Source organism: Triturus cristatus, chromosome 2_2, assembly GCF_964204655.1.
Source record: "Triturus cristatus chromosome 2_2, aTriCri1.1, whole genome shotgun sequence".
Taxonomy (NCBI): domain Eukaryota; kingdom Metazoa; phylum Chordata; class Amphibia; order Caudata; family Salamandridae; genus Triturus; species Triturus cristatus.
In genome coordinates this window covers 319,187,359-319,331,537 of record NC_140582.1, presented here as the reverse complement: position 1 = coordinate 319,331,537, position 144,179 = coordinate 319,187,359, and the positions used below count along the sequence as shown (strand labels likewise).

The 144,179-nt window shown below is 45.2% G+C and overlaps 1 protein-coding gene and 1 long non-coding RNA gene across 2 annotated transcripts; one reads left to right on the top strand and one right to left on the bottom strand.

The window, feature by feature from the left end:
* Positions 1-44,054: 44,054 nt before the first annotated feature.
* Positions 44,055-78,067, bottom strand: ETNPPL (ethanolamine-phosphate phospho-lyase). Its single transcript, XM_085641380.1, has 13 exons — positions 77,823-78,067; positions 68,594-68,712; positions 67,666-67,825; positions 63,027-63,101; positions 60,265-60,358; positions 58,733-58,849; positions 56,378-56,460; positions 55,258-55,483; positions 51,849-52,003; positions 49,427-49,516; positions 48,179-48,309; positions 47,307-47,359; positions 44,055-45,340 (listed from the first exon to the last, which is right to left on the bottom strand). Exons 1-13 carry the CDS (start codon positions 77,876-77,878, stop codon positions 45,218-45,220), a joined length of 1,482 nt encoding a protein of 493 aa, XP_085497506.1. The 5' UTR covers positions 77,879-78,067; the 3' UTR covers positions 44,055-45,217.
* A 40,607-nt stretch (positions 78,068-118,674) lies between these two features.
* Positions 118,675-135,750, top strand: LOC146862191 (uncharacterized). Its single transcript, XR_014978108.1, has 2 exons — positions 118,675-118,766; positions 132,676-135,750. It is a non-coding gene; the product is annotated as an uncharacterized LOC146862191 (long non-coding RNA).
* The last annotated feature ends 8,429 nt before the right edge of the window (positions 135,751-144,179 follow it).

Here is a 144,179-nt window from a genome sequence, read left to right as displayed (position 1 = left end):
TACTGGAACGCTGAGGGTAAAAAAATGGGGAAGAAGCAATGTTGAAAGCTTTGTGGTGGACAGGGGAGGGAAAACGCGGCGGAGCCGTCGTGGTTACCGAGGACTGCCCGGTCTGTACCTGTAAATCAGAAAAACTACTTACATGAAAGAAAATCCTCTCAGATGGGTTCGCCTCTCCTCGAGACCGCATATTGCCGAGTGTGTCTCGGGAGGAGGTCTTTATGGGTAAAGCTACCACCTAGTCATGCTGCAAGGACTAGAGCGGAAACAATAGCAAAATGGCCGCCGTGATCGGCTGAGGTGGCGGCCCTCTTGGAAGGGGGCGGGAGTGACGAGCTTTTAACCATGAAAAAGGGGGTCCAAATGGAGGAGAAACAACAATATACTTGTGTCCCCAGTAAAGATACTGGGGACACAAGAAATGAAGCGCTCGTGCTACAAATAAACTATTGAAGAGCTAAAAAAATTATTAATAAGAAAAAATAAATAATAAGAAAAATAAAAACAAACTGTCAGCTTATAAGTTTAACTGTAAATAAATAATAAACCATAATGGGGGGAATAAATACAAAACAATACATACATGTAGTTAAACATGGTCAGCTAATGAGTTTAACTGAAAATAAATAATAAACCATAATGGGGGAATAAATACAATACAATACATACATGTAGACAAACATAGTGTGTGTATTGGTTGAGAGAATTATAATGTGATTTACCAGGTTATAAATTATTGTCAGTGTTAAAAAAGGTCTGTGTGTGTTGTTTCAGGACTGTCTCAAAAATAGGGGTGCTGATGCTTCTGTCACTTGGTAAAATGCCCCCATGGTATGCCATCATTTAGGCCTTGGCTGTCTGTACGAAGTTTGAAAACCCAACGTTGTTCTTTTTCAAGTAGTTTTTTCTCTAAATTGTCTCTACTTTTGATGTGTTCAAGAACCACCCATTTCATGTCATTTGGTGTGTGTTGTTTTTCAATGTAGTGTGACGTCATTTGTGTAGTGGCTCGCTTGCACCTGATATTACTGCGGTGCTCAACAATCCTGGTGCTCACTTTTCGTGTGGTCATATCCACGTAGTGAAGGTTACAGGTGCAGGTGATAAGGTATACCATCCCTGAAGTGTTGCAATTTGTGAAACTTCGCAACTCCCAGGTCATTTGGTTATTGAATGTCACCTTTTTGGTTGCAGTCGTCAGGTGACATACACTGCAGTTGCTGCATGGGTAGTGTCCTTGGGGTAGTCCTTGCAAGGTTCTTTGACCATCTGATTTTTCATTGTCTTTAGGACGTGTGTGGACAAAAAGGTTTCGTAAGTTTTTGCCTTTTCTGTGGCTAAACATGGGTTTTGGTATGTCTAGCGTTGCACTGTTTAGCGTCCGCCAGTGTTTCTTGATGATTTTGGTTACTTTATTTGAGGCAATATTGAAAGTGGTGATGCATATTGGTCTCTTGTCCTGCATCGTAGTTTCTTTTTGTCTGTCTTCTAGAAGTGCCTCCCTTTGTTGTTTGCGGCTCGTTTTTTTGGTGTTGTAATCCAATGTTTAGGGTATTGTCTTGCTTCTAGTTTTTTTGATAGGCCCTTAGCTTGGGTGTGGGAGTCTTCTCTCTCCGTACAGTTACGTCGTAGACACAGAAATTGTCCGAAGGGGAGGTTGTCTTTTAATTGCCTTGAATGGAAACTGTCGTAGGTAAGAAGGCAGTTTCTGGCTGTTGGTTTAAAATGCATTGTAGTCGTCAGGCCCCCTTGTTTGACCAGTATATTAAGGTCTAGGAAGACCAATTCGGACTTACTCATGGTGTAAGTGAATTTCAGGAATGGGTCTTGGAGGTTTAGCCAACTAATGAAATTCATTGCTTCAGTTTCATTGCCTTCCCAGATCACAATTACATCATCGATGTAGCGTTTCCAGAGTTTTAGGTGTCTGATGTGTGGATTGTGATTGCTGAGGATTCTTTTGCTTTCTAGGTGATGGACGAAGAGGCCCGCCACGCTCGGCGCATAAGTGCTCCCCATACTGGTACCGTGCAATTGGCGGAACAGGGTGTCTTCAAACTTAAAGTAATTCTCTGTTAGAGCCAGCCGACAACATTCAAGAACTACGTGCCTAGGTGTGTGGTAAATCCATTGGTTCTCAAAGAGCACTTCTTCCAGTATTTGTAAAGTTTCCTTGTGTGGGAGGCTGGTGTAAAGACTCTCCACATCGAGGCCAATGAGAATATCAGTGGTAGGGTTGAATTGCAGATCTTGTAGGAGGCACAGGACAGCTTTGGTGCCCTGGAGGTACGTACTAGTATTTTGTACTATTGGTCTGAGGAAAGCCTCGGCGAATTTGGAGAGTGGTTCGAGTATTGATCCAATGCCAGATACTATTGGTCTGCCTAGTGGTTTTTCAGTGGATGTATGTATTTTTGGAATGGTGTAAAAGTATGGGATTGTAGGGTTGTTGTTCTCCAAGAAATCAGCTTCCTTTTTCGTGATCCAGTTATTTGCTGTGGATTCTTCTACCAGGCAGGCGATTTCGACGTGTAGGAGTTCCGTCGGATCTTGCTTGATTCTTATGTAGTTCCTTTTGTCCGCCAGTAGTTCTAGGCACACTTTCCGGTATTTAATGATGTTTTGCAGAAATATGGCTCCGCCTTTGTCCGCTGGTTTGATAGTGATTTGTTTGTTCAATGTCAGTTGTCGTATAGCCTCATGTTCGTTTCTGCTGGTGTTATGATAGGTTTTTAAGGACCTTGTGTCTAATTCGGACACTTCCTTCAAGACTGCTTTCTCGAAAGCTAGTAACTCCACGGGGAGACTAGCCGCTGGTGGTGTAAAGTACATTTTTTGTGGAGATCTGTGTCGCTTACAGTATTGTTGGTTGGTGGTTTGTCTTTGAAATAGACTTGGAGTTTTATTCTTCGGATGAACTCATTGAGTTTGCAGCAAAGTCTGAAATTATTCATGTTTGGAGTCGGGACAAAGCTGAGTCCTTTTTCAAGAACAGATATTTGAGTCAGAGTCAGGTTGGTATCTGACAGATTAACCACTAAGCTGTTTAAAAGCTGGTTGTTGGGTTGTCCGGAGGGCCCATGCTCCTGATGTGGCTCCTCGCTGATTCCAGGGGTTGTGCCCATTGCACTTGTTGGTTTCTCCTGGTTTTTCCTCTTCGGGGTCCTTTGCCTCTCCCTAAAAAAGAAGAGTGGTTTTGTTGCTCATTGGGTTGTGCTTGATCCCAGTAGCCTTGTGGTTGTTGCTGTTGATATGCTTGATGGTGGAAGAGGGTGGGCCATAAAAGAAAGGTGGTGGGCCGCCATATGGTGGTGGTCCTTGGTATGTTGGCCAGCCATAGTTAGATACCCCTCGGTTCCTGAAGCGTCCTCCACGTGATCGTCTGTTTCTATTTCTGTTGTTGTGGTTGTAGCCTCCATCAGAGTGGTCTGAGCCAGTGTCAGATCCATCGCTGTCCGTGTTATATCCTGGGTTTCTACCAGATGGGATATGGCCCTCTTTTGGATATGGGTAAACTTCTTCGTGTGAGAAAGATTTCAGATCCTTTTTGAATTTGGTATACTTGGTATCCTTCAGACTTATCTCGAAATCAGTCATGGATTTATTCAATTCTTCTAGATGTTTTTTCAATTCATAAACGCTTTGGAAAGTTCTTAGGCGGATTTCTAAGGTTTGTATTTCCCCTTTCATTACTTCAGATAGTCGTGCAGCTGTCTTGATTATGAGGACCAGCCAGTCACTAGTGCAATGCCACGAGATAAGTGACCAATCTTTTTTGAAGGTTTTGTCCTGCTGAAATATGAAAGGTTCATAGCGTACTATTAAACCTCGTGGGGCTGCATTAGATCTTAAGTACTCGGTCATCATGATGCCATGAACCAAGGTCTTGATTTGTTGTTTTTTTTTTATTTCTGACAGTTCGTCCCAACACTGACTAGATTCATCAGAATCTCTGTGCGATGTCCCTGCTAGTGGGAGCATTGATGCGATTGTCCTCTCCACTTCTTCTTCTGAGAAAGTGAGTCCAGTTATTTCAGTCATGTTCAAGAGTGTCAATGGGGTAAAAAAACTGTATTAAATATAAGTAGACTCCCACAGCTGGGTGCTGTAAATTACAAAAATCAGAAAAAGGGGGGACTAAGAGGGAAAGAAAAGCTAGGTCCACCCTCCTGTATCAATCATGAACCGAAAATATCCGAAGTATCGGAATAAAGAACCTAGCTACAGAGAAAGATTTTTTGCTCAGTTTGGAGTCAGGAAAAAACCAAGTTATGAAAGGAAAAATGTCCTTTCTTGAGTCCCCTCACTCACCAGGGTTTCCCCACGGTGACATGCTTCATTATAGGGGCCATCCCAACCCGCTGCGGGTTGAAGCGTGCTACGACTTGCGACACTACGTAGGAGCACTGTTTTTGAGTGACTATGTGTAGTGTAGTGATGTGCGTGGAGTGGGTGAGTTAAAATATCTAACTAGTGGGTAAAATTACTTTCATTGGGCGCCTAGTTGATATATTAAAAATGGGGTTGGTCTCTAGGGTACCTGTCTGTAGTGGGTCAGGAGTCCCTAGTGGACGTCAACTAGTTTCGAGCTTCCCCAGTGCTCTTCATCAGGACAAACACAGGGTCCAGCCCTGTATGTACCACTCCTAAAGTGACCTAAAGTGAGGAAAGAATATTAGATCGCGCTGCAGTAATTAGGCAAGCATGGTTAATACATACGATATATTAATCAGTAGTATCTGTGAATAAAAAGAGAAGAGTTATCACATATAACCTATTCCTATTGGTGTAGGCGAAATGGTTTGGATAAAATAGTATACATATTCACTCATTCATTGGTGTGCGCGCTTTTGCCATGCTTGGTTAGTAAGACACAAAGAAATACGCACTCTCCTAATTTAGCCATACCTACATGGTGATACAGAAAATGGACAACCCATTGTACCCTTGAGGGCTTGGGTAAAATTAGATATACTGGTAAGAAGATGCCTTCAAGGGATTAATTTAGATACTTAATTGTATAGTTATCAATTGTTCGATCTAGGATAGTTATATACCTATAGAACTGAATTCATTGAGCATTCATGTATTATATCTTATGCATCAGTCATAAAAATGCGAATCAAATCAGCATAAATGAGGAAAACAAAATACATAAAGAATCAATCAAGAAGAAAAACAAAAGAAGCAACGGGTGTGTAAAAAAGCAACAAGTTTATATCAGTCAATAATGTCAAGGGTACTGAAAATAGACAGTTATACAAATATTGGAAGGAAATAGTATAATTGATTGTTCCTTCACGTAAACTAAATCAAACACTTTTTCATAATAATAGTCAATAGTTATGTAGAAAAAAGTGTGACAGTCGACGTTTCGGTCTTTTAAATATCCATTCACAAGACCATCTTCAGGACAAGTCGATTAAAAGTTGACCCCTAGAGATAAAAATATAAATTAAATGTAGCACACACCCGTGCAAAATAGTATCTATTATCTATTAAAGAAAATAAACAAATCAATTCAAATCGTGTAACATCTAAAAAATAATGCATAGAACATACATTCAATTAAATTGATGCATTAGGTCCATGTTGGACCATATCATTACTGAATCATTTCCATAAAACATATAGGTGGTAGTAGACCATATTATACATCCCAGATTACAACAAATATTAACAGTATACTAAATATTTAACTGATTATAAATTGGGAAAACTAAGATTGTCAAATAGTAGCAAGATTGAACCATTGCCAATGTAATTTATCTGAGATAAAGCAGACGTGTATATTGTTCATGGCAACTGAGAATCCTGTCTTCCTACGATTCACTGTAGATGTTTTTAATCTCCATTTCTGAATTTGAGGGTAAATCATACTTTGTAATTAGCCTAATCTCATAGACTGTAGCTACCAACGTAGTTAGTTATCACTGATCCAAATGTCAGTTAAATGCATATTACCTTGTATTAAGGAACTTTGGTGAGTTGAAAAATCACCAATTGTGTAGTACAGGAAACGAAGTGGTGTATAAATCACGCTTTCAGCTGTATATATCTTCAATCAGAGCTTACTCTGAGAAATATATTATAGAGAGGATATAAAAGCGTTTTGAAAATGTGTGTGAACATAATCATGCAACAGCATATAGGGCTCATATTACCTTATTATTTAAAGAATTTTCATCCAAATCAAAAGGTCGGATGGAATTTGATTGTATGGAAGTCGAGTGATATGTAAATCTCACTTGTACAACGCGCGTATTCTCGTTCGAATAATGCTAGGAAAAAGAATATTGGAGCGTTTAAAGTGTATACGCACACATTATCAAGCAGTTAAAAAACCGCGCGTAGTTATCAAGAGCATACCTGGCAATTTTCAGTAGTTATTTTGAAGCTGCAGCCAAATACAGACAATCGGGTGGCTTTAATCACATGGAAGGAGTACTTTTTAGATTTCACTTCAAGAGGTACGTATCCTCACTTGGATAATACTAGGAGAGAGGATATTTAAGCATTTTTAAAGAGTGCCTAACAATTGTCAAGTCGAGTGATTTAGCGCACCTACATAGTTTAAACGTACCTGGCGATTCACCAGCGATTACTCGGGCAGCATGCAGTCAGGTAACAGAGACCATTAATGACTGGACTCCATTTAAACTATTCGTAGTAACGGAAGACGGACTAACCAATGCCTCGAAGTATACCGTCACTGTATTAAGCGGCCATCTTAATGTGACCAAGTATAATGTATTTTTAGATGTCGAGAGGACGCAGACCATTACCGCTATTATCGAAACATCATGAGTAGATGTCGTTTTTAAATACGGACTTATTAATAATGGAAAACGAGAAAATAATTAAATTAGTTGACCTATAGAACACAAAGGTAATTAGTTGGCCATCTTAGTTTGGGATTACAAGTTGGCGGACATGTTGACTGCCGTGAATATATCTATACGGAAACGCATTTAGTCTTGATTGATGAAATTCAGCCAGAGACAGTCTTCGCTATTATTAATAAAGCGTATGTCATCAAATATTTGATTTACCGTGATATTATTGAATCAAAAGGTAGATGTGGAATAGTTCTCTGTACTAAATAACCTATCCAAGCATGTCTATGTTGTTCACACAAAAGCATTAAATCACAATAGTGAAACATGACTTAAACAAGTACATTCTGTAGATCTTCATACATAATCACATTCTTATTTCGTAAACATTAAGAGCGTGTAAATGATAGTAACAGAATAAACAAAGTGTTGACGCAGCAACCTTGATAAACATTTGTATCATAGTTACAATGTACATGGCGTCTACCAATTATTCATATAGCGTACATTTGAAAATGGTAGCACAGTTAGTTATCAGTACAATAGCATCCACTACATAACGTACACTTTGAAAAAATGGCAAAATTAGTTGTTAGTACAATAGAGTGATAATAACCCAACATTTCAAAAAAGGGGGATTAGATGTTGATATCATGTTGATTCAGCACAATTGTTAAAAATATATAGACAGTGATGTCAAGAGAATCTCACAATGTTACAGGCATGCTAGAGTGTGCCATTCAGTTGCTGAGTTAAGTCCATGATAGATCAGATTAGTAAGGCATATTAATTTGCCTTCTCTCATAGTTAAGACCTGATCAACATTATTTTGTCTTTTCGTGGGTTTTATTACATCCAATACCCACCATCTCATGTCTTTTTCAGAGTGACCATATTTTTGATAGTGGTCTACAAGGGGGGCATTCTCTGTCAAGCATCTAATACGGGATTGATGCTGTAAGATTCTTTTCTTCACAGGTTGGACCGTTTTACCTATATAATGCAGATTACACGGGCATTGTATGCAATATATCACATTTCGTGTATTGCAATTGGAAAAGGCTTTGAGTGAAATGGTAATGTTGTTAATAGTGCAAATCTTCGTAGTTTGTGTAGTATTGCATGCTAAACACATATTGCATTTGTAGTGTCCAATAATAGGAGACAATTGTCTCATATTGTCGACAGTGTTTTTTGTTTCCTCTTCATAAGCCCTAACCAATCTGTCTTTTAGATTGGTGCCCCTTTTAAAGGAGAATAAGGGTTTTTCAGTGAGTTCCGGTAAATTCTTCAACAAGTTCCAGTGTTTATTTATGATCTTTTTGATTGCATTTGTAGGTGTACCAAATGTGGAAACACAGACTAATCGTGGCTGTTTTGGACGATCTTTAAAACTAAGTAGTGCCTCTCTGTTATTAAACCATGCACGCTTCATAGATTTCTTGAGGAGTTTAGATGGATAGCCTCTAGCCTTTAGTTTTTCTCTCAATTTATTAGCCTCTATGAAGTAATCTTCTTTAAATGTGCAATTCCTACGTAAACGCAGGAACTGCCCAAAGGGCAAGCCATCTTTCAATGCTTGGGGATGATGACTTTGATAATCTAGAAGTGTATTTCTGGAGGTGGGTTTTGTGTATAGAGAGGTATATAGATGATTGGTAGTGTCATTTTTAATCGTGATATCTAGAAAATTCATCCTAGATTTGTCAAATTCTATGGTGAATTGTAGATGTGGACTTCTCAGATTCAGCCAACGGTGGAACGCTTCAAGTTCTTCTTGCGTTCCACGCCAGACCATAAACACATCATCTATATATCTAAGCCATTTTTTGATGTTTGTAAAAAATGGATTAGACAAATTGAGGATGAGGTCATTTTCAAATGCGGATACATAGATATTAGCAATATCTGGGGCATAAACAGCTCCCATCGCTACTCCTTTCTGTTGTTGGTAAAAAGTATTATGAAAAATGAAAAAATTTTCACATAAAGAGATACGTACACACTCAAGTATGAACTCCGTTGGTACCTGATGAGGTCTAGGTCTTGTCTCGAGAAGTTTATGTAAAATCTGTAAAACTTCTTGTTGTGGAATATTTGTATATAAGCTCTCTATGTCCATAGAGACCAAATATTCAAATGTGAGGTCAAAGTCATAATTCTCAACCGTGTTAATCACAGCCATGGTATCCCTGATGTAAGAGGGTTGGTTAATGGCAAATGGTCTAATGAAATAATCTGCATATTGAGCCAAAGGTTTCAGGATAGAGTTACATCCCGAAACTATCGGACGTCCTGGCGGGTTCAAAGGGTCTTTGTGCACCTTCGGGAGCATATATATCGCGGGTACTGTAGGTGTTTTGTTGATAAGAAAAGCAGCCTCCTTATCAGAAAGCCATCCACCCTCAAGACCTGATTTACTTAATCTTGCTATTTCCTGTGTCAGTCTACTTGTAGGATTAGTTGCAAGTTTCTTATAGTGGGATGTGACAGAAAGTTGTTTAACAACCTCTAGATCATACTTCTCTCTGTCCCAAAGCACTATACCTCCTCCCTTGTCCGCCGGTTTTATAAGAACATTTGGGAGTGATTGTAGGTTCTGTAGGGCTGATTGTTTCTCTTTGGAGAAATTGGATTTGTATTTCATCCTTTTACTGAAGAGATTGTCAATTTCTATAAGTATGGCATTCTCAAAGGTTACAATTTCTTTTCTAATCATTGAGTCAGTAGGATAAAATGTTGATCGATTTCTTAAACCTGTGACTCCAGGGTTAGTTATTATATCATTATTGGCACAGTAGTTCTTAAGTCTTACCGTGCGGAAAAATTTGTAAATTTCAAGTTTTGTCTGAAAAAGATCATTCCTATAAGTAGGGATGAAACTTAAACCCGCTGAAAGGACTGCGGTCTCCTGTTCTGATAGTATATGTGAAGACAGATTAAAGATAGGTATCGTTTGATTGGGATCTACCATTCGTAGTACTGATTGCGGGTCTGGCGGAACGCTGGTGTATATTGATTGCGATACCATCCTCGTTTGGATGGCCATTGTCTCCGAGGTGGACCCGTGCCTCGGCGATCCTGACCTAAAAAACTCTGTCTAGAGGTAGATGGTTGTTGATCGTATTGTCGGTAGGATGTGTCTATTGATTGATCACTTCCAGTATCCGAATTTGTGTCAGAAAAGGTGATTCTTTTTTTAGTAGTCTGAACTGGATTTTGAGGATTATAAAAATCCTTTTGTAAATAGGGGTACGTCTTTTCTTTGTTGTATCTTTTAATATCGTTTTGAAGTTTCTCAGTTTTTTTATGGGCGTTGAATTCTTCAAATTCTTTTATCGTTTGCTGGACTTTATCCAAAAGGAATTTACCATTAGTGATGGCCGAATCTCCTAGTATCTTTTTTTCTAGGGTTTCTATTTCTTTTGTTAAGATCTTAAGTTGCCTAAGAGCTGTTTCTATGCTCAACACCATCCAGGTGCGAGAACACTTATTGGCTGAAAAGCTAAAGCCTATTTTAAATTCCTCATCATCCGTAAAGATTATTGGAATGTTACGAATTTGTAGACCAGATGGAATGATATTAGCATTCAGACAATCCGTTAAGAACTTGGCATGCAGTTCAGTGCGTACCAGTTTCTTTTTGAGACGCTCAAGTTGATTAAGGTCTGATTCATAGGGAAATTGGGCTGTTAGACCTTTATTACCCAAAAGTGAAGGACCTCCTGTAATTTTAAGAATATATTCATCAGAGTATGATAGTGTCTCTGCTTCAGACATAGATAGTAAGTTCCTAACACAAATAAACAAACAAAACCACTTAAAAGTGATCCACAACAGACAACCGTCTGCGCTTAAAACTGATACAGAAAATGGACAACCCAATGTACCCTTGAGGGCTTGGGTAAAATTAGATATACTGGTAAGAAGATGCCTTCAAGGGATTAATTTAGATACTTAATTGTATAGTTATCAATTGTTCGATCTAGGATAGTTATCTACCTATAGAACTGAATTCATTGAGCATTCATGTATTATATCTTATGCATCAGTCATAAAAATGCGAATCAAATCAGCATAAATGAGGAAAACAAAAGACTGACACAGGAAATAGCAAGATTAAGTAAATCAGGTCTTGAGGGTGGATGGCTTTCTGATAAGGAGGCTGCTTTTCAACAAAACATCTACAGTACCCGCGATATATATGCTCCCGAAGGTGCACAAAGACCCTTTGAACCCGCCAGGACGTCCGATAGTTTCGGGATGTAACTCTATCCTGAAACCTTTGGCTCAATATGCAGATTATTTCATTAGACCATTTGCCATTAACCAACCCTCTTACATCAGGGATACCATGGCTGTGATTAACACGGTTGAGAATTATGACTTTGACCCCACATTTGAATATTTGGTCTCTATGGACATAGAGAGCTTATATACAAATATTCCACAACAAGAAGTTTTACAGATTTTACATAAACTTCTCGAGACAAGACCTAGACCTCATCAGGTACCAACGGAGTTCATACTTGAGTGTGTACGTATCTCTTTATGTGAAAATGTTTTCATTTTTCATGATACTTTTTACCAACAACAGAAAGGAGTAGCGATGGGAGCTGTTTATGCCCCAGATATTGCTAATATCTATGTATCCGCATTTGAAAATGACCTCATCCTCAATTTGTCTAATCCATTTTTTACAAACATCAGAAAATGGCTTGGATATATAGATCATGTGTTTATGGTCTGGCGTGGAACGCAAGAAGAACTTGAAGCGTTCCACCGTTGGCTGAATCTGAGAAGTCCACATCTATAATTCACCATAGAATTTGACAAATCTAGGATGAATTTTCTAGATATCACGATTAAAAATGACACTACCAATCATCTATATACCTCTCTATACACAAAACCCACCTCCAGAAATACACTTCTAGATTATCAAAGTCATCATCCCCAAGCATTGAAAGATGGCTTGCCCTTTGGGCAGTTCCTGCGTTTACGTAGGAATTGCACATTTAAAGAAGATTACTTCATAGAGGCTAATACATTGAGAGAAAAACTAAAGGCTAGAGGCTATCCATCTAAACTCCTCAAGAAATCTATGAAGCGTGCATGGTTTAATAACAGAGAGGCACTACTTAGTGTTAAAGATCGTCCAAAAAAGCCACGATTAGTCTGTGTTTCCACATTTGGTACACATACAAATGCAATCAAAAAGATCATAAATAAACACTGGAACTTGTTGAAGAATTTACCGGAACTCACTGAAAAACCCTTATTCTCCTTTAAAAGGGGCACCAATCTAAAAGACAGATTGGTTAGGGCTTATGAAGAGGATACAAAAAACACTGTCGACAATATGAGACAATTGTCTCCTATTATTGGACACTACAAATGCAATATGTGTTTAGCATGCAATACTACACAAACTACGAAGATTTGCACTATTAACAACATTACCATTTCACTCAAAGCCTTTTCCAATTGCAATACACGAAATGTGATATATTGCATACAATGCCCGTGTAATCTGCATTATATAGGTAAAACGGTCCAACCTGTGAAGAAAAGAATCTTACAGCATCAATCCCGTATTAGATGCTTGACAGAGAATGCCCCCCTTGTAGACCACTATCAAAAATATGGTCACTCTGAAAAAGACATGAGATGGTGGGTATTGGATGTAATAAAACCCACGAAAAGACAAAATAATGTTGATCAGGTCTTAACTATGAGAGAAGGCAAATTAATATGCCTTACTAATCTGATCTATCATGGACTTAACTCAGCAACTGAATGGCACACTCTAGCATGCCTGTAACATTGTGAGATTCTCTTGACATCACTGTCTATATATTTTTAACAATTGTGCTGAATCAACATGATATCAACATCTAATCCCCCTTTTTTGAAATGTTGGGTTATTATCACTATTGTACTAACAACTAATTTTGCCAGTTTTTTCAAAGTGTACGTTATGTAGTGGATGCTATTGTACTGATAACTAACTGTGCTACCATTTTCAAGTGTACGCTATATGAATAATTGGTAGACGCCATGTACATTGTAACTATGATACAAATGTTTATCAAGGTTGCTGCGTCAACACTTTGTTTATTCTGTTACTATCATTTACACGCTCTTAATGTTTACGAAATAAGAATGTGATTATGTATGAAGATCTACAGAATGTACTTGTTTAAGTCATGTTTCACTATTGTGATTTAATGCTTTTGTGTGAACAACATAGACATGCTTGGATAGGTTATTTAGTACAGAGAACATTTCCACATCAACCTTTTGATTCAATAATATCACGGTAAATCAAATATTTGATGACATACGCTTTATTAATAATAGCGAAGACTGTCTCTGGCTGAATTTCATCAATCAAGACTAAATGCGTTTCCGTATAGATATATTCACGGCAGTCAACATGTCCGCCAACTTGTAATCCCAAACTAAGATGGCCAACTAATTACCTTTGTGTTCTATAGGTCAACTAATTTAATTATTTTCTCGTTTTCCATTATTAATAAGTCCGTATTTAAAAACGACATCTACTCATGATGTTTCGATAATAGCGGTAATGGTCAGCGTCCTCTCGACATCTAAAAATACATTATACTTTGTCACATTAAGATGGCCGCTTAATACAGTGACGGTATACTTCGAGGCATTGGTTAGTCCGTCTTCCGTTACTACGAATAGTTTAAATGGAGTCCAGTCATTAATGGTCTCTGTTACCTGACTGCATGCTGCCCGAGTAATCGCTGGTGAATCGCCAGGTACGTTTAAACTATGTAGGTGCGCTAAATCACTCGACTTGACAATTGTTAGGCACTCTTTAAAAATGCTTAAATATCCTCTCTCCTAGTATTATCCAAGTGAGGATACGTACCTCTTGAAGTGAAATCTAAAAAGTACTCCTTCCATGTGATTAAAGCCACCCGATTGTCTGTATTTGGCTGCAGCTTCAAAATAACTACTGAAAATTGCCAGGTATGCTCTTGATAACTACGCGCGGTTTTTTAACTGCTTGATAATGTGTGCGTATACACTTTAAACGCTCCAATATTCTTTTTCCTAGCATTATTCGAACGAGAATACGCGCGTTGTACAAGTGAGATTTACATATCACTCGACTTCCATACAATCAAATTCCATCCGACCTTTTGATTTGGATGAAAATTCTTTGAATAATAAGGTAATATGAGCCCTATATGCTGTTGCATGATTATGTTCACACACATTTTCAAAACGCTTTTATATCCTCTCTATAATATATTTCTCAGAGTAAGCTCTGATTGAAGATATATACAGCTGAAAGCGTGATTTATACACCACTTCATTTCCTGTACTACACAATTGGTGATTTTTCAACTCACCAAAGTTCCTTAATATAAGGTAATATGCATTTAACTGACATTTGGATCAGTGATAACTAACTACGTTGGTAGCTACAGTCTATGAGATTAGGCTAATTACAAAGTATGATTTACCCTCAAATTCAGAAATGGAGATTAAAAACATCTACAGTGAATCGTAGGAAGACAGGATTCTCAGTTGCCATGAACAATATACACGTCTGCTTTATCTCAGATAAATTACATTGGCAATGGTTCAATCTTGCTACTATTTGACAATCTTAGTTTTCCCAATTTATAAACAGTTAAATATTTAGTATACTGTTAATATTTGTTGTAATCTGGGATGTATAATATGGTCTACTACCACCTATATGTTTTATGGAAATGATTCAGTAATGATATGGTCCAACATGGACCTAATGCATTAATTTAATTGAATATATGTTCTATGCATTATTTTTTAGATGTTACACGATTTGAATTGATTTGTTTATTTTCTTTAACCCCTTCAGTGCCCATGACAAGCTGGACTCGTCATGGGCCGCGGTTGCGCTGTGCCCATGACGAGTCCAGCTCGTCATAGACCCCGCCCGCTAATGCAACGGCCGGCACAGGGCGGGGAAAGGGGCGGGCACTGAAGGGGTTAATAGATAATAGATACTAATTTGCACGGGTGTGTGCTACATTTAATTTATATTTTTATCTCTAGGGGTCAACTTTTAATTGACTTGTCCTGAAGATGGTCTTGTGAATGGATATTTAAAAGACCGAAACGTCGACTGTCACACTTTTTTCTACATAACTATTGACTATTATTATGAAAAAGTGTTTGATTTAGTTTACGTGAAGGAACAATCAATTATACTATTTCCTTCCAATATTTGTATAACTGTCTATTTTCAGTACCCTTGACATTATTGACTGATATAAACTTGTTGCTTTTTTACACACCCGTTGCTTCTTTTGTTTTTCTTCTTGATTGATTCTTTATGTATTTTGTTTTCCTCATTTATGCTGATTTGATTCGCATTTTTATGACTGATGCATAAGATATAATACATGAATGCTCAATGAATTCAGTTCTATAGGTATATAACTATCCTAGATCGAACAATTGATAACTATACAATTAAGTATCTAAATTAATCCCTTGAAGGCATCTTCTTACCAGTATACCTACATGGTGGCGCCGTGAAATTGTGCCTAGTTGAAACGTTCAAAATATAGAAAAAACAACAACAAAGGATTTTACCCGTGACAATGTGTCATGAAAATGATGGATATATTGGTTAGATAACTGGTTAGGTGCTTTTTAAAGATCATGCGTTCTGGTAAGTAGCAAAATAAACAATTGTTAACACCCCGTGTAGTTTCTTTGCGTGGTATTGTCTAAAAACGCGGAATAAATAGAAGCGCTTTTTTCATGAAACGAGTTCATGGACTTTTACTGACCTAGTACAGAACATACAAACATGTAAAAACATATATATGGTCAAAAGACATACTAATTATGAAGCAAAATTGTGCTTCATGGTCGTCGAGAGGCTGAGAAGTTCGTACTGGAACGCTGAGGGTAAAAAAATGGGGAAGAAGCAATGTTGAAAGCTTCGTGGTGGACAGGGGAGGGAAAACGCGGGGGAGCCGTCATGGTTGCCGCCGACTGCCCGGTCTGTACTTGTAAATCAGAAAAACTACTTACATGAAAGGAAATCCTCTCAGATGGGTTTGCCTCTCCTCGAGACCGCATATTGCAGAGTGTGTCTCGGGGAGGAGGTCTTTATGGGTAAAGTTACCGCCTAGTCATGCTGCAAGGACTAGAGCGGAAACAATAGCAAAATGGCCACAGTGATCGGCTGAGGTGGCGGCCCTCTTGGAAGGGGGCGGGAGTGACGAGCTTTTAACCATGAAAAAGGGGGTCCAAATGGAGGAGAAACAACTAAAAAAACTTAAAGATACTGGGGACACAAGAAATGAAGCGCTCGTGCTAAAAATAAACTATTGAAGAGCTAAAAACATTATTAATAATAAATAATAAGAAAAATAAAAACAAACTGTCCTGATGAAGAGCACTGGAGAAGCTCGAAACTAGTTGACGTCCACTAGGGACTCCTGACCCATTACAGACAGGTACCCTAGAGACCAACCCCATTTTTAATATATCAACTAGGGGCCCAATTAAAGTAATTTTACCCACTAGTTAGATATTTTTAACTCACCCACTCCACGCACATCACTACACTACACAGTCACTCAAAAACAGTGCTCCTACGTAGTGTCGCAAGTCGTAGCATGCTTCAACCCGCAGCGGGTTGGGATGGCCCCTATGATGAAGCTTGTCACCGTGGAAAAACCCTGGTGAGTGAGGGGACTCAAGAAAGGACATTTTTCCTTTCATACCTTGGTTTTTTCCTGACTCCAAACGGAGCGAAAAAACTTTGTCTGTAGCTAGGTTCTTTATTCCGATACTTCGGATATTTTGACCATGTAGGTTAGATCAAGGTGTACACACTGACACTCACACTCTACAATTCCCGTTTTTTGTAGAGCGGTGCTCCCTTCCTGAGCGGTTGCCAGGTAAAGGTGAGGTCTTGTACCCAGCAGTAGCGGGTAAGATTTTTATTTTCAACTTAATCATCTTCTGCGGATCCCTTAATTATGATTTATTTGAATCACAGCGTTGATATTTATTGTGTATACCTGATATCTATTATGTTCTTTTTTTCTACAGGTATCATCACATTGTGATATTGACAGACCTAAGACTTTGTACTGGTCTGATATCCTTTCTTGTTTATTTCACTATATTACAGCAGCAGCATCAATCTTTAAGGTCCTGACGAAAGCCTGGTCTGAATATGGACTCTTAGGGCTGAAACATGTTGACCACTAATCACCACACCATAGCGGTTTAAATCCATACCGCTGGTGCACTGCTTTTTAATCCTGACAGTAGGCATATCTTTATTAAACTGTTGTTCTATGCCTATTAGCCAGTTTTAGATTTCACACATCTCTCACATTTTTCTTCACAATTCTTGATTTGTTTTTGCGCTGCTACCTCACTCATACGTTTTAGCTCATCATATGTGGGTTTAGAAAACCCTCTAGACGCCAACAAAACATACCTGAGCTCCTCCCTCTCAGTGAGGGGGTTGTAGCCCTCAAAGGAACTAGGCATTTCCTTTGGGAGGAGAATCCCTATGATGAAGCATGTCAACTTTGGTGAGTGAGGGATTACGTCCTATAAAGGGATCTGCCTTTAGATGATTTCATAAGTATTAATCAAGGGATTTATGTTTATCTAATTCACTCTGAAATTCCTTTGAGGGAGTGTTACCAATTCACAGTTACTTTTGTTACATGGCTAGTTCCTAACATTACCATGCAGGCTGAGAAGGGGAAAGGGGGTTGAGGGGTTTGGAAGCCCATTTTTGAACTTCACTACAATTGCACACAAGCACACTATGTGCATTATTGGCTGCACCCCACACCGTATAAGGCCCACCTGACCACTGAACGAAATATTGCATACCCTACCCCTCTGGGTGCTTGCTGGGTCAGGTTCACCTTTGTAGCCATACAGAAATCCTCTCAGTGGTATATACACACGTGGCCTGGCCAGATGGTCTTAGGAAATGACTCGATGCACAATCCTGTACCTCGCAGAGCAATCACTGGTAAGTGAACTCATCAATGGGGGGCGTGGCTAGCCAGCCAACATGGCGGACACAAGTCTCTAGCGCTCCGGCCGTTATCCCCCAATTATCCACATAAACTGATCCTGCAGTGGTGTCATCTGTGCTGGCAAGCAGTGGAACGTCGAAGGCCTTGATCGGCGGCACCAGTGGGTGTAATTTGCAGGAGCTGCGACCCCGTGGTGACGGGAGGTGACGGCCCGGGGCTGCCCCTTGGGGCCCACAGGATATCGCGCTACCACGGCGGAGGTGTGTGTCACTGATGTGACCCCATTACAGGTAGCGCATACGTGGGTGTGTGCATGACTCGTGCTGTGGGGGCACTTTGCACCAGTAGTGCCCTGAGGGGGAGACCATGGACACATGGGCGCTGCCCTGCGGGACTGAGAGGTGCGGAGCCTTGGGAGCGACTTGGGCCAGATGAAACTGTAATTGCTGGTCTGAACGGGCGCCATTTTAGGGAGCACGCCATTTCTACAGCTGAAGTGCGAAGTGTGATCCCTGCAAGGCAAGGACTTGGGCCCACAGTGCGTTGTTGGGGAGTCGCCACAGGTGACTGTTGGGACGCTGCGAGTCCCTCTGAGGGGTGCGGATTCCAGGTGAGCCCTTCCTGTTCCAGGTGAGACGGTGCTGCAGATGCGTGAAGCGCGTGGAGAGGGTAGTTGTCATAATCCGCCCCGCATGGTGAAGACCGCCGAGGTACTGCGCTGCCTGAAGAGATTGAGGGGCGATTCAGGACAGCGGCTGTGGGCTGAGTTGTGGAAGTGCCAACATGGCGTGTGGACCCTGGTGGGAGCGGGAAAGTGCACTGGACTCCAGCACTTGCGGTGACGCGGCCCGCACGGGCTATCATCGGCAGGGAGACTGGCACTGACTGCATCTGCTTGTGCCCTTGACGACAGGGTGCCCCGTGCTCTGCCATCCCTGCGCTGATGTAACCAGACGCCCTGCTATAGCTTGACACCGGGATGGCCCACCTCACTGTCGGACTGCAGGGGTGGAGGTGCAACACAGATTCTGCAGCACGGTGTACGGACCCCTGCGCACTGGTGGTCACGCTGAACCCCGCCTAGTTGCATCTTCTGGGTGACCCCCGAGGGTGCAAATCCATCTGGAACTACCACCACTGCCAGTGCACTGTCCTTCTGGTGCCTCCCCGTGAATGCCCAAGGTGCAGCAACTTGCAATGGGCCGGATGCGAGCCATGATGCAGCTGGGACCCTTACGTGCGGGCAGCATGGACCCCGCAAGCATGACGGCTGGAGAGGAGCCGGGTCCAATGTCTACAGTCTTGGCAGCCAAAATTGACTCAGTCCTAGCGGAGGTGGAAAGAATCGTCACTGCACTGGAGCATACCAGGAGCTCCCTGGAAACCTGGATCAATAAGGTCACCTCGGACTTCACGCTTCTCCATGCGGATCACCGCAAACTGGCCGACAAAGTCACACGGCAGCATTACAAGACCTGACAGACCGCGTTCACGCCCTTGAGGATAGAGCAAAAGACGCGGAGGGGCGCTCCCGCCGCAACGATATCCGCGTGGTGGGCCTGCCGGAAGACGAGGAAGATTGGCACCCGAAGCAGTACATGGAGAATTGGCTGTGTGATCTCCTGCCCCAGGGAACACTGTCCACGCAGTTTGCTATCAAAAGGGCCCACCGTGTGCCAGCACAGAAGCCCCAGCCGGGAGCCAGACTCTGACCGCTCATCTTTAAACTGCTTAACTATAGGGACAGAGACGCGGTACTCCGCAAAACGCGCAAGCTGGAGGGCCTCACAGTGAGCGGCATCCAAGTAATGTTCGTCCCTGACTACACCGTTCTGGTGCAGCGGCGTCGGAGTAATTATGCGGCGGTGAAGTGTCAGCTCTGAATCCTGGATCTTCCATACTCGTTGCTGTTCCCTGCTCGGCTGCGAGTGGTCACGAAAGAAGGGACCAATTTTTTTTACTCTCCTGTGGAGACATGGGACTGGCTGGAGGAGTCAGGTCTGTGGAAGGGCGTGAGGCCCTCAGATCCAGATGGTGGTGGCACAGCGGGCAGGAGACCCAGGCATCGAGGACGGCGAGGATCCATGAGAAACACTAAACCAGGGACTGCAGCGCCGAGTCCCGAGAAAATAAGCAGGGAAAGACAAGAGGCACTAGACACAGTCACAGCCCTCGGAACTCCACACCCCAAAGACAGGTCGGACTCCTCCACACGGAACATGGCAGTGGCCAGCGGCTCGTCATCGCCATCGACGGAAATCTCCGAGGACCTTGTCCTACCAGAGATAACCCCACAGACTGCGGATGGTATCATATGACTGAGCGATGGAGTGATGGACTATGATGCAGATAGCCCACGTAAGTAGAACATTGTTTGTCAACATTTGAGATCTTGCTCACCACTCAGTAGCGTGGTGGGTCCACGGGGTCACATACTATACGGCCCTCACCTGGAGATGTTATAGAGCCACTAGGCTAGACTCTGGCTACCTTATGCACCTAGTCAGCTGTGTTACGCCCCCGAGATGGCACTCAGAACTATGCATTACTAGTCTCGTAGGCTAATGAAGGTTATCCTGCAGATGGCTCACTACACACAGAGGACATGAGGGTACGGACATAGCACAATACCACCAGTGCGCATACCCCAGCAGGCAACAGACTGAACTAGTTTGCCACACTTAGTTGTCACAGAGGTTTGGAAAAGCATTCCAGAATGCCCGCCCCAGATGTTATAATGTTTCTAGTTCACGTCTTGTTTTTGTTGCAGCAGCCCGACACTCTTACACCTGTCCTAGACTCACGTGCCCAGTGGCGCGTCCCGTCCCAGAAACCCCCGTCGGTCGATCCCATCAATAATGACACGCACTGACATAATCACATGGAACATACGCGGCATGTACACGCCCGCGCAACGATATTCCATATTCGCATACCTCCAGGAGCACATGGTTAGCATTGCCCTGCTACAGGAAACGCATATGACACAGCCGGAATTAGATAGATTGCCCAGATGCTGGATGGGACAGGTGCACGGCACGGTGTACTCGGCGCACGCGAGGGGCACATTAATCTGGGTTAGGGCAGGCACTCCGTTTGTTTGACCAGACACAGTGATAGACCCTGCAGGCAGATATACCTTAGTGCGGGGGTCCCTCAATGGCCAACAAATATTATTAGGCTCCATATATGACCCTAACATAGACCAGCCCTCGTTCCTCACACAGTTATCCGCAGCACTGACCCCTTAAATTCGGCTCGCCTGGTTGCTGGGCAGGGATTGTAATGCGGTGCTCGATGTACACACGGATAGATCCTTTCCGCTGCTCCGGTCGACGACAGCGGTGTCCAACATGCAAGTACTCATGGACTGGCTCTCACACTGGGCATTACTTTACATGTGGTGCGTCCAGCATCCTCATGAACATATATATTCTTATTACTCTGCAGCATACGACCTACATGTGAGATTGGACAGGGAGGTGGGTTCCCAGTCCCTAACCACGCTGGTAGAGGTGTCGGAGTACTTAGGGCGGACGCACTCCGACCCTAATCCTATGAGACACAGGCTGAATTGGGATCCTGGTTGTCCTCCCATATCTACAGGGCACCTCCAGCCGCCTGCATTGAAAGACCCAGAATTCCGTTCCTCTCTGGGGACGGCCGTTCTCGAGCTCAATGAGGGGACGGCGAGCACCGCGCTGGTGGAATGGGACGCTCACAAAATAGCTGTCAGGGGTCATTGTCTCGGGCCACATGCAACATACGGAAACAATTAACATAGTCGCTTACTTGCCTAGAATCACAATTACTCCAATACGAGCGGGAGGGCGAGGGTGGAGGCAGACAATCAGGCTACCTGGAGGACCTTAGGGCACAGCATGCGGAACTCCTGGAGCGGCTGCGGTGCCATAACTATGCGGCCCATACGGCTCGTACACATGTTAGAGCGGACAGAGCGGGCCGCCTCCTGGCCTGGCTGCTGTGACAGGAGGGTAACCTTTCCCCAATTGGTGCTATACGCACACCAGAGGGGCCCCTAGTATACACACAGAGGGACATACACAGGGTATTGGCAGACCATTATGCACAACTGTATCAATCCAGGGGACGCTGTTCGGGTCCTGCACTAGAGAGGTTTCTGGAACCCATTCAGTTGCCCACGGCCTCGGACACACACCAGGAGGCGCTTAATGGCCCCCTCAAGTTAGAAGAAATCGGAGAGGCGATTGGATCCATGGCGTCTGGGAGAACGCCGGTTCCAGACGGCCTGCCCGCCGAATACTATGAAGCATATCGGGAGTTTCTGCATGCTCTTTACTCCACAGCCTTAGAAGAAAACACACAGCCCCCGTCGATGAGTGAGGCCTTCCTGGTGTCCCTGCTCAAGCCAGATAGAGACCCTGAAAGCCTGGGATTATACAGACCCCTGACGCTCCTTAATGTGGATAATAAAATATTCGCTAAAGTGTTGGCGGGGCGATTAGCACCAGTGGTCCCCAAATTGGTTCTCAGTGACCAAAATGGATTTGTGCCCAAGCGCAGTACCCCACTGAACCTCCGGAGGTTTTTCACAGTGGCGTTCGATAGTACATGGAATGGCCTAGGGCAGGATGTCTCTTTGACTGTCTAGAGTGGAGCTACCTGGCAGCAGTGCTGTTGCGGTATGAACTGGGCTTGGGGTTCCTCCAGATGGTAGACCTATTATATGAAAACCCTACAGTGCGGGTGCGACTGGGGCCTTATATATCCAACGCTATACCAATACGCAGAGGCACCAGACAGGGGTGCCCACTATCACCCCTCCTGTTTGCGCTCGCAATCGAACCCCTAGCCGTGGCACTGCGGGCAACGCTTGGAGATGGGATACCTCTTGGAGACGCGATTCACCAGGTGTTGTTGTATGCGAATGACCTCCTGGTCTTCGTGCGAGATGTAAACAAAATACCAGCCCAGCTGGTGTGCCTATTGTGCGACTTTGCCGACCTCTCGGGCCTCCGAGTAAACGCCCACAAGTCCTGCCTTTATGGGTTTAGGGGGGACACCTGGGATCCAGGTTGCGTTCTGGATGATACGCGAGTGCAGTGGAAAGCTGAGACCTTCGGCTATCTAGGAATTCAGTTATATCGTCAGTCGGCAGACCTTTTTGACGGTAATCTAGTGCGTGCCTTGATAGCCATCAGGTCCCAAGTACTCTTCTGGAAAATGCTTCCCCTAACAGTCACTGGTAGGGTAGCCCTATCTAAAATGGTGATCCTTCCCCGTCTTCTGTACTATTTCGCTAACCTGTCGCTATATGTCCAGGCGTCCTTTTTTACCACGCTCACTAACCTTCTTAGGGACTTCATCTGGGGAAACACGCGTCATAGGGTAGTGTTAGTGAAGCTGTACCTGCCTACCGGTCAGGTGGGCCTCGATGCACCATGTTTTGAGCACTACTATTTGGCTGCCCAATTACAGTGGATAGCCGGCTGGCTCGCAGACAAAGGCTGAGAAGACACTGCGACCACGCTCCCTCCCCTTTTTCTGGACGATATCACCAAACTTTTCCACCCTGCTACCAGGGCCTCTGCGCCGACACACCTCCTCCTGGCAGTGGCGTATAGGTGCTACCGCCGCAGTCTCTACCTCACTAGAACGCTAGTCCCATATGCACCGGCCATCCCACTGGAGGGTTCCCCTAGCGGGTCTGGGGTGCTTGCACCTCTTGAACTTACGGAATGGTGCGAAGCCGACATTCGGACCCTGGGAGATCTGTACCGGGATGGCACACTTATACCATTTGAGTCCCTGGTCGAGGAGGTGGGACTGCCACCGGGGCAATTCCTACGACACCGCTCGCTGATCGTGACGCTAGCCTCTAGATGTGGGGACATGAATGCGGAGCCGAGTCAGCACCTTACCATACAGTACCTTCACGTTATGTGGAGAGGCAGGCTCCTGATTCGGTGGTTTGCGGCATCCCTCCGCACGCACCCAGCGATACGCCTAGACCCACTCCGCCTCAAGTGGGAAACGGATTTGGAGCGCCCACTGGAGGACCGGGAATGGGAAAGGATAATCAAAAGCCCAATATACATACCTAGAAATATGATATTCAGGCAAATACAGCTATTTATAGTTCAGAGAGCATACCTTACGCCTGAGAAGATTAATAGTTATTTCCACTGCTCAGACGCGAGGTGTCCCTGCTGCTGCACCGAGCCAGGGGCTGGCCTGGTACACATGTTATGGAGCGGTCACAAGCTGCACACTTACTGGCAGACAATTGGGGAGATACTACCCACATGTACAGGCCGCGACATACCCTTTGAATGGCCGGTTTACCTGCTACACCACTTCCGTAGTACCCAGGTCACAAAAGTTTCATCTCGTTTCCTTGACTTGTGATTGGTGGTAGCGAAGCGGCTTCTAACTAAGAGGTAGAAGGCGCAAGACCCGCCACATGTACGGGCTTGGAGGTGCTCGCTCCTGGCTTGGGCCGAAGCAGAGGGAATCGCCATTCAGCGGGAGGAAACGTTAGGGCTAAGGAAGGTACCTATAGTGATGCAATGGGAGGGACTGCTCCAGGCCTTACTGCAGACAGAGAGGGACAGTCCTGCGGGGCAACCTGAGAATGAGGGAGGCGTGCACGCAGTCTACAACGGATAGCCCACATGCCAACCTCTGTAATATCATGTACACGTACTTACATCCTCTGACACCTTAGGTAGGCGTCATTGTGGTCAGTGGGTGGAGTTGGTGAACCCGGTCGTGCAGCGGGACGGTACGTTGGGGATGGGGGAGGATACAGGGAAGGGGGAACTGGGTGAGGGACGATCATATAGAAGTCGGTCTATGCTCCTGTTACTGGTTTTGAGTTTTGTTTGTTATTTCCTATGGCACCTGTTCAATTACCCATACTGAATAATCTGAATAGGCTCTGTGCAACACAATAACGGAACCACATCGCTGATACACGGTGTCTTTTACCCTAGCTGGAATGGACTAACTATTGAAGTTCTACTTGTACCTGAGTCAATGAAGTCACCGACATACATGTTAGTTTTATACCTGCCCTACTGTAATGCCTACTTGAGATCGATGGATGGTTCAATATGTGGTGGCCATACATATTGTTATTTGTCTGTCATGAAGATGTAAACCATGAAATTAATAAAAACAGATTTAAACAATAAGTGAACTCATCAATGAAATGTCCTCTCTTGGCTACTACATTGTGGGTTGATCAAAACTGGGGGCTTACCGGATGAAATTCCCTGAGCGTGCCAACATTATGGACAGAGAGGAATTTAACACACAAGATACCTTTACGTATTTCCAGATCCAGGCATTATATAAAGCAAGCAGGCCATCCTTTCCTCTGAAACTTAAATCCTGCAAAGCCCTTACCATAATTAATGCTCTTACCATGAGCATATTCCTAACATTGCCATGCAGACGGAAGCACCGTAAACTGTACCCGAGGCTAGGCTGCATTGAGAAATAGATTTAGGATGAAATATTTTTCACAAACAGTGGCATTATTGCTGTTGCCAGATAGGAATATTGTCCCCCTAATGGAAGGATAAGACTGACTCATTATAAATTACTCCACCATACTCAACATATACCTCTAATGTCTTTTAAAGCTAAACTATCGATGGATGCAAGTTGTATGCAGTGCCTGGACCCCAACGCTGATTTTATATTGTGGGCATATTTACGAGCCCTTTCGCCGCCAGAGCATCACTTTTTGTGGCGCATCGGCTGTGTAAATCACAAAATCATATCTATGAGGCTACACAAAGCCACTATGCGTTGCTTCGAATGGCCTCATAAATATAGAGTAAGGCAAGGCAGCGCAAATCACTGAGTTGCCTTACTCTACGCTCGGGAGGCATTCCATGGGTAGGTTTTCCCACTCAACACCCATTAATTTTGACAGTACTCCAGATTTCTGAGAGCATGTAAACCTGAGGAAGCACCAAAACCTTATGCCTCTCAAGGTGAGGTGTAACGAGAAGAAATATCTTCTCCTCGTTATTTCCTCTTTCCATGTGTGCGGCATTCTGCAACACACAAAGAAAAGAGGAAAACGCTTCTTAGCATTGTTTCTGTGCAGGAAGGTGCCACTTCCTGCTAAAAAACAATCTTGCCGACAACAAGGCCACCACTGCACCATGGTACAAGACTACCTGCATTGGTGCTAGACTGCCAAAACTTTGCCAGCGCAGGGGGAAAGGAAAGGAATGCACAGTATTGCATAAATACAGTGCATTCCTGCCCTTTCACTTTGGTGCCAGCACCGCAGCAAACTGATTTGCTGTGTTACCCTACTCCAAATTCCCATAAGCAAGAGCCTTGATTTCATACACTTGGCATGGTGCTGCCTATGACTGGTTTTAGAAATGGACTTTCTGGTTGACTAGGGTATGCACCTAAGCCAGGCAGAACCCACCACTCTAGTCAGGGTAAGGGAGTAATACACACAAGAAAACCCCTGCTCACTCCCTTGGTAGCTTGGCAGAGTTCAGTCTTATCTCAGAGGCAATGTGTAAAGCTTTTGCGCAACACACACACACACACACACACACTAGTGTCACACTACACACACCACCATAAGAAACTACACACAAGGATATATACAAAATATCCTTTATATTATGCCAAAAACACATTAGACCACAATCACATAATTCACTTGTCATAATATCACAAGTAGTGCACTGAAGTAAATACTCATAAGGGCCACATTTCATCAAAATCATTCTGAAAACATTTATGTATAACCTACCCGTTATGAAGCAACCAGTTATAGGTTGCTCCTGCTATAAAAAAAAACATGGAGGCATGAAACAAACTCTCAGTAGTTAGGGGGTACATCAATCACCAGAATGCAAAGAGCAGTGTTTCTGTGCTGGTATTACGCCTTCTCAAGTACTGTAGTACATGAATGCAGCAATTTAGGAAGAAACGTAGGGCCCAGGGTATGTGTCAGCGGGGGGTGGGGGGTGAGGCACACACATACGACCCTCATTGATGGGAGGACCACCCCAGGTCTGCACACAAATTAATCAGAAAGCAGCTGCCCTCGAATTTGCGGTGCAGCTGCCACGCCATGAAGCTCAGCCCTGCTCCACAATCACCGGGGGCTGAGCAGGTTAGGCGGCTACAAGGACAGCAATCTGTCATGGATATATCGGCGCTTAGCGGGTTGGCAGCGGAGTTCCTCGGCCCTGTTCTTGCCACCCCACTGGGGTTCCAGAGTCACACTGGCCATTTGGGCTGTGTTACCTAGCCATCAGCAGAGACAGCACCTGGTGGCTCCCTCTGTAAGGAGGAGGCCTCACGAGTGGGGTTCTCAGCGGCCAATCAATGACCCTAGAGGAACGTGGCTCCAGCCGGTTCCCGGGCTGCTTTACTTTGCGGTCCCCTTTGGAAAGGGAAGGGGGCCAGGTTTAAATTGGAGACGTCCGCTGGGCTGCAAAAGTGACGCTTCTTACAGCCCGTGTCACAGGACCTCTCCATGCTGGGGAGACTCCGGACACCCGAGCACTCGACACGCGCTCACTTTCCACCCTAACATAAAGCGCTCACCATATGCTGCTTGGCCCAGAAATAGGGCAAGAGAAGCGCTCACCATGCGCTGCTTGGGCTGGTAAACCTACAGGCCAAAAAAACTAAGCGCTCACCCTGCACTTCCTCCTGGGCAACCCAGGTGAAGAACAAACACTGTACTAGTGCAGAACACATGGGGTCCTTGTGGAAATAAAGCCCACAGAGAGCTTGCAGAGTGAAGCACACAGAGCTCTGCAAAAGTAACTTTGATGTCCCTGAGTTTCCCAGAACAGGAGACCAGCACACACAGGCCCTTGGAGATTTCCTTCCCAAGCAGTATACCACAGCAGGGAAAAAAGAGTCAGTCCTTTTCCTCCACCTCAGACAGAAGCAGCAACTGTAGGCCTACCCACCCCTCACTCAGCAAAAGGTAGCTCTCCTCACACAGTCCTTCTGCTTCTCTTCTTGGCACGGTCCTCTTGTTCCTGGAAATAATCTAAAATCCTGGGGTTTTAGGTCCAGTACTTATACTCCATTTTGTCAGTGTTTTCTTTGTGGCAAGGTTCTCTGAACCCAGTCCTGTGCTCCTTGGTGCACCACGGGACAGAGACAGCATTGTGAAAAGAAGACACAGCCTATTCAGGTGCAAGTGAAACTCCTCCTAACACTCGAAATGCAGACCAGGTCTATTCAGCCCAGCTATGAGTCATCCAGGCAAGGCAGGGCACACCTAACCCTCACCAGTGACTTTTTAGAGTGAATGCACATCCCCAGCTCCTGTCACTCCAACACCAGACGCTAAATACACAACCAGTTAGAGGCATATATGATGGTAGATTAAGAAAATGCCCATTTTTATAAAAGTGGCATTTTAAAACACAGAATTTAAAAACCACCTTCACCAAAAGGGGAGTTAATACATTCAGAGTTCAGAGAACTCCATTTCTCAATCTTGTCCGGATGGAAAGTTATGCTTGTAACATGTTACAAAGCAACTCCCATGTTAGCCTATGGGACAGATAGGCCTTTCAATAGTGAAAAACCAAATTGACAGCGTTTCACTATCAGGACATGCCACACATACCAGTGCAAGTCCTACCTTTCACATACACTGCACCCTGCCCATGGGGGAGCTTGGGCCTTCTTTAGGGGTGCCTTATATGTAAGAAAAGGGAAGGTTTGGGCCTGGCAAGTGGGTGCACTTGCCAGGGTAACATGGCAGTTTACAACTGCACACGAAGACACTACAGTGATAGGTCTGAAACACATTTACAGGGCAACTCATGTGGGTGGCCCACTAGTAGCATTTGATTTACAGGCCCTGGCACACACTGTGCACTTTACTAGGGACATACCAGTAAATCAAATATGCCAATCATGGATAACCATTCATTGTCACAATTTATACAGAGAACATATGCACTTTAGCACTGATAAGCAGTGGTAGTGCTCACAATCCTATAGCCAACAAACCAGGGTCAGAAAAATAGGAGGCAAAAGGTTTGGGGGTTAACCTTTTAAAATGGCCAGGTCTAATAACTGGAAACTGTTGTGGAAAAATCTTCAAGCATATGTCTGCCATGACGGAGGTGAACATAATTCCATCACCCATGTCAGCCCTTCTGAGATGCACCATTCAGAGACCATCGAGTGTGAGACAATTCACCTCTATAGCTCTATTAGTGTCAAAAAGAAGGCCCAGACAGAGCCCAGCACCCACAATAAAAGTTTGGCTGACTGACTCAGCTTATTGCAAAAGACAACTTGAGTTTGAACATTTTACACTCCTTTCAGCAACTAGGCCAAAAGCCTTTGCACGTCATTACATACGTACCTGGCTAATGTTGACATACCCGTTTAGGGCCACCATACTGGTTGTAGCCAGGGTAGTGTCCTTTTAAGATGAGAGGGGAATGCTAGAAGTGTGGTGGATATTCAAGAGGTGGGAGTAATGTTCTGGGCACAGAGGCAGAACAGGGTTCCCTTCTACCGCGTTCCCTCTTGTACCCAAAAATATGTATGAAAGTTAATGATGTTTATCTAATGATGTACCTTCTCTCCTCTGTAACGGGAATATTATGAATTTGTAGTCTGCATGTAAAACATCACTTGTATCTGTTGTTGTTTAATGTAACACAATAATGCTATCTGATGTGCTTTCTTGGCATGGTACACTGTTGTTCTGTTGTTTTTGGAAAGCGAGATAAAAGTTTTCATAAAGTAAAAAAATATCTGCATAGCTTTGCGACCTCACAACTTGCTTTGGAATGGTAATACTCCATTCTTAGGTCGAGCCTGGGCAGCACATGCGTTGCTGCGAGGCGTGCAGTATTGGAGTATGGCTTTGAAGCCCCACCCATTCTCCGGCCATATTTGTCATTGTCTTGTGTCATTGCCCTTCGTAAATGCTGGCTCCTGATTCGTTATTAGGCTTGTTACTCCCTCTTTAGTACCACCTTGTCTGCATTTGTAACCTCCCATGGCGACTGGCCCTTTTACTTCTGTTGCGACACAGTATATCTTATTTAGTCTGTAAGCACTCTTTTCTTTAATGGGTTTCTTCTACTGCAGGCACAACGTGCTTTCCTCGCAATTCGCGCTTTCACTTTTTTTTAGTGCTAAGAGTTTTATTGAAAAAAGCGCAGTATCGTTACATTTCTTTTATTAAGCATTTTTGTGACATTAGCACATTAGTACAAACAGATAAGCAATTAATACACCTTAGCACAGGGGAAAGTAAATACATACTATTACAAAGAAGTCCAGCATCAGCAAACAGCGACAAATCATGTATCAGGCAGTGAGGATGAGAATAAGGCAATTAGAGGCTCATATTGTGTCTTCGCATGGACGGTTTCTTGGGGAATGTGAACTTACTAGTACACATACTACCGTTTAGGTTGGCATGGGTGAGGATCCAGTTTCTGGGGCGTTGTGGCCGGGAACCATGTCATCCAGGCTATGAATGTAGGAAACCAGAGGCACCCAAATGTCATGTGGCTTGCTCACAGTCGGCATGAGATATCAGAATTCAGTCAGGCAGTGCGCAGCATCGGCTAGCCAGGACCTAGTTGACGGTGCAGGTTTGCATCCCCAGTGAATCGCCACCCTACGCCTGGCCAGCACCAGCTACATCGCCACGAGGTGACGGCTGGCATCAGGAACCTCCATGACATATCCAAGCAGGCATGTGAGTGGATCTTGTACAATGGGGTCTGAGGTAATGGTGCTAATGGTAGCGCATATCGCTTGCCAGTAAGAAGCCATTTTAGTACATGTCCAAGTGCATGTCCAAGCCAGCTAGATAAATGTGGCGTCAGGTGCCGAGCAACATCGAGTATCTGTAACTAAGCCCACTTTAAGAAGTCATAGTGGTACAATGAAGCCTATGAAGACATTTTAAATGTATCTGTCTTAGCCTATAGTTGGGGGATACTCTGTCAGTCTGATTACAGCAGTAGTGCCACTGCATTGGTGTGGGACTGTCAATCAGGTCCCCCAGCCAAGCGCAGCGCGTGCATTCCCTGTCTATGGGGGAGGCTGCCACAGTCAACGAGTCTGGTGATGAGTTTCCGGTGTGAAGTGGTTGTGTGAATATATTCCAATGCCATGTTAATAGGTCGTGATGCCGGGAAAATACTATTCATGTTTTTGCAGGTCGCACGAATTTGATAATACAATAGGCTATCCAACTGGGTAGGTGTTGATGCTTCGGTGCGCACGGGTGGAGGAAGAAACTGCCACTCTAGCTAGAGGTCTGCGTTAATGCATATACCAAGTGTTTTAGCCCCGCGCGCCATTCCTTTATTATGTAGCGGGGTGAAGGCAGGATTCTCAGCAAGTTGCATTAAGGGTGCACGCGCCTTCACTTTCAAGCAACCCCGGACAATGGCACAGCTTCTTTGAAGTGAAATAGGTCTCTCATTCACAAGAGCTTGAGCTATTGCCATTGTAAATGACAATAGCTTAAACTCTCGTAAATGCAAGACCTATTGCATTGCAAATGCTTGTTATATTAACATGAATATATTTGAATGTCATATTTCAGCTTAAGATGCCTGCTAAAGCCAAAGGGTGTGCATTATCAATCAGGAGGTTGTGGTCACTTGTATTGGTATCTGACCTGACATTGCCAGAAAACACAGAATATAGTTCTGAAACAAGACACTCACATCGGACAGTGCATATTGTTATGTTAAGCAATTTAAGCAACATTCTAAATTGGTTTATGAATGATGCTGGGATAATTTTAATGCTTGTTTTGACAAATTGGCATGTTATCAAACAAAACTTGGAAGTTTAGCAATTAAGTGGGGTAAACATCTAATTTTAGAATATCAGTTTAAATGTGTTAGAAATCATAACAGTTGTGTTTTATGGCTGTGAGGTATGTAAATCCACCATGGCTTTTCCATCACCACCTCAGGATGTATGCCTTTGACTGTGGGTTTCCTCTTCATGTGTTTCCTTTCATGCTTCTCTAAAGCATTAGTGTTGTGGGAAAGCGGATAGTTCCAGCATGTGTGGTCTAGTTTGAGAACCATGTTAAGAATGCCATAGGCTCTAATCCAAGCCACTTTATCTTCCAGATTAAACGTGCATTTCAAACTATATAAAAGGCCATCTGCATGAAAGGCATTAAAACAAAAGCAGAGCTATAATGTAGACTCATTCGCTGTTCAACCTTCTTGACAAAACCACTAACTCTGGCTTTGCCAAATCTTGTTTATTTAAGTTAGACTTTTCTACAATTTTAGATAACTATGGAAAAAACAGATCACAAATGGCACGGGGAGTACGATTATGAAAAAAGAAGAATAATGTTACTTACCCTGTGCGTATGTTTGTGGCATGCGTGGCTTTAGATACACATGCTGTGCGTAGACTGTAAAGCAGCCCTCCCATAAGTGGTGGCTAGACTGTTGCAGAAGATTGAAAAAGAGTACGAAGTACAGCCTGACCAACCGTGGCTTGTTGGCTAGCTAGTGCGTCCATACAGTAATGTTTAGTGAAAGTGTGTAGTGTAGACCAAGTAGCTGCTTTACAAATGGCAGCTATGGCGATGTTTCCCAGTAAGGCCATAGAGGCCCCTTTCTTTCTACTAGAGTGGGCTTTCGGAGGAGCATGCAAAACCCTTTTAGATTTTGCGTAACAGGTTTGGTACATTTAACTATCCATCTGGCTGTGCTGATATTGATAAACGCCTTCCCCTTATGCGGTACAAAAAAAATCAACAAAAAGTTGTTGATTTTTCCCAAAAGCTTTTGTCCTATCCACATAGTACATTAAGGCATGTTTAACGTCTGTGGTATGAAAAACCCTTTGTGCAACTGAGTCAGCTTGAGGAACTAAACCTTCTTATTCTAGACTGATTAAGGTGGAGAAGAGTAACCACCGGAGCGGAGCTCACAAACATGTCTCAGTGAGGTGATAAATGCAAAAAGAACAATTGATGGACCGAATGCAGAACAATGTTATTCATTCACCTCAGTACATAGATCTGGGCCTAAATCCATCGTTTTTTTGCTCACCATGCCCCATTCCAGTTTGGACCCAGCCATATGAAAATCAGTCTTGACCCTGCGCTTAAGGAGCTGTCCGGCCCGAAATGCCAGGCTAAGCCCCCCCTGGACTGGAAACAAGCATCCTAGTACCGGTTTCAGGGTTTCACACCTCATCAGCCAGGATAGCTTGACTCTAGTGGCATGCCGTCCAAACCGTGACTTGTTGATCTGGCTGGAGCAACACATAAAAGGACTGGACCCTTCCCAGACTGTGATAGGCCTTGATGACCTCTGTATTGAGGATGGCCCCTAAACAATAGCGGTCCGTGGAGGGAGTTCCGTGGGGCGGTGAGGCGGGGCAGGGTGGGGAAATGTAAGCACCGGAATATGGATGAACGGAGGTAAGTACACATTTAAATAAATAAAACGAATTTCGTTGCGCGCGCTGCATTGCATTTTGCGAACCATTTGTCAGGCCCCTCACACACCTCCTATGCTGCTGACCTTTTAAGGTGGAATTATATTCCTCCTACATTTACTAGGAACCTTATTAGAGGAGGTGCCAACGTGAAGCCTTCTACTCCTTTAGTGTCAATGAATCGGTTCGAAGCCCTCTCTAGCCTGGCTGATTGTGATTGAAGGTTAAAGCCTCATCAGGGCCGAGGGGGGTCACTAGGTTCATTTAGCCCCAAGAACACCGCTCGTGAGAGGAGTTTGGAAGCCCACGGAGCTGTTCCTGTAATTACAGGACTACCAACTATAATCGGATCTGTTAGTGGCGGGATTGTATCCACCCCCCTCTCTACTCCCTTGGACAACAGTGTTGTAATCCCCAGGACGATAGACCACCCAGTCCAACTAGAACCTATAGGTACCCAAACCAGGTTGGATTTGGATAGGCCTGCAGCGACCCCCCCAGATCTGCACTTGATAGATAATAAAGTCTTACACCTAGTTTCTTGGAATGTGGCGGGTCTGCAAAGAAAGTTGGTATTACCTGAATGGAACGTCTTCATCGATCAATTCGATGTATGTTTATTTCAAGAAACATGGAGTGTTTCCCCATTATATAAATCGGGATATACCACTTTTTCCATACCAGCCCTGAGTAAGGGTAGGGGTAGACCAGCTGGGGGTCTGCATGTATGGATTAAGATTGCCCTGAACTGGAAAGTAACTACTTATGACTCCGGATGTTGTGACATCCAACATATCTCATTTGAGGGGGGAAACAGTAGGATAGATCTATTTAACGTTTACGCAAGAGGTGTCACAGGGGACTTAAACTCAAGTACCATATCTATTTTAGACCAGGCATTGGCTATTTGCCCCCCCTCCTCCAAAATTATAGTGGGAGGGGATTTTAAATGTACTTTCGAACCATTAGAAGGCGACGACCCCTTGGGTATAGAGGAGGTGGACTCTAGATGGGGTATTCCGACCTTGTCTTTGGCCCCAATCAATAAATGGTCATCCAAGGTTATACAGATTAACTCCCTTACTGTGGAACATAACCTTAGAGCTCTCAATGGTAGGACTCCTTCTGACCCTGATGGGGCGATGACCTTTAATAGGTTAAGCAGCCCGTCTAGAATCGATTACATCTTATTAGACGTGACACTATGGTGCGATTCAGTAGATATGGTGGTGACTCCTTCACAGGATAGTGACCACAATCCCTTATGCATGTCGATAAGATGGGGGCAGCGGAATAACACAGGGAGGATATCGCACCCGAGATCTACTAAGGAGGTGATACCTTTTCAGGGAAATCGCAGACTGAAGTGGGAGAAGGTCCAATCGCAGGCTCATAATTTGACAAAGATCAGGGCGTATGTCGAAGACCTGAGTACAGAAATGGTGGTGTTTGATCAGGATCTAGCGTCTGTACAGGGTACGTTTTTTGTACAGGCGTACAATAGCTTAACGGAGAAAGTTGGGGAATTTTTCCTTTTAAAAGGAAATAATAAGGACAAGAGTGGTGGTAGGGTTAACAATATAGCTATAACAAACAATCCCTGGTACACGGCCCATTGTAAAGCTACAAGAAACGAGATTAGAATTGCCTTGCGTCAAAAGAACCAATTCCGGGTTAGTGTAGCCAGGAAAGAATACGCAAGGGCCTTGGAGCAAGCAAAACGTGAATGGGAAGAACAACGCTGGCAAGACCTCAAGACAGCTTCCAAAGGAAAGAATTCTTCGCTGTTTTGGGATCTGATTAACAAAGCCAGGTTGACTAGTTCTCGCCCTTTAGATACCCACATAACAGGTCAGCAATGGCATTCCCATTTTTCCTCAATTTATGGTGGGTCAGAAATGCGTCTTGCCCCTTCTGTTAATGCCCCCAGCGCCCATCCCATGCTCCCGGTCAGGGAACCCTTTTTGCCATCTGAGGTGATGCTAGCTATTAGTCATCTTACCCCAAAGAAAGCAGCAGGCCCAGATGGGATACCTGGAGATCTCCTTATGGAGGCCCCAGAGTTATGGGCCAAACTCATTGCAAAAATAATGAACCTCATCTCCCATGGATACCCTGTCCCAGTTTCGTGGAAGGGAGCGGAGGTAATCACGGTCTTTAAGAAGGGTGCCAGAGACGACCAATCAGTTTGATTGATGTGTTACAGAAGGTGGTTGGCAGGGTAATTATATCTAGGGTCGGCACCTGGATGGAAGAGATGCATGTGTGGTCTCATCTCCAAGCAGGGTTCCGACAAAAGGTGGGCACGATGGACCAGGTCTTTCGCTTTTCCGCGATCTATTGGAAGTCGGTTACTATCAACAAAGGTAGCTTATACCTGGCTTTCATAGATCTTAGGATGGCCTTCGACCTGGTCCCACGTGAGAGGCTGTGGGAGGTTTTGGAGAACATGGGGTTTCCTGGTCCCCTCTTGAGTTTAATTGTGCATCTCCATGAGGGGAACTATGCCAGGATCAGGTGGGGTACCCAAGGGGAATTAACTGAGAAGATCCCCGTGAAGAGGGGTGTACGCCAGGGATGTGTCATGGCTCCAACGCTGTTCTCTCTTTTTGTGAATGGAGTGGTGGATTACTTAAGAGAAGAACCAGCTGATGCTCCATCCCTGGCAGGTGTAAAAATCCCCACACTCCTCTTCGCGGACGACACCATTTTGATTTCTAAGTCGCCGTCTGGCTTACAAAAGCTTTTGAATCGCTTTAGTGCATTTTGCTCTGACAGAGGTCTCACTATCAACACTCTAAAAACTAAGCTCATGGTTCTAGCGCCTTCACCCAGATTTAGAAACAACCTTTTACTTAATGGAGAGCCCTTGGAGCTGGTAGACTCATATAACTATTTGGGCATTAGGGTCAATAATCGCATGAGCTGGAAGGATCACTTGGCTAAAATGATGTTAAATTATAAAAGAACTTCTGGGGCGGTTATGAGAGAATACCGCAAATCTAAGAGCAAGCCCCTTTCACCGCTCCTAACTATTTATGAAGGCCAAGTTCTCCCATCCGCTCTATATGGCTCAGAATTATGGGGGTTTGAAAAAACTGTAGAGCTGGACAGAGCTGAAAATAAGTTTTTGAGAGATGCAGTAGCCCTCCCAGTCTCCACCCCCCTAATACCCTTACGGGCTGACATGGGTAGGCGCCCTCTTAAGGATCTAGTGCGCTTACGCCAGTTACTTTTCTGGGTTCGCATGCGTAGGACAAGGGAGCTTCAGGATTATGCCGCTGCCCTAGATGAATTAATCCAGCTAAATACCAATAATAGGATTAAGTGGCTGAGCAACTTGAAGCAGTTGGTGGTGCTCTTGGGTTTGAGTGACTCTTGGGCAAACCAATCACCCCCGCCCAAGACGGTGATTAAACAGCTCTACTGGGATCTAGTACAGCAGGAGACACTTTCTAGTAGTTCTGTGGGCTCACTGACTGAGCGATTCTTGTCCTTTAAGTGGATCAGGAGCTTTGAACCATTCTTGGACTACATTGAGCTGCCTTTGGATAGAGCTCTTTACTTGAAGGTTAGGCTTGGGATCCTCCCAGTAAACGATTATACCTCGGGGTGGAAAAAGCATGTCGGCAAAATGAATACATGTCCGGGCTGTGCAGCCCCTACAGAGTCAGTGGCACATTTCTTTTTTGCTTGCCCAGCTTACAGGGTTGCCAGGAGGATCTGGTTAAAGCAGTTATGTAAGAATTTGGGCCTTAGATGTCACGTATCGGCCCTGCGGATACTTAGCACTGATACTTCCTCGATTGCTGTGGTTTGTGGAGTCGCTAAATTTTTGGGCAGTGCTTGGCGATCCCGCATGAGGCGTTGCAAAACCTACTCTGGTCCACTTACTAGTTAAGAGTACTTGGTTAGGATTTCCACCATGTTGATATGTGACTGTGTTTACCCTTAAGTGGTGTAGTGATCAATCGTGTTTTTATTTAATCTTATGCTTGGAATTTTACATTGTATTGTGTTGCTATTTTGCTCTTTTATGATGAAATTTCATCGAATAAAGAATATTTGATTTGATATTTCAGCTTAAGATGCCTGCTAAAGCCAAAGGGTGTGCATTATCAATCAGGAGGTTGTGGTCACTTGTATTGGCATCTGACCTGACATTGCCAGAAAACACAGAATATAGTTCTGAAACAAGACACTCACATCGGACAGTGCATATTGTTATGTTAAGCAATTTAAGCAACATTCTAAATTGGTTTATGAATGATGCTGGGATAATTTTAATGCTTGTTTTGACAAATTGGCATGTTATCAAACAAAACTTGGAAGATTAGCAATTAAGTGGGGTAAACATCTAATTTTAGAATATCAGTTTAAATGTGTTAGAAATCATAACAGTTGTGTTTTATGGCTGTGAGGTATGTAAATCCACCATGGCTTTTCCATCACCACCTCAGGATGTATGCCTTTGACTGTGGGTTTCCTCTTCATGTGTTTCCTTTCATGCTTCTCTAAAGCATTAGTGTTGTGGGAAAGCGGATAGTTCCAGCATGTGTGGTCTAGTTTGAGAACCATGTTAAGAATGCCATAGGCTCTAATCCAAGCCACTTTATCTTCCAGATTAAACGTGCATTTCAAACTATATAAAAGGCCATCTGCATGAAAGGCATTAAAACAAAAGCAGAGCTATAATGTAGACTCATTCGCTGTTCAACCTTCTTGACAAAACCACTAACTCTGGCTTTGCCAAATCTTGTTTATTTAAGTTAGACTTTTCTACAATTTTAGATAACTATGGAAAAAACAGATCACAAATGGCACGGGGAGTACGATTATGAAAAAAGAAGAATAATGTTACTTACCCTGTGCGTATGTTTGTGGCATGCGTGGCTTTAGATACACATGCTGTGCGTAGACTGTAAAGCAGCCCTCCCATAAGTGGTGGCTAGACTGTTGCAGAAGATTGAAAAAGAGTACGAAGTACAGCCTGACCAACCGTGGCTTGTTGGCTAGCTAGTGCGTCCATACAGTAATGTTTAGTGAAAGTGTGTAGTGTAGACCAAGTAGCTGCTTTACAAATGGCAGCTATGGCGATGTTTCCCAGTAAGGCCATAGAGGCCCCTTTCTTTCTACTAGAGTGGGCTTTCGGAGGAGCATGCAAAACCCTTTTAGATTTGGCGTAACAGGTTTGGTACATTTAACTATCCATCTGGCTGTGCTGATATTGATAAACGCCTTCCCCTTATGCGGTACAAAAAAAATCAACAAAAAGTTGTTGATTTTTCCCAAAAGCTTTTGTCCTATCCACATAGTACATTAAGGCATGTTTAACGTCTGTGGTATGAAAAACCCTTTGTGCAACTGAGTCAGCTTGAGGAACTAAACCTTCTTATTCTAGACTGATTAAGGTGGAGAAGAGTAACCACCGGAGCGGAGCTCACAAACATGTCTCAGTGAGGTGATAAATGCAAAAAGAACAATTGATGGACCGAATGCAGAACAATGTTATTCATTCACCTCAGTACATAGATCTGGGCCTAAATCCATCGTTTTTTTGCTCACCATGCCCCATTCCAGTTTGGACCCAACCATATGAAAATCAGTCTTGACCCTGCGCTTAAGGAGCTGTACGGACCGAAATGCCAGGCTAAGCCCCCCCTGGACTGGAAACAAGCATCCTAGTACCGGTTTCAGGGTTTCACACCTCATCAGCCAGGATAGCTTGACTCTAGTGGCATGCCGTCCAAACCGTGACTTGTTGATCTGGCTGGAGCAACACATAAAAGGACTGGACCCTTCCCAGACTGTGATAGGCCTTGATGACCTCTGTATTGAGGATGGCCCCTAAACAATAGCGGTCCGTGGAGGGAGTTCCGTGGGGCGGTGAGGCGGGGCAGGGTGGGGAAATGTAAGCACCGGAATATGGATGAACGGAGGTAAGTACACATTTAAATAAATAAAACGAATTTCGTTGCGCGCGCTGCATTGCATTTTGCGATGCAGCGCGCGCAAAGGAATTAGTTTTATTTATTTAAATGTGTACTTACCTCCGTTCATCCATATTCCAGGGTTCACATTTCCCCACCCTGCCCCTCCCCTGCCTCACCGCCCCACGGAACTCCCTCCACTGCCCCTAAATAGGGTTGGATTTTAAGAGGTTGGAGATGGGCCTTTACAGCAGTGATGATAAAACCCAGTTCATGAAGCAGGTTTATAGTGGCTTGGATATGTATGTGACACTGCTGTTGCGTTGCATTCTCTATCAGCCAATCACACAGGTATGGGAATACATGGAAGCTCTGTTTTCACAGGTGAGCGGAAACTCCTGAAAGGCATTTTGTAAAAACTTGAGGAGCAATAGTGACCCCGAAAGGCAGTACATTGAAATTATAGTGTTTGCCACTTACCACAAACCAGAGGTAGAGCAGATGTGCTGGGTGAATTGAGATGTGGAAGCAGGTGTCTTTGAGGTAGAGTGCAGCCATGAAATTATGTTGCTGTAACAGCGGAATGACATCCTGTAGAGTGACCATATGGAAATGTTCTGACAGGATGCACTCGTTGAGGGGTCTCATCCAGAATGTGTCTGAGGGACCCGTTCTTCTTGGGAATGAGGAAGTACAGGGAATACACCTCTGAACCCTGTAGGTGTTGTGACACAGGCTCTATAGCACCTTTAAGAAGGACCGATTGAACCTCTTCCCGAAACAGGCATTGATGCTCTAAGGAGAGAATGTGTCTTCCACGTGATATGTTGGATGGTGTGAAAGTGAGCTCTAGACAGTAACCATGTTAATTGAAGTCTACAACCCACTGGTCTGACGGGACGTTTTGGCAGGTGGGGTAGAACATCTGAAGTCATCCCCCAACAGGTGTTGTTTGGTCAAGGGGAAAAGTTATAAGTCATTGGTTGGTTGAGGCAGCTCTTTCGGGGGAGCCACCTCTGCCTCTACCTTTGCTGCTGTAACAACAGTAGGCACCTCTGAAGTAGGTTTGCTGATCTAGCGTGTGCTTAAAGGACTAGGAAGCTTCAGGAGAGTTGGTTTTGGAGCCCCCACGATATGATGAGAGGTGAAAGGACCCGCAACTGGTGGGTGTTTGTACGGTATCCTTGGCCTTTAACCTCTCCGTGTCTTTCTTCATCTTTTCCAACATCTCATCAACCTGGGTCACAAAGAGCTGTTCCCCATCAAAGGGCAGGTGGAGGAGATGCTGAACGCCCAGCTTGAAGCCGGAGACACAGAGCAAGGTATGTCTGACGAGGAGCAGGCTTGAGTTAATGCCCGAGCAGCTGCGTCAGAAGCATCTAAGGCACATCTAATGGTGCTGTATACGATGAGCTTGCCCTCTGGGACCAAGTCATGCCCTCTCTTACGATGCTCCTCTGGGAGATGTTGGAGGAGTGCCTCCATCTCATCCCATTGGGCCCGTCATAGCTGAAAGCAGGCCGATGGAGTTGGCAATGCACCAATGATTAGTGGACTGCGCTGCAGCGTGCTTGCCAACAGCATCTATGCCCGAGCTTTCATTATCCAGTAGAAGTACGTCGCCTGTACTTTTTGCGATGTCCCGTTTGCAACCAGTATGCACTACCAGCAAATCGGCATGGAGTTGGCCCCTATCGTAGCCATGGTGAAGCCATATACTTCTTATCAACCCAGGGGGCGGTTACTCAAGCCTTTACCGGCTCCTTGAAAATGTCAGGAGCAGGATTGAGAATTCCCTAAAACATGGGCAGGTACGGCATGGAACAGTGGACAGAGAAAAGAATTTCGAAGAGGAAGACCTCTTCAATGGGCTTCCTGTCTATGTCCACCCTATAGTATGATGCAGCCATACTTAGGACCTCATGGTAGGAGGTAGTGTTGTCCAGAGCGGAGGGCCGGACAGGGTAGAGGTCCGAAGCTATATCCCCCAGAGGATCCACATAGTAGGAATCCTATGGGTCTCCTTGTGGGGGCTTGTCATATGGTTTCTCCCACCCCATGTTTTCCCAGGTCAGAATGTGGTGACCCCCGTGGTGTAAAAGAAAGTAGATCTGGTAAAGAACAGGTTGGGATGGTCATTCTAGAGGGGTGGGTGGTAAGGTAAAGGAAACCGGCAGTACAAGCTCAGGAAGAGGAGTGGTGGATTGGTCTTGCTTCATCCACTGCTTGGGTAATGGTGGGAGGTCCAGGGTTTTCTGTAAGCTAAGCTGCCTCTTTGATGGCTGAGTGTCTGACACCAGAGGCTGTCTGAGAATTCGGCCCGTCTGGGGGTAAATTACAGTATGCCTCCGGCAAGCGTCAAGGTCGCCCTGCAGTTTTAGCTTCAGCGCCGGCACCAATTTGGGTTTCGACACAAATGGTTTTGGATCTAAAAGTCCGGTTGGTGCAGAGCCGGGAGTGTGTGGTGCAGAATGGGTCGGTTTCAGGATCTTCTTCGGTGCAGAGTAGGAACTGGTCATGGGATCCGAAGTGGACGGTTGGTGCGGACCATAGTCTGAAGGCAGTTGCGGTCCTGAAGCCTGTCTCTGTGGGTCCGGAGTGACTGAATGACCCTTATGGGGCAGAAGCTCCTAAATACATAAATCCAGTATTTGTAAAGCGTGAACTACTTACCCCTAAAGGTCTCAAGGCGCTGGGGGCCCTCAGGGAGATTAAGGGAGCTACTGCCCAGAGTCACATGGTGCTGAGCTACATCCAGGTATCGAACCGTGAGCCCTGTGCTTTGGAGGCAGCCGCCCTGGCTGCTACGCCGCACCTCTCCCTTTGAGAGCGGTGTTGTGGGGAAAGAGGAGTGGTTGCTGTACTCATGGCCTGTTAAGCAGGCGGGAGGTCTTTGATAGCAAGGTTGGAGCCAGAGCTGACATTGGAAGAGAAAGGATCCGTGTTAGCGGCCAATGATTCCCGATGATGTTCCCACCTCGAGGTCTTGAGTGCCTAAGTTGTCTGGGGTGTCTTCACCACTCTTCTCGAGTTGACTGGAAGGATTGGCAGGCATTTCAGGAGGCCTTGTTATGCTCGGGTGAGAGGCAATGATTGCAGTCCTGGTGGAGGTCGGCCCAAGGGCATTTTGCACAACACAGAGGGCAGTATCCAAACGGTATCCATTGCATCACAAGTGGGGCATGGTGAGAGCTGAACAAGCAGAAGAGAAAATGGCCTCAAAATCGACTGGAAGTTATGTTGTGTTATGTTATAGCAACTTATAAACCGCTTGAATACCCAGCGGCATCTTAGCGTTCCAATTACACAAAGGTCAGAAAATAAGCCTTTACTGGTTAATGAATGACCAGGTTTTTTGAGATTTTTTAAAGTATAAGAGAATGGTTGTGGATTTAAGATTTAACGGCAGATAGTTACATTCTTTGGCCACGGAGGTAACAAACGTTCTGCCACCCCAGGATGATCATTTAAATTTAAGGACTTTCACTTTTTTTTGCTGAAATGCAGTGTAGTCTCCTGCTAGGAAAATATCACTTAAAGCTGTCCTTCAAGTAGCCCGGGTCTAAATCATGAAGTACATTATGGGCAATGCACAAGGCCTTGAAGGTAATTCGCTGGTTGATGGGGAGCCAATGCAACTTTCTTAAGGCCCAAGATGCAGATTGGAACTTAGGAATTCCTAACAGCACGCGTGCTGCAGCATTCTGCAATGTTTGAAGTTTGTTTAAAAATCTCTGTTGGATATTCAGATAGAGACCATTGCAGTAATCTATTCTAGATAGAACTAGGGCCGGTACCACTGTTTTCTGTAGCTCCTAAGGAATATATGAAAAGATTCTTTATTGTCCTTAGGATGTAGCATGCAGAGGAGATGACCGAATTGACTTGATCCCAAAAGGCAAGCCTGTTGTCGACTACAACTCCCAGATTCTTTACCTCCCTAACCAGAGTAGGAAGATTTACCAGGTCTTGAGACAACCACTACAGAGACCAAAAGGAGACGTCATTGCCAAACAAAAGAACTTCGGTCTTTGCTGAATTCAATTTCAGAAAGTTATTGTTCATCCAATCACAAACCGCTCTCATGCAGTTATGAAATCTCTTTCTAGTATTGTTGTCACTGCTAGAAAGTGAGAGAGAGAGAGGTCCGCCCTAGACGAAACAGTAGGTGTCGACCTGATAAGAGAGATGGGAAACGAGATCAAAGACAAAACAATGAAAGGAGAGGCACTGTGAAGGCTGAAAAGAACACTGCAACAGCATCAATACGGAGAATGGGAACGCACGTCCGAACCAGACTGCGAAAAGATCTAACAATGGAGCCGATGGCCATGAACATCACAAGCCAGTGGTGGAGTCACATTACCTTGGGACTCCAGAAGAAGTCTTCGAAGAAAAGCGCCTTATACACATCTGGACCCAACACAGGATGGCAGGAGTATGCACAGCATGTGTATCTACAGCTACACATGCCTCAAACACATATATACATAGTTAAATTCTCTTCATACAGTTACAAAGATGATTATAGTCGCATGCATTGGAAGTGTAAATTTATGTCTATCAATTTAACACAAATAGTGAAACTTGAATGTGTCGTGAAGAACATTTTTTGTACCTAGAACCAAACAGTTGCAAATAATTTTACTGCTCTGTGGTCAACCCGTTTGTCTGCAGAGATCAGCTCTCGCAACATAAAGAGCCATCCCTCGTTACACCACAGAATAAACACATTAAGATAAACAAAATAAACACATGGCGTCATTGTATTCAAGGCACTGTAAATTTATTAGTCAGTCTTCAGATCCAATACATGAAATGTCACATAAATGAAGTGCACTATACTGCTGTAAACAAAGCATTGCAGTTCAGCACACGTACTGCTTTATGAGACTGTACTTGTGATGGAAGTAAAAGTCAAAACCTTAGCTACACCATGTTCACCCTTGTATACAGTTGCAGCAATTGAATAAATAAATCATCTACTGTGCAACACAGAACATAAAGTATGCACCACAAACAGGCTTCAGAAGGGCCATACAAATAAGAAACAAAGTGTGAGAGATAAGAGCCATTCTCTTTGTTTAGCATACGGTGCTCCTGCTAGTAAATTTCTACCTGCTTGGCGACATGGCTCTTTCTTGAGCAACGCATCACCCCTCCATCAGCCTTGGCACTATATTGTCTGCACCTCTTTACTCTTACTCATGCTCCATTTCCCCTGAAGCTACCTGATCCCTCGACCTGGTTGAAATTCTAGTGCAGTAAAATCATCCAGGGTAAATAGAAGATCGTAGTACCTGCACTTTCACGAATGTCATTATTGCGTACCAGCCGCCCGCCACTACCCCTCCCAGGCTTCGATAGTTTCTCATCTGTTGTGGCCCTTTCCTTTCTTTCTCTGTTATAATGTAAGCACGTGGAAGCCCTTAACGTGTAAACCACTGAAAATATATAAATTCACCCACCAAAATATCCCGCAGAACTTTATTAGAATAGTTGTGCTGCTGCCATTTTGAGCAGACAGACAGCCCTTTTCTTTTGTTCTTAAAGAGAGTAGTGGGCAAAAAAGACACAAAGCGGCAGAGCTGTAAATCAGAAAGAAGACAATGTGGGCGAGGTAGACCTATAAAGTTATGTTACGCAATGCGTTATGTTATGCAATATAATTTAAAGCGCAATTAGCGTATACAGTATGCTCCTATGCAGATGGTATTTTGAAATCCCTGTACAATTTGAAGATGTTTTCTAGATTTACTTCATCAACTTTTCCATTAAAACATGGAAATATTTTCTTTTCAATAGCTTCTATTGAAATATCAATTATAGTAAAAAAAATATATCACTTTCTCTCATGCGCACAAGTCATTCATCAACGTTACACTCATTCATCCTCAGGCAATTCTTGTTACGAAGAAGCAGCAGCCGCTGTTTATGTTCTAATCCTTTTGCCAGGCTTTACATAGCTGTTCATGTGGAATCCATGTTTCTGCCTGCAGGCAGCACCATTCGCAAGGGCCACAGTTTCGCCATCGGGGCAAGCTTCTTTTGAAGTCTGCAAGAGGGAATTACAATGAATAACAAGTGTCATGACAGCCGCTAAACAAGAGCATCAACATCTGCCTCAAAACATGATCTTTTCAAAATGGACACGTATGCACACGTGCACGTACTATGGCTATTTTGAGTACTCAGTGCCTTTTCCCATAGATCACTCTTTTGTAGCATTACCAGATTACTGCATGCCATGAGGGACACCATTTTCCAGTTCTGGGCGATTCCATTAACAACATAATGTATTCGGAAAGTTGTAGTCTTGCTTCAGTTTAACTGGACCAATTGGACTAACAACCCTGGCAGCCTAATGCATTGAAGTTTTAGGATTGATTCCTTCCAGCTGACTCAACTGGACTACCCCATCTAACACCCTAATGCCTTCTGGGAGTCTAGTTTTTGGTTCATTTCTATCAAACCAAATGGACTACAAGATCTGAAAACAATGATTTGTAAAAGGAAAGGCCAAGACTAGAACATGGAGACTTCTGATAACTTTGCTCTGTAATGAATCTGTTTGATGTTACATTTTAATTTAGGGCTTAAAAGATGCTTGCTGCACAAGAAATGCAGCACCGAAGCTCTGCAGGTAGGACGTGTCATGATTTAAACATGTGATATGTAGGTTGATACAGCCATGGAACTGATCGGTACTCATAGTACGCCCAAGGACCTTGTCTTGCAGTTTCCACAGCCGGCAGTAAACACAGAAGATGACCGCAAGAGCATAAGTAGTGAATACGTATTAACCTCTTCAATGCCCGTGACGAGCTGGTCTCGTCATGGGCCGCGGTTGCGCTGTGCCCATGACGAGACCAGCTCGTCACAAACCCCGCCCGCTAATGAAACGGCCGGCACAGGGCGGGGAAAGGGGCGGGCACTGAAGGGGTTAAAGAGCTATTCACCACTTATGCTCCTGCGGCCATCTTCTGTGTTTACTGCCGGCCTCTGCGACATCAGGGCACCCAAGTTCGGAAAGGTTCCCAAAAGGCCCTTTAAAAGTCAGCTGTAAGCGCTTTCACAGCTGACTTTTAAAAGGGCGTTTTGGGAAGCTTCCTGTTTGGACAGAGACAGATAGAGGCAGAGACAGAGAGGCAGAGAGACCGAGAGAGGTAAACAGAGGGAGACAGAGACAAGGAGAGAGAGGGAGGGAGACAGAGAGAGGGAGACAGAGAGAGGGAGACGGAGAGAGGGAGATGGAGAGAGGGAGGAAGGCAGAGGGAGGGAGGGAGACAGAGATAGAGGGAGACAGAGATAGAGGGGGGACAGAGAGAGAGGGAGACAGAGAGAGGGAGGGTGACAGAGAGAGAGGGAAACAAAGAGAGAAAGGAAGAGAGAGAAAGGAAGAGAGAGAAAGGAAGAGAGAGAGGGAGACAGAGAGGGAAGGAGACAGAGAGGGAGGGAGACAGGGAGACAGAGAGGGAGGGAGACAGAGAGGGAGAAAGACAGAGGGAGGGAGACAGACAGAGGGAGACAGAGGGATGGAGACAGAGGGATGGAGACAGACAGAGGGATGGAGACAGACAGAGGGAGGGAGAGAGAGAGAGAGGGAGACAGAGGGGTATGGGGGCTCAGTGGACGAATGCGTCCACTGCAGGGGCCTGTGTTCAACCTCATGGGCACCGCTTTTTTGTATGCTCTAGCCCCACCTCCCTCCCCCACTGACCCCGCCCCCACCAGTGCGGCCCTCGGCCACAAACTACACTGTAAATTTGGCCCCGAGAGAAAGCTTTTGAGTACCATGACCTACAATGAATTAAATTAAAATCTGAGGCAGCAATTTAATGACGGAGTCTGCTTTTTATGCGACTCTATTACTTTGAGCTGATTCCTGATAAACGTCTTATAAACAAGAGTTTACTACTGACTACATCATGCAAAACAGTTATACATCGTTTGACTGAACTAATTTAACATCATCTACATTTCAATGTTTACAGGTACATCTTTAGTTATTGGCTTCTCACCTTTCTTTTATGAGCTGATCTTTCAGACTGCAGTCCTGTTGCCTCTTCCAAAACTGAAACAGTCAATATTTATAAATTAGTTATCTGGAAGCTGAACTTTCACCCTCGACTCTTGCAACAGATGTATGTATTATACTTTACACCTACAAATGATGGTGCCAACACCAGTGACATAAACTACATAAGCATTTTTCTTGGAGCTGCAGAGTTTGTGGCAAGAAAAGAGACAAAGAAACATGTGATGTGTAGAAATACAATTTTGGGGACTTTATGCCCGATATCTTCGATCTTTCTGCATTGGGAGTAGAGCATTAGATATGGTCATTAGATATGGTTAAAGGTGAGTGACAAGACTTGCTAAGGGCAAGATACTTATGAGCTATGGGATAGATATGGGCATGGAGTGAGAAACATTGTAGAAAGAATGTTATTGACATTTGGTGTATTTGTATCTGTTTAGGTGAAATTCATTTTATTTAATTACTTCTACATTCGATATATATATATTCACTTCCATATCACTTTTTGTGATGTCATTAGCATTAATGACCTGGGGATGGCGCTTCCTCGGATGCCACTGCAGTTAGCTGTCATAATGCTGTTTGTGATGTCAGTGGGATTTATGGGTCAGACATTGGTAACTCCTGTGATGTCATTTAGGGTGAATGACTTAATAGGCTGTGACAATTCACAATCTCTAACCATTCTTGGCAGCCCTACTATATGGCCACCAAATCTAGCTCAGAACAAAATCTCACACGGATTTCTCCCAGAAAAATGGCAAACAGGTTCTGTGGAATTAAGGAGGAAGGCATGGCACAGCTGCTGAATGTTGAAACATAGTAAAATACAACATAAATCCTGACACACACCTTGAAGAATCTCATCAATTTTGTTGACCACATGGTTGACATCTTCCTTGGTGAAGCACATAGGTGGTTTAAATTTGAGGACGTTTCTGTAGGGTCCATCTGCACTCAAAAGGATTCCCTCCTCTTTTAGCCTGGTTGGAAAGGCAAGAGAATGTTTTTTGCACAGGGAAAAAACGTTTGCTGTACACAATGCAGTTAAACACAGAGATGCCAATAAAAATAGCATGTTCATAAGCAAGAGAAAGTCAGCTTCACTGAACAAGCAATGCCAGAATGTAAGTAAGTGGGTAGCATTGACACAATCAGTGGGACTACGAAGCAAAAGCACTGGCTGGCTTCTGCATTGCGTCAGGGGGGGGGGGAGGTTGGGGGGGGGGGGGGAGAGTGGGGTTGCACATGGAAAACCTGCCAAGCTCCATTTCATTTTCTTTCAAAATAAAATTCGTTTGCATCTCTGCAAATGCCTGAAGGTCAACAGTCTTGGATAGACTTAAATATACTTGTTCTAATACGATTGAACAATGCTATGCACCGTTGCACTTTTGTTGCAAATAAAAACAGTTTTAAAAAATACATATACTTGTTCTAATCACTTTGCACATTGCCCTGTTACCAAAGTGCTTTAGAGAGGATCAGTTTGGTCTCACTTTACTATTACCATCTAAACCAGGAGGAGATGATCTCCTCTGGTGCCACTGCCAAATACCACCTCAACCCATGGCAACATCCTTAGGTGATAACCTCTGCAGAGGGTTTCAAAATATAGCAACCTGATTCACTGGGGCTTCCCAGATTTCAAACCCAAAGCAAGGACTGTTTCTTTGAGAAAGCTGAGCAAAGCTGCGATCATCCTATAGCACGCTGGTCTGCTGGGGAATGAGGGCCCAGTTGTTAATGTATTCCACATCATCTCTGGTCTAACTTCAAAGGAATTGAAATGCTGCTTCGGTGCTGGCCATTTACAATGTTTTAAGTTTTTTATAGCTGAATGTGACAGACCATAACATAAACAATAAATGCTTTCCCCGGTCAATACCCTGCCTGTAAAACATACATCACAGTGGAGCCTTGATACCAGGGAGAGTTGGTCTGAATCAACAGAATGTATAGAAATGGCACCGTACAAGGTTACGATGCAAATTGCCAGGTAGACTAATTGAAGGCGGGAAAACTATATAGGGCTGATGAAATGTCACAGAAAACCCACTGATTATTCCATGGTCCCCTTTCGAAGAGAGAGATACTTACTTGTATATGACATGCTGAGCTTCAGCTGTGGCGGGAGTCCTCTTCTGCCGGTCTTTCACCAGATCCACCCCAACAAACAGGCCAGTGCCTCTGCAGAAGAGAAGATGAGACGTTTACACGAGGGATGGGCTGCAGTCACATGTACACGCAGACAAGATTGCGCATCGAACACATTTTGCTGGGGTGCTTCATCATAGAGTTGTGCTTGGAAAAAGTGGTAAAGGACGTGTACATGGTGGTTCATAACAGGCAATGTACTTGTGTGAGACAGGAGGGCGTATGTCGGTAGGCAACATTTCTGTACCCTAGGTGCACGCAGTAGTCAGAAGTAACAAATTGAAACGCAATGCAAAAAATAGAATATAGTGCAGTGTTCATTGAAAACAAGTAAGAGTATGGATGTATTTTACAGAATTGTTTGCTGATTTTATTGAAATATATATTTTATCTGAATAATTTATTTATGGTTCTATTAGATAGAAATTATTGTTATATATGTATTTGTTACCATATTTTTATCCTGTTCTGTTTAAAGGCCATTGGTCTAAATAAACATATCTTTGATTCATTGATTGAGACTATTCAGGAGTAACAATGCAAATTCAATGCAAAAAAATAGAATTTAGCCAAGACGGCAGTCAGAGTTTGGAATTTTCTAAACCTGTAAGAAGGAACATCTAATGCCTGTGATCCAAGTGTACACCCTAATGAATTAGGCACGAGGAATGCCCCAATCCATGCAGTATTTGCAAAAGGTGTATTGGAGTGGAAGACAAATGAAGAGTAATTATTGACATAATGAAAAGGAAAGGAAGGCAATCTTTTCGTGTTTCTACCTGTAGACCAGGCTTCGCCAACACATAGCTTGTGAGCTACTGGTAGCTCTCCAGCTACCTATGAGTAGCTCTCCTCAGTCTCTTGTGCGCAGATCAGCTTACTGCATTTGAACATTTTGTTTGGTTGAATTAATATATGTATACCAAAATTAAAATGTCTGTATTTGAGACGAAAATTTGTCTTTTCAGAACTTCGAAAATGTATCTAGAGCTGATATTTTAGTTGTAAATCACGTCTGTGGGGAGCCTTATTACTAAGAGTATTGCCTTTGTGTCAGGGGCATTGCAGCAGTGGCTACCTATTACCCATATAAAAGGCATTCTAAGTTTACAAAGCTTTCTTACATTACTGCTGGTAACCCTCCTGATACACTGAGGTGATCACTGCTGGTAATCTGCACACGGTGGTCAGTAAAGTAATCTTGTCTGATGCGGTCAGCCTTACAACACTAATAATAGTAGCTCACGATGATTGCCATTGAACAAAAGTTACTCTTATTATTGAAATGGATGGAGACCCCTGCTGTAGACTAACATAACGTTAAGTATGTGTAGGGCTAAGAACATATGAAGAGGCGCACCTGAACGCACATGCAACACAAAGTGCATGCTATAGGCACAGATCACATGGAAAATATTTTTAAAATCACGGTTAAGCATTGTGGGGCATATTATCAAGAAACGGCGTTAAATCTATGCCGCAGAGAATTACCATAGAAGCCCATGTTCTGGTGTCAACATGGGCTTCTATGGGAATTCTCTGCGGCATATTATCAAGCCCATTATCGCCGCTTTAGCGGAAGTTTTCTGCCGCTAAAGCAGCGATAATTTTAACGCCGTGCTTGATAATATGCGCCTGTATTCATTACATGTTTATCCCCATACCACTGTTATTAGCCAGAGCTTCTGGGGAAAAAACACTGTACCAAAGTGAAGCTAATATGTTCAGTAGCAATAAAAGGTGGGGGTGACACGATACAAAACGTATTAATTTGCGGAGTTATAAACTGGTCAGTAGCTCAGCAGCACAGAGAGGCAGAATAATTGTTGATCAATAGATATTAATAGTTTTATAGACTCAAAATAACATCCAAAGATGTATAGTTGCATTTTCAGATTTTGGATCCAAATTGTTAAGTAGTTTTGATGTAATCACATTGGACCGCAAAATGCCATGGCTATGGGAGGAATTTGACCAGTTTTATTTTATAATAAAACTATACATAATATAACTCCAGCTGGTCAAGACAATGCAGAATTATATCACTTGAACTCTCTTTTGCCTGTAATGATAGTTAAAAAAGTGCTGCTCTGTGAATTTGAAACCTAGAAACTAGCTACTACATTGGCATCTGTACACCTTGGGGTTTGGAAATTCACCTTTTTTTCCCCCCAATGCACCTACGAAAGCCCAAAAATGAAGGAGGAAATGAAGGAGGAATGTAGGATTGCTCAATGTATATCAGAGACATAAACCCCTACTCTGAACCTGCTTCTTTCAGAACGAACACCTTAAAAGTTCAGATTTCTGTATCTTTTTTTTTTACTTGTTTATGTTATAAAAGCAGTTGCTTTCAAGCTCATACCGTATGTCTCCTATGAGTGGGTGCTTTTCCCTTTGATCATTCAGCTGCTCAATAAGATAACCCCCCACTCTGATGGCATTTCCCTGGAGGTCTTCTTTCTCAATTATGTCCAACACCGCCAGTCCGATGGCACAGGACACGGGATTCCCGCCAAACTGAAAATTAAAAAGTAGATACAGATTAGAAAATGTTTTCCAGTATTATGTTTAAAGGACTGCATAAGCTGCATTAAACAGAAAGTATAACTATTCTCTCAATGTGGCTGGTCTTTTGACACGTCTAGTCTAGCGATTTTGGTTGCAAGGCATCTTAATTATTATATTCATCAATTTATTATTATTAGTTATTTAGAGGTTTTGTACAATTGGATAAGTGAGTAAATATGTCAAATATTCTCCACTAGTGACCTCTCATCTGCACAGATTTAGTAGAAAGACAGTTTAAATATTTTTCAGACGTTGCATGAACTGTTTGTGGTTGGGCTCAGATCTCAATTTAGGGTTGAGGGTGTTCCACATTCAAAGGCTTGGGCTACCAAGTGTCTGCTTCCATGATTCATCTTCTTGTTGGTTGGTCAAATAAGTGGTTTCTAATTACAGGTTTCTGATAGGGCATGGGTACTCACAAACATTTTCCCAGGGGCCGCAAAATTTGGTCTATGGTGTGACCGAGGGCTGCACTGATGCCAGCGAGGGGTGTAAAGTAGGGGTGGGGGAAGCAAAGCATGTATATCTAGTGTCTGTCTTTAAAAATGAAGGTGTTCCTAAAGTTAAGGGCCTAGTTAGTTCCTTTCTCTAATTGCAATTAACCTTTAAATAAGTGTTTGCTGTATATTCAACTTTTTTTTCATGTAAGTGCCGAGTCGAGTAAACGAAAGCCTAGTGCTGCTGCCGCCCAGGGGGGTGCATCTTAAGGTCAAGAGGGCTGCACTTTGAGTATCACTGTGATAAGGGCATATTGTGGCGCCGCTTCTGGTAGGTTTGCTAGGGCTTTACCACAGTATCCCCTGTTGACTGTATCACGTACCTTAAATTGCCATGACCATTAAAGATACTACTAGCAAAAAAGATGGTACAGAAAATAGAGAGGGCAGTTTTGATCAAATATGTATAGAAATGATGACTGCAGACTGAAGGCATCAATTTTGCATGTTCAACTGTTTCTCAAGTGACATCAAACAGAACAAAAGGCTGTGTAGGTGAAATAAGAATGGACTTTATTGCTGTTCGATGTCAGAAAGAACACTCCATTTATTGGATTCAAATGAAGGTATCTTCATACGGAAGTTATAAACCTTTACATCTGAAAACTGTGGGTGGGGATGTCAGCTGCATCGGCTCCTCCGCTATGGCGGAAGTGCATTGCCCCCCCTGCAAACAGTGTTAAAAAAAACAAAAATAAATGCAGGTTTATTATCGTTTTATTTTGTTTGCAGGACGGGTCTTGTGGGCGGGGCCTTGGGAGATGATAGGCACCGATGAGGAGTGATGGGCACTGCTATCAATGCGTATGATGGTTTCGACTGCCGTCTCAGGCCGGCCAAATCGTCATGCGCACTGAAGCTCTCTCGAACCTTGCTGCATTGCTGAGTTGGAGACAGCAAATCACAGGCTCTCAGTCTCCCTGGGAGCGCAAATCCTCGGCGCTCAGGCCAATCCTGAAGCTGCTCTCATGCATAAGAGCTGCTTCAGGATTGGCCCCAGGGGAGGCTGGGAGCCTGTGCCTGCAGTGGAGCCATGCGAAGAGAAGAAGACCGGGGATGCGGGGAGCTGCAGGAGGCAGGTAAGTTCTTTCTGTTTTCCCTTTTTTGTTGTTGTTGCGTTGTCTCCCTGCCCCTCTCCACCTATACCGGCCGCTAATGGATGTCAGTCATTTTGTTCAGCACGCCTAAACTAAAAACAATTAAAGAGAATGGCAATGTATGCCACACACTGCACAGCAACAAAAAAAAGGTGAGGTGTTGGGTAAATGAAAAGTAAGGTAAAATAGAATTCGATTTTTGGAGATGCATGGTATTTAAGCACCTAATAGTTTTTTTTCAAACTAGTGTTGATAATAGTTTAGCGTCGTATTCCACAGAATCATTGCACCCTGTTGTCGAAGGTTATACTGGTGTGCTATAGAAATTCATAAGCAATGGCTAGATAAGTGGATTTATACGAGCAGCATTTTACTGTAAGGCCCCAGAAGAAAGGTCGAATATTCCAATTTACTGGAATTCATTACCACCCCTACGTGTTGGAGAAAAACCATGTTGTTCCTCAAACAGTGACCACCCCTTTTTATGTCTTCTTGAACTGCTACAGAAGTATAGGCTGTGAGAGCTGACATGTGATATTAGATGACATAACACAATGTTCACCGAACATTTAGTTACTCGGTTCCAGCAGACAATAGATTTATTTTTCAGCTGCTAAAAAGTTTAGGCTCAAGAACAGTTCAATTCATGCTCACCTCTGTACAACTGCTCTTCCTTCTGTTCAAACACTATAGAATTTGCAGGAAGTTAAATATATGCTTGATGGGCTTGTTTGGAATCCCTGTCATGAAGCAGGCAGATAGCCATGCATAGTCTTACATTAGTGTACTTTTACGAATGCTCGCATGATAGCCAAGTAAGTGTATGATGACCTTTTGTCATGGTTTGATATAATTGTTTAAACATTCACTTTCAGCTAGCTTGAATTGCTGTGCCCTTTTTGACAAAATAGAAGCCAGCCAACTTGATTACAGAACCATCTACATATTTGACCTGAGATTAGTTTTAGAGGGTAATATTGGGCTTAGTGCAGTATAATTTTTTGTTGACGCTTATCAACGACAACATATAAGGCGGAACTAACAGTCAAATAAACCCATTACTAATTTAGTTTAAATATTTTTTGTAACTACAACATTCTCAAAATACAAATGATAGATTATCTTGAATTTTGCGGATGTCATTATCAGTTGACACCTTGTGATTCCATGTATGTACATCTATTTTTACGAATTGTACATTCAGCTTTAGGTATCCACACCTACTGTATGGCCAGCGAGAAGGAAGCATGTCTTGATTTCTTGCATTAAAAACACAATGGTCAAGGGTGCATGCATATTGTGCAAAAAATGTACACCATCATACGACTCAGAAAATCAAAATAATATGTTCAACAAGAAAAGATTAATCAAAACGATTTCTGCTTTGTATGTTTGGTTTTTAAGAAGCACTAGTTGACAATGTAATGGACTGGATTTTAAAAATTTGTACCAGCAACTTTTTGTAGAACGACATATGATGGGAAAAATAACTTTAAAGAGAAATCACTGCACAGCGACTGAAAAAAGCACATCACATTGCCAGAGGCACATGCATGCCAGGGTCCTAAGGTATGCCTTATCGGAAGCGATTTTCAGATGCGTAGCTTACCGTATTGAAATATTCCAGTCCACAGGCCCCGAAGGCTTCGGCAATCTCTCTCGTTGTTACCACACAGGACATGGGATGGCCATTGCCAATTGGCTTCCCCATGGTGACAATGTCGGGCACACAATCTTCTCCTTGAAGCTGGAAGGCCCAGAAATGTTTCCCAACTCGGCCAAAGCCAACTTGGACCTCGTCTGCTATGAAAACGCCTCCTGCTCTATGGACATATCTGAAAGCAAAATATATATTCCAACAACATGCCACCTAAAAAGCCTTATTTCAGCTCTAAAGCAATGGAGACTTACGTTACCAAAGCATTTGCTATACATGGACTAAAATTTTTTAAAGAACATTACTTGAGATAATTATACTACTATTGCATTAATATTTTAATGGAATGGGAATTTCGTTCATATCATTTGCAACCACCATCAGATTGTTAGTTAGGTCACCATGGCTCAGCAGTCATTAAAATCCACGGGTGGCTCCAAATTTTGTCTATAATTTACTTCTCTAGTAACACATTAAGGAGTATATTGTTCCTGGGACCTAAAATTTTAGACCGCTCAGCTGTAATTAAAATCCACGGGTGGCTCCAAAGTTTGTCTATAAATTACTTCTCTAGTAACCCATTAAGGAGTATATTGTTCCTGGGACCTAAAATTTTAGACCGCTCAGCTGTAATTAAAATCCACTGGTGGCTCCAAATTTTGTCTATAATTTACTTCTCTAGTAACCCATTAAGAAGTATATTGTTCCTGGGACCTAAAATTTTATACCACCAGTATTTACAAGTTGGTAGACCAGTCTACTGTGTGCTAAGTATCATTTAGAAAAATATAATCCCATTGGGGGTAGATTTTCTATTAACTTCAATGGGCAATATTTTTGTAAACAAATTTTAGGATGATCTTTACGTCATACATTATGCTAACTAGAGTACTCTGGTACCATCACTTTACTGCTTTTATTCAAACGCATTACCACAGCAAGCCTTCCAAGATAGTTTCACCACATGCACTCCAGCACAATGCTTTTATGCTGCCAACATATTACTACAATCCGTGAAATTATGTCTTAAATATAATTTCATGTATCAGCATAGCACAAACTAAGTACATACTCTGCCACTTTCTGGAAGTAACCTGCTGGTGGAATGATTTGACCTCCGCAACTCTGCATGGATTCCGCGATAAAGGCCGCAATCTATGTAAAAGAAGATGACATCTAAGGACCTAGTCATGCACACAAATCTTGAACATTACGACACGGAAGGCACCATCAAAACCAGCTTTTAGCATTACTCGAGAGGATTCTTTAAGGTTACAAATTGAATAGAAGTCAAGATTGTTTTTAGAGTGATATTGTGGATTTATTTATTTTTATACTTCTTACCTCAGCAATTAAACTTTTCCTACTCTTGTTACAAATAATAATAAGGACATGTAGGGGCATATGTATGAACACATTTTCCCATGGACACAGAATGGGTAAAACCCTTTGATACATCTGGCCCGTAGTCACTAACTCAAGTCCCTTAAAGTGGTATCATTCTGAAGAGTTATTATTAGCCGAGATTTTTTTTGATTAATGTGAGCTAGAGATCTGAAAGTAGCTAGTATGCTTTTTCCAAAGGTTGTGACTTATGGTCAGCTGCTAGACATTTTCTCTTCTGAAGAGAACAAGAAACTCGATTTGAATAAGGAAAGAGTTGGCGATAAAAGCTGATTTTGATGATGCTTTCAACATTACATGTTTAGAACAGCAACTGGCAGCAGACAAAAGATTTCACCCAGACTTTTGTCATAAAAGATGGTCCGCAGGTCTTCTGCAAATTGAATAATTAGGAAAAACCACTGCCAGTTGAACATTAAAAATGGGAAAGTGTGTACAATGGTTATATGACATGAGGAGAGATTGGAGGTTATGACTGACACAGTTGAGTGTCCATCTTACATGCTCGATCCATTGGTCGGTGTTAGGAGATCTATGTCAGCAAGCCCTGGGTGCTATCTTTAAGACTCTGCTATGTAACTGCATGCCTCCCCAGAGGCATCGTGCACCCCTATCTAGGCCTTCAACAGGTCCATGTGAGCTGGCCGTTCAGTCTTCCTCGAAACAATGATGAGTTGTAATGTCTTTATCAATATCAATGTACACTATTTTCGAAGAGGCAGACTATAGTGCAACACACGAGGCTCGCCATAGGAGGTGAAAGTTAAGTCTTTAGCACAACTCGTTCTGCGTTCCTAAGATATGCAAAAGGAGGGAAAAAGAGGAAAAACTGTCCATTAGTAAAAATGTTTGTAGTTGGTTTGGAGAACAACACAGGCTACTGATCCGTTGGACTAAGGGAAAACTGCACAGAGAAACCTCACATAATTTGAACTGCAGGTTCCAGGCATGGTTTGCCGCATAATTTTATTACAAGAAAAAGTTGACTTGTGTCTCTACAAATTACCATTACATTTTACTAAGTAAACCCATGCTAACATTACAAGTTCATGAATTCATTTCAAATGTATGGCCTGCTCTAAAAAACAAAGGAACCGGTTCGCACTGATGCTCAATCGTATGGGTTCATTTGTCCCTCCCCATCTCCTTTTCGAGTCAAAATAATCTACCTTGTACTTGCAGTTCAAATGACATGGGACTCAGTGTGCCACAAAAATGGGAAAAAACAAGTGAGAAACGGGCATTCAGAGGGACAATGCATCAACTTCTGCGGTCATGTCTAAAACAGAAATGGTTATATTGCAGAGTGTTGTAGCTCTGACGTTCTGTCCACTTCTTTTACGTGTGCTTCTTTTTTCGCATTCCAGCAACATATTCGGAATTAGCAACCCTGCCAGGGAAAAATTAATGCTAAAGGCAGAGGTTACCTATCTGCACCTCTCCCAGTCTGGAGGGCCTTATTGGCGCAGGCTGAATCGGTTAATATCTGCCCTTGGTATGAATATAACGCAAACATGAAAAACACTAATAAGGCTGGGGAAAATGGTTCTTTCTACGTTTCTGAAGGAAAATTAGGATCAAAAGTGAGAGTGTTTCTTGTAACCTGACATATAAAATGTTCTTGTGGTCTGGCTGGAAGTGTTTTCAGCAGCAGTGAGACTGGGGTGAAGAACAGCCTGAACTGCGCCTTCACTGGTTTGTTGTTCCCATTGCCCATAAGGGATGAAGCCTGCAGAAGCCCCATAAACAATCCTGGCAATGCACTTTAGGTTCTCTTCAGATTTTCTTCCTAATGAATGCAACTTCCACAATGAGGAGAAAAGTGATGGGGCCTAATCTCTGCACATTAGACTGCATTTCCACTTAACAGTGGGACGACATTAAAACACATTGTCACCTCAGTATGTTGCTGTCATGGAAAAAAGAAGTACACACATAAAAAGAAGTGCACACCACAAGCCCCTTGGAGCAGGTTGCTGTGACCTGACTGCCCTGGAATATATCAGTTTTATCCAGTACAAACCTTGCGATCCTTTCCGTGAGCCTCTTCGATGATGTGTTGCACTTCGTCTGCGTAAGCGGAGGCAGCATCTGGATGGTCCTCCCTGTATTTTCCTCGATAGATGTCTGGTGAAGGAGCCTGCAGAAATCAAGAAGCAATTTGGTGATAATGTACACACCTTTACCCCATGCAAAATGCCATATCATTAAGGGGAGGAGAGTATGACCACTCTGTAAGTACTCTCAGAAAAAAAAAAGAATATATTGTGAAACAAAGTTACATTATCTCCTTCAGGTAAGACTTGAATGCCAGCAGCTTTAATTGGTGTTGCCTTTTGCATTCTACTAACAGTAGGTGGCTGCCACTGTGTGGACACCAAACTAGCAAGTCGTTATCTTTGTGGTTATCTCTTCACGAAAAACATTACAATGCAGATTCTTAGTGCTTAATTTGTGCCTGGGTTTAGAATTGAGAACCAGCGAACACCGCCACAAACTAAGCATGGACCTCTATGTCGATGTCTCACTTGGATAGGGTACTTATTTTGACAGTACACCACATGATTGCATTGTCTATATTTTTGTGCCGAGCACATCAGAAGGATGCTTAAAAATTAAAAGTACTTTTGCAAACTTTTACGAAGCAATTGAGTTCAGGTCTGGGGGTGAGCTGCAATATTCCAAAATGTCACTCTTGTACAAGTGTGATACTAGTAGGTAGCTGTAACACTGACATTTGTCAGCTCTGGCACGGTCAGTGGGTAGTGCCACCTTAGAAAGAAAAAGTGGAATGGTGCACCCACAGGAAAACAAGTTTTCAAGTTCATTTTTCAGAAATCTTCTTCCTTTATTAAATCCAACTTTAAAAATTGTAGATTCAAAAACTAAAGAATCCAGCAAACACGTTTTGTTCAAGTTCAATTGAACTTCATCAGGGCCTTTTCTTATTACTTGTTTTGCATCAATCAATGGTATCCATGTGTAGACAGTTGTGTATAATAATATTTTACCATTCAGTCTAATAAGGCCTTCTGCATCCAATCTAACAAGCTCCTAGTAAGCTTCCAATAAGCATAGGGATCCCCCATCCAATACCAGGATCAGTATCGTGAATGAAAGAACCACATCCGGCCTTCAGTGGGTAGTGCCAACTGCAGTGGCCTTCTGAGAAAATTGGAGCCCCAGCACTTATTTATTCTTTATAAGTTAAATAGGATTGTATTCCCCCTGCAGCATTAGAAACATTAGCTAGTAGTGTGGACCTCTGAGAATGTATTTACCTATCAGGTCAATGAAGCCCTCAAAGCGGCTTTCAATTCCTGCTTAAAAAAATAGATTTATTTTTAAATTATAGAAAACTTGTTTTTAGATATTTTTCAGACTGTTTTGTGCTACACCATTGGACTTTTCTGCAAATGGGACATTTTAAAGTTTTGTGAGGTTGCTGGCATCAAGTAACCAAATGTAAAATTACCCGCAAAAACTTCAAATCTTCACATAGATGAGAGTTCAATTTCTAATGATACCAGACAGCTAGAAAGACATAAAACTCACCACGTGCACATAATCTTTCTTGGCTTCTTTGCCCAACTGGAGAAATTTATAAGGGCTGATATCAATCAAAGAGGTGACATGGCCGTGGTAAGCACTGAAAGTACAAAGAAAAGAAAAGAAAAAATAAAGAACTCATCGCTTAAAGGAAGACCCTGCCATCGTAGGACGCCACTAGAGAGGGGCTTTCAAAGGAAGCAATGATTTCAATATGGCAGTTTATGCAGGCATGAAATGAAAAAGAAATTGAGAGCTATCGGGTATAAAGGCACTCACAACTTGTAGAAAAGATCAACATTTTACTCCTGTCACCTTGGCTGCCATGAAGGAAACCCAACAGAACAGATGTCACATTTCCTAGTTTTTCAACATACGCCACTTCCTATTATAAATTTAAAATCTCTAACTTTTGAAAATCGGGAATTTACAATTACCATCTCAAGAAAAAACTAAACAAAATAGGTCAAAACAGACACAAAAAAGGGTTTTAAAAGCACATACGAAATTGCAAGCAAATTAAACAAACTGAATACATGGAGATATCATTTGCAGCAACAAACTACTCTTATGCCACCGTGCGGAGAAGAGACACCCCAGCATGCAAACTATCACAGTGACATAACTGACAAATGGCGAAATAGGATTGTATTTATGATTGGAAAAGAGTTAAAGAGATCACTTTTGTGTTCTTTATTGGCATTTCTTTGCAACAAATACTCTCTGTTCCAGCACATATTTGCAAGTACATCCTTGTTAGGTTTTTATGCTTGCATTTCCCAGAAATACATGAAAGCCCTTCGCTGGTATTGTACCTAAGTGGAGAAGAACTTGGTGTCCATTTTCTAAATGCATTTCGATTCCAGATTATGTCATTTCTTTGTGTCGTGCGCGCCTCGTGGTTTTACAGTAAAATTGGCACTCACAAAAAACACAACGTTTTCTGTGATTGGATGTTCCAATACTTATTTTCATTTGTGGACTGTGTGGCTTGCATGTGCCGCACGGTAGTCAGACAGGATGATTTTGGCAGGGAGTAACAGGTTTTGAACCCGGGCCAAATTATGGTCAGACTACGTTTATGAGTTGGTTACGTCAGAGAGGACATTCATTTGAAAAATGATGACCACTGAAAGGTGGCAGGTGGCGTGGTGGAAAAGCCACAAGAGTGCATCTGCATTGCTACAAAGTTAGGCTCTCTTTCATAGGTAAATTTTTCTGTGATGAATGTGGTGTCCACTTGTGTTTCCTTCTCCATGCTCTTCAGTTGCAACACAATCTGTGGGGCCAGCCTCACACTGGTTTAAAGCAGGGGTGTCGCTAGACCTATTGGCGCCCATGGCGGTCCGTGCATTTGCAGCCCTGTGACGGCCGCAGGTACGAGCGCCCCCAAAACTCGTGCCGCCTTTGGCGGATTCCCCCCCCCCCCCCCCCCACGCCACTGGTTTAAAGGCAACGTACCGGCTGGCTTAGTGCCGCTTCACTGTAGGTTTTAATATTTCTCTTCAAGGGTAGGGAGCTAACTTTACCTCTTGTGCTGAAGAATCTCCCTTACAGTCACCTTGTAACCAAACAGTGGCCCATCATAGGCCCATTTGCAAGCTCCTGATGACATGGTGCAGAGCTGCACAAAGACGACTCTGCCTTGTAGGAGGAACATCAAAAACGTTTGGGACTTTTCTTGTTGGGTCTCATCTAAAACAGATTTCAACTGACTAGCCGGGTCAGTGCCCCCTATTTCAAAGCATGCTGTCATTTTCTTGCCTTGAATGAAATGTGCCCAGCACTGCCGATAAATTGTTATAATTATTATTTTTGTGTTGGTGTTTTTTTTAACAAATGCAGATTAAGAATAGGGGTGGTTCAGTCACAATTGAGGGACAGAAGCAATACTGTTTAGAATGTGTAGGATTTGTTTGCCCTCAATGAACCGGTGCAGCTGATTTTTTTGTCAGATTTTCTGTGACCTTACAAGCACTGGTATCTGCTTACAGCACATTGTGCTCCAGACATCATTTAACTGGTAGAATTTTGATTACGCCAGAGTAATCAGTCATTTCAGTAATTTGCATTACTCTTTGACACAAAATTACAGATAATTATGTGGTAACTCCTGCTTGCATAATTAAGAGTAATTTGGAGGAAAAGCACTTTTAAGAAGTGCAAGCGGCAGCTGGCTATTTTGTTGTGCTCTATTTTGGAAGTCATGGTGCATTTTGCCCTAAGAAAATAATGCTAGATGCCGATAGCAAGTTGGAGGAAAATCCTACCAAAAGCACATTTAGCAAGTCCGAGAAGCTACTCGCTCTCGCTATTCGTGTTCTGTTGCATTTAGCACAATCTTATTACATTATGCACCTAAGTCAATTTTAGAAGCAACAGGGCATTTTTGCACTAAGAAATAGCGCTAACAGCAGAATTACTCTTCTCGCATAATCTTTAAGCAATTTCATGTGAATGTGCGACATGGAATTACACAAGTTACGCCCACCCCTACTTTTAATGACTAGCAAAGAATAGTCTCATAGCCAAGGATAAGGGACCAAGCCAATAACAAACAGGCAATATGATGTCTGGAAGCAGTTCGGAGGTGGGGCTAAGATTTAATGATGGTTTTATTCCATTTCCAAAGTTCACTGATGTGGGTAATTGCATGATAATTTTAGTTATCTGGCAATTTTACAACAATAAACTTGAGACGGACTGCATAAAACTGACTTTTTTGGTTCATCATTTGGAGAGCCCACCCCTACCCACATACAACTTACTGGTCAAGGGTTATCACATCTTCATGGCCAGTGTATTGCCTAGCCAGGCGTAAGGCGAGATCATTCGCTTCAGAGCTGTAAATATAAAAAGTAAATTGGTGAGAAAATGTGCATTAAATTGCTAGTTCTATGGCAAATACATTTTAGGGTCTGATTCAGAGATTGGTGGCCGAGTACTTTATCACAAATGCATTGGGTAATTAATTTGTAATAATGCAGATGGGATATATTCACGTTTGTGATGGCGTGCCAGCCTTCAAAACTAAATCAGGCCTTTATTCCCCAGGTGTGAGGATTGATCCACGTAATCAGAGTTCATTGCTTAGTCCTCAAAGGCAAATACAAGGCTAAATTCTATTGATTCATCCATATTGAGAATGTCTCCAATTAGTTTAAGGGGTTTGGTTTTAATCCTCGAAAGTGTCACTAGTCACACTGAGAGATGCCCAGCAAGCAAGGCTAAAAGAACGCAGATCTCAGCTCCAAACTGAAACTTCATATTGCATTTTGTACAAGAGAAAGACAAAGACAAACAGAGACAGACAGAAAGGTGGTACTAATTCAAATGTAACAATTAGCGGGCTATGGTGTGTAGCAATGCCTGCCTCTTTGAAATATTTTACAGTGCAATTGGTAACTGGTGAATGTTCAAGGTTTCAAACAAGGATTAGCTGCTGAACTGTTTAAATAACTTAGCTAAATGATGATTTTTTTTTTTCACTGTATTGTATGATTATTTAAAATCTTTTACAAAAACAACAAAAGTGCAAGTTAAAAGCGTAAGATCTGATTAAAACGACATATATATAAAGCAGAAGTACTATACAGTGACTAAAAACAGTCCATTTAGTGGCAGCATGTGCAGAATTTGACATGGGGGGGGTGTCCAAAGTACAAATATCGAAGGTGCTGGGACGTAGTTTATTCAGCTGACTCTTCTCTGGCTGTTCGTATGAGCATTTCAGCAGCCGCATAAAACTTCCCGATTAGTGCCAGCTCCATCGGGACAATGGTGGTGTAGATAGCTAAATGTTTACATAAGCTTTGGCAAGATATCCAGCTTATTTGATAACTTCCTTTCCACTAATGTTAAATGCCAGGGGTATCCGTAAAGCTCGGTACTAAGCGTACTTGACTATACCCATCAGAGGATGGCATAGTAATGCAACCGCCTTAAGTGGTTCACGTACTCTCCTGCCAGTGGTTGCAGTTAAATAGCTCATCCTTGTGATGAGGCCTTCCACCTTTCTGTCCTTTCCCTATCCGAGTTCATCCCTAACCTTAAAAGGCTTCAGGGTTTGCACTTCCTCTGCAAAGGTATGTGGAGGAAGTGTGGTTGCCTTGCTGGGTGTCTAAAACAGGTTTTTATTTATCCCTGGTTCTCATCTATCCACTGCAAGTGTTTAGGAAATGCCATGCTCCTTGATGGCAGGGTAACAGCAATACAGACAAAGTACATATGTCGAGGAAGAGGAAAGAAAATGTGTTCCATGAAGCACGTGATGTAAAGGAGCTACTAAAGAAAATGCCAGATGGAGATTTATGTGAGCACAGTGGACCTTGGGACCCAGTAAGGGAGTGGAGAGGTGACAGCTGAGGTACAAGGTCAGCCATTATAACAATTGCTCGTATGAAATAAAAGGAAAGAGGCACAGTGAGTACAGAGTTCGCAGGAATCTTCTGTAATTAAATGCTAATTGCATATGGAAAAATCATTCCATTTTGCTATCATATTTTCACCGGTTTATGTTGCATGTCTTATACTAAAATGTCCCTGTTCTTTATAATTTGGAACCGTGTGTGAGCAAAGGATTATGACGACTGTAGGAAGCTGGCTCTTTATGTAATATGTCAATAATCTGATATACCGTGTAAAGAGTCCAGGGTTTACCTTACTAGTGGCTTGAGATGCACTTGACTTACAAATATCATATGCAGTGGTAAGGGACATGGCATGACAGGGATGTGTGACATGTCGTGTTTTCACTTTTACCTGCATCAAGACACGCAGCCTGCAATGGCAGCCTTGCATGTGCTTGGTGAGGGTTTTCCCCTTAGGGTGGCACAATTCGTGCTGCAGCCCTTAGGGACCCTCTTTAGTACCTTAGGCCCTAGGTACCAGGGTACCATTTATTAGGGTGAACACTTGTACAGTTTTGGGAAAGAGCTCTGGCACTGGGGACCTGGTTAGCAGGAACCCAGTGCACTTTCAGTCGTAATCACATCATGTACCAGGCAAAAAGTGGGGGCATCCAGGTCAAAAAGGAGCACTTTCCTACAGGGACCAATTGAATTGGTGGAATTTTATGCTATTGCTTGGAGTCATCTAACCAAGTTATGTACCTGAACCATGATAGACGGGGTTAATAATCAGATCTTTGCTTACCCTGCCCCAGCATAAACACTGCAGTAAAATGTGCGACTTCTTAAAGGCAGACACTACTTCTGGGTTTGCTGTTTTTGCTTGATTATATACAGTAATTTGTCATCCTCTGTAAATATCTGGTTCGACATGACAATTAAATTGTTTGTCTTATGCAAAATAAAAAATACATAAAGTCAAAATCTGCCAGTGGTTACTAGCTGCTCTCTTAAAACAATATTAACGCAGTGGTTTAATGGTAAACACAAAAAAACTGGCTTTAAACAAATGTGGCTATGCTTGCACAAGACAGCTTCGCAACCGATCTAAGCTGGAAAATAATATTGCTGAACGCCTCCTACGCCCCAGGCTTTGCAAAAAATGTAATTATCCTAAGAGCACAAACATTGTGTCCACACTCTTCCCCTGGGACCTAAAATGCAATTTTACTTAGAACTATTAACCGTTCAAGGAGGCAATTTTTCCACATACAAAACATTCCAAGAGATCCCATATTTTCTCGTTCAATTTAAAACTTTTGCAAAAACTTTAAATCTTCTCCTCGAAAAATCTTGAATACAATTTATAGAGTGGTGGCCAGCAGCAAACAAAACTGGTGAGGCAATAATTTAACTAACTGACAGGCACTGGTAAAAATAAAAAAAAAATAAAAAAACAGCAGTGCCCTTAGGCTCAATGCCAAAGCTCTCAATAGTGGTCCATTTTAAACAGTGTTAATAATGGGCCACGATTGAGAGCGCTGGATTGGAGGCTAAAGGCACTGCGAGTTTCTCACAGTGCATGTCGGTGAGTTAAATCAAATTAAAATAATAAGATAACGATTTTGCTCCCCACTGCACCTCTTCGTCTTGGCAGTTGGTGGCTCCTCCAGCACAGATAGCAGGCTCCCAAAGCCTCAGCAAACTCCACTCTACCAATCCAGGCACTTCTCTCAGACTGCTGAGGAAACATGAGAGAAGCACCAGGATTGGCTGGAGCCCGCTGGTTCAATGCTCCTTCAGGCACTGGGTGTCTGTGCTTGCTCTCCACCCAGCTGTCTAAGACAGCTCGGGTTTGAGTGTGAAAAGTGTGCTTATCAGGCTGACCGTAGCACGACAGCCGGCCAAAGTGACCCGTGCACTTTAAACAGAAGTGCACACTCTTCCTTCCCTGCTGCTGACACCCCCCTTAGACTCGTCTGCTGCCAGCATGAGAAAGAAAATGTAATAAATTAGTTTTTATTAACATTTTATGTTTCATGTTTCCTGTACCCGCAGTGGAGAGGTTACGTTCCTCTGCCCTCATAGAGGCACCTCGGGTGTTTCTTTAGGTTTTAGTGGTGAGCGGGAAATAGTACATATAGTTTTTATGGTTTAGGTGTGTGTTATAGAAGTGGGTAAAATACTTTTTTAAAGGGATCAGAGTTTAACCTTCATTAAAACAACGGAAAGGTGGTATATTTTATACATACATATATATAAGATAAGATTGTCGCAAGATTGCTATTGATGGGAAAGAATTAGAGTTAGGAGTGGCTTTACTTCATTTGTACATTTAAAAAATGTAAAACTATGGGACCCTACCTACAACAAAAACATGTACCACCAAAAAAGAGAGGAAAAAAAATGAAATACAATCTGTAGTTAAAATCGTCACATCTGTTGGATGGGAATATATAGCCAAAGTAGCCAAACGCTCGTACTTTGAAGAAAAGTTAACAGCCACTCAAAATTAAGCATGCGGGAGCTCCCCAACCAGTTCTGGCTTAATTCTGAATAAATCTGATGCACTGTTAGTGTCAACTCGTTATTGTTTTTACAATATTTACACAGTTTATTTAATAACAGCGTCTACCAGTCTTCAAGCCGTAAGTTTATTTTGGAGAAAAATAATTTTACTGATGTGAATTCTTAGGTTGAAAATTGAAGTACAGAAGGCAAGTGTAGCGTATGCTATATGGAGCGACATATTTCAACTGCTTTCTAACATTATGAAATTGTTTACAAGGATCATAACCCAAGATTGCTGAAAGTGGTACGTGCGGGATTTTACTGACTGTTGGAGCAGATGCCAATGTACTGTGGATTTAAATGCAGTTGTCTGTCCAAGAAGATGTTAAAATCCCTTAATTTCACTCACTCTACGAGAATGCAATCAAACTCTACACAAAAGGCGAGCATCAAAATCATGGTATGAAAAAGAGATTGGCGAGCTGTTGAGGGTGACTTGTGGGGTCTGACAGCCTTAATGAACACAGAAGGGAGTTCTGATACATACCCAGAGTTTACAAAATAGCAGACGGAGAGTTTCTCTGGTAGAGTAGCTGTCAGTCGTTCTGCGTAGCGGACCAGGTTGTCGTGCAGGAACCGAGAGTTTGTATTAAGAAGTTCCATCTGTTTAATGGCGGCCTTGGTCACATCTGGATGGCTGTGTCCCACTGACGTAGAAAGACAAGAAATGACTTAGAGATGTGTAGAAATGGCACATCATACTAATACTACAAAAATCTATTCAGTAAGGAGTACTCTTTACTCGTAGATTTACACCTGGAAAAGAGGTGGTAAAGAAGGGAGCAACAATGAAAGAGATTCCATAGAAGATGAGTAGCCACACTCTGTAGACGCTCTAGAAATAGGCGATCATCCTGTAGAACTAACCGGATGCACACAGTTCCCCCTCGTTGGTTACAATGGGGAAAGGTATGGCACAGCAGCCAGAGCGGCTGACGCCAGAGTGCGGGGATCACGGTTCGAAAACCGGCATCGGCGGCAGCTCAGCTCAGCATTATGTGACTCTGGGCAATAGCTCACTTAATCTCCCCAATGGCCCCCAGCGCCTTCACACCTTAAGGGGTGATATGTTCACGCTTTACAAATATGGATTATTATTGCAATACCAGTGTTGTGCCAGTAGGTGTGCTATGGTGCCAGCAGACCTGAGATGGGCATTAAAGGAATATTGCCTTATTAAACTGTTTTATTTATCTGCTTAACTACGAGAAAAGAGAGTACACATAACAAAAACCCTTCACTTACTTTGAATTCAAAACATGATATTTACATACTTAAAATACATTAAAAAGTGAGATGAGCCCACATTAAAATCTCATCAGAAAGGCTGCGTGAAAAAACTGCATGCATGTTTCCAGCAAGTGGAGCTCAATAGCAAATGGGGCTCTCCGAGCGTCACTCACAAAGCTACTCACCATGGGCAACATTGTTAATACAGTCCAGGTAGCGTTGCCCGTTCTCATCAAACATGTACTGCCCCTGCGCACGTGCGATCTTGATGGGGTCCTTTCCAAAGAACACTTTGCAGGATGGCCTAGAAAGAATTTGGTAAGGAGCGGGTTAGGAAAACACAAATGCATGGTCGGAAGTCCTCCTTGTAGCACAGCCCAGTGTTTATGGATGCAGCAGGGGGCCTTAACCTTGCCAATTCCCTACCCAATATACATTCAGACCAGCCAAATAATCATCTTCCTGGTGTGGGTCGGTGACCCTAAGTACATCCACCCCGCCAGCACTGCCAGGTCATTCTATAACACCAGAACAACACTTTCCAGTGCAGACCTTTCCTTTGACAAACAAGTTCAATTTTTAGCCTTGTTTAGCATTATTTAAATAAATTGGCTTTACAGATCAGACAACAACCATTTCTAACAAGCATTGGCAGAGCAAATAGATCTCACCTTTGAGAGCTATTGGCTTTGGCAATGTTTTGTAGCCATGCTATACAGCAGCGGGTGCTTTGCAGTGGGGCTAAAACAAATTTTAAACAGCGCTGTGACACAGCCAGGCTAATGCTCTTTTTTTTTATTATTCATAAAGTGCATTAACCCTGGATGCATCTTAGTCTTTATTATTATTTTTAGCCATGCTTCACAGCAGCCACGCCGCTATAGAGCATGGCTAAAAATCATTGCAAAAGTCAGCAATGCCGTACAGCATGATAAAAAACAATGGCAGTGCCAATAGTCTCAAATGCGAGACTTAATTGTTTGACTATGCTTGATAGGTCTCAGCGTAACACCCCTGTGATACCTGGCAAATCAGTTAATCTCCCCATGAGTAAAAAAGAAAAAACACACAACATTTGGCAAAAAATCTAATCACACACAGAAAGCAATTGCGCCCATGTCCTAGTTAAAATACATTTGCAAGCAGATGACATCTGTTGTCACAGTAAGAGCAGATAAAATCTGTTGTCACAATAAACATCAATTTCAAAAGAGAAAAGGGTATCTTTGAAGCGTGTGTGGCATAGTAAAAGATAGCTGCAGGAGGCTCAACAAGGGTGGCAGGGAAGAAAAATAAAAGTAGCACCTCAATCGCATCTCAATCAGCGAAAGGACAGCAATCAAGCTGAAGCACTCGGGCCCATGCTCCAACCGAAAGAAGAAGTGAAGCCAGCACATGTGGGCCAATTGAAAGGCAGCAAATAAGAGTGACAATGAAGCCAAATAATGTTAAGCAACGGGTGGGCTGCAATCCGCTTGTTGTATACAATATCCCTCGAAGATGAGAGCGCAAGCAGCGCATTGAGCTGTTGTAGGCAAGACCTAAATAGGGCCACCTAAGACTGTAAACATGATGTCTTCAGGATATGGATTCCTCTGGTAGCTCTAACTCTTCAGGCAACCAGAGGAGCAGAAAAATGCAATGGGTAGAAGTCGAGGGCAAAAATCAACAACAACAAAAAGCAATTGCTTTCGGTATCTTTCAAATCTATTGGCAAATTTAAGCAATGAACAAAAGTAAGGAAATGCCTTCCGTGTTTTTGGAAAATGGCAAACTTGATGTAGTTGTCAAATCGTCACCTTTACAAAACTTCACCGGTGACTCCAATTGCCCTGCCAAAAAAGAAGGTTCCTGCTGAAGTTCCCTTCTCACGCCCCATTCCACACTACTTTTGTAAATGAAATCTAGGACCCCAAGCTGCCTTATTTAGCTTTGGGGAGACTGCAGAAAGAGGGTAAAGTAGGCATAGTGTGCAAACCTGAACCTACAATTACAGGTCCTGTAGTATTTGGGTTGTTTGGCCTTTGTTTCATTCTGGTAGTTTCTTCCATTAAAGAAAATGTTTTAATTCAGTACCAGGAATCGATAATCTACCAAATTGTCCCTGTAACAAAAATTCAAAAGTTGACATGGAAGTTTAACACTTTGTCGTGGATGCTCGTTAGAAGGGAAAACAGCCTTTACCACACACCTTTTTCATGCATGTTCTTTACCACACAGGTAAGTGTAACACATGTATTTATATCTTTGGCACACAGGTATTTGTTTAATAGCATACATTTTATGTTATTAAAAAAAAGCTGTTTAGGTGCGGATAGAGGTAAAGGGAGGTAAGGTTGTTTAGGGGTTGTGATAGAGGTGAAAGGGAGGTAAGGGTGATTTGGGGATAAAGAGGTGGGTAGAGATAATGGGAGATAAGGGTGATTTTAGGGTTTTACGGCAGGTAGACGTAAGGGTAATTTCGGGTTTTTGGGGTGGTAGGGGTAATGGCAAATTTAAGGTCAGGGAAGGTGAGAGGTAAATAATGGAGGTTAGGAGTATAAAAAGGGTGGTTTTTTTTTGGGGGGGGGGGGGGTTTCTCTTTCCCAAAAAAGTAAATAAAATATATATGTGTGTGTGTATACACAAACACCTGCTCATACATGTGTATATACATTTTTATATAAGTGTGTGTGAGTGAACATATACACACACACAAATGTGTGTTAAAGGGACTAGATTTAATGCCACGCGTTGTAAAGGTCAATGCTTACATGCAATGGTAAAGACACGTATGGTAGTGGCATGTGTGGTATTGTAGTACAACCAGGGCTTTAAGTTGGATGAAAAAACTGGGGGGGGGGGGGGGGTGTCTCTCAAAGGGGCGTGGTCAGTGTAATTAAGGGCGTGGCTTAAAAACACGTAAACTAAAAATCTGTGTTTAGCACAGTGTGCCGCCGACTTGTATTTTGCTGTTCCTGTCATTGCGTCCAGATATATGATACAAGTCACGTCATACCTACAAGTCGGGGCTATTGGCTTTGTCAATGGTTGCTAGTGGCATAAGATAAATAAGCAGCAACTATGGCTTGTATATAATATTGAAAAAACTTCTACTTAAAGCCCTGGTAACACCACGACAATGTTGCTGCTCCTGAGTTTAAAAAAGAGAAGGGAAATCCAGACAGAAAATGACTCCCTTTAAAGGATTTCCCTTCCTCTACAACGCTCACTGTTACTGTCCAATGTAATGGCACTTTACACAGAGACCTCAGGGGGATGAAAGGATAACCTGGCCCTCTCACAACCGGTGACCCGCAGGCCTCATACTGATGTCACTAGCACCCTTTTATCTCACCGAGAAATCAGACCCTTAAAAGATCCCAGCCATCAAGAGACAGGAAAGCTCTTAGCTCAAAAACAACCGCATACAGTTACATGAGAAATATTAAACGGGCACTAAGGTTATCTTTCCACTTAGTGACAACCTGGCTGGCTCCGCGTTTGTTTGTTCTCTGAAGCCTCCAACCTGCTCAGGCCGGTTCCAGAACTGGACAGTCGGCCCGGAAAAGCCCCTGGCTCTTTTTTTGGAATCTGCTCCGTCATTAATGTGGTAAACAAGCCGAGCCCTCGGCTGCGAGGCGCGCTCTTTCCCTGGACACGGCTTCAGGTGGCAGGCGTGGGTGCTGAACGAGGCCCGTTCTGAAAATAACACCGAGTTCAGGGAGGGCGAACAGCTAAACCCTGCCGCAAGGGGTCACGCCAACTCGGTTCACCCCGCAGTTCACAGCCGAAGGCCATTAAGTAGTTTTGTTTGAATGCACTTGTGCATTGATACAGGGTGCTAAACTTCAATTTAGCAACCACTTTGCGACTGCCCGCGACCCACGCAAGGGTCCACCCTAAAAGGGCGTCCTTTAGTGCCATTTGGGCACTAACCCACCCCCTCTAATGCCTGGACTCAGGGAGGAGTCCCCCTTACCTTAGGCGCATCACTTCCAGTGCGCCGAGGAGGTGGGGAGGGTATTTATGCCTTCCCTGGCCATCCTGGTGTCCTCTTTGCGCCGGACACGCCATCTCCCACCCTACAGCTTACCCGGCGTGGGGCTGGCAGGCAAAGTACATAGAGCGTTGTAATGTTTTCTTTGGTCGTTGCAGGTGGAGTTACAGGGCGATCTGGAAGCATATGGGTACAGAAGGGTACCTCTGCAAGAGCACAATAGGGGTGCCAGAGCCAAATCCCAGGAACCTCATGGGAGGTTCCTGGAAGAATTACGTCAGCGCCCCGTTAGTCCTTCTGGCGGTTGTGGGCCTGAACAACTGGGGGCTTGCCTTGCTACGCTCCGCCCTGAAAGGGGCGTGAGTAATAAGGGACCAATGTGTCACATGATCCGGAAAGAGGATCACCCCATAAGGTGTAGCACTGATTGGGTTCTCCACAGTGCTTGCCTCATCAGGCGGGCAGGGCAGCATTGGTTGGTTACAGCTGCCTGCCCTTGGATCGCCCATAAGATAACCCGCCATATTGCATACATTTGTATGGAATAAACATGCAGCAATATTTTCCCAAACAAAAGTTGTGTTGCGTATTTATTTATTCATGCATGCTCTGTTGTGTGGGTGGGGTGTGTTGCCAATAATGGCACTATGCTCATAGGAGCCCTGGCAAATCCAAAAGGTCTGCCTTTAGTGTGCGAATGCATTCAGCCACATTGATAGTTCCTCATGTGGTTCAATAGAAGCACTGTGGTGCAGATGGCAGGATACTTCCAGACAGCCAATAGAATGAGGTGAGAGATAACTACTCCAAAGTGCGGAACCAAGACAAGTTGATAAAGTCTCAAGCCAATGGCTTGAACAGGCTGGTCAAAGAAAAGAAATGGTTGAAAGCAGGGAACCCAAGTCTACTGTATTCATGTTGTTCGCAGTAGGTCTGCTGAACTGTCAAAACCCAGACGTGCAATGGCTTTTGAGTTGGAAGGTTCTTGCTGTGTGTTATCCTTCGGTGCTAGCCACCTCTGGCATAGCCTAACAAAGTCTTGAGCGGGTCATGGGAATCTGCACTTTGTTGTGTTCTTTCATAGGTGATACAGTTTAAACAACTTTATATACACTTTACTTTTAACAACTTAATTTCCCAATTGTTTAGCCACTGCGACTTTCATTGGAGCCATGCCTGCTGAAAATGCATCCAGGCCTCAGGTTTTGGGGAGAGCTTTGCCATTCAGCTCAATCAAGAGCATGGTCTGTGTCCCGCACGCTGCTGGCCCGGCAACTCCACCCACGGCTCTGGGAGTGAAGCGCACAGACCCTGATGATTGGTGGGCAGCTTTGGCCTGAGGAGAGTGAAGAGTCATCTCAGCTATCCAGGCATTGGACTACTGCATGCTGTCAAGACTTCGATTACAGCAGCGGTGAGGCCTAAGTACCAGGTGGGGGCGGTACCTACTATGTGAATCCTGACTACACTGGGGGTTGTTGGTTGTTGATTTTCCGGAACCCTTCAGGTATCTTCTTATTTCTTGTGGTTTATTAGTTTTACTAGTGAACAACCTGACTTCAAAAGGGCTACCAAAAAGACGCCCAATGCCTTAATCCACTATTTCTGACCTGCCTGACCTTGAGATGGCGACTATCCATGGACTCCTCTTCAGATTCACTCCCGCCAAGAGGGCTGATGGCGGGGTTGCCCCACAATTCTGCAGACTTTGGAACTGTCCCCTCCATTCTAAAACTGTGTTACCACGCAATACACCATTATCCTTAAAGTTACCTCCATGGTGTGTGCCCTTTACCAAAGCACTCCTTTCTCCCCTTGTTGGGCAGGGATCCAGCATTTATTCCCTGGAGTCTCAGAGACCCCTCTGAGAGAGTCCACAGCGTCAAGGGAGCCACACACAGCGGAGGTGTGGGAATGACACCATTTCCACTGGGGTCACAGCACTCCGGACGTTGGACACTGTTTTCCCTCGTCTCCTGGTTGCGTTTCCTTCACCCCCCAACTTCTTTCCCTCTTTCATTCTTTGTCTACCTCCCCTGATCCTATCCTCTCTCCGCTGAATCTCTCCCCTTGCCTGGTTTTTCCCTTACGTATATGTTTTTAACACATGTAAGTACTCTCCAGCAACTTGTAACTATGCTCTGAAACTGTGTAACTTGTAACTTTGTAACTGGTAACTATGCTCTGAAACAATGCTCGTCCTCATGCAAGTGCTCTGATACCTCCGGGTCTAGCCAGCGCTATATAAAACTTTTTAAATAAAAAAAATTAATAAGCAGTAAAAACACTGCCTGCTGCACCCTTACAACCACGCAAGGCACTGCTGGAGAGTTGAGCTGTCATCAGTGTGAGGTCAGGCAGATGTATCTTCGAGGAGGGAGGTTTCTGGATTATGAAGTGTACAGTAAATATGCAAATGCAATGCAAGACAGAGCTGGACTCAAACTTCAGGGTAGTACTCAACACAGCTGGAATGGCCGTCCAGCGCTGGGGTTAGTTGTGATTAAGGCTGCCAGTTTTCAGTTTCTACTGATTTTCACAGATATATACAGACAGAAAATAATGTTTTCTCTCTGTATTTATCTTTAAAAGCGGAAAAATACAGAAAAGGTGTGCTTCTTGTGAGTGACTCTCGATGCTGTCTTACATGAAGTTCAGACCAACAGCGGGTGCAGTCTTTTGTTATATTTAGCTGCTTGATTAGCTAAAACGCGACAGACATCAAAGTATGAATGCATACCCCTCAGTTAAACAAATGTGGAAATATACTATTCTACGACTCCACTTATTTTCGAAACACTAAATAAATATGGATAAATACAAATAAGATGGCCAAAAAATAAATATGGATAAATACAGAAGTAAATGTTTTTTTAAAAAATACCATAAAACAGGGAGCCCTATGTATGATCTTTTGAAGCTGTACTCTGTTTTCGCTTTACCTTTTACTCATATCATTATATTTTATCAACAAGGGCCAGTCATCAGAGCTCTTTACGAAGGATTAAAAAGTGCGGGTAGGAACAAGGGCACCAGTGTCCGTATGTGACACCAGGAAGACATTATTGCCCTGGACTGCCTAAGGGAGTATCAGAACAGAGTCGTGAAAGCAGCCCCATTGAGAGGGACATACCATTTTCTTATAGGAACATCCATTATTTGTGACTGCAGAAAAATAAGAATAAAGTACAGAGGCAGACCATAAAATATTGGAATGCCGATAAATTACTCACAGAACTGCGTGTAAAACGGTTCTACTTAGCCAATGTATTTGGAAACTGGTTCTCTAAAAGTAGAGGTTGGAGTCAGATTAAACAAAGATACATTCTTGATGGTGAAAGAGCCCCCTAATCCTTGGTCGCCCTAAAACCGTACATTCAACGCCCACTCGGTACAATATTGGATCACTATTAGACCATTTTCCAAGGCTGCGTTTGGCTCCTATCCTAACTATGGGCAGGGCTGACCCTTTAAGCAAGAACAGTTAATGTATGGGAAACCGCAACGTATGCTGGTGTTGGAGAGCAATTATTTAAGTAGAGCGTCGTCACTGACGCACCTGCTGAAACTAAAATTTACAAGTCAACAGGGATGATCTCAGGTGAAGGTGACATCTGAACGAGGTGGACCGAGAGGATATCTTTGCTTGGGTGCAGTAGCTACCACATGAGCAGCAGGTGCAGTGGCACCGGGGCCCTGAGGGGCCCATTTTAACCTGATCGTTGCCGTATTTTACAGCCAACAACATTCAAAGGGGACAAATTCAGTTTTTTGCAACAATGCCCATGGCCACCTTCCCAAGAGAAAAATTCCGACCCTTTGTTGTTTTAAGTGTCTGCAACGGCCAGGGCATGATACTAAAATAGGACTTGGACCGAAATTTTGCCTATTGATTTTTAACATAAATGTGTTTGCTTTATTAGCTAGGGGTATTTGCGCATTTTTTGAACACATTTAAAAAAGCTTTCTATTTACAGGTTCTAGGTAATTTTGCTTAATTTTGTAGGGCATCAAAATACGGTGGTGCCGGTAGAAAACCAAATAGGTGGCAACCCTACCCATGGCATCTTTGCCGCGCTAATGCTCGCATGGCCTAGGGCAGACAATGTTAATATGCTAGATTTAGTGCTAAACAAACAAGCGTACTGTTGTCCAGGTAAAATACGATACGCGTTCTAAATGTCTCTGGGATATTAGTGAGAAGCAAGTAATACCTTCGGTGCATTAGGTAAATGGGGTAGATTTACAAGACCCTCACGACACTTTTGCGTAATTTTATAGGAAAAATGACGCAAAAGTGGCGCAAGGGACTTGTAAATCTGCCCCAAGGTATTTATCGAGCGACTGCGCCCGATAAAAAAAATAGAGCTACGTGGCGTCGCTTCCTGTATTCGTAACGCAGGAGCAGCCCAGCTCAACGCGTCACTTAATCCAGGAAACAATATGAAGAAACAAAGAAGCTCCGGTGTTTTTCTTGGCCGCGCTTCATGTGTTTTTGAGATGCCAGGCCCTGCAGTTCCCTGACAGTAGCGGTAGAGGGCAGTGCAGGGGAGATCCGCGCGCGGGTGTTTGTCAGCAGTTAAATGGAGGAAATGCGGCATGCGGCGCTCGGCGCCGTGCCAATGCCTCCTGTTCCAGAGCAAAGAATTCCCCTCCGCAAAGCGCCAAATATAGAAATATTAGATCAGTAACAGTGCGACCGTAACATGCTCTGACTTATGTCACAAAGCAATGTGACGACTCTGCTCCCCATGGCTGTTTACTGTGTGGAAAACGTTGCTCTCTTTTGCGAGTGTAAGGGGCAGGGAAATAAAAGATGAGCCCCTGGGCCTGGTTTGTGTGACTCTCCAGCCGGCAACGAGCAGTACGCAATGTTCTTAGAAGTGCAAATATTTCGCGGTGCGTGGCACGGTGCCAGATCCAGAAAGTTTGTCTCCAGACTTGCTGGAAAAAAAGGATGGCTTTTATTCAAAACAGGGGCACCTGGACCGGGGAGAGGGTCATTAAACCCTAATCATCGCTATCTTTTACCGTTCAAACAGGTGCCATTCCTTCCTTGCTGGGGCACGTGACACACTGGGTACTATGTTCTTTTCTAAAACGTTATTAAAACTGCCCTAAAATTGTCTGTTGTCTTGCATAGAACACCTGGTAGCTGAATTTCCCTACAACGACAGTAAACGGACTGCCAAGCCGTCTTGTACCGTTTGTTTTCGTAAGTACTGTGTGCTACCTCAACTTTTACCGTAAAACATAATTAATTAGGAACAAAGCGTCACAGTCTTGTCAGAAATATGAACTCAATAAATGGACTCGAGTTACGAATCTGTTAATGAGACGCATAGCGCATAACCCTAAACGCTCCGCATTTCATCTGACTGCGCATTTTCGCTCAATGGACGGCCGTGGTGCCAGAGCGGCCACATGCTACTCACCCAATGTGCTTCTTCCTGAGGGCCAGGTTCTCATTCTTGCTCATGGGCTCACACATGGTGCCACCTGTGACGCTGAGAGCCGCTGATGAAGTTTGCTGATAGTCTGGCAAATGGGGAGAACCTGGTGGAAGATGGTGGGGGATTCCGGGTAGAAGATGGTGGGGGAGCTGGGCTCGGCTCTGTCGGTGGTCTGTCTGTCTCAAAGGACGGTCGCCTCCTCAGCCCTCACCCGCCTCTGCTGGAGTGCCTTTTCACCGCTCTCGCTCTCTCTTTATACACTCCCCACTTTCCTTCCAATGCCCTGTTTCCATAAGCTGCTTGGCAACGCCCCCCCCGCCCCCACCCAGTGCAGAGCCCCCTCCATGGCCGCGCTCTGCCAGCAGACAGGGGGCGGAGACACCCGACACGGACTGCTAGTGTCACTGTCTTTCGACTCGGAGCCCCTCGCGGTCTGTAGTGTCCCCTGGCGTCCCGCCATGACTCTCCTCTTACACAAGGCACGCTCCTGTCTGCTGCTCCGCCCCCTTTGCCGCTCCTTGGCCGAACCCCAAACAGTTAACTTGCCCTGAGACAGCGCTGTACTGTCACCTTTGGACGCGTTATTTGTTGCATAAGTTAACCTCTGTAAAAAGCTCAAATGTTTGCACAGCATCATCTTTACATTGTCTGGCCTGCTCGAGAAGTGACCTAGATTGCCTCCATACTTTTCACGGATGCCTACATGCGAGCTACATAAGGTATCCCACCCGCTGGTGAAAATTCCAGTTCATCATTCGTTAAGAATATTTCTTAAGTAGTTTGTTTTCAAGGGTTGGAAACTATCAGGAGTGAGAGCTAATTTGCATATATGGTGACCACCCGAAGTGATGTCACAAACAAGTTTAACATCAGTCACAGAAGGAAAAGTAACACGCTCAGATGATGAAAATGCAAATTGATGTAAAATGAAACCAAAATGTAAATCAATCAGGGGTTAATAGAGCGCACTACACACCTGTAAGGGTCACAAATCGCTGAGGGAAGGGGTTTTCGGGCAGCTCCGAGGTCATCCGAAGAGCCAGGCCTGAGGTATTTGCTGAAGGTTTGCAGTGTAGGGCTTCGTCTGATGGTGAGGGGGGATTGTGTTCTTGGTCTTGGCTGCGTTGTAGGAGAAGGATCTGCCTCCCGTTCTGGCTCTGTGTATGCAGGGGATTTCGGCCAGCGCTAGGTTTCTCTTGAGGGCATGGAAGGAGATTCTTTCGTTGAGGTATTGGGGTCCGATGTTGTGTAGGGATTTGTAGGCGTGTGTGAGCAGCTTGAAGGTCAATCTTTTTTCGACAGGGAGCCAGTGGAGATCTCAGAGGTGCTGGGTGATGTGGTTGTGTCATGGGATGCTGAGGATGAGTCTGGCTGCTGTGTTCTGAACGGTCTAGTGTTTGTGAAGGAGAGATTTGTTGATTCCTGCTTAGAGGGCACTTCCGTAGTCCATATGAAGGTCTTGCGGAGAATGCGGAGGGTGTTGAAGGATGTGGAGAATACGGCATTGATCCGTCGGTTCATGGTAAGAGAGGATTCTAGTATGATCCCGAGGTTGCGGGCGTGGTCCATGGGGATGGGAGGGTTTCCGAGGGCGGGGGCCACCAGGTGTCGTCCCACGTGGTGGAGGTGTACCGAGGATGAGGACATCCATTTTCTCCCTGTTGAGCTTCAGGCAGCTGCTGCTCATCCAGAATGTGACGTCCTTCATTCCTTCCTGGAAATAGTGCTTGGTGATGCCGGGTCATTAACCCCTTCACCGCGCGGCAAATTCCGCCGCGGTGTGAGGGGGGCAGGGCTGGGCGTGGCGCTCAGGTACCCAGGACGGCTCCCAGCCATCATAAATCACAGTGGGCGTGTGCTCATGATGGGCGGGAGCCGTCCGAACTCCGCCCACAAATTAATTCGCCCGCACAGGCGGGTAATTAGCCACGCGTGAGAGGAGCAGCAACGGTCGGGCGGCTCCCGGCCGTCATGAGCACTCGGCTACCGTGACTCATGACGGCTGGGAGCCGTCCTGAGCATCCATGAGGTTAAAATAACTTCAAGGCTTAGACAATTAGTGAAGTAGGCTGATGCGTCCAGTGCAACTCCTGCGTCAACCGAATTGGCCTCTAGTGTAAGAAGGGTCCGAAGCAGGACGGCTTTGGGAAGCATCTACACCTCCTAGGAGTCCCCCTTCCTATAGCAGAGCTCAGTAGCTTTTAAAGTTCAAGTTATAGTTTTTCACTCTAGATGGGACCTTTAGCATATTGTGAGTGAAAGCTCAACACAAACTCCAAATGTGTGAGTCTCTCATTCACAATGAGTGGGGCACGTCTCTTTGCTGCATGCAGTTTCAGTACGTGGATTTGTAGACATTCAACTACATATAACCGAAAGAGAAAACAGTGGGAAGTCTGATAACATACAAATGTAATCTAAAACTGAAACTCAAACACCCACCAAAAATAGCGTTGATACTAGAATCCAGTTGCAGGATGCAGTTGTAACCAAATGGAATGTTGATATGCAGCTACTAGGTACTCGCATGGTCGGACAGGCCTAAGAGCTATACGGCAGTGACCGATGGTCTGGTCTAACAGGTCACTATGTAGGCCGTTTTTTGTGGGCCTGTTTCATGGTCTTTTGCGCTGCTTATTTTAGGTTTGAGTTCCCTGATAGCACCACAAACACTGTCTGTATCAAGAACAAACGCATGCAGTCTTGAATATCTTGCAAAACACTTATACAGTCTATGTCTACAAGTTCAAAACTGCCCGGAGTTGCAAATATGGACGCTTTTGTAGCTATGTGATTCGCTAAAGGGCCACTTTTATGTTGGTGCTAGGCCTTATTTCCATCCCAGCCCCACCATGGGTACTCAAAGGGATGTTGTGGCATGCCCAGCCTCCCTCTCATAGTATTTGAGGCCTCTGAAGGCTGATTTACATTTTGCAATTTAAAATCATAATTGCAGCAGCCCCCACTATGAAAATGGTGCTAGCTCTGCAATGAGAGTTTTCATTTCATTAATAAATGCAGCCACCTTACAGAAAAAGCATAGCCTCCTTATTTTTACTCCCTTTTGTTTAGGAATCTTAGTTTAAACATTTAGTGGGGTCTGGGGTGAGGAGAGGGACACCACCAACAAATGCAGTGTCTAAATTAGACTCGCTGTTCCTATTTAGGTCAAAGCATTCTGAAAATACTTCTTGTGGACATTCTGAAAGCTTCCTTAGGAATGCATCCCTTCCATTGCTTAACATTTGCTTTGTGATTAGTAATTCACAGTTTGTATTTGTTGGCTTTATTTGTTTGAGGCTGGCCAGCTTGAGCTAGACACAACTGTGGAGCAGGCCCTGTTTACTATATCCTTCCTAGTACTCGCTTTCTGTAAACAGGTCTGTAAATTTTGTTGTTATCTTGCCACATTTGCGGTCTTCAAAGACAGCGATCACAGAGATCAAATGTCAGGCTCTGTCTTCTGAGGAGGCTTGGTGTTTACTTTTCTTTCTCTGATTTCAAAGTGAGAGGATTTATTTGACACTATTGCTGGGGTTGTGGCTTTTTTCTGGCACATAACCAAATTTAGATGTTGGTAAATGAACTGTGAAGATAGTTCAGAATATATCAGAATTAAGAAAACAAAAGTGAAGCACATTTGTTGGTAATTTTGAAGCTTAGTGGAACTATTTTAATATGATCTAAACAAATCAATACAATAGGTGACACTATTTTCACACAATTGTTTCTGCAGCTTAGTTTACCTAAAATTACCCTTGCCACCCCAAAATGCTTACCCACCTAAAACCTGAAAATACCCTTACCACCCCAAAACCCATACCCACCCTGAACCCTAAAATTACCCTTGCTACCCCAAAAATCCATACCCACCCTAAACCCTAAAATTTCCCTTGCCACCCCAAAACCCATTCCCACCGTGAACCCAAAAATTACCCTTGCCACCCCAAAATCCATTCCCCACCCTGAACCCAAAATGTACCCTTGCCACCCCAAAACCCATACCCACCCTGAACCATAAAATTACCCTTGCCACCCCAAAACCCATACCCACACTGAACCCAAAAATTACCCCTGCCACCCCAAAACCCATACCCACCCTGAACCCTAAAATTACCCTTGCCACCCCAAAACCCAGCCCCACCCTAAACCATATGTACATACCTTATACTTACATGTAAGACACATATACCTTTACCATTCATGCCTTCACAATGAAATTCGTTGTAAAGGCATATGTGTTGTAATGGCATGCGTTGTAATGGGGGTGCATTGTAATGGCACTTGCGTTGTAATGGCATGCGTTGGGATAGATCTGTTGTAATGGAAGTTTCCCTTCCAGGCCACTTCATTCTATATTGTGCCACTGCACTCTAAGCAACTGCATCCTATGCCAATGCACTGTACTTTGCACCACTCTATTATACGCCACTGCACTCTACACCACTCAACTCTGTGCCACTCTAATCTACTCTGCTCCACTGCACTCAATGTGACTGCACTCTATGCCACTCCACTTTTTGTCACTATAGGCTACTGCACTGTACACTGTGACACTACATTCTGCTCCACTGCACTCTACACCATTCTGCTCTACTCTGCTCCACTCTACGCCACTGCACCTATGACATTCTACTCAAAACCACTGCACTTTACACCACTGCACTTTACGCCACTCTACATCACTGTAATCTACACCACTCTACTTTTCACGATTGCATTCTACACCACTGCACTCAACGCTATTCTATTCTACTCTGCACCACTCTACTCTTCACCACTGAACTCTGACACTGCTCTCTACGCCACTCTACTCTACACCGCTGATTGCTACGACACTCAACTCTGTACCTCTGCACTCTCCCCACTGAACTCTATGGCGCTCTACTCTGTACCACTGAAATCTAGGCCACTGCACTTTACACCACTCTAAATCACTCTAATCTATGCCACTCTACTCTATACCATTGCACTCTATGCCACTCTATTCTACTCTGCACCACCCTACTCTATGCCACTGAACTCTACAACACTCTACTCTCACCACTGCACTCTCGCAGGTGAACTCTATCCTCTTTACTCTGTAGCACTGCTCTCTACTGCACTACTCTACTCTATGCCACTGCACTCTATGCTAATCTACTGCACTCTACACCACTTTACCCTGTGCCGTTCTACAATGCATCGCTGAACTCTACCCTACTGCACTCTATACCACTGTACTCTACACCACTCTACAGTATGGCACTGCACTTTACACCACTCTACATTATTCTAATCTATACCACTCTATGCCATTGTACTCTATGTCACTGCACTCTACGCCACTCTATTCTACTCTGCACCACTCTACTCTATGTCACTGCTCCCTATACCACTCCTCTCTACACCAGTGAACTCTACGACACTCTACTCTGTACCACTGTACTTTCACCACTGAACTCAATGCCACTCTACCCTGTGCCACTGCACTCTATGTCACTGCACTCTACACTGCACTGTACTACTCTATGCCACTGCAGTATACACAAATCGACTGCACTCTATAGCAATGCACTCTACACCACTTCACCTTACGCCACTCTACAATGTATCACAGAACTATACCACACTAAACTCTATTCCACTGCACTCTACACATCTCTACTGTATACCACTGCACTTTACAACACTCTACTCTACTCTGCGCCATGCTATTCCACTCTATGCCACTCTACTCCACGCCGCCCTACTCTGCATCACTCTACGCCAATGCACTCTATGCCACTTTACTCTACTCTGCACTTTTGCATTCTATGTCACTGCACTCTACACCAAAGCACTTCATGCCACTGCACCACTCTATTCTACACTACTGCACTGTAGGACACTTCGCACTATGCCACTCCACCTAATCAACTGTACACCACTCCACTCTACTCTACTCTACTCTACTCTGCACCACTGCACTCATGGGTACTCTACTCTAATCTGCACCACTCAGCTCTGAGCTGCTTCATTCACCACCGCTACTTTGTACACCGCTGAACTCTACACCACTCTACGCCACTACACTCCGTACAGTGCCACTCTTCGTCACGCTATCCCACTCCAAACTACACAATGCCACAATACTCTAGGCCACTTCACCGTATGCCACTTCACTCTACGTCACTCTACTCTATGTGATTCCAAGCCACTACAATCTACGCCACACTACTCCTCTCTACATCACTCCACTCTGCTGTGCTCCTCTTCACTCTATGCCACTCCACACCACTTCACTTTCCGCCACTCTACACCACTATAATCTACACCAGCCCAATCCACTCTATGCCATTCTCCTCTACTCCACTTTACGACACTCCACCCTATGACACTCCCCCCTACAACACTCTACGACACTCTACTCTACTCCACTCTATGCCACGCTCCACCACTCTATGCCATGCCACACCACTCTACACAATCACTCCACAATATGACAATGTACGGCACTCTTCGACACTCCACTATGACACTTTTACAACACTCTACGGCACTCCACTCTACAGCACTTCACGACATGCCACTCTACAACACACCACTCTACACCACTCCACGCCATTTCACTCTTCTCTACACCACTAACTTCAAGACATGCTGAACTGTAGCCACGCTGGTCTACAACATGGCTAAGACACATTGGTGTAGCCAATAGCTCTTGCATGGGTGAGACCTATTGGCTTTGCCAGTGCTTGTGGTTCCTAGGGTGCATCACTATTCAGTTTGATTCTATTATCTGGTAACGTGACATACTTGAAAGCAAAATGCTGCTAAATATTTTATTGTGTATATAGTGCACTCCCTTGTCCTTCTCTTAATACGAAATACGTACTTGCTGATATTTATTCATTCATGTAACTTGTTTTTATTATCATCTGTTTAATTTCAGTTTCATTAATTTAAAATTAGTAATCAAGCTGGAACGGACTGCAAAAATATCTGCAATAAAAGCACTTGAACGGGCACTTAAAAGTCTGTTAACCATAAAAGGGCAATTCTCACGAAGAATAAATGGGTCTTAATGCTTAAAGTGCTATCATCCAATAACATTATGCAAGTACTGCGGAATTGGTTTGGGTACACCATACTAAAAATGTATATGGCGGTACAGATTGCAGAACATCTGTAGTTATAATTCTTCGGGTCTCTGGGGAAGCAGGAGGGGTGCGGGGGGGGGGGGGGGGCTTAAAGTATCTCTGTCAGATACCTAAAACAAGTAGTTGAAAATATCAAGCTCCAGGACAGGATGGTTGGTCTGGGGCAACGTTACAATGCTTCCGAATTTGAAGGGCTTCAATATTGTATACATGTATTGTTGCAGCTTGATAGATGGAAAAAAACCCTGAAAGACTGGGTTGGATAAATTTTAGTCTTGGTGCAGAAATAGGAAGAGACAAGCATTGGCATAGCCAATAGGTCTTACCTTTGGGACCTTATAAGTGTTTATCAATGCAGCACATTAACCTGTGTGCTGTGCCACCAGGGATTGAAGAGCTATACAATTGATAAACGCTGTGTACCCTTTATAAGTAGTAGCCATCTATACATGGTCTGATTTACTCTTCAGTAAAAGAACTCCAAACCCAACACTGATGATACTGATGTAAAAGGATATTCAGATGGCGGTGAAATTATCAAATAAAGGGTTGCAAGTTACCCAGACTTTGTTTGAAATGCAAGGGCCATACTAATGGTAGACTGTAACCATACAAACAACTAAGTCATAAAATACCTTTACGGTCGCTGGGTAAGTGCGTGTGGGTCCTACATTTTCAGAAACTGCCTTTGATTGACCCTGAAGCATATTTCTATTCCAACCTTTATTTAAAAAAGCAAGGATACAAACTGCTTGTGTTAGAGACAGCGGTACAAAAGGGGGTGGTGATGGACGGAGCATCAGAACCAATCAAACACTCACACCCAGTCAACAGATCTGGGTTTGATCCATCACCGTTCTTTAGCCCACTCTGCCACCCCAGTTCAGACATGGCCATATGCAAATCAGTCTGACCCTGTGCCTCATGGGAACAGTCCAGCCCGAACTGCCAAGCCGTGCCTTCCCTGGACCGGAAACAAGCTTCCTAGGACCGGTTTCTGGCATTTCAGCAGTCTTCAGCCAGGCTTGCTTGAATCCAGTGGCAAAGTGAGCAAGGGACTCACGTCTGAGCATACCCTGCCAACTTATGGCGAACAAAGCGGTACAAAAGGGGGTGGTGATGGACGGAGCCTGGCTGAAGACAGCTGAAATGCCAGAAACCGGTCCTAGGAAGCTTGTTTCCGGTCCAGGGAAGGCATGGCTTGGCAGTTCGGGCTGGACTGTTCCCATGAGGCACAGGGTCAGACTGATTTGCATATGGCCATGTCTGAACTGGAGTGGCAGAGTGGGCTAAACAACGGTGATGGATCAAACCCAGATCTGTTGACTGGGTGTGAGTGTTTCATTGGTTCTGATGCTCCGTCCATCACCACCCCCTTTTGTACCGCTTTGTTCGCCATAAGTTGGCAGGGTATGCTCAGACGTGAGTCCCTTGCTCACTTTGCCACTGGATTCAAGCAAGCCTGGCTGAAGACGGCTGAAATGCCAGAAACCGGTCCCAGGAAGCTTGTTTCCGGTCCAGGGAAGGCATGGCTTGGCAGTTCGGGCTGGACTGTTCCCATGAGGCACAGGGTCAGACTGATTTGCATATGGCCATGTCTGAACTGGGGTGGCAGAGTGGGCTAAAGAACGGTGATGGATCAAACCCAGATCTGTTGACTGGGTGTGAGTGTTTGATTGGTTCTGATGCTCCGTCCATCACCACCCCCTTTTGTACCGCTGTGTTAGAGACTGCAGCATGTAAAAAAAAAAAAAAAAAAAGTTAAGCGTCCCAGATACAAAGGCAGTACACAGTGAAGCACTTGACTTGCTTACCACGGAGGTTTGTGTTAAAAGTCCATAGCTGTGTAATCAAGCAATAAACACAACAAAAGTAACGGAAAATACACAAAAGTCCCACAACATACCTCACGCCCTTCAAACCTGCTCCAACACTTGTTAAAACAAATGGCACTTCTAGTAAATAGCTAGTCATCTGGGGCTAACGTGAAGAATACTTTCAAAGTAGTTGCTGCTGAAGTGTATGCTGAGCATGCTGCCAGTACTGCAGTGCAGTGAGGAGTATGCAGCCGTTTCGTGGCCCATTGCATGCCCACAAAATCATCAAGTTTGTTCACAACAAGACGAAATTCCTTGAAAACCTGTTTCCACTGTCACGTTATCCCTGTCCAGAAAACCATCTCTCAGAGAGTTAGCTCACAGTCTAAGAATTGGGTGGTCTACAGTTTAGAAGGTGCACGCTGCAGTGAGGATATCAGACCACTTGCAAGCAAACTGGATTCGTTCATGAAAGGTGTTGGCACCATAAGAGGGAGGTCATCAACATAAGCCACCGACCACTCTCCACACCTGCCCTTGCACACCTGAGGCTGCACCCAAATCATGTTATTAGGATTAAACTATTTTTAAATGACACAACAGACTTCTTATGCATGAATGTTCGTATGCACGGTACCCGTTACCACCCGATAGAAATGTTTTTTTTTTCTGTGCGTATCGTAAATCTAAAAAGACAAAGCTTTGAAGCTGAATCGTGGGAGTTTCTCACCCCACTGAGATACCTTAGAGAGCTAAATGCTGTGCCTTCTACCACTTCAAAATTGGAAGGAATCCTCCGCTAGCTATACGGCTATAAACCATTGATCGACTATCCGAACATGTATTTATATGTTGAGTTACACTCCCACAATGTGTCATGTTATCACAGCTGGCAATTAATTTGTTATTTTAGCATTGAATATTAATCCAGACTGCCTTGGAGTATTTTTAAATCAGTATAACTCAGATGTACCCTGGCGGGAGCGGCTAATGAGAGCATAAAATATGCAATCAGCGAAAACACTGAAGTGTTGGTTTCATTTTCTACCAGGCTCGGTATTTTATTGTTCTTTCCTCGCCAATGTAGGTATATGCTTGAATGATGGTACTTTCACTTTCAGATACTGGTCTAACAAACTTTTTTTTCACTAAATTGCTTTGTTAATTTAGTTGGAGGTTCATGGTCGGGAACTAGTAATGTACTGCTTGCCTTCAATTCTGTGACACTGCGCTGCACCAGGGACAAGGAGGACAGAGCCGAAGGGCTGCTTTTAAAAGGGCAGGAAGGGCAGCACTTAAATCTTAGGCATGCATTACTCACAGGACTGGAACACTTGCTGGTATCACGCTTTCTGTACCCGGTCCCTCTGCCTCAGCTCCATGCTGATGTGCTCCTTCCAGCAGGGCAGCGATCGGGTTGTGAAGGGTGACGAGCCAGCAAGAAAGTGTCCCAGCGCCGGCTTCTAACTCTGGGTCCGTCGCGCATGTGCATGCACTCGCGCGTGCACTGTTTAAAGTGAAAGCACACCGAAGCCAGAGTTGAAGGAAGCCGGCGTTAACAAGATGGCGGCGGACTGTCCACTGTCCCATGGACACGCGCATGCTGTCTGCTTTGGACAGATGGCGAGAGCAGCCATCTTTGTCCATGCAGGCGCGTGCATGAGACCACGTGGAGAATCGATTCCAAAAGGTCCTCTCTGACGAGACAGCGCATGCGCTGCTTTCGCCAGGCGAGACCTAAAAAAGGGAACTGCAAATTATAATTTTTTTAGAAATGCTGTGTGTAACCAGCAAAATATTTGCAAGAACTGTACTTAAGGCCTTACAAGCTTGGATGGAGTCTAAGCAAATCTTACCCATTAACTAAACAGGCTTTTGTAAACCTCAATCTACATTTAGAGTCCGTTTTGCTTTTCTGCATGTTCTCACAGCACTAATCCACTCTCTAGTGTGCCTTTACAGAATTGGAGAGCGTGTTCTATACTACTAATAGAGTAATGTTAATGTTGAATTTGTGCAATCTTGGTCTCTGTGGAGAGAACAAGGGGGGTGGGGGGTATATCATTACTATAAAACCACACGCGGGCTTCTTAGCCGATTGAAACTACATTGGGCCACATAACTGATACACAATTCTTTTTTTTTCAATGAATAAAAATAAAAAGTCCCTCAAATTGCTTAATTTAAACAATTTGCCCACCTCTTGTAAACTAACATGTACGAAAGAAAACAAGGAAATGAGAAGCATTCTAAATAAAAGACATTTTGAGAGACCTGCTGAAAATGTGGAGGCTGTGTTTTTTACTGGGCTGTTAATGTCAAATGTTATTAATTTGCTTCTCCAAACACCTCCTTGCAAGCCAAACTGCTGATCCAAGTTGTTCCCAATAAAAACAAAGTAATGTTGCCATGCCCAGTTGAGGGAAGCCATTGATAACAAAATAATTTCTCTAGTGGCATTGTGGCATACGGAAACAAGCACTGGCAAATCCAATAGACCTTGCCTATGAGAAGTATTTCCTTTGACAATGTCTTGTATCCATGCTGTACAGCAGCATGCTGCTGTGCAGCTGTAGATGCAACCACCTCATGGAGATCAGACGGGGCAACACCTGCCTTGGCCAGACTCGGTCCTCTGCACCAGTAGGACACCCAATTGACCACAACCTTGTAAGCTGATGGGTCTCCTTCACACCTGCAGCAGGATTCCATGGGCGTTGCATGGGAACACCCACAGCAACACCCATGGAACATCCTTTTCATGCAGAGTAATGCATGAAAGGGGGCAAAATTTACAAGGCCATGAGAAGCCATGCAGGGTGGCTATACGTTGCCTTCTAAATATGGGCCAGCACATTGTGCAACTGCGGTATCAAAAAAAGTGATGTTCCAGTGGCGCAAGGGGTTGGAAGTATGCTCCTCTATATTCACTGGGATATCAAAACGTAATCATCTGTCTTTGAAAGTGGCCATACATACTGCGGTTAAAATGCTCTCTGGGTGCCAATGTTTTGACCACATCACACCTATGTTCATTTCACTGCGATGGCTTGCCGCTAAAATCAAATGCTACTGTGAAACAGCCTGCCAAGTTCCCAGGACGCTATACTCAGACTGTGTACAATAGCTGTCATGCAAATTAAAAACCTCTGGGTGACTCCACTCCCACTGTAGGACAGTAGTACTACATGCATAGACCCCTATTTGAAACAAGCATTTGCAATGCATTAGGTCTCGCATTTTTTAGAGTTAGAGCTATTGGGGTTGTTAATGACAATGTCTTTTACCTAAGTGTTTTGGTTTGGAGTGTAGTGGATGTATGAATAGAGGCACAGCTGCAGCACTGCCTAGAGGACTTATAATGAGGAATTACCAACAGGGCCATAGAAGCAGCTACAGCACTGGCTAGAGGACTAAGATTGAGGAATTACTGATGGCAGCTAGCAGCACTGCCTAGAGAACTTAAAATGAGAAATTACTACCTTATACCATACTTCAAATTAAAACCTCATTCCCACATGTTATATAACCTCGAAGAAAAGTTTCACAACCCATTAACCACCAGGAGAAACCGCCTTTCACACCGCATAACATAAATAAATGAAAATTTCATAACACAAATAAATGAAAGACACGGGCCTCTGCACTGCATGGCATAAAGTAAAAGCCAACTGAAAACACCTTCAGGAGAGGGAAACCTGGCCTATAATGCAACGAACAGGCCCCTGCACCACAGCAGCTGTAACAAACAGTACTCCGTTATTTAAATTTAAAAAAACGGTTCCTACCTTAGAAGTTGAAACAACATAAAAACTATGGGAAATGGAGGCCCCATCATTTCGAGTTAAGCCTGCCGGAACCTTCACAGAAAGCCAGGCCTTACAACTCTGTGCTTCAGCGAGCATCGGGTTGCCCTGAATAGTAAGTCTGTCAAGGTGAGGGAGTACAGTCAAACCCCGACTGGTGGCAGCTATTCCTGGGGGCCCAGGTTTATTTTTGACAGCAAATAAAAAAAACATATCATGCTGCTGCAGCCTGCGCCGAGTCCAGACCCTCCTGCGTAGTGAGAGTCTGTTTATGGTGAACAGTGAATCACCTGACAGGCGCCATCGGCCCCACTCTAGCGGAGGGCGCCAATTCGAGATAGAAAGTCTGCCCATTGTGATCCTCTGCACATTATGCGGCGGGCGGCAACCAAAAGATGTCAGTGGCACTAACCTAGATAGTATACCTACATTACTGGCAAGTGCACGCCGGTTCTATGAGTAACACCACAGCCTCTCATAAACGAAAAGTACATGCACAAGTCAAAAGTGCACTTTTCTGTCCCATTTAGCAGAGAAGAGGGGAGTCACGGCACCAACACAGCCTCCGCAGCAGTAGGAAAAGTCGGCGCCTCATGCGCATGCATACTAAGTAGAAAAAAACAGTAGTGAAAGATCGTGCGCAGTACCGGACTGTGTAAAATAAACGTTATTTTGAGCATTATTGCTTGGCTTTTCTTTTATTAAGGAAGCCGCTTGTAGCATTAACACATTTGTAGATTACACTGTATAAACAAACAAAGGAATAAAAACAGGCATATGTCTACCAGATTGGTATGCTGTAGAAAAATAAAATGAATACGCAGTGCCTATGTCAATGGGCATGGATTGAATTTTCACTTGTTTTGCTATTAAGTGCTATATGAAGATTGATCGCAGAAGAAGAGGGGAACATCGGAAAACAAATGGAAACAGGCAGGAAAAGCAAATAGAAAAATATAAAACGTCACTTTAGAAGCTCTAAACTGCTCAAGTACGTGCCCTGCTTAACAGCGACAGACGCAAAATTCGGAAACAGAAAAAGGAATGAAATTATTATTGAGTATCATCTCTACATGCAAACGTGTGACAGTGACGTAGTTGGGAAAAAAATGTAGTGCTGCGCAAGAGGTCTAAGCTGGCGGGCGCTTGCTTACCTGTGGGAGAGTTCAACAAAACACGTCCTTTCTGCTTGCAGCGGCTAAGAAATAGAAACATCCTTGCAGAGACCCAAGCATGCGACGCCTGACCTTCCGTTGCTTCCTAACCTTCCGTTGCTTTCCCTGTAGGAATGGAAGTGAAAAGACAAGAAGCGCTCCCAATGCCACGAGTTGTGTGTGTGGGGCGTGGGACAGGAAAAGTCAAATTGCCGGCATTGCGACAAAGAAATAAAAGTGAAAGCTCACATGGGGCGCAGAAAATAAACACCAAAATCGCCTGCTATTGCCAAGAGTGTTGTGTGTGGTGCCCACCGTTGCCATTGCACTGGCGAGAGACGGAAAAAAGAGTTCTTAAACACAAGAGCTGAAGAAGGGACGTTTATTTTATTTTTATTTTGAAGGTTTTATATAGCGCGGGCTAGACCCAGAGATATCAGAGCGCTTTAAGCGGACGAAAACTGCAGTTAGGCGGTGCGGATTCCGGAATAAACTGAAGTGACGCATCGCATCCACAGCCAATAATAAGACCGGTAACAAAAACTATGCCAATGTTAAACAAATGGCAAGCGGCAGGAGAAATAACCCGGCAATAGGCGGAGTTTCTCCCAATATACAGATTACTTGATGCCTCGTAGAGGCAGCGCATGCGCTGCCTATGCGAGACCTAAAAACGTACAATGAAACAATGCTCTGACTGCACTCCCAAAATGTCAAAGTCTGTATTCCAATTTGTCCATAGCATTCCCTCCATTCTGTCTTTGAGGTAGTGTTAAACACTTGGACTGTATCATGATGGGCCAAGTGCCTTTTTTTATTGCAAAATGGAGGGGCTTATTGATAAGCTCCTTGCACCTCCGGTGGGTCCTTTTAATGATGCTCCGGTGGCGCAGGAGCCTGCTCCATATTTACCAGGCAGCATTAAGCCACTTTTCTTAGCTAAATGCTGCCTTCTCAATATCGTTCCCTTTAACACCGTTTTCTGCAGTAAGGGGGCATACAATGGATGTTGCTGGGGGTGTTCCCAGCAACATCCATGGCTGTTGTACACTGCCCCGCATTTATGAGAAATAGTAAGTCTGAGGCAGTGCCAAACACTTACACCTCCCCAGTGGAGGCGTACGGGAGGCACGACAAGGAGAAATATCTTTATTTCTCCTCATTTATTCTTATTCTATGTGTGTTGCATTCTGTAGCACACACAGAAAAAGGAAAAAGCCTATTGTGATTGTTTTTGTGCAGTAAGGTTTCCCTTCCTGCACAAAAATCATCACCCCTGCAATGCAGGCACCCTTGCACCATGGTGCAAAGTGTAGTGACCTGCTGGTCACAGATCTAGTGTTCCGAGGTACCAGTTATTCCGAGAAGGCTGGCTTACACCCCACCCCACACACATTCAGCACAGGTGTGACAGGACATGTGACCCTGCCAATAAAAGGGGCCGGGCGCATATGCCCTGGGACAGTTATACCAAGCAACTAACTGTGTCTGTGTAGTCATCATGCATGCATGAGGGCCTATGGCCCTGCATTATTACATGGACGATGAGCGGGCTGAGCCCGCCTGTGCAGCCGCCTTGTCAGAGGTGGTTGAGGGGGAGAGTTCTGCAAGTGTCGAGGGCACCCCATGCAGAAGGCAATGGAACACCTGAGTGCCCGCGGGCAGTGTGAAGAGTCCTGTGGTGAAGGTGAAGGTGCAGGAGTGGGAGCCCATCCACATCGGAAGAGCCTACTGCTGAGCCATCTGGCATGATGTGAGCCCCGTGATAGTAGAGATGCAACGCGTGGCAATGCGAACGAGGCCAGACTGCAAAGACGCCGGCCGCCACCGCAGACAGTGCCACGAGGCAGAGTAAAGCCTGACCAGTTGGCGGGCAGAAGTTGAGCCCTATGTGAGAAGATGGGTTGGTATATGCTGTCCACTAATTAAAGTGGGCACCTTGTACCAGGCCACATGACCCTTATGATGTATGAGGTCAAAGATAACCTTATTGAACACTATCCTAGTGGTAGCAATGGAGAGCAGTCTTCAGGCTTAATCTTGAAGGAATATAAAGCAGATTGTTTTACCAGAAAATCACCTCCTAAATGAAAGGAGAACCACACAGTGTTGAAAAAAAAAATATGTATTTATTAATATAACATTCTCTACGAGACTAGGGCACAAAGCACACAATACTGAATCCAAGAACATTCGCAAATAGCAAAATACACAGCGGGCTCCAGGGGGAGACCAAACCATATACTATCAAAATATGGTATAACAACAATGACTTAACTAGACACCGTGCCTAGAGCACGTAGAATCGCCGGGACCCCAAGGAACCACCCAGAGGAGTGACACAGGGAGCCCACGGAGGACGGGTGCAGTTTAGAAACACAGACACGTGCTCTATACAACTCTATGGGAAAGTCGCAGTTGGAAAATTACAAGTTAAGGACACTTCTAAGAGGACTTCGAGCAACCCTTTGGAACTTAAGAGGTTCTAAGGCCAACCCACCAGTGAGTACCGAAGTACCCGTGTTACCTATCCCAGAGGAGCCGGGTGCATAGGGGTCAAGTGGTGTCGGAAACCTTAGTCGTTTTCAATGTAGAGCTGCAAAGTAGTCCTGCTACCCGGAGGGCGAAGAATGTCCAGTGGAATCCAAGCCTGCATTTGAGGTGAGAAGAACCTGAAAGAAGAGGGGACAGAGTCTGGGTCACTTCAGGTGACCAGGGGCTAGGTAGTCGAATGCTCACCGATGTAGAGTGCTTCAGTAGTGAAGAAGGGTTGCATGACTCTGCAGCCAAGGGGACCAGGAGACGTCAAAGATGACCAGAGTCCCGAGGTGAGCTGTCCCACGAAGGATGTCGAGAGCTGAGGGGTCGGTGTCCGGCTGGAGCACCAACAAGCCATGGCAACTGCAACCCACACGGTCAGAGGAAACAGGTTACGGTGAGGACCAGCAAGGTCCAGGGTACTCTCCAAGCAATGGAGAGTCAGGGGACGTCTAGAGCAACCAGGTAAGCCCAAGAATTAACAAGGTGACCCTCGCCAGGACCCACAGGCCAACGGACCAGGGATCGCGAGGAGACCTCAAGCAAGTTTTCAAAGTACCAGCCCACAGGACACTTGTGGAGTGGAGGCCAGAAATCTTCAGTGCAAATACTGCTCGGGGTCAGGACTACACAGAGTCCAATGCACAAGCTCGGGAATTGTCACTAAGCATATGCAACTGCAAATGTACGCAGTGCACAGGTGTTCGGGTTGCACGGTCCCCACAAGGGATACTGGTCTCAGAATCGCTGAGAGGGCAGATCGACCTCAGGGACCTTTGGGAACCCACCTCCTGTGCTGCTGAAATCTTCGGAGTCCTCAGGAGCTCGGGAGAAGTAAATGGGTCAGATGCGTTTAGGTGCCTGCTTTTGAAGGGGAGTAACTCATTTACTCCATTGGAGATTCTTGAGTCGTCCAGCGTCGTGCAGGCAGTCGAAGTACTTGGTTTCTTCATAGCAGAATCTTGTCCAGGTAAAATCTAAAGTCCTGTAGTCAGGTAACCCACTTTATATCTATGGGAAGGGGTTGGAAAGATTCTGTGACCCTCCTAGGGAAGAGTCAGGACAGAGGGGTGGCTACACCCATGTCCTTTGTCCAGTTTCACGCCAGAGCAGGAGCAAATGGCCCCCAGAACTGGTTTGAGCTGGACTATGCACAGGGACACCAAATGTGCCCCCGGTGCGGACTTTGACACTCTCAGAATGCACCCGCCCAGCCCCAATACACTAAACCCTGTCTAGGAGGTGGTCACACCTCCCTGTGACAGGATGCCTATTGTCATACCTTCCTCTAATCGAGCTTGGCTCTGCAGCAGGAGAGCAGAATCGTGTCTGTGGCTGGCAGCATCCATTTTTTGCTGCCCAGGTCGAGAAAGCTGGTACCGGGTAGACAGGTGACCCACGGATGTCCCTCTAGAAGGGTGGAATCATACCTCCCACACCAGTTACTGGTGTGGAGGTATGATTTCAAGGTGTTTGTCACCAAACATGGCATGTTTCTAAGCAGCCGTTTTAAAGTTAGCATTTACCATGAGGTTATATTGCACTTAACCATACATGTCTGGCTGCATCACAACCCAGAGAATGGTCTCTGAAGGCTGCAGAGGGGCTCTGCTCATGCAGTGGCACCCTCTCACGTAAAACCCAGCACCCTGCCTTCAGGATTGTTAAGGCCTGCCATAGGGGTGAATAATAGGTATTTAAGTGTAGTGATTTAGATAGATATAGTGAACCTATATCTTAAGTAAGTGGTGTAAGCACCAGCTTACACAGTCTGCTGTAGCAGGCTGGTCGTGTCAATTTGGATGGCCTCTCAGGGGTGGCACAATACATGCTGCAGCCCATGGAGGCCTCTGGGTTACCTATGCCCTGGGTACATGGTGGACCATATACTAGGGACTGATAAGGGTACCCCAGAATCTAATCTGGAGTGTACCTAAAGTACATGCATATCAATTTAAGGGAGAAAGCAGATAGGCTGGGGTCCTGGAGAGCAGGATCCCAGTCAGCCTAGGCCAACAATAGTGTGACATCAGCAAAACGTGGGGGTAACCATAAGAAGCAGATACTACTTTCCTACACCCTAAGTGGGAGGATGGGCAGTGAAGAAAGCCTGACAAGGGTAGGACAAGAGCTGAGCAGCGACCCGCTCCCTCCCACCCCCACGAAGAAGAACATTGCCTCATAGTAAAGCTCCGCAGTCTCTGTGGAGCAGCTCCAGCCCTCCCACCACGTGAAGCGTGTGAACCGGGAGAGGCTGCAGCGGTGGGGTAGAGTAATAAGGAGACAACATGCGGCCCGCTGCCGATCGGAAAGGCAACAAAAAGTGGCCAAAAGGGGGAGGAGGTAACAACCTGAGCCACTTTTGGCAGCGTGAAGTGAAGCGAGCCCCATTGGAGTGAGGAGACAACGGGTGGAATGCCGCGTGTGGGCCCGTAAATTTGAAGTGAGCGGAAGGGCCGCTGTGTAGCAAAGGCCCCGTTCATAAGTGGGAAAAGGCAGAAAAGACTTACCGTGGTGGAGAGGAAGTCCTCCTGTGGAGTACTGCAGCCTCGAGATATCCCAGGGGGGAGCCGCCTGGAAGGGGCTCCGCCCATGAGACTGTAGAGCGAGGCTGCTGACCAGCGGGAGGTGTCCGGCCTTATGCGTTCGGTGCGGAGCCGTCGGCAGCCCGTTAGGTGAGAGGCTGCTGCAGGGTGGCGCAGGGGACAGTGAGCGGCCCGCGGCCGCTGATAAAGTGAAAGTGAAAGTAGAAAGGACTCCCTAGGGAGGGGAGCAGCGTACACCCAGGCCGCATGGCCTGGCAGGACCAACGGCAGTAAAGGAAGCGCTTACAAGAGAATTGCCCCCAATACAGAGTGCGAGTTGTGAGGAGGTGGGCTCACCTGTGGGAGTAATGCTGAAAGACCCCTGCAGGGTTCAGGAGCACAGCGAGAAGGACTCATGTCTGTTGTAGTCCACAGCTCTCACTGACGAAACACGAGGAGCCTGGCATTCTCGGCTCAGCGAGGGAAGTGATTACACATGAGGCCTGCAGAATCAGAAAGCCATTGGACCGAGAAAAAAACTAAAATAAAGAAAAAGCTGCAGTGCCACCTAGTGGCCGCTTTGCAGTAACACATGGAGAAATAAAAATGAGTAGAAGGAAACGGCAGCCCTGCAGATAGATACTCCCACCATCAACATAATGGAGAAAACTGCCAAGGCATGGGAAGAGGACTGCAGTGAGACAAAGGTAAAGACAGTGGCACAGGAAGAGTCATTGAAGTTCAATGTTGTGGGGGCAAAGTGTACCTTCTCAAGTTGAATTAGTCAACCCTCAAGACTACGTTATGCTATGGGTGAAGAAAGGACTACTACCTCTGTCAGCAAGTGAGCATGGAAGATATTTTAGGCGAAAAGGCTGCCAGAGCCTGAGAAGAAGAGATGCGGTGATGCCTAGTGGCCACAGGTGGTCACCGCAGCAAGCAAGAACACAGGAAGGCGCGCCACCAGGAGGAAAAGGGTGGTTCAAGACAACAGCCCAAAGCAGCAAGTCTTCGAAGGGGCCGGAGGAAATGTGCAGCATGTGCGCCCAGTGGCGAAAGGACGCAACCGCAAGTGTAAGATCAAGAGAGAGCACAAGGAGAGACGTAGCGTTGAAGATGTACCCCAGACAGGGACGGTACGGACCAGAGTGCGAGAGTCAGTGCCCTGCAAGGAAGAGGGCCCAGGTGGTCACACAGCGTGACTCATCCTGTGAAGCCGGCCCAGGAGGCAGCTGCAACGAGAGTGCCAAGTCGGTGTGGTATTGAGGTGCCGGGAGCGAGCCCTCATGAGAGATGACCTGTCAAAGGTCAGCGGAGGATGACCTGCAGGAGGTCGGCGAAGCAGTGACCCGAGAAAAGGTCCGTCAAGCAGTGAACTGAGAAGAGGTCAGAGTGACAGTAACCAAAGAAGAGGTCTGGGAAGAAAGACCTGGAATAAAAGAAGACCGAGAATGAGTATTGACACGAAGAATGTCGCGATGACTGGTCTGGTCACCGAAGAAAGAGGAGGCATTGTCCTAGGGGTAGGACAGGACTAGGGGGAACCCTGTGAAGTGCACGTCACAAGGGCAGGCCTGGTTAGTGAAGACGAGCAAGAAGATGGGACTAGACTGTGTTGCGAAGCTAAAGAACAAGAAAGGGGAAATTGTGTGGCATGATGCCACCCCGAAGAAACGCTAAGAAGAAATATCAAGAAGAAGAAAGAAGAAGAGAGGAGTGTGTGATCTGACAACACGCACACCAGAAGGCAAAGGTGATGAGTGCAAGAACATCTGGTATGGAGCACAGTACCTGAAGAACATCAGTGGGACTTGGAGAAACCACCTATCCATGAGTCCTCAGAACTGGTGATTTGCAGAGGCAAGCAGGCTAGACCATTCATGACATCCACCTTTGGGGTCGCACGGGAGACTGGATGGTGAGACTGTTCGGGTGTCCCAAAGAAGAGGATCCGACCACTCCACACCAGACAATGGCGACCCAGGAGCAAAGGCTTCAGGGACGACGGTGAGAGCGGGTCCCACCACGAGAGATGAGTCTACAGCCACTTTTCCACAGGTCCCAGAAAGACGAAGATCTTGTGCTGAGTGGCAGGAGTAAACAATTACCCTTCAGATGGAGCTAGGGACTTGAAGGTGAGACTCGTAGCGCTTCCTCCACACACCGAGAGGGTGGCATTGGAGCGACACAGCAAAGTACACCCAGTCCGGTGGAAGCTTGGTGAAGAACGCCGCTGGGACATCCAGTGAGAGGGGGGGGGGGAACACCTGCGAGAGGGGCATCCTGGTGAGAGGTATGTCTTGCAACTACTCCACCATTCCGTAGAGAAGCAATGCTGCCTGTGTGGAGATGCCACGACAACCAGGACTGATTGGAGAAAAGTGACATCTATCAGATCCACCATCACTCTACCTGATCCGTCACCAAGAGAGCTAAGCCTAAAAAAGACACTGGTGTCAACTTCCATGACCAGAGTCGAAAGAGGACCGGACCCGCAGGGCACCAATGAACTGTGCCAAATAGAACTGGTGGTCCTAGCTGCCGTCGTACCATTGTCTTTGCTTTGCAGGCAGCTAAAGAGACTCTGCGGACGTTTCTATTATTTTGTTTTATTCTTTCCCACAGGTTGGACTTTATTATTTTCCAAGTTGTATAAAGATGGGGAGGGATGTAGTGACCTGCTGGTCACTGGTCTAGTGTTCGTGGTACCATCCACTCCCAGAGGGCTGGCTCACACCCCACCCCACACCCACCCAGCACAGGCGTCACAGGACATGTGACCCTGCCAATAAAAGGGGTCGGGCCCATGTGCCCTGGAGCAGTTCTACCATGTAACTAACTGTGTCTGTGTAGTCAGTATACATGCATGAGGGCCTAGGGCCCAGCATTATTACACAAAGGTGCCTGCGTTGGCGCATGGCTGCCCATTGTTCCCCAGCACATGGGAAAAGGACCGGAATGCGCAGTATCTGATAGATATGGCACATTCCTGCCCTTTTCATTTACCATACAGCAGAGCAGCAGGAAGACCTGCGGCGCTGCCCTAAGGCAAAAACTCATAAATGAGGCCCAAAGTATCTAAAGTTCAAATGTATAACTTGGATTTTCTCCAAGTTGTTGCATGAACTTTAAAACTGAAACAGAGAGCCTGCTCACTGTTTCAGACTTGTTCTATTTAAAGTTCATGCATGAACTCTGAGAAATTCTGGGTTATAGCTTTGAACTTTAGATGCCTCACATGCAAAAAAGCGGTGCTCGTAAAGTTAAAATGAAACAAAAATCGAAAATGTCAAGAGCACTCTTTGGCAGGTACTGATGACATGGAGGTCACGTCAAAGCACCCAGGGAAGGGGATCCCTCTGGTGGTAGCACCACAGGCATAGCCTTTTTAGGTCTTGCCTGTGATAGTGCATGCTCTGTCGCTTGTGAGAAGTTTTGTTAATTAAAGGGGACGAGCCTGCCCATTGCTCATCATTCATTGGCTTCATTTTTCCTGGCTCCAAATTTGTCAGTGCATGCAGGTTTCACTTTATCTTCATTTGTTTCTACCTTCCATGGAGCAAGGGCTAAGTACTGATGGCTTGTTTTTCATTAACTTGCTAAAGCTGCTCGCCTTGGGATTCAGGTCATTTTTTTCCTTCCCCTTTAACCATTAGTGCATCATTGCTTCCCTGTTGTTGTTTGACCCTGTCCCCCTTACCCATCGTTGCTTGCCTGTTATTGCATGTTCAGTCAATATTTCATCCCTGCCAGCATTGTTGCATGACAGTTATTTGTGCTTTCCCTGTGCCCTGTCCCCCGTGTCATTGCCTGTCCTTTCGTTGCTTGCCTGTTTTTGCTTACACCGTTCTTGCTCCTTCCCCTTCCCTTCGTAACCCCGCTGTTGCTTGCCCCATGATGCTCACCACCACCCCTTCCCACCTGTTACTGCCACCAACACCTCTCCTGCCATGAAAAAAACTTAGCACAATAGCTCTCACATACACAAAAGCTCTTTGGCTTTTTCAATTGTGTTCTTGAATGCAGCATGGTTCAAAGTAAAACAAATATCATTAAGACGCAGCCAGTGCTGACCACGTCATAGCAGGATTTTTTTTTACTTTCAGCCATGCTGCACTGCTGTACAACATGGGTATAAAAACACATCGCGCAAGCCAATAGAACTCACATGGGCAAAACCTACTGGCTTTACCAATGCTTGTTTCATTTCAGGTCGGGCTGCTGGAGAAGAACTTACCCAGCAGTCAGAGGCTGTTTTACAATGACATCATTCATGTGTGGTGTGGATCTAGTACTGCTGAGCGTCGAGTCCGGTGAAGCTAATGACCAGGTGCTGTTGGGGAAGGCGTCGCTAGAGGTTGTCGGTGTTGAGGATCAGTGTCGAGACCAGTGAAGCTTTCAGCTATGCAGGGAGGAGCGCACTCTGAGCACAACCAAAAGTCCAGGAACTTTGGGATAGTACTTGGGGTCAGGACTCACTCCCACTGAGGACAGAAGAGAGGACCAGGTCAGGTCCAGTTGGGCCTGGTCAGCTGAGAAGCGGGAAAGGGCCTCTTGAAGCTAATTGTATCCCTTTAGCTCACGCGGGAGGTCAGCTTTCTGACCCTTGGATTCACTTCGGGGAACCTAGGTACAAGTGAAGCAGGCCTAGTCTTCTCAAGTCTTTAGACAGGCTTGACATCTTCTTCAGGTCCAGCAGTGTTCTAAAGAGGGTACTGGGGATGCCAAATGTATGCCAAGTACCAGCCTGTGTGTGGGAAAAACCCCTGACCACTCCCTAACCAATAGGTAAAAGTTCCCAGAGGTGACCCTACCCACTTTTGCAGCACATCCTGTGGGTTTTACTGAAAACAAACTCACCGTGCCCCTCCATGCAACCTCTAACCCCCCCCCCCCCCCTACCACCAAAGGCCCTTTGCCCTTGCTCTGGGAGCAGTTCAGGTGTAATTACAGGGGAGCTATCATCTGCCAGGTGACAGCTGAAATACTTACAATAAGGCATTTGGAGGATTTAGGGAGAAAAGTGGCAACTGTCTAAAAGTGTCTTTTTGCCCAATAGTTACACAACATCTACATTTACCATTACATTGCCATTTGTTTAACTATAAAAAAAGATTCAGCACAGGGCGCAATAATGTGATCCAGTGTTTTACTTTAGAAGCAACCAGCCTTGCTACATTGAAAATAATCTTTTGGCATTTTTACTGTATAAATAGCTGGAACACTACACTTTTATATGATCTACTTTGAAATACCATACATCCTGCTTTAGGAGCATTAAGGCCTACCTTAGGGGCGACTTATAAATATTTAAAAGGAAGGTTTAGGCTTGTCAATGGATCATTATGACAGGTCAAATTGACAGTTTAAGGCCTGGACTCGGAGACATGCTTTATAGTGCTACTATATTGGATGGTGCAGCCCATTAGTAGCATTTAATTAACAGGCCATGTGTACATGTATTACCATCAGTGGCATCGTGAACCTCCCCGCTTTATCAGCTAAAGAGGGTGTTGTCACTGCCTCACGGCCTGGGAAGGCAGTCTCTAAAATGTTTATTAGTCGTGTTATTTAATTCTGCATACAAAAGCTCCAAATATTGTGTTACTACCAGATCAGGACTAAGACAAGGGAGGGTTAAGGGCTGCTAAGTGAGCCAAGTTTATTTAAGGGGACAGATTTTTTTTTTTTAATATCAAATTGAAACAGCTGCAAATGAAATGACAGAATGTGAAAAAAGAAGAAGAGAATAGTAAGGAACATTGGAAGTCGCTTCCGGAAAGTATACAAAGGAAAAGGAAGAGAGACAGAGTGAAAGCAATAAAATGTGAAAGGAAGAAATGTAACAGAAAAAGTAAGAGTAAAAAAGATAGGTAATCGAAAGCAGGAAAGGTTAAAAGAACAAATGCAGGAAGGGGATAATGAGGAATAAATACATGTATGGAAGAATGGCTGGAAGACAGAATGAAACAATATAAGAAAGGATGGATGGATGGAGTGATGGATGCAATGACCATTCGATGGATTGAATCATAGAAAAATGTAAATGGGTAAAAGGGTGGATGGATGGAATGGTGAAAGGATGGAAGAAGTGTGCACAGGTGGAAAGGTAAAAAAGCATACAAGAACTGAGGTGGATGGGAGGATGAATGTATAGATGGGTGAATGTAAGGGTGAATGGAGCAATTCTAGTAAAGGTCGAATGTACTTGCATCACTCTGTCTCTGTCATTGGAGGTTCAGTTCTAAGTGGGGTCCATTTTCATATCTGGCTACTCCCTTGATTACCATATACAAAGGACTTATAAGTAAATTAAATGTGTCAATCAGGTGTATGCCAACTTTAAGTGTGTTTTAAGGGAGAGCACTTCACTATACTATGCCTAACGCCAACAAAAACAGTTCAGGTAATAATCTGAGAATACCACACTAAAGTTGGTAATTTCCCACAGGGGCCTTTTTGGTCTACGGTGATTCAGGTATTTACTGCACCCATGGAATCTCTTGGGCTGTTGCAAAATTCAGAATAAGAGGTTTGCGTAATCCAATGAAACCCATTCTGGTCAGGGAGGGCTGGTACATAAGATACAATGTTGGGACAGTTAGGTCTCCATTGCCCCAACTATCAACAGGCAAAACATAACCTTCCTGCTCCCAGGTCCTGTCCTAGCTCTTCTTTCTCCTTTTCCCTCCCCCTTTGTTCCTCCTTTTGCAGGTCTCCCCTCTCCACGGCATTCCCTCTTCTCTGCATGTTGTGGAATTTTAGCGACAGCAGTTTTGATTCTGCATTCTCTTTCTACACAATGGCCAAATACTTAGTCTGCCATCGGATGCATATGGTCCTCTACTGGCTATTAACATTTGGTTATAACCCATGCTCAAAAGCAGTCCGTACTGCTTCCTGAGATATTGCTGTACAACAGGCTTTACCCAAATATTTCTCAAACACATCCTCAAGTCTTAAGCTTCACCCTTTTGCTTACAATATAAAATCTTAGTCCAATTGGTTTTCACCAGGCACATATCCACAATCATAATCAACAGAACATCCTTTGCTGCACTCCACTCTCCTTCATCACAAAGGGCAACCATGGGCCACACAGACTTCTTCACCAATCTTTCTCTCACTTCACCCCCAACCGCTATAACAAACTCACATCCACCAAGTTAAGTCTGTATACTTCAAACATACTCTGGAGTTTCTCCCAGGACCAAGTAGGGCTTTCTCCAATGTTAGAATTATTTTGCTTAATACTCATTAAATTTGAGGAGGTCGAAAGAGCTTGGATAATAACTCTACCCGTGGCGGAAGGGTAGTCCCTCAAGGGAATAAGGGTGAGGGGAAAATCGTCCTGATCATCAGCATCCCTTGAATGAGGAGGAGGGAAAAGGCTCTTAGACAATATTCCTGTGGTCCGTCTCAAATGTCCAAGGTTACCAGTAGGGCTTTGTTTGTTCACAATGGTCTCTTCACCCCAGGACAGATCATACGCGGGTCCTACTCCAATTCTTGGTACTGGAATCAGCCTCTTGTCTGCATCCCTCGACTGGGTGCTTTACTGTTAGTCTTTTGCATCACAGAGCTTGCATGTGCATTACCTCCTTGTGCTCCTGTTGCCGGCAGTTCTGCAGGTGCTACTCTGTTTGCAGGTGCATCAGTCTTTGTACCTTCAGCTCCTACAACCTGCATGAAACACATCTAGGAGATTTTTCTCTCTTGTGTCCTCACTGTCTTTCTATTTTGTCTTGTAGTTCAGTGATCTGGGGGAATCAACATGGTGTAGGAGGTGGAGAATTTAGAGAGCAAGCCCTAATTCTGTCCCTACGGTGACTGATTTGGTAATCTAATTCCTCCTGGGTATTTCTCACACCTTGGACTTAGGATTCATACTTACCCTGGTGTACCTCTTTATGTCACTGTAGGAAGACAGGCCATTGTTCAGCATCTATTTTATTTTTAGGATCCTTCAGTTTCTTCTGTACGTTTGCTAGTCTTTCTATATCTAAATTACTGTATTTTTGGTATGTGGTATGGATAGGAGTACAATTTGGTAGTGGCTGGCTTCATAAAGATTTCCCAGCCCTGATCTCAACTCTTTATTGTTTACTTGGGTAACCAGGAAGGGGTCTGCCGGCCTTGTGCCCGAGACTAATCCCATGGAGGTAGGTTAGGAAAGTTGAAGGAAAAACAGGATAGGTCTCCCTTAGTTAAGTTTCTTCTAAATTATCTTGTGGAGGTTGCAATGCGCACTCACCGATCACCTTGCATTTGACAAACCTTCAGTCAACACCCAGAGGGGCTAGTGAAGGGGTTGTGTGGCTGGATCAGAGAGCCCCTTACTCTCACACGTTCCTCCTTCAAGGATCTGTGCTGCGGGTCCTTGTGCATCTGCCTATCGTCCTGGTTACTGCACTATTTTGAGAGTCCGCTAGCTCTAAGTGATAGATCCATTCTCATACCCTTTTCTGTTTCTCCTTAGACTGCTCCCAATCCTACCTGCCCATCCAACTTGTTTTCCCTTCTCCCTCTCGTCTCTAACCAGGCTGACATTTGTGCACACCCCCTTCTCAATAACACATTTACAACCATAAAACAATACAGTCCATGCAACGAAGCAACTGAACCTGTAGCAAGAGGGAGAAAGGAAAAGAGAGGGCAGGTATTTTCTGTGATGACGACAGTAAGGCACAGCTAGGAAAAAGTGAGGTAATAATAAGTCTTCATGAATATATGGTGACTGCAGTTAGACTTTACCTAAAGTTTGGTTCAGTCATTCGCATGCTTGTTTACTAGTTCTTCGGGTCAAGTGCTGGGTCATGCTCCACCCCAGTCCTTTTCAAGGAACTTCTCCCTTGCTTCTGGCACTTGGGGTCACCATGTAAAGTCTGGTCCAATACTCTCCTTCCTACTGCTTGCAGAAATGGTTTTCTGCTGCCAATGCAAACTACAACGCATTGCGAAACCAAAAACCTAACATGCGTTTAATGCCTAAAATATCCGATGGCACAGCAAATCATAAAGACACAATTGTCATTTCAACCAACCAGAGTTCTTGCTCAAAAGGCCAGTTGGAGTAGATCATGCTAAAATACATGCAAAATTGAACAGTTTATATACACTTTTCTCTCCAATACGTGACAGAAACTCACTGAAAAATGCAAGATGTTGTTGAAGCAGGAATATATAAAGAGATACGTGAAGAGCCCAAAACTTCTGGATTTTCACCTGAAGCTCAGTTGTTGCAGTTTGGAAGTAGGAGTACACTCTGATGCCAGCTACGTTACCAAGACATTGTGGGGCACCGCTTGGGGATCAGGACTCGCTTCATCAGGGCAGCGGAGTATCCATATTGCCAAGATATCAATCAAGCCATGTGATCTCAAAGCCCTAATTCATGTTATTATTCCACATTTTATTAAGCCATTTAATTATACTAGAACGTGAAGCTGTAACCTACAGGTTGCATACCATTCTGTTTAGCTGGTGCATTAACTGACTCACTAATTGTACTCTTTTGGTATATCATAAGTGTGACTTCAGCAAGAACATCTGGAGATATGGTTCAAATAAAGACATTTTTAACTGTGTGTACTTGGTTAGAGACAAATAAAAGGTGCACATTTTATATCAATAATGCAAACATTTAGGAAACGAGAAGTGATGGGGCTTTTATCAATTAGGCCAGATAAATCTGGAAAAGCTAGCAGGGCTACTGCACGCTTAGCCTTAGCAGTCAGCAGTACCACAGAGCTATAGTTGGAATGCAGGGCGTTCACATTACAAACCTTAATCACAAACCCCAACCTTCATGCCATACAGTAAGGGATATTGTATGAAAGAGGGAGCAATGATTTTTGCCTGGAGTATATTGCCAAAGGTCTAATCGACTGCTTCCAGTTAAATGAATGAAAATGTATTGTAGTTTTTTTTTATATTCATTGACGTGAAAACAGCAGATTGGCCTGTAGGTTAAACATGGGATAAACTGACAGACTTAACTGTTTGCAGTAGGTGGTGTTAAAAAAAACTATAGGGGCTCACCTGCAGAATGTGATGAGGGGCCCCTGAATCTTTCATATCTTACAAATATTCATTTGCCATGGGCTGAATGGGGGCCGCCATAAGGGGTTGGGTACCCTTGCAGGGTTGGGCCTGATCTGCGCCTTAGGGGCTGCATGAGCCTGTGTTATGCCCTTGCTTCCAGGTATTTAAATGTGCCAGCTCACTCTACTGAACGTACTGTTCTATAAGTTCATTAAGCTCAGGTTTTCAGGCTACCTGGCAAACCTGCTGACTAGCTACTTGGCAGAACGCACCTTTCATGCTATGGTGCGAGAGGACTGTTCAACAGTATGCCTTATTCTTGCTGGAGTGCCTCAAGGATTAATTCTTGGACCATTTCTCTTCAATCTGTTTAAAAACGATATTCCCTTGGACTTAAAGAAAACAGACCTTGCACAATACACTGGTGATGTTGCCATCATTTCTCAGTCTTTCAGCGAAAAGGAAGTGGCTAAAAACCTTGAAATATCCGGCAGCAGAATCTCTGGATGGTAAAGCGAATAGCAGATAAATCTCCACACAAGTAAAACCATAGCAACATTATTCACCAGAAAGATGATCAAAGACCATCCTCAGATCCTCTTCAATGGAAGGGAGATAAAGTGGGAAAACAGCAGCTCCTACCCAGGGGTGACACTAGACTCCAAACTTAGCTAGAGAAGCCACATTGAGAAAAGCCATCAGAAAGCATCAACCAAATTGGCTGCTTTGTAACAGCTTCTAAGGACCAAGTCAATGCTTATGAGGAGCAAGGTGTGCACAAGCAATGCAAATATTTGACCCACAATGAAATATGCTTCACCGGTTTGGAGCAGTTGCCAGGAGAATTTTCAGAAATCTCAGCACAAACTCTACAGAAAAAGGTGCATTGGATAGCAGCAGGTGCTCTTTGCTTCACAAGAACATCAGACTTCCATAGAGATTTAGGCATTGCGATGCTGGGTAACCATCTCTGCAAACTCAACAAGAAATTCTACAATGGACTTGAGCAACAGACAAATCCACTGATCAAAAAACTTGCTGACATTTCAGCAAACTCTTATGATGGCTACCCACGGCCCATCACAGCACTAAACCTGTGAATCAGTTCACCTGTATCGGTGTGTCACAGAACAACAAGAAAACAAAATTGTGACATAAATTCAAAGTGAATATGGAATAATGACGCTCAAGCCTCAGTATCCAAAAATGAGCATTGCTTTCAGCATTTGTTCACTCACTCTTCGCTATGAAAACAGGTGGACATCCTAATGATACGGGGAGTCATAGAGGTGTGTGCAGTTTTCTTAATATGTGAATGGTATATATATATATATATATATATATATATATATATATATATATATATATATATATATATATATATAAACACAGCCTGTCCTCATGAGACACGCTGGCACAATTCTAGGTCACACGTACTGGGCCCACCTTTGTTACAGAGGCCACACCTTTTTATAAATGGCTCTGTTATGATTCTTCAGCCCTGCACCCTTTAGATACCTGCGACCTTAAAGCACTGAAGCTGACCGCCCTGCACATGCTTATCCTCTGCGTATCATCATGGTAGTTTCACAGTGTGTATGATAGTTATGGAAAATGATAAACTGATGTCAGGCCATTTTTTTTTCTTATCTGCTTTTACAACGTCTTCCCATCCATGAATCTTTATTTGGAAAGGAAGTCTGATTCAGCGTGTTCACTTGAAGGGCTGGGTTGGGGTGAGACCAGGAGAATTTGGGGTACTTGGATTCCCGTTTACCTTTTTAACCTTTTATGTGCAAGTGTCAGCCAATGGCCGATGCCCACACTCCCTCCCAAGTACGTCTGACGGCCATTGGCGGATGCTGGGGGGGGGGGGGGGGGAGTCTGGGAAGGACACTCTGGTGCTCCTACCAGAGGGCTTCATTTTTTAGTTTTTGAGGTCGGCCCCCGGGGTAGAGCTTCACCAGCAGTTCAGCCTTTTTTTTTCTTCCCTGAAATGGCAATCAGTCTGCTGACGTCATCTCCAGTCAAGGTGTAAGTGAAATGAGCCATTCGGCTCATTTCCCATTCACTGAATGGTATCTCAGCCCCAAACACCGATCTGCCTGGGTGATGTATTGTTGGAAAGGGGAGACTCTCGCCTTTCCAACGATACCCTTCTCTAGTGGATCTCGATTTGGGGGTTGTCACAGGAGGGTGATCCCCAATCAGGCATCTACCCATTAGACACTAGACACCAGGGAGTAGTTTTGAAGGGGGGCACCCCCATGGCTTTGGAATGGGCAAGACAGACAGAAACGCTATTCTGCCCCCCCCACCCCCCGTGGGGAGATAGGAGGTTTTTACCAATCTGCCCCCAGAGAGGGCAGAAAGTCGACTGGATGCCAGGGAGTCTTTTTTTTTTTTTTTTTTAAATTGGGTTGGGGGCTCCCACCAGGCATCTGGCTGAGCCCCCATCCCCTAAATAGCCCAAACTTTTTCTCTCACCCCCTGGGGCGCACATAGGAGGTTTTTACCTTCAATGTGCCCCGGAGGAGGCAGAGAGCCAACTAAAAACTGGGGAGTCTTTCTTAATAACAAAAAGGGCTGGGGGCAGCACACCAAGCAACAGGCTGAGCCCCTAACATCTAAATACCTGCAACAGTCTTTCTGCTCCCCCTGCCCCACCTGGGTACAGATGGGAGGTTTTTACCTCAAATCTGCCCCTGGGGGTAGAATGCCCACTAGACGCTAGGGTGCCCTTTTTATAACAAAAGGGATTGGGTCTAACCACCGGGCATCGGACTGACAATCGCCTAAATAACTGCAGCAGTCTTTCTGCCCCTGTGGTGCAGATAGGAGGTTTTTACCGCCAATATGCTCCTGGGGGGCTGAAAGCCCACTAAACCCAGGGATCTTTTTTATTGATTCAAGGGATGGACAGCCTGCCCGAACATTGGCCGAGTCACCACCCCCAAAACCACTTGAACAGTCTTTCTGCACCCTGGGGATAGATAGGCCTTTATTTCCAACCTTGCCCCGCCATCGCCCCAGCCAGGGGCAGAAATCCCACTAGACACCAGGGAAAATATTATATGCCATAACAAAAACAGGAGTCAGGAGGGTATTTACCCAGAATCTGTCCCCAGGGGTCAGAAAAACAGTTGTGCGTGACGCATGGGTAAGCCCTCCACGTCCCCATTTTTTGGGGGGCCTACTTTTCCCCCTGGTGTCTAGTGGCCTTTCTATTACCATGGGGCAGATTTGAGGTAAACATCCTCAATCCACACCTGGGGGGACAGAGAAACTTCTGCACCCAGGTGCACTGGGTGCATCAGTGTGTCTGCTCCTGTGGGTGTGGACTGAAGGTGTTTATCCAAAATCTTCCCCAGGTGGATAGAAAGGTCACTAGACATCAAAGATTTCAGCATGGCATCACATCAAATTAGGGCGACCTACTCTGGCAGCAAGTCAATACTCCTACCCCAAAATGGGCAATAGAGCCTTTCTGCCTCCCTGGTGGTAGCTAAGTGGTCTGTTCTGTTTGGGAAGGTCGCCCCAAATCTGCCACCCAAGGAGGTACAACTCCAACTGAACACCAGGGATTTTACATATGGGTAGAGCAAAGGGGTTTGGGAGGCCCACCCTGTCATTATTCCATATCTGCACCACAAGCAGGCAAACCCCACTTTCTGCCCCTGGACGGGGCAGAGAAGGGGTTAGCCCAAATTTGCACTGCATTTAAAAAGCCCACTGTATACTAGGAGTATTTTTTATAAAAACTTAGGGTGGGGTCACATCCACTCTGACATCAGACCCCACCCCTATAACCTCAACAGTCTTACTGCTCCCCTGGGGGACTAAATCACCCCCATTCCTATAGCAAGAGGGTAAATGTTGATCCTTTTGGATGTTCCAACGTCATCCTACTTCTAAGCTGAATGGCTGCATTAGTCAGGCTCGGGTCAGCTGCGACCTGATGAAACCTACCAAACTAAAACATTTCTGAAAAATAGACAGATGGATCAATCTAGTATATTGTGCCTCTTGTGACTCCTATAACATTTTCTGACCCACAATGTCCTGCAAGCCTCAAACTGGGCCTAAATTCACACTTTTTCCTTCCATTTCTGTTATGTGAATTTACAGAAACCACAGGGATCCACAAAATTCCTGCTACCCAGCATTACCCCACTTGTCCCAATAGAAACGCTATCCCATATGTGTGGTTGGGCCTTGCGCCCGTGTTACAAAAGACCCCAAAACGCAACGTGGGGAAATTGCAGAAGGGGTAGCACTGGTGTTTTCTCCAGTGCATGGAGGCCACCCAGTAGAACCTACCAAACCCAGACATTTCTGAACATTATATACCTGGGGAGGTCCAGGGTGATGTGCCTCCCATTGATCCAATACCATTTTCTTACCCATAATACCCTGCAAACCTCAAACTTTGACTATAATTGCACATTTTCTGTGCATTTCTGTGACATAAACTTCCGGAAATCACAGGGATCCATAAAATTCCTACCACCTACTGTTTCCCCACTTATCTCAATAAAACTGCTACCCCACTTGTTTGGCTAGGTCTAGTACTACCAACAGGCACAAATCAAACCAGTCCTCCCACAGGGTTGGGAGGTAGGACTTCTGTTGCTCCCTGTGGTTTTTGGAGACCCAAAATTCATAGGTCCCACATTGCTGAAAAAAAGGGGTCAGTTTTCAGTGGAAACATATGATGTGTCTACGTTGTGTTGTAGGCACTTTCCCCGTTTTGGGAACTAGGTCTACCCACACTAGTGAGGAACCGGTATTATCAGGAGACATGCGGAAGGAAACACAGTATAGTAGAACATTTCTTATTACCAATTGGATGTCTCTGAATTTGTGCCTTCCAAATGTGAGCCAGTGCGTAAGAAAGACAACATTTTGAAAAAGGCCCCTCCCCGAATCACATGCTAGCATGGGTACCCACAAATTCAGAGAGGTAAAAATAATAGGGGTGGGCAATATATTCCACTTTGCCTTACAATTCTAACAGGAGAGCTGACAAAATTCCACCAACTGTCGAATGGCAGAGATTTTTCTTGCGTGCTGTTCGAAAACAGTAAGTTGGCGAGTGCAAGTGAGAGCTCCCATCAGTGCAATTTTCAGTCACTAGGAGGGTAAACTATGAGATTTTTCATCATGGGCCATCGCAGGCAGTCACAACCATTCGTGATCAGCAAGCTTTCGCTCAAGTAGAAAATCTACAGGAGCGGCATCAAAATCAACTCGAGAACCTGCGCCCTCTGGCATGCCGCGTTGTGCCGTTCACGCTGATTTGTCAGTGCGGAACAAGGTCCCAGCGCTAAATCACAGTGTAAGCAGTGCAATGTGCCTATTTCCACCCATTCACAGAATTCCACACAATCTCGTGGAGTTTATTGGTAACACTGCGAAATTCAACGGAGTGAAACTCTGCGAGTTCCGCCCATGCCTAAAAAATAACCATTGCTCCTAAACTCAGTATCTGGTATAAATTTCAGAATACATAGGTTTCTTTCATACCCATTTTTCACTTTTTATATTTTACCATATGGATTACTTTATACTAGTTACACAATCAAAAACCATTTTAAGGTGCAGTTATTGGCTCTGTGGACGTTGGGTTCTTGGACAACCTATAACTCCCATATATCCTCACAACCAGAAGGGTCTAGCTGACATAATGGTATATCAAGTCAAGTCAATAAAAATGTTATTCGGCCACGTTCTGGCCATAAAAGTATTTTACCATAAAAGTATTTTACCAAAACGAACACATTTATATTTTGGGTTAAAACTACACCACAGATGAAATTAAAAACTCAATTAAAATAGATTCACATTAAAAGAGACATATATTCGAACAGCCCAAATCATTATTGTTAGCACACCCGATTATTTCTTTTACGGATTGCCCCTGATAAAAAGTGTGCCAGTCCATAACATACAAGTGGGGAAGAAAGCATTTGTAAATAGATCAATGCTGGTCTTACTTGTGCAAAATAGCAATCTCTTAAAAGTGGTAGGATGTATTTGACTCGAATAAAAATCACAAAAAAACATAAAGTGCAACAGGTCTTGGTCAGAAAAATTAACACATGCCCATGGTTGCAGGGTACCTAGCTTTGAAAAACCCTGAGGTACAGTTAGGATCCAGTGGATACAATTAAATCTAAATCTCAATAAAAGAAAACGATGATGCAGATTATTAACAAAAGACCAGAAAGGTGGAGTTAAAATTCCAGGACTTATAATCATAAAATATCTACATGTAGGTTTCTTCAGTTCATTTGCTTCCCTATCCAATTGTCTCCTCGTTAGAAATTGTGTTTTTATAATTTTTACAGCTTCAGAATGCAGCTTTCTTGATCGATTAAATAGCTCCGGTTGCCCGAGAGCTGAAAGCTGCTGGGAGACATATTTTAGCCAGGGAATATCTGCAGCTCTGTCTAACATCATGCAGTGCTCCAAAATAGTTTGGCTTATCTCTAGACCAAATGTTTAGCCACCATATCAGGGGTGCTACAGCAATATTATCAGTTATGTAGCCCTGCCTTAATTCCTCATGTACCATAAAAGCTGGAGTGCTAGAAGGAGCAACTAAGAGTTTAAGTAGATGTTTATTTTCAACTCCTTGGAGTTCATTACAATCCTTGTAACCCCATACCACAATACCGTACACTGTGATAGTGACACAATTCTCATTGTAAGTTTTCAGGATTGGTTGTATGGGTTTACTCCCTAATCTTCTAGCAAAATCCAGTGAGGCTCCAGCTGCTCTTTCCAAAGTGTTTTTCTTTAGCGCACGCTGTGCTACCCAAGTGCCGTTTTCATTGAATAACACACCCAAATATGGATATGTTGGAACATTGGTTAGCACTCCTCCTTTACATGGAAGGAATTTTTTCCCTTGTTTTAAATTACCAAGTGACATTATGTGAGATTTAGTCAAATTGACTGCAAGGTCAAGAGCTACCATAAAATCAATAAAAGAATTAACTAAAGAGTTCAAAGCGATCGGGGTCCTGGCAAGTAAAACTGCATCATCTGCATATAAAAGTGCTAGAATTGATTTGGAACCTACTCTAGGGGTGTCTAAACATGAGTTAGATAGCACTGCCCCCAACTTATTTATATATAGTGTAAATAATACTGGTGCAAGAATGCACCCCTGCCTCACTCCTCTTTTTACCTTCCAGGCATTGGTTAGGGAGCCATTCTCGTTATACCTTACAGAGGCGGACACATTTAGATGGGACCAGTACAGGAAACATACTAAATTCTTATCCATCCCTATTTCCAGCAACAGTTGCCATAACTTAGACCTGTTTACCCGGTCAAAAGCAGACGTCAAATCCATAAAAGCCAAAAACATACGTCCTTTTTTCGCTAGGGTATATTTACTAGTAATCATGAGTAGGTTCACACATTGTTCCACTGTACCTCTTGACCTTACGAAAACCAAATTGTAATTCTGACAATACATCCTTTTCTTCCAACCAGGTGCTTAGGCGATCTAAGATTACTTTGCCCATTATTTTCGCTGCAGAGTCCAACAAAGAAATTGGACGATAACAGCCGGGTCGTCCCTAGCACCTTTTTTTTAGATTGGCAAAATCACCGCCGTTGACCATGAGTGGGGTTGGCCTATCCTTATAGCAGCATTGAACACCCCAGTTAAAATTTTCGCCCATGTACCCGAGTCTGACTTATAGAGGTCCACAGGTATTCCATCGGGACCAGGGTCTTTTCGTGCAGACATACCCTCAATTGCTTTCTGGACTTCTTCTACCTCAAACCTTAAAGCGAGTGGTAAGGCACTCAGTACCCATGGAGGACCAGTTTGTTCAGTGACAACCTCTGCATAAATCTGTCCAAAGTGACTAACCCACCGGTAGGCTGGAATTACACACTCTATTCTTATAGTGTTATTATCTTTAAAAAAGGAGCCATTTACTACCCTCTAGAATATTGCACTATCAGCTTGTGCGCTCGCCTGTGTAAGGTCCTCCCATGCCTGATCCCTTAAAGCAGTCTTCCTTAATTTTAAGGCTGAATCATATGCTTTCCTTTGGGTTTTAATCAGGTCGGGATCTCTGTGTAAGCTTTTTAATGCAACTATAAGCTTTGTGGGCATTAAACCACTTAACCTCCTTAGTGCCTGTCATGGTCTTTTTACTGGTTAACATTTTACCAATTGGCTTAGTTAGTTTATCATAGGCCTCTAGTACTTCTGTAGGCTCACTATGTTCATTAAGGCAGTGCTCAATGTTCTCTCTGCCCTCCGTATACAACTCTGCTAAAAAGAATTCGGGGACAATTTTCTCTCATCTTACTTTCCGATCCTGATCCGAGGGTCGAAAATCCCCATCAGCGAAGGTTTTTAACTCCCCACCCTGAAAGACCATAAGACCTTTGGACTCTGCAATAATGGGATTATGGTCACTAAAGCCGGTTCGGACCGCCCTAACTTCCCGCATATATTGGTATAGAGGGGATGATATTACAACATAATCTATAGTAGAACTGCATCCTCTCCCAAAGAAAGATGGTATCACCTCTGCCCAGACTCTAAACAGTATAGATTAATGCTTGCTAATAAACTTTCTAGCCGGGCACCTTGACAAGAGTGTTCAAAATAAGCCATATGTGGTAAATCTTCATAAAACTGTCCGTCTGACAGACATTTTAATTTACAACGATGTATATTAAAATCCCCCATTATTACTATTTCGTATGGAGCATCTCTCTCCTGTGCAAGATCCTCTATAAAGCTTTCAAGAGCAGTTAGGTGTTCACTCTCATGGCCCCTACATAATGAATTGTAAAAGTTTACAATCACCAAAGTAACACTGCCTGGAAATATTAATTTAACTGCTAATAGATTTGGAGAGGGGCTAGGCAGACCCTTAATGGTGCACGATAATTTTTACGAAATTAGGGTAAGCAAGCCGCCTTTTGTTCTTCCTACAGTAGATGGGGACGCAGGTTTGAAAAAGGATGCAAAACCATCCATTACAGAAGAGTCAGACGAGTCCCAGGTTTCCTGAAGTTCAATGATGTGACCCGCCTTTATTACTGCTAGCCATTGTTCATCATCTTTTTTTGCCTTCAGACCTGCAATGTTCCATGTCATAAAGGTACAGACCAGAGGATCTATCACTTTTTCACAGGGAAGTGGGTACAAACTAATCGATTGTGCTTTTAGGATGGGACTTATACAATGCACTATCTCAGAAGGGGTTGGCTGTCAATCACACTATCCAAATCCCTTAATGGTGCAAATCTATTTGTGAGGGGAATCAATTAGTTCCTAGTAGTGCCCACTTCTTGTGCTTGCGAAGTCCTCCCTTGGGGCCGAATAGATCTACTTCCCTCAAACCTAGGGTGTAGTGGGCTTTCTGGATAGAAGAAGGAAAGAGGAAGAGCCCGTATTCCCGAGGACGACTCAATTCTCATCTGCCCCTGTAACATGGCTCTTACGTATGCATGGTGAGTTACATTTACCTCCTGTCTTTCCTTGTGGCTTTCCCTACCCAACCAACTCTTCTGGCCATGATAATATGGGGGGGAAAGGATCGACCATGTGATTGTGATTTGTCCAGTCAGTGTACTACCTTGTGTTTTAAGTCCATTGTTGTCTCTTTGGAGTTCTCCTGTAAGGAAGGAACTCCTACGAGGACAGTCACAAGCGGGGCTGACTCAGGAGGCAGGTGCAGAACTTCAGGTCTTGTTCTCACAAGGCTATTGGATTTAGGAAGTTACGGGCCACTGGGCTCATTCCCATTAATTAGTCGTGTTTCCTCAGGCACTACCCCAGGTAGATCGCGCGAGGCTGAGTCTCGGGAAATTTTTTGGGTCATGCCAACTCCAGGAAGAACAGTCGTTCCTTGCGAGCCTATACTACCTGGGTTCTGCATACTATCACTCCCTAACTGCTGTGACACTTTGTGTGCCCTTTGGATACTATTATTAGATGGCAACCCCCTATTGTGTAAGTGGCTATTGCTATCCTTCACCTCAGCCACTGACGGACGAATCTGTCCACCCGGTACTAAATCTGTGAGGTCCTGGTAGTAGGACGTTCATCGGGCTGAAGCAGTAGTGATTCTAGTTTATCCAGCCTGACAATAATAGGGCTTAGGTGCAACTTTACAATTTCTTCTACGTTTAAAGAGAGGCTACTTACAATTTGTCCCAATCCCACATTATTCACTTTTGTAAATAAGCCATCTTGGCAAGATGTATCAGGAGAAAACCTTTTCACAAATGGCCGTTTTCTCCTACTGATTTTCAATATTTTTTATTTAAACAGTTTATTTGGAAAATCCTTGAGGGATCTACACAAATGACTGCCTACTTAATTCAGAATGTTGTCTACTTTTCAGAAAGCAACAGCTTTCTGGGATCACCCGTGGGTTTCACACCTGTTTCCACCACAAACAGAAGTAGGTTGAATGCACAATAATTTGGAAAAATGGGCTAACTATTCAAAAAAATGTCAAAACTGTGGTAAAAAAAGAAAACAACAAAAAAAAAAACGTTTTTTGACCCAGTTCTGCTTGCTTCTGAAAACTGGGAAGATGGTGCTTTTAGCAAACCTTTACTGATGCCATTTGTAGGAAAAAAACAGACACAAAACAAACACTTTTTTGCAGAGGACTGGATTCCTATTTTTCTCACTCCCCACCCCCCAAAATGTAGCTATATTTGGGCTATTTTCCTGGTTACCCCCAGGGGACTCCACCAAGCCTGGGTACATTTAGAATTCCCATAACGTTGAAAAAAAGGGTAAACATTTGGTGTCTGATTGCCTTATGTGCAAAAAGCGCGAAGTACCCCATATAGTTCAGCACTTGAGTGAAAAATCCTCAGCAGTTAAGAGGTTAACATCGTGCCAAGACATACTTCCAAATGATGCCCCCTGAACCTAAGTCCAGCCGACACTGCCTCGTTCCTGACGGGCATGCAGGTCTTCATTTGAAAGCTTCCGAAATATTTACATGTACACAAACAATCTTATGACTTTTCGTGATACCGGTTATTATTTTTAAACAACACCCTTCGAACTGGCGCGCTTCCCGGTGCGCTTTTCACTTAATTGACCCGTGGGACTCATCTGTTTCTGCGAGGCGGGTAAACGTTCCAAAACACTGTCTCGAGCAGGTGACAGGACAGGGGGGTCGATTCTAGAGCTGGCCTGGTGCGGTTTACAGTGCAATGTAACCCAAAGAAGACCCGGTAACTGTAGAAATAAGGGCAACATTTACAGAAAACCGAAAGCGAGGTCACGTGAAAAGGCCACTCCTCCCCCCCCCCAGCATTTAAAAACAAAAAAAACGAAAGGTTCTGTCACTGTGTCACCAGGGGCGGCTGGTGTATAGGGGCAAAAGGGGCGTCGCCCCCCCTGCCATCCAGAGCCTGAGGGGAGACGTAAGAAATTAATTTAAAAAACCAAGCAGCCAAAAGAAATTTCCACTTGCTGGCTGCTCTATTACTTTTAATGGGGCAGCTGTGATAAACTGCAGACGTCCTGCTGCACATGTGCCTGCCAGGGCGAGGTCATCTTTCGACCTGCAGGCACAAGCTACAGCAGTGACATCATCGTGCCGGTGCCCAGTTAGAATGCCATGGATAAGGCTGCTTATCGGGCGTTTACTAAATGGCCCTGGGAGGAGTTGGAAGAACTCTATTCATTTCAATGGCAGGGGGCGGGGCAGGCTGAGAGGGAGAAGGAATAGTGGGTGGCAACAATTACCAGTCATCACGAGAGGGGCCGGGCTGTAGGAGGGGTGCAGCTCATTCCTTTCCTCACGTGTAGTCGAGTGTGCTTTCACTTTTGAAAAGCGTTATGCAGCTGAAGCTAAGCCATGTCTTGTTGTGTTTGTTACAACGTAGGCTCAAAAGAATACAGGCTGGTAGGTGCCTATTTTTACTTTAAGCTGTAAATATACTTCACTTTTTGTGGATTTTTTTATGTGCGCGCAGTTAAGCAGCCATGCGGTGTTCACACAGGAGAGTTTGTAGTTAAACACAACTCAACGGTATTGGCGCGCATTAAAGGAGCGCCCGGGATACATTACTCAAGGTCAGATTTTTAAGGCTTAGTGATTTGTCCAGAATCACAGGATATACTTGGGCCGAGCGCTGAGACTCACACAGCACTTTGTGTGTTTTTTACCTAGAACCCCTGGCTCGCGAGAGCAGCTCTGCTCGTACAGGATGTTTTGTTTGTGCTTAACATGTTCCTTTATTTTAAGGATTCGAGCAATTGAGCTCCGGGGTTTTCTTTCCTGTAGGCGCAAAAATCGCTCCAATGGAACATTTACTAATCAAACACAAAAAGAGCTTTGAAATGTGAGTACAGTATTTGATTGAATGTAATTTTCGGTTGCCAGGACCTCGATATGTATGTGTGCACGTGAATGAAAGGGTCAGACACCAACAGAAATTTAAATGAGCACCTCCGCCCGTGCAGGATGTTTTGCTTGTCCTGAACATGTTAGTTTATTTTGACAATATGAGTCATTGCGCTCCGGGTTCCACTTTGCTGCAATCAATTATCAAATACAAAAGAGCTTTGGAAAATGAGGCAAAAAATAGTACTATATACATGGTGTATTCAGTACACAATGTTATTGTATCACCATTTGATCTGCATATCATTTTCAACACCCGTTTATACTTTTGAAAAATGTTTAAAAATTGCGAGTACATGTGCCTGTGAACAGCGGTGCCTCAAATGGCGATGGTGACTAAAGGGACAACAACATATTCCCTTTCACATCTCCAAACTCTTTTACCAGGACGTCAGTGGCAGAAACTGAGCCACACACACATTCCTGAAACGCACGTGATTTACTCCACATGTTTCCGAAAGGCTAGAGGAACCACTAACACCAGGCCCAATTCAAGTTTCGGCAGAGTCACTGAGCCAGTCATAGCTTTTCATCCTTCAGTTGTCGATAAAGAATACTGTTGAATTTGGTAATAATAATGACATATTATCAGTGTTTGAACACAGTGAACTCACCAGGCTGTAATACCTTATATTGAATCTACTAAAAATTATTTTCTCAGATGGTGGAATGAGCCATACACTCTTTGGTCTTGACTGCATTATACGTTTGCATTGTACAATAACATTTAGATAGTGCTTCCCACAACAGGCCAGACGTTGAAGCGCTTGCCCACGTGATGTGTATGAAACTCCATGTAGAGTGTGTGTGGTGCTTGGAAAGTGTATTTGGAACACCACTGTGTCTAGTAAGGTTACAACAGTGAAATAGACTTTTTTTTTTTTTTAAACACAAGCTTTGTGACAAGCCAGATGAATGTTGTATTATTAGACACGTTTTTGTGAAATGCATGTGAAATATATCATTCAGTGATGTTGCCTTGCCAATTTAAATGCAGATACAGCAGCAATAGTCAATTCCTACACTTATGGCAGCGCTATAAGAATTCACTTTCCAGGCCAAATGGCATTCAGAGTGACACTTTGCGGATCAGCTTTTGTTCGGCAGCACCATGCGAAAGATGCACATTTTTTATTATTTGTGTAGCTCGATGCATCTTTGAATGTCCCTGTTCATCAAACCACTGCCATTTAAAGGACGGCATTTAGGATCGCGATCTGTTCGCACGTAACGGGGACCAACACAAACATTTATAAGCAGCACCGCTCGTACAGGATGTTTTGTTTGTGCTGAACAGCTTAATTTGGAAAAGTGACATATATCACCCCTAACTGGTCCCAATTCCAGCACCAGGTCACACAGCCGTCTCTCTCCATAGGAAGCTTGATAAAACTGTACAAATGCTTGCATACTCCCATGTAAATAAATCTCGTTTTACTTTTCACAGTGGACTCAGGCTGTCCTGTTCTCGATTTCCTTTGCCAGCAAAACAGTTCCCAGCCCATCTGACTCCTCCTGAGCCCTCAACCCTGCTGTGTGATATCTTTATGGCCTGACAAATGGATTTCATGCAGCCTACATAAACAGGTTTGCTGAAAGTAAGCACTTTCAAATGCAAGCCATTTGTCTGGAAATAAACAAAAAACACAGGGTAACAGATTCCATGGGTTGGCACAGACATGTTGCCTTAGGTTGTACTCCTTTCTAATCTAATCTTTGAGAATGGAGCTCCCAGGAGATCGCACTTGCCTTTGGTGCACTGTGCTCTTGTGAACAGGCCACTGCACTGAGCTAGCACTGAGCAGGTATGTTAAGAATGGTAATACTGAATAAGCAGCTACCTACGTCATTATCATATGAAATCTATTCTTTGATGTCATAACTACACTTTCACAATGGATTAATTAACCGTCTTGATTTCTCAAATTTGCTTGAAAATGCACCATTTGCCCACTCTTTTTAAAAACAATTGCCTGGGGGAGATCCCCCACCAGGCCTCTCTAAAGGCAGTCGGGCATGGTCTCTTCACTTGCTCTCCACATGGCATTCCTGATGAACTTTTACGCCCCACCACTTTCAGATGTCACCAGCCGCCACTGTGTGTCACACAGCTCAATTACGCAGGTGACTTTATACCGTACCCCAGATTAAATATCAGGGGAGCAGAACAGATTTGGCGCTAGGAGAAAACAAAAACTGCACAAATTTAACGATAGGATAAAATGTCAGGCATGGGGGCCTGCCGGCCCAGTTTAAATTCCTGCACTGACTTACCACGTTGTTGCTTACTTACTGCAGTACATGCTTTGCTCGTCCAGTTCTGCCAGGAGTTTGATCCATACATTGCAATCTCTTGCCATAATCACGTGTCTTTGATGTTACTTCTCGCTGCCCCAAATATCTCTTCTCAAGTCCCAGCGAGTGACTTCTACCTCGAAGGATGAACACATTCGGCTCTTGTACCTTTTATTTAAGCTCTTCGGGTATGTAAATGTTCCTTTATGTGATGTAAAGGGTTCTAAAGTTATAGGAAGGGCGACATTGGGCGAAACCTGTAAGTTTTAAACAGACAATGAACCCTACAGTTAAAGAAATGCAAAATGATGTAACTACATGACAATTGTTAGCGTATGTTTATTTAATCTGCTGTGAAAAGCTCTCCCGCCTGGGCGGTTTCAGGCATCCTCCAGAGCCTGTGGCCGCTTTTCACTCCCCTGGGAGGCTAATGTGCGCGCGTCGCACCTGATAAGGAAAGCTTTAATTGGCCATTTTGTAATTAATTATCTTTTGTTCGCATCGCCTCTGCTGGACGGAAGGGCCAATGAAGCGCCGTGGCGGTCTTTCGTTGATGTTTTTTGTTCTCTGCAGGCTGAAATACAAGTGACTGGCCTGGGCTTCCGCGAGATTTCGACCCCTTACAACCCGTACCCTTGATCTCGTGGTTACAGGTGCATATCCCGGCGAGTTTACTCAGCCTGTCATCCTTCCGGGGTTGATCAAATGAGTAGCAATAAATTAGTAACAATAATTGAGCCACCACTCGTTTCTGCTCATCCTGCATAGCCAAAACGATTAGGCCTGCCCCCCCCCTTCTGACCCTTGCCGTCACAAATGTCCCACAAAGTACCAGAAGTGATCTGTAAGTGCGATCTAACGTCTGAAATGCCGCTCTCGACTCCAGCACTTTCCCAAATGATTGATAAAAAGCTACAGTGATTTCCAGGGCCGAGTCGCCGACCTATTTGGGCAATCCGGCAGTGACTGGCGGGCTGCTCCGACAGGTCAGTGTGTGGGGCCGGTTTTATATTCTGCCGGGTCCTGTTCTGACTGACACGTTCCCTGATATGAAAGGTTCCCTGATATTAAAACAAACGTCGCCTGTAGCAAGCTCAAACCCATGCAGTCCGTACCTTGCAAAACATCTATGGAGCGTGTCTTTCCACATATCAAAACTGCCACAATTTGTAAACATGGGCCACGTTTTTTAGATACCGTACACTAAACGGCCTATTCCGTTCCAGTCCAACCCTGCTCATCCCCCTACTTAAATTCACCTGATCCGGATACTTCAACACTTAGCAACTTACGTCGAATCGCCTTCCTTTTCCTTCCCGCCTCCTCGAATTAGAAGTTAATAACCAACTGTCTCTCTCAGAAAGCAGTAAACGTCTCGACCCGACCCGACCCAATCAGTTTTCAGATCTCTTCTGGGAACAGAGTCCACTCTCGTGGCCATCACGGAGGACATGTTCCCTTAGATAAAGCAGGGAGGACATGTTCCCTTAGATAAAGGAGGGAGGACATGTTCCCATAGATAAAGGAGGCAAAGCAGTTCTTTTTCTTTTCGAACTCAGCACCGCTACATTTTTAGCAACCACAAAAACAAGCATTTACAATGCAAATTGGTCTCGCGAGAGTTGGAGGTATTGGCGCTGGATATGAGAATGTGTTTTACTCTTGTTTTTGGATTGGAGTGTAGTATGTATGTGGTGTGGAGTGGAATTATTTGGTTTGGAATTGTTACTTGTGGAATTCTGTGTGGTGGATTTGTGTACTGGAATTATGTGGCATGGTGCATAATGGAAATATGTGGATAGTAATTATCTGGCATTGAGTGTATTTAAATAATGTGGAGTGGGATTGTGTGTCACAGTGTAATTATGTGGAATGGCATTTAATGTGGTGGAGTGGTATGTTGTTGCGTTTAAGTATGTGGTATGCTATTGAATTGTGCGGCATGATGTGGAATTCTGTGGTGTGGATTGGATGCATGTAGTGTGTTGTTGGGTTGAAATATTGAATGGTTGTCAAATTATGTAGTTTGAAATGGAAATGTGTACAGCTGAATTACGTGGTGTGGAAATGTGTGGTGCTGAGTGAAATTATGCTGATTGGAATTATGTGGCATGTGTGGAATGTATTTGTGTGGAATGTGTTACCAAGTGTGAAAATGAAGAAACATAATTACAATCAAAGGCGACCTTTAATTGTGCTCAAATTTACAAAATTTATACTATGCAAAAACTTGTCTAAACATTAAAGCAGAAACCTGCAGAGTCCACCCCCAGCGACATTTGTGTTCATGAATTCTGAGGGGGGCTTGAACAATGTTTGTTCATAGGAAACATTTTTCTAGCAGAATGAAACATGTTGGCCTTAGTTACATACCATTAAGGGGAAAAAGTTCGAACTCCTTAGCCAGCAGACAAGCATAGTACTAGGTGGTAATAATGGACAGCTTCTGGAGTGGGGGGAGGAGAGGAATGAGCAATAAGCTATTGGTTTTGGCAATCGGGTGTGGGTGGGTAACGGGTGGGGTTGGATAACAGTGAGATTAGAAAAAAAAAAGGCTGTCATTTCAAAGATTTTTGGGCCCCGGCAAAACATATTTCAGTTGTTTTGTGTTAAAGTTTAAGTATAATCCAATATTGTTTAGCATCATGCAGGCTTGAAAAATAAGAAAATGAGTAACAAAATGTAAATATTTTCCGAACAGAGGGGCCCAAAACTTACCTTGCTGGGGTACAAAAGTCCTTAAAATGACACGGAGGAAGGGAGGAGGAAACATGAGATAGGAGGCAAAGAACAAAGGGAGAGAGGAAGGGAAGAGAAAGGGAAAGTAGTGAAGGAAAGGCAGGGAGTGCCGAGTGAAGGAAGGGGAGGGCAGGATCCTAGAGATGACAATTTTGAGTAGTCAAACGCAAGGAAGGCACGAAGATGTGGTGTGGGGAACAGCGTCATATGTAGAAGTTTCTCAAATTTTGGAGTAGTGAATGTCTTTGACTTTTGGAACCAGGTTGTGGAATCCGTACATCTGACGCACGCTGTGACGGTTGAGATTACTTTTTCTGGTCTTTGAGATGTGTTATGTTCTGTCTTTCTAACTTTATTCTTGTTTTGAAAGTAAGAAATTGTGACTGCACAGTCAGAGTTCCTTCCACCAACTGACCAGATCCTAGTAACCCCGAGGTTCTAAGCATTCTACAATGACATGACTACATTCTGCAATTCTTGGCAAGCATAACAGTACAATGTAAAGGTAAACACAATAGATGGGCGTGATGCAACAGCAACTGCTGGCTGCAGAAATGATACCTGGAAAGGAGCGCTCCATCCCTGAAAAAGCATAAACAAAATGATCATAGCAGCAGGGGGCTGTGCAAAACTAGTTTAAAAGTAAACCGCACAGACACTGAACACTAACTAGCCACAGCAGACACAAACCACATGCTGCTAGGGCTGTCAATGGTGTTATCTTGGTGGAAAGAACCACTAGCTTAGCACAATATACAACCAGCCTGTGATGAGCTCTAGCTACCACTACAGTCAGGAGTTGCTGCATATCAAAGAGGTACACAGCCATCCTCCCCAAGTGAAGAACAATAGTCCGATAGTTGAAACCACCTGATGCAACGCCAGTATAATGCGGCTTGTATTAGCAGAGTGACGCAAAAATGACGTTTTGTGGCCCTCAGTTGTATCATGTGCACATTTTGCTGTACTTTCATGAACATTCAATAGTTAAGCATATGTTTCTGCGCCTCCCCCGCTGACAATCAAACCTCTGCATCGGAGAGTGCAGTGCATTTTGCACTTCAACCGCACTCTCAAAGAAAGGACCCAAAGGCTGGTTGTCCTGGAGGTGTGCCACTGAAAAACAGTAATGCGCTGAAACTTTACCTACCATCAGTCAGTGCATGCCATCATCTTTGAGCGCAGTGCCTTTGCTGTCAAACCCCACAGAAGAGCTATAACAGGTCGATGGAAGCTCGACCTAAAAATAGGCACGTTGTCCCCTGGTGGATCCCGCTCACCTTGAAGTTGAGGTATTCAAGATATTACGATATGATTAGCGCAGTATATCTAATGATAGTTTACCTCATTATGGTGTATTAAACGGCTCGAGATCCCCGATTATGTTTAGTACGACAAAAAGTGCCGAGAAACCGAACCGCCTCCATCTTGGATTGCGGCTCTCTCTCTCACTTGGGAGTCACGAGGTCTTTTCCGCACACCCTCTGTTTTCCCCTTACTTGCATTTAATTAGAAGACAGGCTGAGTTGCTGAGAAGCAAGGTCACATCTGCTAAAAGGGAGTATCAGGCGAATTCCTCTAGGCCTGGGACGAGAAGGGAGTTACCCTTTCGACCTTCTCTGTAAAGATAGTAACCCTTTGTAAGTGTAACCAAAACTAGAAATGGGCATGAGCTCATTAGGGGCGCCAGGACTAACTGGTACTTTTCCACATATATGGTTTTGTATGCTGTACTGATAATGTATAAAAGTGTGTTACTGTCAAGGAGCCAGCAGTCTTCCTCGGCGCACCTGATGGGTGAGGATCGACGAGGCTCCTCTATATAGAGTTCTGTGGTGGCTAATAAACGTTTGAACCTTCCACGTTGCCAACTGCTCCTTCTTACCTAATATTGCGGGCCAATGGTAAGTGTGGCCCTTGGAATAATTATTTTGGACACAACAGTTGGCGACCACGAAGGGACCCCGTGAAAGGGTCTCCCCCCCCCGTATTCGGGTGGTGGGGTTGGGGGCGTCCTGACCGGTTGGCGGGAGAGGAGCCTGAGGATTTCTCCCATCCTGCACGACTTTTCGGTGCGTCCCCTGCTGCTAGTTACCCTTCACCGGGGTCTTACGGGCTTAACCCAGAAACTGGATCGATTTGGTCGGGAGGAGTTGGCAGCGGAGAACGAACATTCGTATCTGGGTGCACCCGGTGAGTGTTGATTTGATTTTGACGCACGCGTTGTACACGGTGCATTATTGGTTTAGGCACGCGTCGAAGACGGTGTGCTATTTGATTGATTTGAGAGCATTCGTTGGGAACGATGCGTTTTTGATTTTGAACACGGATTGCAATTGTTTGAAGCTCGCGCTGGACAGCGGTGCATTGATTTGAAGACACGCACCGGAGGGTGGTGTCTTGATTGATCGAGGTTAGCATTACCGTGGTTTGACTCGAAGTACGTACTGGTTGTATTTGATTTGAGTAAAAACGGCGCGCCGAAGGATTATAAAACAGATTGTGCGTGGAAGGACCCGCGACCTAGACTGGGTAGCCACAGGGCATACTCCTGACGGGGCGAGTCCTCGTTTGGGGCTGGCCTTAGTGGTGAGCCAGGAGGGTGGCCGGAATCCCGCGTACAGTCTGGTGTTCGGACTGTGAACCAGAGTCGACGGGCTTGGTTCTCTGATACGAATTGTATGTTGTGTATGATTCATGTTGACTGTTGTTTATGTATACATGTCTGAAAACTAACAACAAAAAAATGTCTTGTTTTAGTAAATTGAATTGTTTTGGCTGCTGTTGTCGAACGAGTGACTCCAGACTAGCTGAGAGCCAACCTGCCCCGCCGGAGGGCAGTCCTAGCCATTTTATGTATGTCAAACATGGGATCTCTCCGTTGTTGTTTTGCACTCTGTGGCATAAGTATACCAAGGGCAATGAGGAGTTACGCTGGCCCAAAACGGGCTCATTTGATGAGAAGAAAATTGCGTTCCTACAGGAACAACTGTTTTCTAGGCGAAGTAGGCAGGCCATGTTTGACGCCCTCATTGCATGGCAGAAGGAGGCCAAACAACGGCGAATAAGGGAAGAGAAAGTAGCCAGAGCCAAGGCAGGACAGAATGTTACTCAGAAAGCTATGGCCTATGACCGAGACAGAGTAGAAAGGGGATTGGATTGCATGAACGTGAATTTCGACTGAAGGTGGATAAGAGCTATGTGACCCGCCCGAATGCAGAAGATGAGATAGAGGATTTACTGGACACCAGACCACCACCCCCTTATGTGCCACAGAGGATATATCCGGAGGTATCAGGGGCCTCGGCCCCGGCTCCAGATATGTCCCTGGGGGCCTCGGCTTCGGCTCCCCCGGCAACCACTACCCCTCCCTCCCTGCCGAACCTCTCCCGGTTACCGACATCTGTGTCTGAAGTTATGGCCATACTGCCTAATTTATTGACGGCAGCTGCAGCCGGGACCCCTCAGCTGTCGCTGGGGTCAATGCCTTTCCCTTCTGTTGTGCCCTCCTCCTCCGCCAGTACCACGCCGGTAACAGCTGCAACTACTCCGCTACGTCCGGCCAGTCTCACTGAGGGTAGGAAGTTGTTCACTCGTTCGGCCTTGGGAACGGAAGAAAGGGAAACTATTGCTACACAAGCATCCCAGTGGATGCGACATCCCATTTATACGCTTGCCGATATTTGGAGTACTATGAGGGACTATGAACCGGTGATGCAACAGCATGCTCTGGAGCATATGGCCAACCGTCTTATTTCTGTGTGGGAACAGGTACATCAGGAAGGGAAGGCTCCGGCTATACTATATGATATTCTTGATCAGGTCCATAAATCTCAGTTGACACCGGAGGAGGTGTATGGGAAGGTACAGACTTTGGTCTCTTATAGAGCTCGTTTGCAGTCTACTACTCCCGCCGGATTCTCTCAGTTCCCTATGTGGGAAGTGCACCCTATCTTCCATCCAGAAGTTGCCGCAGTAGTAGATGCCCACGGCGTCATTACCCGTCCCGGGGTAGACGCCCGGTTCCAGGAACAATGGGTCTATACCCCCTGGAAGCGGAGTGAGGTACTATCCCTAAAAAGCCAGTTGCCAGATCCTAGAAAGAACCCCACCGCATATTACAAGGAACTGACCGAGGCCGCCTCGTCAGCGGTAATGACGCTGGCAGATATTGAATTATTCTTTGCCTTATTAGTACCGGTGGACATTTGGCGCCAGGTACATGACCAGGACCATGTTACGGAATTTGGTGGGACATGGGATCAACTGAGAAACTGGGATAGAGATCGTAAACCAGGGAACAAGCCCCGACCTGAGATACTGGCTTTGCCTGAGAGAATAATAAACTATATGCATTCACTGATCCCACCCAGGAAAGTAGATTGGGACAAGCTGACGGCCTGTAAGCAAAAGAAGGACGAGAGTGTGTCTGATTTTTTCACGAGGTTTGAGGGAGTGTTCATTGACTTCAGCGGACAGGACTTGGCAACGGAGGGGGGTGTACGTTTATTTGTCAATAGATTCGTAACCAATTTGCTACCCGAGGTATCGGCTCGGTTACAGGCAGCTGAGAGTACCTGGACGACCACCACGCCCTCCACGATACTGAGCATGGCTCAGTATTATGAGCATCGGGAGAATGAGAGCAAGGATAAGACAGAAAGAAAATCGAAAGAGTTGAAAACACGAGTGTTACTACAGCAAGTGGAGAGGGGTAGAGGAAGAGGACGAGGGTTGCAGAATTTCGCTCCAAGAGGGGCGGGACTGACGCAAACAGCTGGGCGAACAGATTTGGGCATAAATCAATGTGCTTTCTGTAAAGAGGAGGGGCATTGGAGAGCGCAGTGTCCGTTACTATATGAACAGAATACGGCTTCAAGGGGTCGCGGACGGGGGAGGATGAGTGGGCATCGTGGTGGACACACGAGACAAGAACAGGCAGCCCGAGGTGAGAACAGTCAGAATTATTTCGACCAGAACCAGGGTAAACAGTACTACAATGATGGACGTGTAACGGACGAAGACGCCGGGTATACTCAAACATAGGACAGCCAAGGGCAGAGTAAGGGGCATGTGTCAATCCCGATAGATCAAGCTGGACCTTATGTCCACGCATGATTGTTGGATGCATCGGTAAAGTTTTTGGTTGACACAGGGGCTATGAACAGTTCTGTTTCACGTGCCCTGGTCCCGGGGGCCGCTCTGTCTGGCCAGACTAATGTGTCCGTGGGGTTCTCTGGAACTCCGGTGGTGAGCCCCATTTCTAAGCCACTTTCCCTTACTCTAGGACCGGTTTCGATAGAATCCCCTTTCCTCCTCACCTCCCAGTGTGGGGAAAATCTCCTGGGTATGGATATATTGAAAAGATTGCATGCCCGCATCTATTGCTCCCCTGATGGAGTTTATCTGACCATTCGGAATACCTCTATCCCCTCCGTTCAATGTTTTTCGAAAACGGACTCACTACCTCCTGAGCTTGCACAACTCCCAAAGGATCTTTGGGCCCTGGGGGACACTGACGTAGGATTCCTACAAATTCCCCCGGTGTCCATCACCCTGAAACAGAATGCCAAATTACCGAAGATCCCACAGTATAAAATAGCCCCCGCAGGGGAACACGCTTTACTGGCCATTATTTCTGACTTGATTAGAACAGGGGTGGTGGAGGAAACGGCTTCTAATGTCTGTAACAGTCCCATTCTTCCGATTCTTAAACGAGCCCCTGTACCCCAATCCCCTGATTATGCTGCTACATATCGATTTGTGATTGATTTGCGAGAGATTAACAAGATTGTGGTACCCCAATATCCGGTGGTACCAGACATTAATTCCATTTTGACCATGATTCCTCCCACTGCAACATTTTTCTCGGTGATTGATTTGAAGAATGCCTTCTTTAGTATTCCCATACATCCAGATAGCAGACATTTTTTCGGTTTCTCATTGGGGGGCCGCAGCTTTAGATTCTGTCGCGCCCCCCAGGGGTATACCGAAAGCCCTAGTATCTACAGCCAAGCCCTAAAAAGAGTATTGGATTCTTTACAATTGCTGCCAGGTAATGTCCTATTGCAGTATGTTGACGACCTCCTTGTGGCCTCTGATACAGAACAGGGTTGCCGCGATGCTACGGTTACCCTGCTACGGCATTTGGCCACTCATGGTAACAAGGTGTCGCTCTCTAAATTTCAATATTGTCGACGGGAGGTGACCTATCTCGGTCATCTCCTGTCGAAGGAGGGAAGACGGTTGACTCCTGAGCGCATCGCAACCATAACTAACATGCCTGTTCCTTGCACGCAACGTGATGTCCGCGCTTTGCTTGGTATAACCTCCTACTGTCGCCAATGGATTGCTAACTATTCTCTCTTGACTAAACCTTTCTTGTATCTAACTACCAAGGATGTGCATGAACCTTTACCTTGGACTGATGAATACCAGACTGCCTTTTCTGCTCTGAAAACTGCTCTTTGCTCTGCTCCTGTGCTTGGCACCCCTGACTACCGGAAACCTTTTGTACATTGAGGTGGACGGTTGTTCTCTTTCAGTGTTGACACAGGACTTTGGTGGTAAGCAAAGGCCTTGTGCATATTTCTCGGCGGTTTTGGATAATGTCGCCAGAGCACTTCCCAGTTGTCTGAGGGCTGCAGCAGCAGTGGCTGTAGCGATCAGACAATCGGAAGGGCTGGTCCTGAATACGGATCTGACAGTGATGGTGCCTCATGCTGTGGACGTATTATTGAACAGGACACAGACGCAGCACTTAACTAGTGCGCGTCTTACAGGGTACGAATTGACCCTGTTTGCACCTCATATAACGATCAAACGATGTGTTAACTTGAACCCTGTCACGCTGTTGCCCCTCCCTTCAGGGGATGGTGGACAAGACATACATGATTGTATTTTTCGAACTGAAGAAGAAACAAAGGGCTGGATAGATCTAACTGATACCCCACTATCTGATGCCCAAGGAGAATTGTATGTTGATGGGTCCTGTTTTAGATTACCGGATGGTACGACAGCTGCGGCTTATGCGATCACTATCCTGCAAACGGTAGTCGAGGCAGCCAAGATACCATACCGGTCGGCCCAGGCGGCCGAATTGGTTGCATTATTCAGGGCCTGCGAGTTGGGGAAAGGCTTGAAGCTAAATGTCTACACCGATAGCCAATATGCGTTCGGTGTCGCACATAGCTTCGGGAGGTTATGGGCGGAAAGAGGATTCTTGACATCTCATGGCGAAAAGATAAAGAATGGGCCATTAGTTGACCGATTGCTGGCTGCATTAACGTTGCCTAAAACCCTGGCCATAGTGAAATGTAGTGCACACAAGGTTGTAGTGGATGATGTGGGGAGGGGAAATTCCTTTGCGGATAGGATCGCCAAGGAAACAGCCCAGTCTGACACCATTTCCATGCTTGTAGTGACAAAAGTGATAGAGGCAGGGGTTTTTAAGAACACCATAGACAGTGTGAAAGAGCTACAAAAGGAGGTGACCCCGGAAGAACTGGCATACTGGCAAGAACAGGTGGGGAGGCTTGATGAGAATGGGTGTTGGACTGACTTGTCAGAGAGGTGTAGATGGTTACTACCAAACGCATTCGTAAATGCAGTAGTAACTATGGCGCACGGACCTTCACATGTAGGGGTCCAGGGCATTTGTGCCACATTGGATCCTGTCTGGTATAATGTTAATATCCATAAGACAGCTAGGAACCTGGTTCAGCATTGCATGATTTGTCTCCAGCATAATCCTGGGGTTAGCATCCCCGTCTTGGCGGGTAGTTTTGCGCCTCCCACCCTGCCTTTTGAAGTACTTCAAATGGATTACATACAGCTAGAACGAGTTAATAATCTGAAATACGTGCTGGTGGTGATCTGTACTTTTAGTAAATGGGTGGAGGCGTATCCCACAAAGGAAAATACTGCCCTGGCAACCGCGAAAGCTCTGGTAAAAGAGTTTTTCCCTCGATATGGGTTGCCAAGGGTGATTTGGAGTGACAACGGGACACATTTCAATGCTGACTTGGTTAAGCATGTATGCAAGGGTTTGTCCATTCAGCAGAAGTTTCACGCAGCCCGACATCCTCAATCAGCGGGTCTAGTTGAAAAATATAATGGGATTCTGAAATTGAAACTGGCTAAACTTCAGGACACGACAGGATTAAAATGGCCTGATCTCCTGCCCCTGGCCCTGTTGTCCGTAAGAACTACTCCCCATTCCCGGAGCGGTATCTCCCCTCATGAGGTAATCTTTGGTAGACCTGCCAACGTGTGGGGAGTACCCCGGCCCAAATCCTTCAGGGACATCGACCATCCTATGTTGACTGATTATTTGTATGCTTTGACTAAAGATCTCCATTCCATTCATCAACAGATATCGGCCGTACTGCAGCCCCTGCCGGAGGGACCCGGACACAGCGTGGAACCCAGACAGTGGGTCTTGGTTCGGAACTATCAACGAAAATCGAGTTTGGATCCGCGCTGGTCCCGACCGTACCAGGTGCTCCTGGCAACACGAACGGCGGTGAAAGTTGAGGGTAAGCAGCGCTGGATCCATATCTCCCATCTTAAGCGAGTCTCTCTCCCATTGCCAAGGGAGCAGCTTGACCAGGAGGAAGGCCTGCCAAACCAGGGCGAACCCAGCACTAGGAAACGACTTTCCCTGGACACCCGCAGAGAAGTTGACGGGCGAGGGGAGAGTGCTGTGAGCCTGCAAGACCCTTTTTGCGACCACTCAATTACTCCGAGTGAGGCGTCTGGTCAGGAGCCCAGCTCCTCGTCTGATCCCATTGTGCCTGCTTTGTTTGTGAATCCTGACACCCCTGGTCGGGATCGATATCACCTGCGGGCCCGGAAATAGGGAATCCCAGGTCTAGCCTTGGCAAGTGAAGTTGGAAGCCTCGGCAAAGACCTGAGGATTGGTAGAACACTGGACTGAACTCGTTGAGAGCATGGAACTTTCAGTAAAGCTCTGTTCAGAACGAAGGTAGAGACATTGGTTGGACTGGTGGGGGCCCAGATGGAGTTTCCTTTCAACAAGGGTTGCGTCAAGTGCGACCCCAACGCGAGAAGTTTTTCTTTTTCTTTTTCTGAACAATAGGAGTCTGCCTGTGAGGCTCTATACGGACACAGGAAAGAAGCACCCTCCGGCAGGTCGGACTGCTCGTAGCCCTTTTCCCGAGATTATATTGGACTTTTAGTGAGAAAATGTACCCTTTTGCTCGTTTTGTCCCTGAAGAAGGACGGCCCATAGTACCCCGTACCATTCCCCCGCATTTGCCTATGTTCTCCTCATGGAGTTTGCGTGTTAAAATTGTTTTCATTTTTATATTGATTGTATCCTTTGTGCTATGCTTAGGTCTGTTTATATATCTAGAGTTTCGCCATCCTGTGCACACCTTGATAGTGTCTACCTCTGCTCCTAAGGAACATCATTTCCAGACTTTTGCCCCCCATAAGGAGAGACATCGACAGACATATGTACATAATGCTTTCATTGAGATGCTACACCAGACTCCTAGTTCCACAAATGTTACTGATTGTTGGGTCTGTGGTCTTCTCCCGTCAGTGATGCATAAGCAGGATTTGTTCATATCAATGCCCTTGTCTTATTTAGGTAGTTGCGAAGCCTGGTTTAAAATGTTATCCATGCTATATGAACACTACGCTATAGATGAACGTCGATTTTCAGAGAAGGATTACGCCTTGATTTTAGCCTATATAGAGACACACCAAGGTTTTACTCCTAATGCTGAGGGGACGGATGGTACCCTTGATCCTACCGCCTGTATGAACGTATACACTGATCATGAGAATGATACCTGGTTGAGGGATGAAGTGTTGGATTTCATGACCTTTAATTTTACTGAGTATTTCAAGTATTTCCAGGAGCGAAATGTCTCAGATGAGAAAATCATTCCGGTCCCGGTATTGAATACGTCCTCTTCCTTCTGCGTGCAGGGTACTGGACATCTATCTGTAGGTTATAGTAGATGTAATTACACTTATAAACTACAGACTTTCAGTAGTCCCCCAACACTCACCCCTCCCAATGTTTATTTCGTGTGCGGTGAAAATGCATACACTTGGCTACCCAGGGGATGGGCAGGCCGATGTTACTTATCTTTTCTTTACCCACCGGTCTACATAGCTCCTTCCGATTATCACAAATCTCATTCCTTAAATCGGCGGAGCCTAAAAGCTGAAGCCGCCAGTAATGATGCCACTGACCAGACTGACACTCCAGCCCAACACTTCGTTGATATCATAAAAGGGGCGTTGCCCATATGGGGACCCATCCTCAACAGTAAAGAAGTTAGGAGGCTATCTAGAGTAGTGGAAGGGGTGGTCAATACTACTGCAGGAATATTAACTAATATCACAGTGGAGCTCCAGGCGACCCGGCTTGTGACCCTCCAAAATCGTCTTGTTTTAGATGTTATTCTAGCTGATCGCGGAGGAGCTTGTAGAGTCATCGGCAGCTCCTGTTGTGTATATATACCTGACTCCGCCCCTTCTGTCCATCTAGCTATTCAGAAACTACATCGGCTAGCTTCAGAAATTCACACCGAGACTGGTACTTGGTCCTTGTCTGGGTGGTTTTGGGATTTGGTGACCACCTGGGGATGGAAGTTATTTATGATTCTTTTAGGAATAGTGGGGTTCATTTTCACCTGCTGTCTTTGTCTACAGTGCGGGCCTGCTTGCTGTGCATACTGTGCCGCTCAAGTTCGCCGATCCATCCCTAGGCCCGAGCCCGTCCAAACCAGAATAGATACCCAGCGGGCTCAGAAGGAGACGCACGACTTAATGCAGATTGATGAGGGTATTTTCGAAGACTGACCCTGTTATTAGCTATGCTGCGCTAAAAGGGCCGTTCTGAGGTATTCAAGATATTACGATATGATTAGCGCAGTATATCTAATGATAGTTTACCTCATTATGGTGTATTAAACGGCTCGAGATCCCCGATTATGTTTAGTACGACAAAAAGGGCCGAGAAACCGAACCGCCTCCATCTTGGATTGCGGCTCTCTCTCTCACTTGGGAGTCACGTGGTCTTTTCCGCACACCCTCTGTTTTCCCCTTACTTGCATTTAATTAGAAGACAGGCTGAGTTGCTGAGAAGCAAGGTCACATCTGCTAAAAGGGAGTATCAGGCGAATTCCTCTAGGCCTGGGACGAGAAGGGAGTTACCCTTTCAACCTTCTCTGTAAAGATAGTAACCCTTTGTAAGTGTAACCGAAACTAGAAATGGGCATGAGCTCATTAGGGGCGCCAGGACTAACTGGTACTTTTCCACATATATGGTTTTGTATGCTGTACTGATAATGTATAAAAGTGTGTTACTGTCAAGGAGCCAGCAGTCTTCCTCGGCGCACCTGATGGGTGAGGATCGACGAGGCTCCTCTATATAGAGTTCTGTGGTGGCTAATAAACGTTTGAACCTTCCACGTTGCCAACTGCTCCTTCTTACCTAATATTGCGGGCCAATGGTAAGTGTGGCCCTTGGAATAATTATTTTGGACACAACAAAGTCATGTGTATACCCCTCTACCTGTCCATGACCTCATAATGCTGCACATAACAAATGTCACCCCCGCCCTTGCTCTGGAACTATATGAAGGCTGTGTCTGCCGATTACCACCCAAGCCCTCAAATTGTACTGCACCCATCAGTTTTCGTCCCACAATATTGGGTCATTCTGTACCTCTCCATGCAGTGTCAGTCATTCATGCTAAATAAGGAAATGGGGTAGTTTTCTATCGCACAAGCAGGTTGTGGAGTCGGGTCTCAGGCCCACATGGTGAGGAGTGACTGACACGGACACAAGGTAGTCTGGTGCAGTAACTGGCCACGAGCACGTGCACGCGGGCCCTTTTAATGGTGGGGCCACGTCACTCGTGGCACCCGTGATGGATGGGTGTGGGGTGCAAGTGTGTCCAGCCCTCGAGGGAGTGGCTGGAAGAACGTCTTTCTGTGGAGCACTAGAACGTGTCCCGCAGGACACCACATTCCTTCCCAACTTTATTGAAAAACAAACAAAATGTTAGTCCAACCTGTGGGGACAAAAACAATTAACTAAAACACCACACTGTCCATCAGTCTTCTGAGACAGGTGACAGGAAGACGTCAGACTTGGGCTGATGACACTAGCTGCAGCAGGAGCTTCTCAGTTGGCACTCGTTTAACCTGAAGGGTTCAGGACACGACCGCTGGCTTGGAGACGTCCGCTGCATAGCGTCAGTTCACTTGTGATGACATGTCTTGCATGGCTTCCCTTTTGTTGACATTGGTGATGGTCTGTGGTGAATTCAAACAGTTCTTTCAATGGGATGCGTCATGATCATGGATGGAGTTCATGGTGACGGTTCGTGGAGGTGTTGCCTGATCACTTGTCTCTGTGGACACTTTTGGCTGCAACCGATGACCCGTTGGTGAGGCAGTCTCTTTTCACTCTCTCGCCTGGAGAGGCCCGTTGCCGGGGTTGCTGCAGGACTGCAGGAAGGCTACGCTGGGGCCGCTTGTGTGCCGACTGGGGGCAGCGGCAGGACCACCGAGGAGCCATTACTTGGACGCACGCACAACCCTCTAGGGTGGGGATGTCTTCGCCGATGCTTGCTCTCGCTACCGCGGTTCAGGGGTGTGCCCGGTTCACAGGTAGCCTCTGGTCTGTTTTCTCGGCTGGTGTGGCAACAGCGTGGGACTTCAGTCCATCGATACTCTGGGAGTGGTGTTTGATGCATGTGCTGATGGCTGGCGTGATGGCGGTTGCCAGCCATGGGGTGACTCAGGATGATAGGTGATGGAGACTTGTTGGGAGAGTTGGATGTCAGGAGGGACTTGGCAGCCCTGTGCCTCCGCCTGGCTGACGTTGTGTTTCAGTGGTGGCGTGACAGGTAGTGTGGATGCTCTCTTGCCTGGCTTGGGGCCACTGCCGACTCCGTCTTGGGGCGGTGTGAGGAAAGACCCTTGGTGCTTATCTTCACCCATGGCATCTGTAGTCAGGAGAAGGGATGCTGTTTGACTTAGACTGCTGACACTCTGGGGTGGACGGTCACCAGGGGAAACGTTGGGATGATACACGGTTTGCGCTTGCTGTGGCTTATGTTTGGTTCGCCCGTGAGGCTGTATCCAGGCTGTATCCAGGGATGCCGGTTGACGCTCACCTGGGGAAGCGTTGGGATGATACACGGTTTGCGCTTGCTGCGGCTTATGTTCGGTTCTCCCGTGAGGCTGTATCCAAGGACGCCGATTGACGCTCACCTGGGGAAGCGTTGGGATGAGACTCGGTTTGCGCTTGCTGCGGCTTATTCTTGGTTCTCCCTTGAGGCTGTATCCAGGGACGCCGATTGACGCTCACCTGGGGAAGCGTTGGGATGAGACTCGGTTTGCGCTTGCTGCGGCTTACTCTTGGTTCTCCCTTGGTGCTGTCTCCAGGGCCGTTGGTCCGCCTTGGTGGCCGTCTGGTGTGTTAGGGTGTGCTCTTGGCTTGCTGTAAGAGTCCTCGTCTTCTCCCTTTGTCGGTCTGTTCGGCCCACCTGTGTTCATCTGGTTTCGGGGTGACAGGGCTGTCACTCTCTTCTTTCTTCAAGGGCGTTGCGTCTGGACCTTGAGGCGGCGCCGGCTTCTGCCTTCGTTTAGGCGTGCTTGTCCAGACTGATCAATTGGTGTGACGTGCTCCTTGCTTGTTGGGCACATGACGTCCGGGCACGTGTCGCTGGTTTTCGGAGCGCCTGCCGCTGTGGCGGCCTGCCACATGGAGTGTGCGACTCCTCTCTTGCCTGTCGTGGGCCACTGCCGACTCCGTCTTGAGGCAGTGCGAGGGAGGACACTCTGGTGCCGATTACGATCCGGTAAAAACCGGGTACAAACCATCGGATGGAGCATATTCTCCATCCGACGCGTAGCCGGTCGAAAAAACATACAAACATGGAATTACGATTCGCACGGAAATACCATTTCCGTACGAATCGTACAAAAGCCCGACCGACGAAAACAAACATACAAATGTGATCCGGGAAAGCGCCGACGTGACGTCGGGACGCATGCAGCCTGCCATTCACGAACCAGGAATCACGATTCGCACCGACGTCATCCCGCACGGTGAATATTTTCCGGCAGCCAAAAACTGCAGGGAAATCAGGACGACGCGTACCTGCACGCGACGGACAGACATGGACCCGAACCTACGTGTCATCCCGGCCCTCATAGCAGTCGACCTCCTCTAGAGGTTACAACGCAGACGCCGCAGAAGGTCAGAACAACAAAGGGAGGGGGGAAAGGGGGGGCAGGACCAGGGGCAGGCCACCAAACCCCCACCAAAGTCACCCAGCACACATGCCCTGGACATACCTGACCCCCAGGCCCTGGTCACTACGAGGGGGTGGGGGCGTGTCCAGCAAAGCCAGCGTCCGCCACAACGGAAGTGCTTGACGACGCGAACCGGCAACACAACAATACAGGTACGTCCCGTACCCACGCCTTAAGAGCATGGGTACGAGTCGTACCACGCCCACACCTACGTCATCCTAACAATGGTGGCACGGCTGTACCCACGTGGCAAAGGCCTGGGTACGGGCCGCACAAGCATCACATAGTGTGGGGACCGATATGTACGGACCGTACCCCCACCCCCGCATGCATGGAGCGTACCCCCACCCCAACAGTGTAAGTACGACCCGTACCCTCACCCGCGTACGTATGGAGCGTACCCCCCACCCCAACAGTGTAAGTACGACCCGTACCCTCACCCGCGTACGTATGGAGCGTACCCCCACGCCAACAGTGTAAGTACGACCCCTACCCTCACCCGCGTACGTATGGAGCGTACCCCCCACCCCAACAGTGTAAGTACGACCCCTACCCTCACCCGCGTACGTATGGAGCGTACCCCCCACCCCAACAGTGTAAGTACGACCCGTACCCTCATCCGCGTACGTATGGAGCGTACTCCCACCCCAACAGTGTAAGTACGACCCGTACCCTCACCCGCGTACGTATGGAGCGTACCCCCCACCCCAACAGTGTAAGTACGACCCCTACCCACACCCGCGTACGTATGGAGCGTACTCCCAACCCCAACAGTGTAAGTACGACCCCTACCCTCACCCGCGTATGCATGGAGCGTACCCCCAACCGTGTAAGTACGACCCCTACCCTCACCCGTGTACGTATGGAGCGTACCCCTACCCCAACAGTGTATGTACGGACCGTACCCCCACCCCAACCGTGTATGTACGACCCGTACCCTCACACGCGTACGTATGGAGCGTACCCCCAACCCCAACAGTGTAAGTACGACCCGTACCCTCACCCGTATACGTATGGAGCGTACCCCCACCCCAACAGTGTATGTACGGACCCTACCCCCACCCCAACCGTGTATGTACGACCCGTACCCTCACCCACGTATGTATGGAGCGTACCCCCACCCCAGCAGTGTATGTACGACCCGTACCCTCACCCGCGTATGCATGGAGCGTACCCCCACCCCAACCGTGTATGTACGGACCGTACCCTCACCCGCGTACATATGGAGTTTACCCCCACCCCAACCGTGTATGCACGACCCGTACCCTCACCCGCGTATGCATGGAGCGTACCCCCACCCCAACCGTGTATGAACGGACCGTACCCCCACCCCAACCGTGTATGTACGACCCGTACCCTCACACGCGTACGTATGGAGCGTACCCCCAACCCCAACAGTGTAAGTACGACCCGTACCCTCACCCGCGTACGTATGGAGCGTACCCCCACCCCAACAGTGTATGTACGGACCGTACCCCCACCTCGTATGCATGGAGCGAACCCACACCCGTGTATGTTCTAAGCGTACATATCCTGAAATAGGAGTGGTGTGTGCAGAGTCTTCCCAGCAGTGCCTAGACGCAGGAGGGGTGTGTGCAGAGTCCTCCCAGCAGTGCCCAGATGCAGGAGGGGTGTGTGCAGAGTCCTCCCAGCAGTGCCCAGACATAGGAGGGGTGGGTGCCTAACACTCACAGCAGTGCCCCTGCAAAGAAAAGGGTGGATTACCCACAGATCCAACGCCCACAAATGTCAGTCAGGTGCACAAAGATACTGCAGTACATGTACCACATGTGTGCGAGGCTGGAAGTATACATATGCATGGCGCCTAAAAGAATACATGTACACATGAAGTCATGGCAACAGTCTACATACACAAGTACAGTGACCACCAAGGACACCACGAATGATGCAGGTGGAGACATCGCTCAGCATGCATGGCCCAAGTCTAACGAGTCCGTCACACACCCAGCCAATGTAGACACAGCTCAGCACCACATATTGGAAATACCCTGCAGGGAAGAAGTCAGGTTACACAGAGGAAGGAACACACCTTGGGACGATGTCACCATGCAGTAATTGCTTTCATGAATAAAGTTATGTAGCCAACAGCTTGTGATGGCACACAGATACCAGGATCCACCCTATGACCAGCACAAGACGACAATTCCCACACACCCAACACATAATCACCACCCAAAATAATGGGGCAGGTCGACCAACAGCAATACCAGACAGACAGTAGTGTACTAAGGAAAAATAAATTGCTTTAATCAGCATCCAAAAATATGTTTGTACAATGCCCATAGGGCAATCCAAAGTTCCAATCCAGGTTGGGGACACAGTGGGACGCGTGTCCCCTAGCTTGCCTGCACAGTCAGACTCCTTCGTCTTCCAGAGCGGGGAGGGCATCATGTGGGGGGGGGAAGGACCAGGCACCGCAGGGACATGAGGGCGAAGGGTAGGCATCGTGGGTGCAAGGATGGAGGACTCCACCACAGGGGGTGGGGCAGGGCCAAAGGCGGAGGCCAGGATGTCGCTGCACACCTTAGTGTGTACGGTCCGTACCACTATGAGTACGCATACGCGAGAACACCCATAGTGATAGTGAGCGTACAAGCGTGTGTACGGTCCGTACCACTATGAGTACGCATACGCGAGGACACCCATAGTGAAAGTGAGCGTACAGGCGTGTGTACGGTCCGTACCACTATGAGTACGCATACGCGAGAACACCGATAGTGAAAGTGAGCGTACGCACGCGTGTACGGTCCGTATCACTATGGGTGTTCTCGCGTATGCGTACTCATAGTGGTACGGACCGTACACACGCCTGTACGCTTACTTTCACTATGGGTGTTCTCGCGTATGCGTACTCATAGTGGTATGGACCGTACACGCGTGCGTACGCTCACTTTCACTATGGGTGTTCTCGCGTATGCGTACTCATAGTGGTACGGACCGTACACACACCTGTACGCTCACTTTCAGTATGGGTGTTCTCGCGTATGCGTACTCAAAGTGGTACGAACCGTACACACGCCTGTACGCTCACTTTCACTATGGGTGTTCTGGCGTATGCGTACTCATAGTGGTACGGACCGTACACACGTGCGTACGCTCACTTTCACTATGGGTGTTCTCGCGTATGCGTACTCCTAGTGGTACGGACCGTACACACGCCTGTACACTCACTTTCACTATGGGTGTTCTCGCGTATGCGTACTCATAGTGGTACGGACCGTGCACGCGTGCGTACGCTCACTTTCACTATGGGTGTTCTCGCGTATGCGTACTCATAGTGGTACGGACCGTACACACGCTTGTACGCTCACTATCACTATGGGTGTTCTCGCGTATGCGTACTCATAGTGATACGGACCGTACACGCGTGCGTACGCTCACTTTCACTATGGGTGTCTTCGCGTATGTGTTCCCATAGTGATACGGACCGTACACGCGTGCATACGCTCACTATCACTATGGGTACACATACGGCAGCACTCCCATAGTGATAGGGAACGTAGACAGGCCCTCTGAGCGAAAGTACGGTGCCTTTCACACATCACAGTGGTGACAGGCAGCACACAGGAAGGAATAGGGCTGACATACTTGTCCATGGATGGACATCAAGGCATTGTCTGGGCAGTACTACATGTGTGGGGCACAGGTGTGAAAGGCTGTGATGTGGCACATTACTCCTGAGTCGAGAAGGCACCAGATGTATGATGAGATGTGTACAGATGTCATGTGTGACGGTGCAATGTGTGCCAGGCATGCCCTTGACTCTTTTGACATGTGTGCATGTCGTACTGCACACTTGGGATGAGCGTCACTGGCATGGCACAGTCAACAACACACGCAAGTGTCCCCTGATGCCCGCTACAGGGGTTACCACACCAGTCATGTCACTACCCACGGTGCACGATGTGACTGTGTCATGTATGTGTGGGGGGTTCCCATTAGCTTGATGTTGGAGCTCCCTCAAAAGCATCAGCTGTTGCAGCAACCAACATGTGTCTGTGTGTAGATGGACATGGCACACTGTTCCGCACACCAGGCCACATGTGGTATCGGATGTGAGGTGCGTATGTATGCATGGGACACGGAGTAGCGTAACAAGGACATGTCTGCATCCTCTCTATGAATGTGTGGTGAGTCATTACATGTACACCTTCATGGCAAGGTGTGTGGGCTGTCCTAGTGTAATGTCATGTGACCTGTGGCTCTAGTGTTCCGCTACCAGTCTCTGCCTTCGACATCCTACTTCTGCTGATGTGTTGATGTATGTCACTCCTGTGTTGCGTCTGGCTGTTCACTTACACTGGGACACAGCTAATCCCATGCCATGGCATGTGGAGGTTCACAATCTCCGTGTGTAGCTGGGTCTTGGTAGGAGTGTCACCTGGCAGCCATACGTGTCCAGGGCATGTGGCACATACCTGACTCCGTATGTCGCATATGTGTATTGACAGATTAACATGTGCTCAGCACCAAAAAATTGTTGTTGTAGTGCACTCACTCTTCCTTGTCACTTCCAAATTACTGCAGAGCGCCGCCTCTTCCCCGAGCAATTCCGGACTTGGCTGACATGCGGGAGAATGACTGTATCCGGTGCTACCGCTTCCCCCAACCGTTGATTGTGGAGTTGACGGCGAGGCTGGCACCACACCTGCAACCGCTGCACAGGTATCCTACGGCACTGACACCCAAGCTGAAGGTAATGGCAGCCCTACATTTTCTTGCCACGGGTACCTTTCAAAATACCATAGCTCATGTTGGTGGCATGTCCCAGAGCATGTTCTGCCATGTGCTGCATGATTTCTTAGAGGGCATGTTGCTTCACCTGGATGAGTTCATCCATTTCCCAACCCCTGAAATGTTGACTGGTGTCAAGCGTGGATTCTATGCCCTGGGAGGGATGCCCCATGTCATTGGGTCCATAGATGGGACACATGTGGCTTTGGTACCACCACAGGCACACAAGGTAGCGTACAGGAATCGCAAGCACTACCACTCCATCAATGCCCTTGTGGTGTGTCTGTCCAACATGGTGATTTCACATGTCTGTGCTCGTTTTCCAGGATCAGCACACGATGCCTACATCATGAGGCGTAGCAGGGTGCCTGAAATGATGACGCAGCTGCGCAACGAACGAGCATGTGTTGTTGGTGGGTACACTGTCTGTCCTGTATTTTGCGTAGACTTCCAGCACGACCGCTTCTCCTGTCCTACTTATGTCCATGTGCTTTCCATGTAGGGGACGCTGGCTATCCCAACATGCCATGGCTGATCACACCTCTCCGCAACCCCATCACGCCGGCCCAGCTCCGCTACAACACCGCCCATGGCCGGACAAGGCGAATGATAGAGAGGACATTTGGCCTCCTGAAGAGCCGATTCAGATGCCTCCACAAGACCGGTACAAAAGGGGGTGGTGATGGACGGAGCATCAGAACCAATCAAACACTCACACCCAGTCAACAGATCTGGGTTTGATCCATCACCGTTCTTTAGCCCACTCTGCCACCCCAGTTCAGACATGGCCATATGCAAATCAGTCTGACC

Coding starts and splice junctions, on each gene's coding strand:
- ETNPPL (XM_085641380.1), bottom strand. CDS start 77,878: ATGTGTGAGCCCATGAGCAAGAATGAGAACCTGGCCCTCAGGAAGAAG. Junction 68,713..77,822: donor CTCAGGAAGAAGCACATTGG/GTGAGTAGCATG, acceptor AATTCTTTCTAG/GCCATCCTGCAAAGTGTTCT. Junction 52,004..55,257: donor GACTGGAATATTTCAATACG/GTAAGCTACGCA, acceptor TTTAATTTTCAG/TTTGGCGGGAATCCCGTGTC.